Raw genomic sequence first — 144,179 nt, 5'->3', positions numbered from 1 at the left:
AAATGTTTAGTAATAAAAACTTTGTTACCCTTGGAGAAATGAAGCCTTAAAATTTTGACTGCAATTTGACAAAATTGAAAATATTTCAAAAACGGTAAGGTTTAAGTGTAATAAACCTTAATCAAATTTACCTTTATTTTAATGGTAGAAACTAAAAATGTAATAATATACAGGGTGTTCCATTTAAAAAAATACAACTTTGATATTTTTTATTTATTTGGGACACTCTGTATCTTGTAAAAATATTTTTAAATTGTAGCTTAATAATCCTTAAACGAACCCAAAACTTACAATTTGTAAAAATCTAATCATTTAGCTACAATACTCTGAGTCGTATGTGGTGAACAACCCTGTATAGTTTTGTTTTTTTTATTGAGACATACCATTTTTTGTAGGTGTTACCGAATGCTTCAGACTATTTGGTACCTAACCATACGGTTCCCACCACTCCGGATCCGATAGAATCAACGTCTTCCGTGGAGAAGTTGATTCCAGACAGTTCGAACGATCACTGGGAGACGTCATTCATAATGCCCAACTCTAAATCGACCCAACCACTTCTAGTTGATAACAACAAGGATGAGGAGAATAATCAGAGTGTAGGTCTATTTCTGTTAAAAAGATTATTATTAATTTTATCATTCAGTGATGTTTGGTCACTACAAATGATGTTTCCTTAGCGATATAATGTTTTGACTATGTTCGCTGCTTCAGAATGGATTGACTTAGAACTTAAATACTCGAATCCTGTGAGCGTAGGTGTTTTATACTAGCCCTGGTCACTTTACTTCCTTAGTCTGTACTTTAATGCACACGACAGAGATAAATATATACGATCAGTGGACAGAGAGACGAAATAAAAAGGCGCATACAGTGCTGCCGGTTCGTAGGAGAAATAAAATAATAAATGACGATAATATATCTAAGCTATTCAATAATGTTCATGCATGGTGATGTTTACAAATCTATTACAGCTGTAGTAAAATGAGTAACTAATTGTGAAAAATAAAGTTTGTCCACGACCACTGAATAATAAATCAATATTCTACTTCCTAGCAGAAGGAATATGGTGCCCATATTTGTAACAGAGTGAAATGTAACAGCTGATAACAGTGAATTATGATAAATCACACTTTGCATTTACTTTACATTTGTTGCTATGCCAACGTGACCAGGGCCGGCGGAAGGGCCGGGCGACCCGGGCGGCCGCCCAGGGCGCTGGATGGAAGGGGCGCCACGACAGCAACTAAAATACTCAAAAACAGTCATCTGAACATATAGTAACGAATAACCAGATCAATAATAATTAATCGGTACTATCAATTTTCACATTAAAATATCAGCAGTTACTACACCACACAGGGAAAATATCTGACTAAACATTATAAACACTACTATATCTGATTAAACATTATAAACACTACTATATCCTAGACCTATCCTATTATAGTTTACTGAAATTATGCTCAAAAAATACTTTTGATTTCTTCTATTTTGTATGTTTTTTGGGTACTCTATTCGAAACTGGGATTTACCAATTCATTTTCGTGGAAGAATCTTTAACAAAACAAAATAAAAAAATATAGCCAGCAATATAGCAATTGACAGTTTTAGACTGACTGCTCAAAATCGCACTATTTCTACTACCCACATCCTTTATTTGTTATTAATGGCTGATATGCTCTAAAATTATATGAGGCAAATATTCATTCGCAAGAAGCTCAAGAGGATTCCGATATCCTTATTATAAAAAAAAACTTATAAAGTTTGCTTCATTAATTTAAAAAAAAATTATTAACAGTAGTGGGGAAAATATCAATCTTTCGGTAGTTTTGATTGTTCCGGATTGAATATGTAGTAATAACGGTGGTAATACATGGAAAATGGTAGTAGCCTGTAGTAGCATCGTAGAATTTTCTCATTGGAGCAAGGCAAAGGAATGCATCTCAAACACTAGCTGAACCTCATTTTAAAGCCGACAAAACTGTATCTGATCATATACTGATTCTGCACGAAATAATTTACTGTGAAAAAGAAAAGAAAAATTTCTTAAATTCTTATAGGAAAATAATAAAAACTGCTTGCAACTAAATACTGATGTTTTCAAACATCACTTATACCAGAACGAGACTGCCGAAGTTGGAATTCTATTTCTTATCACTCTATATACCGGGTGCTTCTCAAAAGTGACACACCCCCTATAACTTGTTTATTTTTTCAGATGAATAAAACGAGAGTTGGGATGTGGGTATACGACATAAATTAGGATTAATTGACGTAGTATTCATTTGTTTTTGGTCACTTCCTGTTTCACCGGAAATTACTACAACTTTTAATTTTTAAATGCCACCCCAAATGCCAGCCTCGGTATATTTCTACTCTATGACATATGTCAATTTTTTGACATTTACGCATATGCTTTATTTGAAATTGTAACATGCGATTCATAACGACAACTTGACTCGAAATACAAAATGTGTGGTACTAAATTATTCTTAAGAAAATGCCTTTTCCAAATATGCTAATGAGCCAACCTTGTTCCATTTGAAAAAATTGAGATATTATTAAAAATACGATTAAGACATCTTTTAACCGGCCAGGATAAGACACGACGATCACATTACATTAGACGATCAAATCTATTTTTCCAAGTCTCCTTATTTAAAAATTAGTGTTTTTAACAGAGTCTTAACAGAGTCATAGCACTCTAGATTGAAATTTAAAATATATTTTTTTTTGACAAAAATGTCAAAAGTTGACATATGATATGTCATTCTACTCTGAGTGTCATTTTCTATCGAATAAAGTAGAAATATACTGAAGTGCCATTTAAAAATCAAAAGTTTTAGTCATTTCCGGTGAAACAGGAAGTGACCAAAAACAATTGAATACGTCAATCAATCCTAATTTATGTCATTTAATAATGTACCAAAACTCGTTTTTTTTTATCAAAAAAAAATAATAAAAAAGTTATAGGGATGAGTCACTTTCAAGACTCACTCGGTACAGAAAAAACAACAACCGCAGATTAAAATTGAATGAAGAGAAGAATTTTGAAGTGTCTTTGAAAATTTATTGCTAAAGTAGCATAAATATGCATAGTTGTAGTTAAAGTATACTATTGAAAGAAAGAGGTAGTTATAATAGCCATCAGGGGTGGGGGGGAGGGGGCGCCAGACAGTGTTCTCGCCCGGTCTCAATATTTCCCTTCCGCCGGCCCTGACCGTGACACTCACAACATCCGGATACGCGGCATGGATGATTTGACGTCTTTCTTATCTTTTCTTTTTATTAATTTTGACGTTTAAAACTGTCACATGTTAAGTAGGTAGTGATTATTAAGTGGCATATCAAGAACTCGTTTAAAATCAAAAAATGAATTATGAGAATTATAATGAGCTCTGTATACCACCAGAGATAGCAGAGGCGGCCAAACCAAACAAATCTTGGATTGCTACCACACAAGTCTAACATCACCAGGATCATTACATATCTGTCTATAAAAACTTTCTAGACTGGAGGATTGCTAAAGGCATAAATTCGTTTTCCGAATCCGTGTTATTAATATATTTAGTTGCCATTGCAACGGAACAAAAATCGATCTCCTGATTGACTAAAGAATGTTGGTACGATATTTTCATGCAAAGAACTTGAAATAATATCAATGAAATTCAAATACATATATAACTTTAAATAAATAAAAATTACCAACTTTAGTTACACAAACCAACAAAAAGTCAGATGCTTGTACTCCAATTTATCGTTCTCCAACAACAACTGTACTCAACTAAAGTTGGTAGAAGTATGTTTTATTGCAAAAAACTTGAAGCAGCATCAATAAAATTCAAATACATATATAACGATAAATAAAACACAAATTACCAACTTTAGTTACACAAAACAACAAAAAGTCAGCTGCTGGTGGTACGATCTATGATTTTTCAACAAATTTATTTTAATAAAGGTGGTAGAAAAAAGTACTAATATACAGGTATGTCGTAAAACACATCTAATAATAAACTCCCCAAATATTTGAAAATAGAATAGTTCGAGATGACTGCGACTCTCGATGCATAGCAATTGATGATATTGACGTTTTTATTATCTTTTAGTTAATTTTGACGTTTGAAATTACCAAATTTTAAGTAGGTAGTGATATTTTCCCCTAAAACATGAATACAATAATTAATAGTAACACTAACATTAAAAATACAAATTCAAACACTCCTCATAATTATTATAATCGCCGTGGACAAAGTATAGTATTCAACTCGCGATTTATAGCCATTATTCACTCTTGCCTTTCGCCTACGGCTCGTGACGCAAACCTGCGTGAATAATGGCTAGCATAAATTGCTCGTTCAATAATATACTATTGTAAACACCTACTTGTGCGGTTTGAAATTTTGATGCACAATCCGGCATAGAAAAAATGTATTAACCAAACTTTTGTCTATTTTTAATACATTCGATTTTTCATTTAAGCTGTCTGCACCACTGTCTCACACCTTAAAATCGAAACCACGCAGTTTCGATGACCAGATCGGTATACCGATGTGTTAATATACATAGTTCATATCAAATAAACTTTAGTCACGTGATTAAGCTTTACCGGCACAGCGTTGCGCACTTTTACATATTTTCTTTTAATCAAAATGTTTTAGGAAACAAAAATAAATTAATTATAAATATATAAACAGTTATTATTAACATCAACAAACTCACCTTCTTAACAGCAGTTAAGGAACATAAAGGGCCGTTACTACCGCTTTCCCGTTCAAAATATTCTAATAAAGTTGCGATGAGTTTTTTAAGACTATTATAAGCTATCTTGTACACTTTGCACAAAATAAGGTTCTAAAACGAACAATGTTCGACTGCTGGTTGTAAAAAAAATTAACTTAAAATACCACAGCACAATTATTTAAACCAAAAAATAGTAATACAAAACTAAGAGTGTAACCACACTATCCTAGAAATGGCATATCGGCGTAACGGCGTAACGACCTTGAATAGATTTCCAGTAATTCTATTGGCTGAAATTTTTAATACAGATGAATTTGACAGATAAAATTTCTGACAGATGAATTTTTTAGCCAATAGAATTACTGGAAATTTATTCAAGGTCGTTACGCCGTTACGCCGATACGCCGTTTCTAGGATAGTGTGGATGCACCCTAAAGTGTCAGAACGAATGACAATGTTAGAAAATAAATAAATAAATGTGGCATTTTTTACAGCAGAGCTACCACCTGAATCCCCAGCGGGAAATTTAAATTCCAGTTAGTCAGCCCGGCGCCGAATATGTCCATGGTTGGCAACAATGAATTTAAAAATCACGCCCTCGATTAAGTAACTAAAAGTTTAATTGATATCGAATATAGATATAGCGTAAAGAATACAAGGAGTGGTGTAAAAGTAGAATTTTAATTTGACTTTCAGTCACAGAGGGCGCTAGTTTTCTACAAATTGGCGAGAAATAAAAAGTAGCCAACCTATATAACTTTTATTTTAGAAAATAATTATTTTTAGCAGTAGGTATTTAACATTTTTTTCTATTTATTAGGTAGATAAGTTGCTCTCATTAGACAACGGAGCCACCGGCACCGGTACGGGCCACAACAACAATTTCATGGTAAAAAACGTCCCGACTTCGGTGAAATCGGGGGTTTCCCTCGATGCAGGCGCGCTTGCCAAATCGGTGATGACGCCGAAACAAGCGAAAAGATACGCCAACATAGACGAGAACGGCGTAGTCCAAAATGGCGGCTACGGTATCAAATACGTCAGCAAGAGCACTGGCGAGATCAATTGTTAGATGGAGAGAGTACTAAAAAAATCGGGTCTAGTTGACTGGGTTATGGTTTATATATAAAAATGAGAGACAGTAATGAAGGCATATCGAATTAAAAAAAGACCCCCACTCGCTAAAAAAGACATTTTATACAACTTATATTATATTATACGACATAATTGAAAAAAAGAACTGCATCTCAGTGGCATTTGAAATGACAGTCGATGATAACTTCGATATATTAATTTTTCGAAAAGTTTTTATGTCACTGTTTTATTATCGATATGCAGGGATATATATGCCAAAACAAGCTTTCAAAGGCTACTATGATGCTTTCTTCGGGTTCTATGCTACTTTATACTTTGTTAGATACTTGGTTTCATAGAAGAGTGTGTTAGGAGTATTACTCTCCTAGATTACATATACTTGCGTGGATAAATAAACGCCATAAGTTTAGCATTAAGAAATATGTCCCCAACATCACGACATGCCATTTTCAAACCTTCTTTATTGCACTTATGAAACGTTCAATAGGTTTGTCTTTCCCGAGGACCTTACTTTGCGCATGCGCATTCATAGTTGCACGTATTTCTAAAATAATCACAATTTTATACGGTTTAGAAAGTACTTATATTTTAAGTACTTTCTAATTAGTATTTGTAAAATGCATATATTTTTCAAATATAATAATATAAATATATTTTTCAAATATATGCATTTTACAAATTAAATTTTTAAAATTACTGTTCAAATTTGGCGCGTGGACGATAGGCCCTCAACAAGGATAATATAGGTTGCACCACTTGTGCAACAAAAAAAGAAGATAAATGGAAGTCGTTGATATGTTTGCGACAGTTTCCATGCGACACTTATCCACGTAAGAATAATATATGATCTAGGATTACTCTTCATATTTTCTATTGTAAAGTACAAGTAAATGCAAATATGTTTTGCTTAATTATAGAAAAAAAATTAGATATGTCTAAAGATCTAAAGATCCTCACAGACGTTGAGTTTTTTGCACAGGTTGCCTGTATAGTGTATAATATCTTTACCTTTGTGGCTTGTTCATTTCTTGAGAAGACTTCTGTGTTTTTGCAGCAGTACAAGTTAAATTGCGCAAACTGGCCTGGGCAGTCAGCCTGTGCTAAAAAACTGATCGTCTATGGGGGCTTTAACATTAAACAAACATTTTATTTGGAATGTTACAGGCGATATTATCTTTAATTTAAATGGTATAAGCACAGGTATCTTGTAAGATTACCAATTACGAGCGGTAATCATATATGAGACACGCTTTTAAAAATACTCAAAAATAATTTTACGTATACTGTGGAGACATTTCTATAAGACTTTTTGATAAATTTCTGTTTCTATAGTAGATACTTCGATATAAGGAAAATTACATATGTGAATGTAAGCATCAGTAGGATATCTCATCCATTTTCTTAGATCTTAAGCTAACAAATTGAAACCACTAACTGTTAACCTTACTTTTATTTCACTTTCAAGTTTGAGTTCATATGACAAAACATGTAATTTTTTTTAAAAAGAGATGTAATTCTCTAAGTAGTAGTGTAGGTTACACTTTTAGCATAATAGTAAGACATTTTTGTTAAAAAAATTGTTTTGCAAAGTTGGTTGGCTATTTGATTAGTTTTTACGTATAATATACAAGAAAAAGAAGATTTTTTACTCAAAATAGTTCAAAAACAAAAAATAAAGAGTCATTGTTTAAGTTCAGACTTTAAATGAGAGTGCAGGTTAGATCTTGAAACTAAAATAACAGACTAATGTCATTAGTGTTCACAATGAACCTTTGAATAAAAAGATTAAGGAAGGAGCATATCACAACATCAAACGCTTCGAAGAATGATATGATTAAAAATATACCTAGACTGCTGAAATTCTTGACAGGTGACATTATAAAAGTCTTTATCAAACATTAAAACTACAATATAAAAACACAAGAGTGTCTAAAATATTTGTTTTATGTATCGAAATTGTTCATATATTGTATTTATAACTTTTAGCAAAGGCTTGGGCCATGGAATGAAGAGGTTGTGGAAGCAGTATATCAAAGAACTTGGCGAACTAGTGTTGCCAGAAATTTGCAAGCGAATTTCTTTAACGGAGCCTTAAAAAATCTTCATATTCCTTCAACTTCACAAAAAATTCCAGATCTTGTGAAAAATCGCCAAATTTCGTGTATTTTACCTACTTTATAATTAGGAGAATTTTTTTAAAAACATCATTTCTAGTAATTTTCGGACACCGATGTGTTTAAACAAACTTTTTAATAAAAAAATAACACGATCAAAAATGCTGTGATAGATACTCGACAGCAGTATTATAAAGTATGTTTCAAAATATTTATTGCTCACAATGATTGCTTGAATCGAGAATAATTATTAATCGTGCAAGACACCATGATCAGCTGACTTATTAGATCCGTTTACCGTTACCGTTTTAGTTATGGAATGTGTCTAATAAGACGTGTTGAAAGATAGAAATGTGTCTATTAATTTTTTGTTAAATGTTAAAATCTTTCGAATTGTGGACTTTTTGACAGCAACATTGCTTTAAACTGAGGCATCCTTAATTAAACACCGTTAAAGTGAAAAAATAGATGTAGGAAAAACAATAAATACTACACAATAAGTACTCCTACTACATATTTTTACATTTCTACATAACAACCAGAATAAACCAAGAAAAAATAGAACAAGTTGAAGAGTATATATATCTGGGACAAATGATTAAACTGAAAAAAGAAAACCAAACAGCTGAAATAAAGAGACGAGTAAGACTGGCCTGGGCAGCATTTGGAAAATTAAGCTACATATTAAAAAACAAAGGATATCCACAGTACCTCAAAACCAAAGTATATAATCAATGTGTATCCCTGTACTTACTTACGGATCCCTGACCTGGACACTGACAAAATAAAATATGGATAAGGTAACAAACTCTCAAAGATCTATGGAAAGACAAATGCTACATGTAAGGCTGGCAGATAGAAAAAGGAATGAGTGGATCAGTGGAAAAACTAAAGTAAGGGATGTGAGAAGTGAAGTAGCAAAATTGAAATGGAAGTTTGCCAGAAGGATGATCGATGGAACAAATGCATCGTAAACTGGAGGCTCTGGGAGAATAGAAAAACTAAAAGAAGACCTCAGATGAGATGGGCGACGATCTGAGGAAACATGCAGGCACAAGATAGATGAGCGCGGCGATCCCAGAGAGGGAAGAGTGGAAGAGATTGGGGGAGGCCTATGTCCAACTATGGACCGAAGAGGCTGAATAGATAGATAGATATACATATTTTAACCATTGTGTAAAACTGCTAGAAACCTTCATATTGCCCTCTTTTTAAGAAGATAAAAATACTTCAGCCCTTCAATCGACGAAATTTGATTGTAAAGTCCTTCATATTGAAGGAAGTTCAATTCTGGCAACCAACCAAACCAAACACTGTGGTGCACTGTCAATATGGCTGACCTTACCACAGAATAATAGTTCTCGGACGTGACTTCCGGTTGATCAGTAGCGTTCGATGTTAAAAATTATAATGTGGTTAATATATACTGAATAATTTTGTGTTGTTATATTAAAATATGCTTCATTTAATCTAACCCCAAAGTATTTCAAAATTCTTTTATATTCAAGACCATTTTCCAGAACATCAGCGATAGACAAAACCGCTAATATTGTCCCCATTCTGTATAAATACTATTAAACTGACTCTTTTCTCCAGTTTTTTGAACGTTTTGAGTATGACTTCTTCTTTTTCTGCCCTAAAATAATGATATTTCAAACCCCATCCAAATACCCTATAAACACTAAGCAAAATCAAGCACGTAAATATATTTTCCCTAAAATATTAATAAGCGATAAGAAAAGATAAATTCTACAGGGTAATCGAGTTAGTTAGTTTTCGACGTTCCCCTGTATATTCGAACGGAGCAAAAAGGATTGTTATGCGGGGTTTAAGAGTAGGCTTAACCGTTATTAAGGTTGCGTGTGATATATATTTGAAGGCCCTGTATATTAAAGAATTTATGTACCTATAATTTTAGTATGAAGCTTTCTTTTTAAAGCTGACGGATATTATATTATTCTTAAATGCCGAGATTGCTCATTCAGTATATATAAAAAATACAAAAGGAAATTATGACGTAATTTGTTATTGTTTGTGTTGGTGACTATAAAAATACAGGGTGTCCTAAAAAGTAAAAAGTGTTTTTGAATGACAAAATTTCGAAATACATGAAAGTTTTCAATTTTTTTACAATAATTTATTGTCACTTTTTATTTCTTTAAAAGGCAAAATTAATCGTTTTAAATTCTATATATGTTAGGCCACCCTGTATATAAAATTTTATGAGGTTGTTCTCTTTGTGCTTCAATTTTCGCTCAACGAATGAAGATAAAAAAATTGTACAATAATATTTTGGGTTGTGCTTTCTATGACTTGCTTCAAAGTCCTATACCTAGTCCTATAATTAATTTTCGTACTATGTTATACAAAATAATCTCAAAAACTATTCATATTTATTGTATTGATTTAGTATTACGAAAAGTATATTGTTATTTGTTTTTAACTTAATTTATTTTTGCAAAGGTACAGGAAGACAAACATTAAAAATAATAATTTAAATAATTACTAATTTATACAAGGTGTCCCAGAAATAAGTACTTTAGTATTTTAAGGGGTGGTAGATCTAGCCGAAAGAAACATATTTTTTCTTTACCATATTTAAAATAAATTGAGAATAATCGAGCTATTTAACTTTGAAAATTTAAAAAAAAATAATGGCAACATTTTGAGAGCCGCCGGCAGCAATCAATAATCGGCCACAAATACCAAGCAATTACCAGAATCTTAGCTTGTTCGACGCCCAGTGTTGACACACAAACTAGAAAGATTTAAAAACGACTTGGAAATGCCGATTAAAAGTAAAAAACTTACCTAACATTTGAAAACGGGACTCTGATAGATAGCGGATTGATGTAATTAGAGCATCGTTTTGTCACTTTGTCTAAAGCCGCAACTTTACACTTAACAAAACATCTTCTCACTGCGATTCTTTACAGCTCTATACTTACACGTGTATTTGGCCCCAAATACATTTATATGCTCTCTGAATTATTAGGATTCTTTTTTGAGAATTTAAACTCCTCTGTTTTTCTATCTCACACTCTTGTTTATGTGAATAAACACCAAAATAATTGATATTTATATTTGATTAATAAAAGTATTTTTACCAGGGTTGTCATGATTTAAATCAAGTGATTTTTTTAATTTTAATCATGTGATTTAAATAAAAAAAATCAACTCTTTTAAAACTTTACAATAAATCGAAAAATAACTGTATTCCGCCATTACTCGCTGACGAGTATTTGACACGCATCAGAAGAGGGTCACGCAAGGCGTTCTCTTTCATGAGCTTTTCTGTGACTGAAAAGCCCGATACGTGATGTTATCTGTCTACCGCACTCCAGACATTCAAAAATCTCATTGCTTTGTTGCATCTTTACTTTTTGGTTGTCGCTCTTAACTGACTTTACAATTCTTCTCCATTCCGTTCTATTGTGAGCTGCCTCTTCCCACTCATTCTGCTTGTTAATTCCCTTTAAGTTTTCGTGGAAAATATCCTTGAACCTTTTGAGTTGTCCACCCGGCCTCCTCTTACCGTCTACAAGCTCACCGTAAAGCAGAGATTTTGGTATGCGGTTTTCTTGCATTCTGCATACGTGACCAGCCCATCTTAAGCGGGACTTTGTAATCATGACTTCAACACTCTCGCAGTTAGCTTTTTCAAGGACCGATACGTTTGAGACGCGATGGAACCATTTTATTCTTAAGAGTTGTCTAAGATGTCTCTGTTGCAACTTGTTTAATGCGTTCATGTGTCGGCGGTACGGCACCCAGGTTTCGCTTCCATATAACATGGTGGGAATTATTATCGCTCGGTACACCGCAAGTTTTGTTTTTGTGCTCAAGTCATGATTGTAGAAAACCCTGTCTTTTAATTTCCAGAATGCTCTTGAGGCGCTGCTAATCCTGTGCTGAATTTCTGAGTCGATATTGGTCTTTTCCGAAATCAAACTGCCGAGGTAATTGAATTCCGCTACATATTCCAACAGTTCATCTCCGATTTTTATAGCATTGTTGTGATCTTCCGGGGGAGTGCACATGATTTTAGTTTTATTGATGTTCAGCTTAAGTCCCAAGGCCTCGTATGCCCATGTATATGTGGTCAACATTTCTTGCAATTGCTGTAACGTATTTGCAACTAGAGCACAGTCATCAGCGTATTGAAGTTCTGTGATGAATTTTGTACGTGTTTTGCCCTGAGTCTTTTTATGTTGAACAGACCGCCGTCGTATCTGTATCTAATGCCCAAACCTCTCTCCTGCAGTTTGCTGTCCACTATAATGGAGAGCGCTGCCATGAATATATTGAATAGGAGAGGTGCTAAGACACATCCCTGCCTAACGCCTGTGTTTGTTAGGAAGGGATCGCTCAGTGATCCATGATATGACTCTCTTGATTTGTTGTTGTTATGGAGGCTTTTACACACTAAGAAATTTGATGGGTACTCGGAACTTTTTCATAATTGCCCAAAGTGCATCTCTGTTCACAGAGTCGAAGGCTTTTGTTAGATCGATGAATGCAACGTAAAGTTTAGACTGCTGCTCTTTTACTTTTTCCTGTAGTTGCCGGATGGAGAATATGGAATCGACGGTAACGCGGTTGGTGCGAAAACCCGTTTGCGATTCTGGGAGGATTTTTTCTATATGTGGGTGCAGGCGGTTTGACATAATTTTTGCAAGAATTTTTTGTTTTTTTTTGTTTTTTTTTGTTTTCCTCCGATAGCCAGTAGTGAAATTTCTCGGTAGTTTCCGCAGTCTGATGCACTTCTTTTGTTCTTAAATATATTCACTATATTCGCGTTGCAAAAGTCCTGAGGTACCTCTCCGCTTTCCCATATGACATCAAAGAAAGCCTTAAGATGACCAATAAGTTCTTTACTTGCACACTTATAGATTTTCGCCGGAATCGCGTCACAGCCAGCTGATTTGTTGTTTTTAAGCTGTTTTATGGAGTCCTTTATTTCCTGTTCTGTTATTGGAATGTCTAATACATCGAGGCTGTTACACTGAGGTATTATGTTGAGTGCTTCCATATTGGGGTTATTTTCTTGGTTAAGGATATGGCTGTAATGCTCTTTCCAGCGGTTTCTGATTTGCTCTTCCTCTTTTAGAAGTTCGCTATTTTGTGCCATGATTGGGCATCTTGCCTTCTTAGTTGGACCGTATACTTCTTTTACAGCCTCGAAGAATTTACGATAGTCGTGATGCGTGGCATACTCCTGAATCTGACTAGCTTTTTGCGACCACCAGTTATCCTTTAGTTGGCGCAGGTTTCTTCGGAGCGTGTTGTTGGCTGCCTTAAAGTTGTCAGCTAGTCTTGGATTGTGTGGATTTGCAGTGACTGCTTGATGTGCTCTATGTTTTTGTTCCAACAAAGCCTGCATATGCGGTTGATTTTCGTTAAACCAGTCTGGTTGTTTCTTTTTGTTGGATTTTCCCAGTACTGCTTCGCTGGTTTTGTGAATCGCATCTCTTAGTTGTGTCCAGCCATGTTCAGCATCCACGATTGAGATTGAAGTTACCGGTGGAAGTGATTCTTTGATGGCTTCCCGGAGGGCGTCGGCGGTATCGTTGTCCTCTAGACCCCGTACGTTCAATTTGGTCATATAGCTTTGCTTTTTACAGTGTGGATGTTTGGGTTTTAACTGGATTTTCATTTTTGATATTAAAAGTCGGTGGTCAGTGTCGCATTCGGCATCTACTCTGGCTTTTGTGAGACTGACATCTTTTAGATGCGTCCTTCGAACGATTACGTGGTCCATTGGTCCAATTGGTGCCAATGGCCTGATCTCGGATGTTTCCAGGTACCTTTAAATTTGTCCTTCAGCATGAACCACGTATTGGTGATGCAAAGATTATACTCTGTGCATGTTGTTAATAAGCGTTCACCATTGCTATTTACATTTCCCATTCCATGCTTTCCCAATACGTCAGGCCATATTTCCTGTTGTTTGCCGACACGGGCATTAAAGTCACCTAGCAAAATGATTCGTTCGTGCTTTGGAATTTGTTGGAGTATATTTTGCAGAGCTTGGTAAAATTTATCCTTATCCTCAATTTTAGCGTCTAGAGTAGGAGCGTAGGCACTTATGATGTTGACGTAAGTTTTGTCTGATATGGTACCTTAGGGTCATAAGACGTTCGAAGACACCAATAGGTACCTCTGTTAATTTTGTGGCGATTTCGTTTTTGATTGCAATGCCTACGCCATGAATTCTCCTGTGTGTTGCCGGGTGACCCTTCCAAAAGAAGGTGTAATGCTCCTCGGTGGGACTACCTTCATCCGCAAAGCGGGTTTCGCTAAGAGCGGCAACATCTATATTTAGTCGGTGAAGTTCCTGTGAGACCAGTGCTGTTCTTCTCTCTGGTCGATTGGAGTTTGTCCTGTCCAGTAGAGTGCGTACGTTCCACGCCGCAAACGTGAAACATTGACGATGTTTAGTTCTCCGATGATACGCTCGAGTAGGCACCCCCCCCCCCGGAGATCCGATCGAGGGGGTATTTTACCTCCGGACGATGATTTTGTCCTACTCGAATGTTCCATCTTTGATGAGTGTAAGCTGCGTAAAAAGGTTAAACTGTGACGGTTACGCTGCCGCACAGTTTGGCTGCAACTGTAGCATGGGATGGCTATGACACAGTGAGGACTGCGACGATACTTTGGGTAAGCTAGGCTATATGTATCGCTTCAATATCCCTTGCACCCCCATAACTGTAAAAGTTATAAAAACGTATCCTAGAAAACTATAAGAAATATTTCTAAAGCAGATATACCCTATATCTATTCATTAAATAAAATATTACATTTGCTATTGTAACGTTTAAGTTTAAATACTTTAATAAATCGAAAAATAATTGTAAATGTTATAAAACTATATAAAAATAATTTGTATAACACATATATCTACTACATAATATGTAATATTTTAATTGACGAATAGGTATTATCTACTCGTCAATTAAAATGTTGGACCGATTTTGGAAGTAATTTCGTGTGAATCCATTAGACTTCTAAAGGGCAGGGATTTATTGTGAAATGTATGTACAAGTGACAAAAAACGCTGTTCGAATACATTTCACTCGCAACCTCTAGTGCAGAAAAAGTTTCTTTTCATGTTAGACTATATCTTCAAATCGTTGTCAGAAAATATGCTGTTTTATATCTTTTTTGAAACAGCTGTATATTGATCAAGATAACTTCTGCCTTCATCAATTTATCTTCTAGTTCTTTCCTAATTTCTACCGACATTTCGACCTGGATGTGGAGTATTTTACACTTTGACAATGGATAATACTAATTTCATTCTCGACTATTTCCGAACAGTAGTGTATTGTGTAAGGAGTAAAAATTATACTTCTTTTGACGAGGTTTTACGTTTGACGGACTAGCAGAAACAGGGAGGCACAAAATACATTTTACTCCGAGTAGAATTTTTTAAAAAAAATCATGATTTTTTCTAACCCTGATTTTTACACAGGCTTATTTTACATTTGCCTATTTTTTTAGTTTTGTCAGAGGTTTACTGTTGTGAGTAAAATCTCAAATGAATTGGATAACCTAAAAATTCAATCAGCTGACCTGTTTAAATGTAGGTTAAACGTTTACGATGTACAGATCTAATAGAGGGCGCTGATTCTGAACTGTTGAAAAGCTGCTATAATTGTTCACTAGTTTCATTATTTCAGTTTACTAAACTGTAAAAAAGATATTTAAAATATAAAAGACGTTGCATCATACTTAACAGTAGTCTACAATGATTTAAAAATCTATAGTGAATAAAATTAATTTAAGTATTTTTGTTTTGAGTAATTTTAAAAATGTAAACATACTTATAAACATACAGAATGTAGATACATACACATAGGAGATGGCAACATTGCATTCTCTCGAAGCACTATAAATAAATTTTCGGAAACTTAACAAGCGGCACTCAAAAGTTTTTCAATATTTTCCGGGAAATGTCAAAAATATATAATATTTTCAACAAAACTCATGGGCGTGTTTCTGGGGTCGAACTATATTACCAGTTAAAACACTTGCACTTATTTCTGGGACACTCGTATATTAATATTTTAAATCTGTCATCTGTCTTTATAAGAATTTTTTTCAAAAAATAGTTAATATGAAATCGAACAACGAAGTTTACTACAATTTGAATTGAAAAACAAAGTTTCAAGCATTTTTTTGACTAGTTTTTCTTCCTGTATTTTTCTCAAGCATTAATCCGACACCAAATGCTTTAAATAGCATGTAAGACCTGTACATATTAGACTAATGTAAGAACAGTTAGGTTATGTTAATACATAAATGGAATGTTAATATTAAAAAAAAGAACCTTTTGCATTAAATCTTAAATTGGACTGTTATTTTTTAAACTAGGTTTATTCTACAAAGCTTGATGTATATACTCTCTATTTAGCCGACCTGCTAACTATATACAGGGTGTTTATATTTTAGGGTACATCTTAAAGCATATTAAATGTGTTTAAAAACTTTAGATGCTGTTTTATACATAATTTTATGTCTATGGATGTAAATATTCTTATTTTAAAAAGAGACAAGTGACAAATTAGGATTTAGCGTTGACCACCCTGTATGTTAATCCCTCCCCTTGCCCTAACTTCGAGAGATATAGAAAAATTAACCTAAAATAAGACTGGTTGTTCCTCTCCCGATCCAATTTAAGTTCTAAAGTAAAATGTTCGGACACATCAATGTAACAATATACCGGGCGATCTAAAAGTAATGTGTTTTTGATTTTTGACAAAAAAATTAAAAAAATATATTAGTTTTTCCTGTTTTTTTTTGTAGTTTATATATAATATACATAATGATTTTTATATAAAATGTTTTTGTGTGCTTATATAGTTTATTATACATATGTTTGATTTATTTATAATATTTATATAAAAAAAATATTACAAAATGTCGGATCTCCCGATATATAGTCTGTTTCAGTGAGGCTGTTTTGAAGTTTTGTAAGGAACAGGCTATATATGTGTACACAAAGTGTTACATGAAATATATAGGTGTTAACAAAACGAAATGTTTTTTTATTTACCTCTTGTCATGCTAATTATAGGAATTTGACATACAGAGCGAGTCTTAAATAAGGGCAATCAGGGCTGGTAGATCTCGATAAAAGAAACATATTTTCTCTTTGCCGTTTTTCAAATAAGTCCAAAATAATCGAGTTATTTTACTTAAAAAAAATATTTTTGCTTAAATTTTGAAAATCACTGGATCTTTTCTGGGTTTTCTTTCTTGTAAATTTAATATACTACCTATGTTGCCACATATTTAAGAAATTATGTTTTTTAATGAAAAACTAAACAAAATTCCAAAAAAAAATTTAAATTATATACGACCATTAAAAATATTTGTACTAATTTAAGACTCGATCGCCATTTAGGGTGGTGCGTCGGTATAGGGGAATTCTTTTTTTTTTGGAAATTGAAAACCCCTGTATGCGGGAAAGTTGTGTTTTAGTAAAATGAAAGGTAAAATGATAATGCAGATTTTTTTTCACATTTTTATTCCACCCCCTTCCACCCCCCAACAGGTCCAAAATTTATTAAAAAAAATCGAAAATTGAAAACGCCTGTACGCGGGGAAGTTGTGTTTTGATAAGACGATAATGCAGTTTTTTTAGATTTTTATTCCACCCCCTTCCACCCCCATCACTCACAACAGGTCTAAAATTTATTACAACAAAAAAAATCGAAAATTGAAAACGCCTGTATGAATAAAGTTGTGTTTTGGTAAGAGAATGATGATGCAGTCCCAAGCAGCATTTGGACGTCGAGACAACGTTGTGTCACGCGACCAAACGTCGGGGCGCAACGTCGGCACAACCTCGTGCCAACCCTAGTCTGCACTAGTTTGGAGAATAATTTTTGGGTCGAAACGACGTTGGATACCGACGTTGGCTAGAAGCCTAATTTAGTACAATCTGCAACGTTGTTTAAAATCCTAATTCACAGAAATACAAAACTAATATGGCGTCTAAGTCGCGTTTTATCCTAAATTGGGATAATTATAGTAAAAATATTATTTTTATGGTTTAGTTAGAGACATATGTCAGATGGCAGTGAAGGAAAACAAAACAAAAGTATTTAAGTGTGGAGGATGTTTGAAGATCATAATTATTGAAACACTTTAACCGACTCTGTAACTCGTTACCCAAGGCAAAAAAGTTAAACGCAAACAACTTTATTGATAAATGTATTGTTTCTACTTTGAAAAATACTAATGGGCCTTAAAATTAAAGAAGTTTTAAACATTTTCTTGAATTTTTTTTTAGTAAAATGAGAATAATTCATTCGCAGTCGAAAAAATTGTTTCCGCGTGTTTTTTAGGGTCAAATATTTCAAGTTAATGTATTCAAAAAGCAGGAATTGCTATTTTAGAAACGAAACATTTTCTTATTTAACAACATGGCGGCTTGCACTTTGTTGTTTTGGAGATTAAGATGGAGTAGTTCGAGTAGTCGCATACTGGTCTAATAAAGTCGCAGTTTGGCCTTAACAGGTAGTATACTAGTCGCAAGATTGCCTAATTTAGTCATCCTAGAGTCTAGCTTGTGCCGCCCTCTATAATCTAAATAAACGAGGGATTGGATAAACTATCGGTAATATATGTCGATGTATATTTAAATTTAGTTTTATATGTACCTTTCTTATGTCCCATTTTAATTAATTTTTTTTTATAAAAACAAAAACAGCACTGAACTGTCTGACTGAACACAACAATGAAGTGAAAATTTAAGATTTAAGGTTATGGTTCAATACAGTTGCAAAAAGGTAGTGACCCGACGTCCTACCAACGTAAGAATAAGGAAATCTAAACAACGTTGGAATTAGTAAAACAGACGACGTTTGCCTAACGTTGGAATAGGTCCTGAAACTGACGTCGGAAAACTCTATATTGTCCAACGTTGTAGCTACGTTCTAAAGATCACTTAAGCAAAAAAGGTTAGAAGACAACGTTTATTCGACGTCGCAGAAGCTTCTACTTTGCTGTAGTACAAGTCCAACGTCGGCACAACGTTATTAAAACGTTTAAATTTACTTTAATACCTAAGGTAGGGAGCTAACTATTTTTTGTAACTAATCCAACGTTGTGTTTAGTAAACATGTGGTCGCAAGTCGTGAAAATGCTACTTGGGTTTTTTTTTAGATTTTTGCTTTATCCCCGTCCACCCCCACAGGTCCAAAATTGGTTTGAAAGAAAAATCGAAAATTAAAAACGCCTGTTAAGTTTTGGTGAGAGGATGATGCATTTTTTTATTTGTTTCATTTTATCAATATTAACAAGCTTTCTTTATGAAGAGGTGATAGATCCAATCAATTAATCAATTCTCCCCACTCCTTGAGTTGAATTAGGTCAAGAAAAATCCACTATAGTCTCAAACACTTTTGTTTACTCGCAAAAATTATATTAGTTTAAAAATATTAAAAAGACGTAAAAATATTATTAATAACTAAAATCTTTCTTGGTTTCGAACTTTGGCATTTTTGCTCTGGAGTCTAAAGTGTTTCTAATAATCCATCTCTTCTTTTTTTGTCACCAACCCAGCTGGATGCTTGAGTGACGAGTTTAACTGCTCTCTCAACTGCTTGTGTGTGACAAGGCAAACCCCTGACGAGGAAATTGGAGAAGAATCGGGATTTTCCACAATTTTCTTCAAGTGATCTTCAGATAAACCTCTAGTAACAGGAGGTTCGTGGTATACAAATATTCTGCCAATCTATCAACTCAATATACTCCTTGCATTCAAAGTTGAACCGGGGAATAATAAACCTGCGAACGCCGTTACTATGGATTGAATTATCTTCATTATTGCGTACTTTTAAGATTCTATAGTAGACAAGTTTCCTAATATAGATTCTTTCATCTCAAATCATTGCTAGCAATATGTTTTCAGGGTGTCCGAAGTAACCATTTCTCTGAATGACAGATTGGACTATATTTTTTAGATCCTCTGGTAAGTAATTACATAATCTGATGATTTCAAAAATATGCTTGTGTCCATAAATGCATGAAGAATGAAGTTTGATTTTGAACCACATCGGTGCATAAACTTTCATTATGAACGTCGCTAATGTAACTAAACTAGTAGACGGGTCTTCAGTAAAAGCATACAGTCTTAGAATTCTGTTACTCGTAGACCATCTGGAGTGATTTAGATGTCCAGGGTCGCGCTTTGTTATGCTTTCCATCCAAGTACCACTCATGATTACTCGAGATATATCGTACATATACTTCTGATCCGAACTTAGATCGCTAGTAGGCATATCTGGAATGGAATATTCAATTCTTGTAAAGGTAACAAAGGGAGGCTTTTCACAATTGGCCAATGCTTTTCCAATGGGTAATGGGTCCTTGAAAGCCTCGAAGGCCAGTTGTGGTCCCATCCAAATGCTGTACTAAATGCCTTAAAGGGAGTTCATCGGCATGGAACTGGCAGACAATCCATTGTAGTGGCCTTTGTAAGCTATTCTCTAACAGAGTAAGTAGTAGTAACTACAATTTCTAATATTTTCAAAACTTTTACTTCTGACGTATTTTAATTAAAAAAAAAATCAAGAAAGATGCCTGACTGTTGTAGAGGTTCGATTGATGAAGATAATACATTTTTCCTAATGAAATAAAACGAATTGGTTTCATTATCCACCTCCCCGTCGGCCTTTTGCCCTTCATACATTATTTGACCTTGGGGAGGTGAAAAATGAAGTCCAATAATTTTTTTCATAAGAGTAAAATACTCGGGTCTATCATAGACAAGTTTTCCGCACCCAGAAGTTTTGTTTTTCTAAATTTAAAATGTCGCACCACCTCGCCATGCAGAGCGTGATATAATGAGCTTCAAATACAAGAAAAAAATTTAGGAATAAATTTAGGCATAACATTTGCTCCTAAATGAATTGGTGATATCGAAAAAATATTTGTTTAATTGAAAAGGGTAGTTTTAGTACCGTTAGAGAGGAAGGTTTTGTAAGTAATCTTTTTTAAATTATTTTTTGAAAGAAAACCGCACTTTTTAATAAAAAGGGACTCGCTTAAAGCCAAGGTTTTCGAGTATATTGAAAATAGCCTTAATCCGTATTTTGTAACCATAATTGAAATGAGGTCCATCCAATCAGATGATTACATTAGATTTTTGGATTGGGCTCTTCCACTGTGACTTTTCCAGATCTACTGTGGCCCTCTTTTGATCTCTTGGTTACTTTCTCCATTCCTATCCTTTTCAAAAAGTGTACTTGCACACAACTGCAATAAAGCGGCGTTTATACGATGCAAGTTTTGCTTGCGCAATTACTTGTTTGCGAGTACTTGCAACTGAACATTTTAAAATTGTATGTTTACACTAGTCAAGTTATTGAGCAAGAACTATGGATACCACAGAGATTGTTAAATGTGGTGTAAATATTTTATGTCATACGTTAAGTGATGAATTGCGTACTTTGTTAGAAAAAAATCAAAAAACAAGAGTATGGGTAAAACCACGGATAAATCTGAGGAAAAACTGTTTATTTCAAAACTCTTTCAGAGGCAGCATCTCATAATTTTATTTCTATAGTGTACACTAAGGTGTACTCTAACGATCTACAAACATTCGTGCTTTTCGTAAATTGTTAAAAACCTCATAATTTGGTCGTGAGACAACCTGCTTGGGGCCATTTTTTCGTACAACTGCTACTGCAAGAACTTGACAACGTGTTTACATGTAAAATTTTCGCTCTGCAAGTACTAGCGTGCAAGAAAAGTAGACCGTCGATCAACTTTAGTTGCAAAGTAATTTTTCTTGTACAATCAGTTGAGCAATTACTTGAAACACAGTTTACATTAAGCAAGTACTTGCAATCAAGTTCTTGCATAAGCAAAACTTGCATCGTGTAAACGTAGCTTAACCGCATATTTACCAGACTAACTCACTGACATAAAATGTATTCTGCCGTTTTTTTTGATTCAGAAAATCTGCACATGGCTTCGTCAGTCAACACATGGCTTTGACAGTCCTTTTGTCTTTGTAACCAAGGTCTGTCGTAAATTTTCTAAATCGTCTTATAGATAACCAGCATGAATGTCTCTATGAATTTTACATTCTTACATTCAGATAATGGATCGATGGATTTTTAAGACAGTCATCTGTCCAAACAGTCACATCGTCTAACGTCGCTTAACTTTGTTGCTCAAGCAAAAATTGGTCGACGTACCCGGAACCCTTGCTGGAACGTTACTTATAAAAAAAAACAGCTGCACCGGTGGTATAGAAATACTGTAGGATCGAAAAAAAAACGGCGTTCAGTTGGCTTGGAAATGACGTATCGATGACATTTACCATATAATTTTACAATATAGGTAAAAAATGACAGGGATCTTCATTTCATAGCCCTCACTGACGCCGTTTTTTTATCATTCTGTAAACGGCCAAAAGGGTTTATTTCAAACTTTTTTATCAAACAGTATTTTTTTTCTATAATAACAGATAAACAAATTCTATGAGAGCTTACATTAAAAGTTTCTTGATGATATGATATATGTCAGATATAGTATAAATAATTCTTACAAGAATTACAATAGGATTTTTTCAACTATAGAAGTCAAAGACTTCTTGACAATAAAACTTTTTGATCATTCACGGTATATAGATACCTACCTCCTGCCTATTCTAAAATACCTATAATAGTATACGTACCTTAGTACCTTGTATAAATAATAATATCAATTTAATATATCTTCACAATCACACATGCACTAATAAAATAGCAGAAAATGATTTGCAATATATTTCATTTTTCATCATATATCAGATTGCAGCTTCAAAATAGACATTTGTTTATTTATTCAGTCGGACAGTTGGACAGTTTAACAACCAGTAAAATATGCGAATTACAACTCCACAACGCATCCTAGTAATCTGCTTAACATAAACAAAAACGAATTTTCAGTGTATTTCCTTGTCCACCACCACACAAAATACATACAAGACTGAAGCACGTGGCCTTGAACGATCGCTATTCTCTGTTTTTCTTGACTGGCTCACTGCGATCCCAATTCGAATAAAAATACTCTTTCAATCGGTTGGTCGCTTTAAAATATACGTCGCGTCACAGTGTGCCTTGCTTTTAACAAGAAAAGACTGAAGAAATTGATAGGTTTTAGTTGTTTTTTCGTTATATTTTTGTGTACGTTAGTTTTCTCAGTTAAAATGTGGTGATCAAAGTGACCCAGTTCAGCTGTTTCCATTTGTCACGAAGATTTATAGGTTAGGAGGAAGGAGGAGAGCGTTTTATGCGTCATCTAGGTAACGTTATTATTTATTGTTATTGTGTGATGTCCCTGTACCCCTGAGGCTTAAATATATCCGATAACGAATAGATAAGGACGAATTAATATGTTTAAACGCACATAATTATCGATTTTCAAGGGCTAGGCTAAATTCTCAACGATTGCGCCATGTATTTTACGTTGCCCTTGGACGAACATAGATAATTAACGCAAAATTGTTAAAAAATAAACTGTAGATCGATAATAACTTATTATTGTTGTTTATTTACTGATGAGTAAAGTTCTCGTGTATGTTCCCGCCCAAAAATGTTACATTTTTCGCTAAAAACTCGTTAATGTCTCATGTAAGTTGCAAAATTGTTAAACAAATTAAACAGCAAAGTTATTACAATCGTAATTATTTATTTATTGATGAGTAATGTTTTTTTACTCGAAAATACGCAAATTTTCTCCAAAAATTCATGATTTTGCAAAGTAAAATAAAGAAAAAAGTTAATGACATCAGAATGTAATGATTCAGGTAATTCTACAGGAGATAATGTTCAATCTAAACTTGTTTTTATATCTTAGAAACGTGAGATCATGTTGAAAAGTTATTTTATACAGAAATAAAGATATCAAAATCTAGTAGGTGTTTAAAAATAGACAAAATAGTTAAGTCATCTTTTATTTTTCTCTCTTAATTGCTTGTCTGATTTAAATATTCCGAAATTTGGGTCATTATGATGCTGAGATTAATATTAAAACTCTCTTAATTACAGTTTATTGTGAAATTATATCTTATTTTGTATTTCTATGAGAAATAATGCAGTAAAGTAAGGTGAAATTTTGTTTGTTTATGCCAAAAATAAGGTTAGGATCTTTCCATGGCTGACTGTATAGTGCCTGTCTCCTTTTTTGGTGTTTTCTGACCATATTTAGTCTTAAATAACGATATGAATGTAGGTATTTTGAAATCGCAAAACAATTTAAAAACTGGTGTTAATATACTCAACGAAGGTTAATGTAACCTTGTGTCAATTTTTACGAGGTAACTTTATTGAGGGGAACGAAAATCTGTTGTTTTGAAAGATTTTACTGAACGGAAACTATACTATTTATGTGGGTGTTTTTTGACATAAAATTAGTCTAGCCGGTGGATATTCAAAGATCTAATAAAATATACCAGGAAAATGATTTTATTGTTTGAAAATTATGACGAGATAAAATACGCAAGATTTTTGCATCACAACCCGCGCGAAGCCGGAAACTACTATTTACGACGTCATGAAAATAGTCGGACTATGTTGTATAGGGTTTTTACATGAATACTAATGTTTATTGCTAATTTTCCATTACATAAAGACAGGTTATTACCCAATAAGTGCACATGTGCACGCAAACCCCCAAATTTATTGCCTCTTCGTGAGAAAAAAAAAATAAATATAATTTTTAAATTAATTAGAGGAAAGTAACCAAATATGGAATAGTATCCCTAAAATGGAATACAGTCATTTCTCGGAGAGAAATGAATATACCTAATCGCCAAAGACAGTACAGCAGATCTTTAATCTCTTTCCATCATTATACTCACATGCAGGTGTTTAAAGTTACTCAAAAAATAAGTATTTCTCGATGTTTGATTACCAAATGATATTTTATATTATCACCATGCATTGATACATGTTTTAATGTTTAAGAGGGCTTTTCGTGTCTGAATGTGTTTAGTAAAAAATCTGATATACGTTTTGATTACTTTGAAATTTTCGAATATGGACAGCCTGTGGGGTTTAAATATGGAATAGGGAAAGTCTAATTGATTCAGACGATGAAGGAGAAATACATTTTGAGACAAACAGTGAGTCCGATACCATAATAGAACAGGAAGCCTGACTCAGAAGATGCAGAGTGTATGTTCTGTAACGGCCTATTTTTTCAAGATACTTATGTACGGGCTCTGGACAAATGGTGATTTTTTTTTTCAATAACAAGGGGCCGTCCTCTGCCGGAAACACTGTGACCTGTGAGGCCTCTTGTGTTTGTCCTCTTTCTATATCTGCACCCATTCTCCTATCCCTGTGTTCTGCACTAACTTATGCAGGTCCTTGATAGGATGCTTGCCCAAATAAAAAGTATCGCTTGCAATCCAGAGCCTCGCAGTGACATATTATATGCTCCGCTGTTTCAGGATCTTTATCGCAGAGTTTGCAGCAAAGATTCCTTGATACATGTTGAGCTTGTTCAGGTAACACTTGACAGTCATTCCGTACCTAGTACGTGACATTAGTCTATGATCCGTACTTTATTCCTGCTAAGCATTAGCAGTTCTTTTGCGGTTTTAGAGCTAGGTCCTTGGATACAGGCATTGCTGTGCCTGTGCCCCTGTCTGTTTCTCCAGTGGACATTCTGCTTTTCCCTGATCCTGAGTTTTAGTGCACTACGGGCCATACTGGGCTACTCGAGAACGGTTCTGAAAGGAGCTGTGCTCGATAGCCTGGTGCCTCCATATGGCGCGGAACAGTTCTAAAACAGTTCCGAACTTCGTTCTTGAACAGTTCAGAGCTGCACAACTGCGTGAATGGAGGACAGTAATTTGGGTATTCGTCCTGGCTCTGGACCAAGATATGATGCCGATGATCCTTGCCTACACACGATGATTGCGCAGGTGCAGATTTCGGCACGTGATTTTGTGATATTTGCTAGTAACTTAAGTTACTTTTTAAATTTGACCAAAATTCCTGTAGTATTTTATAAAAAGTAATTATATTCCTAGTTTGATAAAGCTCAATATTTGGGTACATAATCCATAATTAGGTGCCGTTTTTTTACCTACCCTTTTAACTAGAAAAATGACATTATTTTTTTAATAAAATAAGATAGCCTTAGATTGACAATTCTGTTGGTCTAAAAAGGGTCAATCAATCAATCAATTTAATCTCTAATAAGTCAATATAATAATTGTTGGTATAATAATTGACATAATTGTAGATCCCCCCCCCCTTTCTTAAGAATAATTCTTCCAGATGCCTCTACTCAACGAAGATAGGCGATAACCACGGCCAATTTTTCTCGTCTTTCTGCTGTTCTGACCTTAGTTCTGACGAGTGTTTGAAGATTCATTATCCCTTAAGTTTCTCATCCACAACTAGAGATGGGGACATTCCGGGAATCTTATTCTGAGGGAATGTTCCTGGGAACGTTCCCAGGAACGTTCCCCAAATCGGGATAGTAATGGTTGGTAATGGGAATGGAAAATTTTTTTAATGTTATGAAAAATTGGAAACTTTCCCCAATGAAAAATATTCCCCAAAGCAGAAAAGTGATGTTAAGAAAATATAACTTTCAAAATATATTTAATGACAACAAAATAATATATAAATAACAACAGAAGCAACACAAGTCGATAAAAGAAACAAATTTAGGTTATGTTTATAACCTAGTTTCTCTTCTTCTTTTTATTTGTGGCGTGGCCTGTTTACAACTTTTCCAATGTTTTGATTACTTTCCCCAAATTTAAGAAAAGTTCCCGAAAAGTGGGAAATGTTCCGAGGAATATTTCAACTCGCATCAAAATACAACTTTCCCGAATTTCAGTCACTTTCCCGACCTTAGAGGAACGTTCCCGGAACATGGGCACGTTCCCTGAGGCACGTTCCGACCTGCACATCACTATCTACAACCACATCTGTTCTTTGTCTGGACCTTGCTTTCTTTCAAATTTACCTTTGATGATAAGGTGTAGTAGATGGTTTTTGTCGTTCCTGAGAATGTTTTTGATTTCATTTTTTTTATTTTTTTCTTTATATACATAGAAGTTCTCTCTCTTGGGTCATGCGATGTAATACAGAGTCAGTTGTCGTGTGCTCCGTCCAGAGTCTCTTCAGCATCCGAAGAAATAACCACATTTCAAAGACTTCAATCTTCTACACTGAAGTCACTTTCATGGTTCAGAATTCCATTCCATATAAGAGCACAGAATAAGTTTAGCACTTGACCATAGCATACGACGATTGTTGTAGATAATACAATAAATTAGGAAGATTATTCAATCAGTATGAGTTGCAGTAATAGAAGTAGATAATAAAAAAATAATCAAAAAATTAAAATCATAAAGAACTCGCGTTGTCGTATGTGCATTTTTTCAATAGGCCGACTATTACAGGGTTTCACAAAACATGTGCCAACTCTCGTGGGGTGATTACTTACGTAAAATTAAGATTCTTTTTATTTATTATAATTTTTTTCTAAGTGCTTTTAGCGATTCGAATGAAATTTGGATGGTAAGACTTACCATGAGTGCTATATACATATTTTAATGCTAAAAAAGTGTCGTCAGAATCGCCAGGAACGTGCATTTGGGTTATCACTGGAATATTTTTCTAAAAAAAAGCATGTAATAGAGTGGATCGTAAATATCAAAATTTTAAAAAAATATCGACTTGGAATACCTACGAAAAGTTGCCTTTGGTAATGTTGATAAAAAAGTGTTACTACAACTTTTTAATAAAATCACATCTTCTGCCCTCTACCAGCCCTTAGAAAATGAAAACATTTTTTTTTTGAAAATCGATTTGGAATACCTACCAATAAGTTACCTTTAGTAATGTTGATAAAAAAGTTTATTCAAAATTTTTTGATTAAATCACGTCTTCTGCCCTCTACCGGCTGTTAAAAATTGAAAAAAAAATCAAACCGAGAATACTTGCCTGTTTGATATCAGCGCATGCAAATGCGAATTTTTTGACCAATGTTCTTGCGAAAAGGAAAAAAAAGTACCTAAAAATGAACAGATTTTTTTGATAGATCAGAGGGGGCTTAGAAAAGTGGTTACTGGGAAAATTGACATAATGGAAACCTCAAAGCTGATAAATAAGGCCAGCAGAACGGAAAAAGATATGCAACGGAAAGAACTACAACAATCCATCCAACATGAAAGCAACATCAATTTATCAAGAAAACGAAAGTCATCGACAGATATAGAAATTGATCATGAATTGCCTTCAACTTCCTATGACAGTATCAAGAGAAAAATCCAGTGTACAAAAAATTTTGTCAAACTTCCTACCCTGGCTAAAGTTTGTGACCGCTATGGACTATCAGACAGATCTGCAGCAGCAGTGGCAACGTCAGTGCTACTGCTGCCTCTACTCAACGAAGATAGGCGATAACCACGGCCAATTTTTCTCGTCTTTCTGCTGTTCTGACCTTAGTTCTGACGAGTGTTTGAAGATTCATTATCCCTTAAGTTTCTCATCCACAACTAGAGATGGGGACATTCCGGGAATCTTATTTTGAGGGAATGTTCCTGGGAACGTTCCCAGGAACGTTCCCCAAATCGGGATAGTAATGGTTGGTAATGGGAATGGGAAATTTTTTTAATGTTATGAAAAATTGGAAACTTTCCGGGAAGGTTCCCGGAAATATTCCCCAAAGCAGAAAAGTGATGAAGTTAAGAAAATATAACTTTCAAAATATATTTAATGACAACAAAATAATATATAAATAACAACAGAAGCAACACAAGTCGATAAAAGAAACAAATTTAGGTTATGTTTATAACCTAGTTTCTCTTCTTCTTTTTATTTGTGGCGTGGCCTGTTCACAACTTTTCCAATGTTTTGATTACTTTCCCCAAATTTAAGAAAAGTTCCCGAAAAGTGGGAAATGTTCCGAGGAATATTTCAACTCGCATCAAAATACAACTTTCCCGAATTTCAGTCACTTTCCCGACCTTAGAGGAACGTTCCCGGAACATGGGCACGTTCCCTGAGGCACGTTCCGACCTGCACATCACTATCTACAACCACATCTGTTCTTTGTCTGGACCTTGCTTTCATTCAAATTTACCTTTGATGATAAGGTGTAGTAGATGGTTTTTGTCGTTCCTGAGAATGTTTTTAATTTCATTTTCTTTATTTTTTTCTTTATATACTTAGAAGTTCTCTCTCTTGGGTCATGCGATGTAATACAGAGTCAGTTGTCGTGTGCTCCGTCCAGAGTCTCTTCAGCATCCGAAGAAATAACCACATTTCAAAGACTTCAATCTTCTACACTGTAGTCACTTTCATGGTTCAGAATTCCATTCCATATAAGAGCACAGAATAAGTTTAGCACTTGACCATAGCATACGACGATTGTTGTAGATAATACAATAAATTAGGAAGATTATTCAATCAGTATGAGTTGCAGTAATAGAAGTAGATAATAAAAAAATAATCAAAAAATTAAAATCATAAAGAACTCGCGTTGTCGTATACGCATTTTTTCAATAGGCCGACTATTACAGGGTTTCACAAAACATGTGCCAACTCTCCTGGGGTGATTACTTACGTAAAATTAAGATTCTTTTTATTTATTATAATTTTTTTCTAAGTGCTTTTAGCGATTCGAATGAAATTTGGACGGTAAGACTTACCATGAGTGCTATATACATATTTTAATGCTAAAAAAGTGTCGTCAGAATCGCCAGGAACGTGCATTTGGGTTATCACTGGAATATTTTTCTAAAAAAAAGCATGTAATAGGGTGGATCGTAAATATCAAAATTTTAAAAAAATATCGACTTGGAATACCTACGAAAAGTTGCCTTTGGTAATGTTGATAAAAAAGTGTTACTACAACTTTTTAATAAAATCACATCTTCTGCCCTCTACCAGCCCTTAAAAAATGAAAACATTTTTTTTTTGAAAATCGATTTGGAATACCTACCAATAAGTTACCTTTAGTAATGTTGATAAAAAAGTTTATTCAAAATTTTTTGATTAAATCACGTCTTCTGCCCTCTACCGGCTGTTAAAAATTGAAAAAAAAATCAAACCGAGAATACTTGCCTGTTTGATATCAGCGCATGCAAATGCGAATTTTTGACTAATGTTCTTGCGAAAAGGAAAAAAAGTACCTAAAATGAACAGATTTTTTGATAGATCAGAGGGGGCTTAGAAAAGTGGTTACTGGGAAAATTGACATAATGGAAACCTCAAAGCTGATAAATAAGGCCAGCAGAACGGAAAAAGATATGCAACGGAAAGAACTACAACAATCCATCCAACATGAAAGCAACATCAATTTATCAAGAAAACGAAAGTCATCGACAGATATAGAAATTGATCATGAATTGCCTTCCACTTCCTATGACAGTATCAAGAGAAAAATCCAGTGTACAAAAAATTTTGTCAAACTTCCTACCCTGGCTAAAGTTTGTGACCGCTATGGACTATCAGATAGATCTGCAGCAGCAGTGGCAACGGCAGTGCTACACGACCTTGGAATTGTCACCAAAGACGATATAAAAACGTTAGAGATCGTTGTAAACCAAAAACGATAAAAAAAAACGTTATAGATCGTTGTAAACTGAGAAGAGCAAGAGAGCAAACAAGAAACAGTTTTAAGCAAAACTCCTCGGAAACTTTGAAGGCCATTTATTTTGACGGAAGGAAAGATAAAACCTATGTTATTGAAAATATTGAAGGCAAGTCCCACAGAAGAACTGTACTTGAAGAACATATTTCTTTAGTTCACACAGTTCCCAGTTCTGGATCGGCTCTAAGCATTTGTCAAAGTATTGGAAACTTTTTAGAAAGTAATGTGAATATGACCTAGAAGAACTAGTAGCAGTAGGATGTGACGGAACCGTGGTGAATACAGGAAAAAAAAATGGTGCAATTACTCAATTAGAATTAAAATTAGGACGCCCTTTACAAATATCTGTCTGCCAGCTTCACGCTAATGAGTTACCTATTAGGCATTTTTTTCCTAAGCTTGACGGTCAAACCCTAGGTCCAAGAGCTTTTTCAGGAACTATAGGAAATCAAATACAACAGTGCGAAAATATGCCAGTTGTGAACTGTACCATTATTGACTGTGATTTACCAGACGTGCATTTTCTTGAGTGAAGATATATCTGTACGAAATTTGTGTTTTCTTCAAGTGAGTGCTCCGTAGATTTATTAAACCGAAGCCCAGGATTTGCTAATCGCACCTTACGTCTTTATGTTAGTACCGAAAATCCAACATTACAATTAAAGGAACTGTCCAAATTTATTGGCAAGGTTTATGCTCCTTTATGGTTTCAAATTAAATGCAACTCTTCATGTGTAAATGGTGCCAAACGTGTTTTAGAAACAATAAAACGTAGCCGATACCTAGGGTAAGATTTAAAAAGTGTTATAGACCCTGTAATACAAAAAAATGCCTATTTTGTCCATCCCGTAAATCTTCTGATATGTATGCTACATGACACTCGCCCCCATATAAGAGAGCTTGCACTTCGCCGCATTCTAAATGCAAAAACTCAAGACAATCGTTCACGCAATATCCGACCTTTTATATGTTGATCTAATTGATTGGCAAAAAAACGAAAGAACTTGTCCCCCATTGTTCCAAACTTTGGAAGTAGATGATTTGAAAAATATGATTTTTATTTCTTCTGAAACAATCATCGACATCGCTGCATTTATCTGTCACAGTCAATCAGTAGAGAGATGCATAAAACTTGTAACCGAAGCATCTTTATCTGTTGTAGGCATACAAAAGAGAGACAGTTTTATAAAGACAAAAATAGATTCGCGCAAACTTATGTCACAATTCTTTACTACAATCAGTAAGTGAGCAAAAATAAATGGATGAGGGAGGATGGGATAGAACTCGCCGAGCAATTATCTCCCCGTGGTGAGTTCTGGGTTGTTTAACAATACTGAATACATAAAATATTGTTAAACAAGGGAAAAACTGCTCTAAATGCTCTGCTCGACACATTTTTAACTCTTTGTTAAAGTGTGTAAATATTTGGGTATTTATAAAAAAAACTGTTTGACCTGGGTACATAGGGTACACTGAGTAGGGGGGTTAAAATATCATATTTCAATAAGATATATTATTTCTAATTACAAAAGTTACATACTACCTGAAATTTTGGCTAAAAATAAAAAATTTATATTTTTGTATTTTTTACTTTTTTTAAAGCCCGGTAGAGGGCAGAAGATGAAAAAAAATTGAAAAACTTTAAATAGATATTAGTTTTCTAATACGAATTGGCAACTTTTGCGCAGTATTCCATAACGATTTTCAAAACTTCGATTTTTCGATCCACCCTAATATGTAACTAACTATACTCTCAACTGAGCATTTATAAAAATAATTTTCTGAATAAAAAGTTTTCTAGTAAAAGTTTCCTTTATTTTTTTCTCTAAATTTTTTTTATAAATAATTCAGTATTCCCAATTATTTTCTCATAATATTTAGTGAATATTCTATTTTAGGTGTTTGTTAATTCTTAATAATGTATATACCTAATTTGTAATAAGTAATTGTAGTAATGACTATTAAATGTGATATGCAAAATGACTCATTATTTCAGTAAATACAAGATGGTATGCATACTAAAAAAACTTTATGATCTGTATAGTCTCGAATGAGTAACTTGAAAGCTGCATTAAACTATTCGTAGTATAAATTTTTCGATATAACTATGGGGATAGGTTTTATCTAAACTAAAAATAAAATATTTACGACGGTTGTATGTATCTCTTTAATGAGTTTGGAAATCCCCTGCAGTGTGCATCACAGGAATACCTATTTTTAAATTTCAGTTAATTTTAAAATTTGCGGTTGGAACTTATAAAACTAAATCGAGCAGATTTAATGCCTTTTATTTTTTATTAATGATCATAAATCGATTTAAGAAATAGCAAATCTATTAAATCTTGATATAAAATAATGGAAACTATAAATCCAATAGGTATATTGGTGATCATTTTGTTCAAAAAATTTATGACAAATACCATCAATTTAAAATAAGTTAAAGGGGTTTGTACAATGATTAAAGAATACAAGGATCAATAACAGACCCCAGACCAAATTGTTACCATTTGTTTTCAAACAACGCCGTGTCAGAGGGTTAATATAAAAAATGCAGAATTAAATAAAAATTACAAATATTTTATTTCGATGTACTTAAACAGCCGTTAAACGGTAGCCTACTAAAATGCCGTTAATAGATATTGTGAGGTCGTTCATGTCGGCGGAAAGTAATGCCTACCTACATGCATTTTGCAAGAGCACCTGTGGCTCCGTGGCTGAGGCTATCGCTTCGTGAGCGCATGGTCCGTGGTTCAAATCTCACGCCGCCAAGACTTTTTTTATATTTTTTTTGCTTATAACGTGATCTTATTGCATTGGTTTCACTCTTTTTGGTTGGATTTTTGTTATTTGGCGGGTTGGTTAGCGTGGAGGGTGTTAATTCATTGGTTAGTTGGTTATTTGGTGGGGCTGATTGGTTTTTACTAATTTATATTTGTTTTTTATATGTATGTTTTTTATATGTTTTTATCAGTGTCGAGGTTAGTTGCGTTGGTTAAGTTGGTTATTTGGTGGGGTGGATAGCGTTGGTTAAGCTTGATTTTCATGCATCCGTTGTCCGACGATACGTTGATACGATATTAATTTTACTGTTTGAATTTAAAGGCTTCGATTGGTTAACCGTTTCTAACCAATCAAAGTCTTTAAATTCAAACGATAAAATTAATATCGTTTCAACGTATCATCGGATAACGGATGCATGAAAATCAAGCTTAAGTCTTTATAAAATTCCTATATTTCATAAAGCCCGTCAAGTGCGTCACATCAACGACGTCATATCTATTAACGGCATTTTAGTAAACTACCGTTTAACGGCAGTTTAAGTACAGCCTATTTATTTTCGGACTGTTACAAAATTTAATTTATTACTTACTGTTACGCTTATTAGACTTATTTAGTTATGAATATAATCTTTATTTATATATGTTTTTGATAAATTTTTCGTCTACGCCTATGGTGGATGCTGCTTCTTAAACAGCCTAACATAAAAAACGCATCAAAACGTTCACAAAAGGTATAAAACTAGTATGGACTATATGTTAGGCCATATGTTAGATAAATCTAGTACTAAGTGGTAATTTAAACATTAACTTAGGACGTGAGATCGGTATTAGAAGGGATAATGAGACACACGAAATTCTACGAATAATAGGTTTGTCGTGGGCGGCATTCGGCAAACTAGAGCATATACTGAGATATGATCTTCCAATATGTTTGAAAAGGAAGGACTTTAACCAGTGTGCCTTGCCTGTCCTCACGTATGGAGCTGAAACACTTACTTTGAAAAAAGAACATACACAGAATACAGGTCATGCAACGGAAAATGGAAATTGGACTGGGAGTTACACTTAGGGATAAAATACCCACTCGTACCATACGAAATCGAACAGGAGTAAGAGATGCGGTGAAATCTGTCTTACATCTTAAATGGAATTGGGCAGGACATGTGGCTAGGATAACAGATGGACGGTGGACAAAGAGACTTGTGGAATGGAGTCTGTGGTGGACGGAATAAGCTAAGTGATGATGATGATGATGATGATATATGTATGTTAGGACATAATATCATGAAATAATGTATTATGAAATTCATTAAGAAAACGCTAAAAAGGTTGAGTGCAGAAAATTAGCTGTTTTAAACGTGGCTCTTTCTTATCGTTGCGGCTTTTCCAATTGAAATCTAAACAAATCACCATTATAACAAAGTTTATACAAAGTTCACTACACACAACGAACTATCAAATAATCACTAAAATTGTCGCTGGTGACACATCTGTTGTCTCCAAAAAAATGGCGTCCAACATCCCAAATTTTGTTCCATCTCTTTGTATTCATTAGTCATTGGTGTTGTAAAATCTATCAGAGGAAATAATATAAATTTTTTTATTAAGGACTCTCTATAGCAATGAACTCCAATATCTTTACTTTTTTCTTCATCTCTAGAAAACTCTCCTACCCAATTCGAATACTTTAACTTGAGAAACTGTAATATGACTGATATTTTTTACCACGGTTTTTTTTACCACTGATATTTTTTACCACAATAATAAAAAGACTACTAGTACAATGTACAAAAAAATAGGGTGTTACATTTATAAAAATATTACAGTGTTAATAAGTCGCATTTCTTACTGTAAATTTCGCATCTACTTTCAATGAAAAGAAAATCTTTATGTACCTAAGTACCGTATGATCGAAAAAAAAATGGCGTCCAGTTGGCTGGGAAATGACGATCGATGACATTTCCCATATAAATTTACATATAAAATGACAGCGATCTTCATTTCATAGCCACTGTTGACGCCGTTTTTTCTCGATCATACGGTACTTAAATCAATTATTTGTTCATAATTAGCACTTTGAAGTAGCTACTACACAAAGTAAATATTTACTATCACTTAAAAGTGTTATATTTAAACAATAATATTAACTTTTTAACATATCACAAGTATGTAGGATGTAGGTATATAAGTATAAGTTTATTATAATCTTAGTATATCTGTGTTTAAATCAAAATGTTAATAAACAAACGGTTTGTTTACATTTTTGCTTGTACATGTTGTATATTATACAACAGTATCTATTCAGATGAGAGATGTACCGGGTGTTTTTCAAAAATAGTATGTGACATAAATCAGGATTGATTGACGCATTCTACTGTTTTTGCGAGATTTTTTGTCACTTTTTGTTTCACCGGAAATGACTGCAACTTTTGATTTTTTAATGGTGTCATCACTGCTATCTATATATTTTTTAATTTATTCGGTAGACGGTGTTCTGAATAGAACGGCATCTCATATGCCAACTTTTGACATTTTCGTTTAAAGAAAATAGTATTTTAAATTTAAATCTAGAGTGTCATGGTTGTGTACTTATATCATAACGAAAATTTTACTCGGAATAGACAGGTTGTGGTACCAAATTTTTGGTATAAAAATGCTTTTTCCAAATATGCTAATGAGCCATCCTCGTTCCATGTGAAAAAATTGAGTTATAATTAAAAATAGGATTTTAGCATATTTTAACCTGCCAGGCAAAAGTAAAGAGAAACATTAGACTATCAAATCTATTTTTCCAATGTTCCTCGTTAATGGTTTTGTCATGTCACTCTAGATGATTTTTAAAATACAAGATTTTTATAAGCGAAGATGTCAAAAGTTGCCAAATAAAAAAAGATGCCAAATAAAGTAAAAATATGCCAAGGGTACCATTTAAAAATCAAAATTTGTAGTAATTTCCGGTGAAACAGGAAGCGATGAAACTAATTATTACTAATACGTCCTGTATGAATACGAGCCCTAACAACTATATGTTGGGATCTTTGTTGATATCTTTTTTGCAATAAAAATAGTAATTTGTTAAAACGACTCAATTTATTTTGTTTATTATTCTAAATTCAAACATTGCAATATTATCTAGACAATTTTACTATATTTTTATAACTTTGCAAACAAATCACTTTTGATAATAGCTTATTTTGCCAAAATCAAGCCAAATTTGCTGACAACTATATATTGGGACAGCACAACAAGAAATCTGTTTAATACGGAGTTTCATCTTTCGCCTTAACAACTGCCTGAATTCTTAATGGCATTGTATTTACCAAAGATTGGCACATTTGAGGAGAAAAATTATCCCAAATTTCCTGCAGTTTTGTCCGCAAATCAAAAATTGTTCGTTGAATGTGGTTTCTTAAATATTGATCATTTTATGCCACACAGTTTCTATAACATTGAGGTCCGGACTACTTGCAGGATGGGATAGAACTTTTATATTATTATTACCGAACCAATTTTTAGTTGATTTTGCTGAATGGCACTATGCTCCATCTTGTTGGAAAATATAGTCTTCGTTTGGAAACAATTCTTGAGCACTAGGCAAAAGTGAGGTCTCAAGTATATGTTGATATTTTTGGGCGTTAACAGTGCCATCTATAATTTTTTTTTGCCCAAACCTCTTGCTGACATGCAATCCCAAACCATAATCCCCTTAGGAAATTTAACAACCCTCTTTAAGCAATCTTTATGAAAGGCTTCTGCTTTATTTCGTATTATTCGTTTTCGATGATCTCCAACACAAACATCAAATTTAGACTCATCGCTAAATATGACCTTATTCCACTCATTTTGTGTCCACGATAATTTAGATTTTGCCCAACTGTACCGATTTTTCTTTTGAATTTCTGTTTTTTTTTCGGTTTGTTGTTTTCTGTCGGTTTTTCTTTGGCCTAAATAAGAATTTGTATCAATAATCTTCAGATAATTGATTATCCACACAAAATAAAGTTTACCTTGTAAAACCCCAGACCGCATTTACGGATATATTTTCGGCAACATTCTCTTGATATATTTAAACCAGTTACAGTATTCCATTTAATTGTTAATTCGCGAAGAGTACTTCTTCTCACAGACTTGCAAATTTTAACTAAATTTCGTAAATCTCTCTGAGATACAACTCTTGGCTTTCCCGAACTTTTAACTAACTCTAACGTCTACATTGGCAGTTTCGCCGTATTTTTTTATTATATCAAAGACCGTGGTTTTTGGAATACTTAAATGATCAGAAATTTGTCGAATTGTTTTTCCCGTACTGTATTGACGATTGATAATTTCGCGTAGTTTTTGATTTGTAGCTTTTCCACGGACAATTACTTTGGATTAAATTAACAAAATTGAAAATTAAAAAAATTAAAATTTCTTACAGTAAATCTCACTACTCAAAGTATCGAGTCACTTACAAGCTGTCAATGCTCAAGTAAACAGTTTGCGACATTTGTGACGTTTATAGCAAAGCCGCCTATGATATTAATTATTTAAAAATACTTGTCCCAACATTTAGTTGTTAGCAAATTTGTCCTTTTATGAACAAAATCCGCTACTGTAAATATGGATTGATTTACAGATTCATAAAAATATTGTCAAGTTGTTTAGGATATATGGCTATGTTTATCTTTATAAAATTAAACATATATTTTTCAGTCATTTTGAAAAACCAGGGCAATAATTCGGCAATAAGATTTATGTCATATACATAAATACCAAATCTTGAGCGAGCCACTTTTGAAAAACACCCGGTAGGTAAACATATCTCTCAGGCTTTATTTGTACTATGAAAACAGTTCTTTTTTTAGTTAATTTTTTTAAAGAAAAATGCAATAACTGTAATAGAAAGAAAGAAAGAAAGAAATTGCTTTATTGTCATAAAAAAATTTTACAATTTTGTTGACAAAGCTTAAAAAAAAGAATATAAAAAGCATACAAAACTTCACTTAACAATAGAAAAACATATAAAACTAACAGCAAACATACAAAACTAAAACAATACTTTATACAATTATAGAAATTGTACATTGTCAAAAATTTATTTAATTAAATATAAATAAAATATAAACATACATGTAAATAAACAACTGTATATAATGTCAATACTAAATTTAAATGGATAGAAAACAAAATCATTTCTTAAATTTAGTGAATGTGTGTTAAATTTAGAACCCTAGATATTAATAAAAAATCGTTAACCGCAAAAACCAGGGCAATAATTCGGCAATAAGATTTATGTCATATACATAAATACCAAATCTTGAGCGAGCCACTTTTGAAAAACACCCGGTAGGTAAACATATCTCTCAGGCTTTATTTGTACTATGAAAACAGTTCTTTTTTTAGTTAATTTTTTTAAAGAAAAATGCAATAACTGTAATATTTACATGATAATGATATAATATTACATCATTAATCAATGATAAAATATAATTTGAACATCTTAAATATGAATCTATAACCAGCATAATATAATAATAACATTCTCATTTATTTCAGGTTAATTCATAATTTCTTACTTCCTTCACGATGTACCCGCACCAAACGTTCATGCCGGTGCCATACCAGCAGTACCATAACGCCTACCCCACCATTCACTACCACCAACCACCTAGCGCAAGCAATGGGTATGGATGGCACGGAAACGGTTATGGATGGCAATTGGATCCCAAAGCCTGGAAAACTGCCCCACTCTATCCATCCATTGAAGACAAAGTAGAAGAGGTACAGGAACCCCTAATTCAGGCGGAGAAAGTCGAAAAAGTGGATGCTTGGGTAGGTATAATTTATTTTTAGGATTGTTAATAAATATTAATAATGAGCTTCATAATTCAAAAGACTAAAAAAATGGACTCTTATATAAAAATTTTCATTTTTGTTCTTTTTATTTTATTTGCCGTCAGAAATAAAAACTTTGTTTACATTTTGGATTGTAGTCTTGGATTTTGATATAGATAACTTTATACAGAGTTGCTTTTGGTATTCTGATAAAATAATAGAAGGTTTGTAAACTCTACTTTACGAGTCTACTAAACTTTTAATAACAATTTTTATTTTCTTGCTTTTGTGCTGCAGAATTATATGGGTGGTATACCGGTAAGTGCATTTTGAATTGCCTTACCACACCACAGCCAAGAATTTGAGATATCAGTTACAAAATACCTTTGAAAAAAATATTTGATATAACAGTAAATACGTATTTTCTAAATACTTTTTGAATGAAAACATTTTTTTTTTATTTTTAAAGTGATTTAGCTTATTTAATTAGGTAGTAATAAATATGAACAAAAATCGTGTAAATTTGAGAATGTTACTTTCTGTATTTTGTATCTTATACAGGGTGAGTTTCCTACGATGTTCTCTCTGGGTATCTCGGAAATTACTGGAGATAGAGAGTCGGTTAAATGGGGAAAGAATTGCACTTTTGTGGGGTCATAGATATGCGCCTTTAGGATTTTTGAAAAAATTCATGGCTTACTAGATATTTCAAAAAAAACAAATTTTGGCAATTTTAAAACTTGTCCCTAATTTCATTATAATCTATTTTAGACAAAAAAAATCAGATAAAAGTTAGTAGATAATCACATACCTAATGAGTTTTTGTTTTCTGATTTTTTCTAAAGCCTGTCATTTTTGACATATGACTAGGGTTCCCAACTTGAGCATCGGCGACACCGGGACAATTATTTTTAAGTTTTTAAATAATTAAAACAAAACATTAAATATTAGAAATTCAAATATATTATATGTAAATGTGATTTTTTTCGTCCCGGCCAAGGCAAAATTTTCGCCGGGACGAACTTTCTGATTCCTGGTTAATCCCGGTCAAACCGGGACGGTTGGGAACCCTACATATGACACAAACATATGTTTTTTTAATCGAAACCATAGTTGGCCATGACTTCATAAAAATCGTAATTTTATAAGTTTTTCGCGATATAAGGTATGATATGTTTATTTCGAAAAATTATTGAGTTATATATCCAATTCTTATCTTTCTTAACTAATTTCACTTAGTTGGTATGGTATTCTTATTCTGTTATGATTTATAACTTATAAAAAGACAGAATATATTATTAAACGGTTTTTTAGAATATACATTAGGCAAACTAAAACTTAAAAAAATAATATCACTACCCCATGCACTTAATTTTGTTTTGGGGGGGGGGTCATAATGAAATTCATGTTGGCACCACTTTATTGATGCGCGACTATCTAAACTTTTCTAACATGTCTTGAAAACCGTTCTCTAAAAAACGTAAGTAACGTTCACCGGTCAACGTATCCTCGAAAATGCATGACCAAGAAGAGTTGAATCAATAATCCTACACGCTTTTCTTTATTTATGATAAAAAAATCATATTTCCAATTTTTGTTTATTTTAGTTTACAAAGTTTGGATGTGACGTCATGTGGGGTTTTGCATTTCTGAAGGCAACGACGATTGAACTTGTTTCCGTGGCTAACTAAGTGAAATTGTTTTAAAATGATAAGAATTGTTTATAACTCAGTAATTTTTCGAAAAAAACATATTATAGCTTATGTCGCTGAAAAGCTTAAAAAATGGCACTTTTTATGATGTCATGGACAACTATGGTTTCTATTTAAAAAACATAATATATTTGTGTCATATGTCAAAAATGACAGGCTTTAGAAAAAAAAAACGGAGAACGCAATCTCATTAAGGATGTGATTATCTACCACTTTTATCTGAAAACTTCTTTTATAAAATAGATTATTATCTATAATAGATAGAATAGGGACAATTTTTAAAATAGCCAAATTTATCTTTTTTTTCAAAATATCTAGTAAGCCATGAACTTTGTCAAAAATCCGAAAGGCGCATATTTACGACCACAAAATACTGCAATTCTTTACCCATTTAACCAACTCTCTATCTCCAGTAGTTTCCGAGATACCCATAGAGAACATCGTAGAAAACTCACCCTGTATATGTATTTCAAATACTTGTGTCTGAAATAAGTGACATATCTTATAATAATAATGTAGTTTATTTAGAGTAACAAATACTATAGCAAAATAAAACACTAATTCGTATTCACAATAAAGCATTTCACTAATCATGTCAGCATCATCAGCAGATGATTAAAACTAAACTAATATTTACAAATTGAGCGCTTATATAGGAGCTAACATTGCACCAAACAAGCGTGGTAAAACTAGTCAAGCGAATCAAAACCAACCGAGCACAATTAAATTAAAAGAAAATTGTTAAATTACAATTAATTATCGAGACTAGAGCAATAGGAACAGAGAACTGGAAGGAATTGGACCATTATCTCTGTTCATATTATTTTTACATTTATTAATTTTGACCCTTTCATATGCATCTAGTTGTAATTTGAGACTTGTTTAATTCACTTAAATTACTATTATCTTTAGTAACAATATTATGTTTGGTTTGGACAACGCAAGATTTATTCGGTCTACCATAATAGGAACCATTTTTATGTAATTTAATTCTAGTTAATATTGATCTTCTAGTTTGCCTAACATATTAAAATTTTTACATGAAATTTAATAAATACCTCACCTTTCCATTGGCGGTGTTTTATATTTAGGATTATACCTAATAGTTGTTGTAATTTACTATTAGCACTAGATACAAAGTTGTGTAGAGTGCTAGTTGTGTGTTGTATTTTGTTGTGTGGTGTTAAATTGTGAAGGGTAATCCGATTTCATACTTACCATTCTTTTTTACGACTTGTTCGTTTAAATTTTATGGATGTGCTCCGTGCTCCCCATGATTTTTAAAACGAACCACATTCTAGGCAGCGATCCGACTCAGTTATGTTGATGATAACATTAAATTATTTCATAAAAACTGTACAAAATTGAATTACTGGTTACTTTACAACGATCTCGTACATTTATTTTACAACTACGAAATACCAGGAACGCGTTTTGGTTATAAATTTACGTCATTCAAACTGTCAGTTTGAAATTGTCAGTTATTCTTTCCAGTAGTGTTACCAGCGTTCCAGTCTAAATTATCAGTCCACAACGACATGAAATCAAATGTATTATCCATCCTGCTGCTACGTCTACACTAATTACGACCGCTGCCGGAGCAGATCGGATGATCCGTGCCTGAAAAGTTGCCACAGCCTCTGTAGGCCGTGCCTGCCATGCTCGTCCCTATCGGCGTCCTCCCCCTGCACGCCATGCACGCCACGAACCCCGTGCACACCCTGCACCCCTTGCACGCCGAGCTCCACAAAGAGAACTGAAAAATTCTCCGACTTTGCCGGCGGTAGTTGTGCTCCCGACGCCGACGACGGCAGAAGGGACAAGTTCAAAACCCAGAAGGACAAAGGCAAGTCGAAGAAAAAGAAGAAATTTCGCGGCAAAGATGTATCGCACGGATCCGGCGACGGTAAGAAGAGAAAGAAACGAAGATCCAAGGGAGAAGGGGGAGAAAATGAAGACGAACCGGATGATAAACAAGAAAAAGAAACTCAGATAGGCCCGAAAAAGAAAGGCACCAAAGGGACACAGAAAAAAGATGATGATAAGAAAAATGTTGCGTCGAAGGAGAGCAAAGGTACGATGCTAGATATAGACAAAAAAGATGAAGAGATTCAGAACAAGGGCCCGACAGATCATGACTCGAAAAAACCGAGCATAGACTCAGGTAATGGACCGAGTCTTCCCGGTAGTCGAGGAGGAACGACCTCCCAAAATATTCCGCCTGGAGGAATGACCTCCCAAAATATTCCGCCTGGAGGAATAAACTCTGGCGTATACACCCCTCGTACTAATATTTGCCCTAATCCCATGTGCCCGTCGAACCTACGCAGACAACAGAATTACATGTCCTACGTCACACCGCCTCCTGTGAAGAAATCCAAATGTTATTGTGATGAAGCAGACAAGGTAGTCCCTAAAATAGTACAGCGGTGTTGCAAGTGCGGTAAGAAAAAGAAACCGAAGATTATTTCCGAAAATAGGAAATGTCTTTGCTGTGATAAATCGCACGAAGTGAAAGCTAATACTTACTTACAAGAAAAACCGAATGATATAAGGAATAACAACTTTACTTCAGTGAGTTTTCCGGTGATTGATTTACAGCCATGCCCGCAAATGAATAACAACTTTCCATCACATAATTGCACGTCCAAATGCAGTCATCTGATCACGCTGATCACGAAGAATAATCAGATGTTGCATTACCACATGTCCGAGGTTGATATGTGAATGTTTTGTGATCTTATCATAAATAAAATGGTTTTGTCGACGTCAACATAGCTTGTTTAATTTGTTAAATTTTAGGTCTTAATATTAAAAGGGACTACGTTTTAAATTATATTGACAGTAAGATCCAATACTGAATTATCATTGATTTTTTTAATTTCTGATAAATTTACTTAACATGTGTATCTAACGCTTAGTCAGTGAGTTTATAATAGTTTAATAAAGTATTACCAGATGGGATGGGCAATTATATTAAAAAATATAAAAATTTGTAATCAAATATGTTCTAAACCAATTACCGCAGGAGCATATCGGAAGACTCATGCCTGAAAAGTTGCCACAGCTTCTGTAGGCCGTGCTTGCCCTGCTCGTCCCTGTTGGCATCCTCCTCCTGCACGCCATGCATGCCACGAACCCCGTGCACACCCTGCACCCCTTGCACACCAAGCTCTACAAAGAGAACTGAAAAATTCTCCGACTTTGCCGGCGGTAGTTTTGCTCCCGACGCCGACGACGACAGAAGGGACAAGTTCAAAACCCAGAAGGACAAAGGCAAGTCGAAGAAAAAGAAGAAATTTCGCGGCAAAGATGTATCGCACGGATCCAGTGACGGTAAGAAAAGGAAGAAACGAAGATCCAAGGGAGAGGGGGGAGAAAATGAAGACAAACCGGATGATAAACAAGAAAAAGAAACTCAGATAGGCCCGAAAAAGAAAGGCACTAAAGGGACACAGAAAAAGATGATGATAAGAAAAATTTTGCGTCGAAGGAGAGCAAAGGTACGATGCTAGATATAGACAAAAAAGATGAAGAGATTCAGAACAAGGGCCCGACAGAGCAGGACTCGAAAAAACCGTCTATGCTCGGTTTTTTCGAGTAATGGACCAAGTCTTCGCGGTAGTCGAGGAGGAACAACCTCCCAAAATATTCCGCCTAATCCTATGTGCCCGTCGAACCTACGCAGACAACAGAATTACATGCCCTACGTCCCACCGCCTCCTGTGAAGAAATTCAAATGTTATTGCGATGAAGCAGACAAGGTAGTCCTTAAAATAGTACAGCGGTGTTGCAAGTGCGGTAAGAAGAAGAAACCGAAGATTATTTCCGAAAATAGGAAATGTCTTTGCTGTGATAAATCGCACGAAGTGAAAGCTAATACTTTCAAGAAAAACCGAATGATATAAGGAATAACAATTTTACTTCAGTGAGTTTTCCGGTGATCGATTTACAGCCATGCCCGCAAAGGAACAATAACTTTCCATCCCATAATTTCACGTCCAAATGCAGTCATCTGATCACGCTGATCACGAAGAATAATCAGATCTTGCATTATCACATGTCCGAGGTTGATATGTGAATATGTTGTTTTGTGACCTTATCATAAATAAAACGGTTTTGTCGACGTCAACATAACTTGTTTAATTTGTTTGTTAACTTGTACGTCTTAATATTGTAAGTGAGGACTACTTTTCAGTTTATGTTGAAAGTAAGACCTCGTTACTAAATCAAGTTATAAAGACAGAAGTATCACAAAGTTAAAGAATATGACTTGTAGTGATTAGCAATACCAAATGCAAGACCAAGACAAAGACCCCCATGGCCTTGGTCTTGTAGTCTAATAGCAGTTTTCGACTTGATTTTGATACAAGAATCTTGTAAGAATTTTCTGTAAATGTGTGTTTTCTGTAACTAGACGCGTTCAAATTCTACATAGAAAATCATTAAAAAAATAATTTTATACCAGTTGATTATTCAAATAATAATACTGAAAAATTTAGATTTAAAAATCACTTTTTGAAGTTTCTCCTAGTAGTTTATACAAAATCGGGACTTCAAATGCAAGACTACAAAGAACGCAAAAGTTTTGCACGATGGGTTTTGCTATTGGTCTTGCAGATCTAACATTAGTCTAGGTCTTGCTTTTTGTGCGACTCTTCAGTGATGACTTCTGGACTGTCTCTTTACTAATTACATCGCAGAAGACTGGCGGGAAATAGATGGGGTTGCGCCCTTAACATTTTGCGCTGGATGTATACCATAATAGTAAGGCCCATGATTACCTATGGAGCAGTTGCTTGGTATACAAAACTAGAGCAAAGTACAGCAAGGCAAAACCTGTGCAAGAGACTGGCACGCATCTGTATCACGGGGAGAGTGCATGCATCTGTATCACGGGATGAGAACATGCCCCACAGCAGAGCAATGGAGGTCATTCTAAACCTAACACCACTGCACATTGTCGTCGCTATACAGACCGGACCACCGTAGTACCGTATGATCGAAAAAAAACGGCGTCCAGTTGGCTGGGAAATGACGATCGATGACATTTCCCATATAATTTTACATATAAAATGACAGCGATCTTCACTTCATAGCCATCGTTGACGCCGTTTTTTCTCGATCATACGGTACTAACATAGTCAGAACCGGACGAATTTTTAGTAAAATAATGGATGTTTACGAAGTTCGTGAGAAAATTCAAATTGTAAATTGTAAAATGGTATTTCCAAAATAGGTCTTATCGGGATATACAAACAATTTTTCCACAAACTTTTGTAAACAGGCCAATTCCATCTTTACCTACTATATCAAGAGTTATTAATAATTTTGAAACACATTGGTGCGTGTCCGCACAAAAACACAAAATGCCTGATGTGTTGATTAATGAAGAACAGAAGTTAAAGCAAGTGTTTGGGGTGGTTTTGTAGGGGAGCATATGATTGGTCCATTTTTTATAAAGGGTAATTTAACTGTTGCAAAGTATTTAGACTTGCTACAGCAGCAGATTGTCGCTAGAATTCGTGAGTTATTGGGAGAAAGATTCCACAATGTCTGGTTTCAACAAGATGGTTGCCCTGCCCACAATACTCGTATTGTTATATTGTATTGATACGTATTGAATATTTGAACAATACTTTTCCCAACCGTTTAATTAGTGAACATGGAACTATTTTGTGGCCCGCTATATCACCCGATCTTTCTCCCAATGATTTCTTTTTGTAGGGTTATGTAAAATCCAAAGTGTATGGTCATAATAGGGCTAATAATCTGGATGAGCTTCAAGTAAAAATACGAGAGGCTTTCCAAACTATTAGTCCTAATATGTTAGCCAATGTCAGACGGGGATTTTACGACCGCCTAGGCTTCTGTCTAGCGCAAGGAGGTGGTCTTTTTGAACACTTGTTATAACTTTTTTTTATTTAGAGTAATATTTTAGTTTTTTTCGGGTTTAGAGAATTTATTTATTTTTAATTTTGGCTTGTAAACACACTCAAATAATAAATATTTAAGTATTTTTATTTTAAATGTTACCTTAAGTGAAGGTAAACACTTAAAATGAAAATAATAAATACTCGGCACTCCTCGCGTCGTATTCCTAGTGTCACGACCGACCCGCCCAAGCACAATTGCAACTGCGTACTGCCTGACCAGCCGACTAGCCGGCAGTGAATATCTAGTACGAACGCAAATCGGGTAAACGTAAATTCGTCCGGCAACTTGCTATGTTACTAGTAGCCTGGTCTTCTCTGTATATACCAATACGACAATGATTAGAATGGTCATTGATGGAAAAGTCCTAGGACAATTGTCAGACTTTTCTCCAACCCCCAGTGGATGACATGCCAAGAATGTACAACTTAAAGAAACACCTCACTGTAGTATTGAGCAATAAAAAGGATTGGAAAGGATAAACTTTTGCTCAGCATGTAAAAGATCATATCATAACGTGGTATACTGATGCTTGCAAAACCAAAGCAGGGACAGGGATAGGAGTATTTAGGCCGAAAACTAAATACTCCGAACCAATGGACACCTAACCCAGCATCTTTCAGGCAGAAATCTACGCTATCGAAAGATTCGTACAATTTTAGATAGGAACTATCGAAAACATGAAATAGCAATCTTATCCGATAGTCAAGCATCACTAAAAGCGATCAACTCCGTAGCCATCAATTCGAAGTTAGTCAAAGTATGCCCAGAGAAGCTGAACAAATTAGGCAAACAAGATAAAGACCTCCTACTCTGGGTGCCAGCTCACCAAGGGAGAGAAGGCAATGAAAAAACAAACGACCTAGCTAGAACAGGAGCGAACACTAACTAGACACTACCAACTGGACCAGAACCGTTCTGCTTTCCAAGTGGAAACCAACTTAAAGCGGAACTCAAGAACCTGGAAGACTCCATTCGTAACCTGGAATGGGTGTCCTCCAACTAAGGACTCTAAGACATTCGAAGAAACTTACGACCGAGAAAAATCAAAGATTTTCTTTGATTTAAGTAAGAACAACCTTCGAATTGTCACGGGGTTTTTAAGAGGACACTGTCTCCTTAACGAACATCTCAGTAGGTTTGATTCTGTGATTCTGGTAGGCAGATTCTGTGGGGAAAATGGGGAAACACCAGAACGCCTCATCACTGAGTGCGCCGAGACGACAACCATTCGTGACATAAACTTTGGGGCGGCTGATGTCGGAGATGGAGAACTGGTCAGTGTGAAACCGTCTCAGATACTGGCTTTTGGTCAAAGTCCTGAAACTGTACGATGAGTTATAACTCAAGAAAGGGGGATACGCAAAAGATCTGTAAGGACGCGGTGATTAACTCCCCTCCCAAACATTCTACATTCTGCTAATGACTTCTAAAGGAAATGAAACCTGTGGATCAGGTAATGAGAAAAAAATTATGAAAGGTGGGAAAATCTGAGATGTATAGAAGAAGATGATGGAGATACGAATGGAGGAAATGGCAAAAACTAAACTCTCTAAAGGTTGATTCCAAAAAGAAAGCAGTAAAAAAAACAAGAGAGGGACTCGAATACGAGAGATGAAAATATAATGTCTATTCTCAATTCTGGTTAAAACAAAGTAATTGCTTTACCAGTAAAAAGTTCTTGATTGTAAAATAAAATGAATGAATTGAATCCAGTAGTTGTTTGTACTTGAACTAGAAGACGAAACTTGCAATCACTTTTGTTGTCAAAAGGTAAGTAAGGATACTGACATCTGTCACCATAAAATTTTTAAGTCAGTGTCAAAAAACAATTACTGTTTTTTTTCTCCTCATGAATATTTTTGTTTGAACTATTCTTTTGTGCCGCGTGAGTACAATGAGCTATGTGGGATGCGTTCCTAAACCGACCATCCCAATCTTGTACCGGTGTTCCAACCTCCTCCAGAACCTCGTTTGGCCGACGCAAACTCGACATTAGTTCGGTTGAATACCAGAGTTACCTGCACAAAAGCGTTCTTAGTTTACTGAACAATCGTTTCATGTCTGACAAGGACATAAAACCGAAAAAGGGATCGCCCGCCTCCAAAACGCGCAATACTAAAGTGAATAGTGACGAGAAAGTTGAAAGAACATTTGCACCGATTTATCTAAAGTTAGACTCCAAGATCAAACAAGAAGCACTGAGACAGTCGAAGAATATGTCAAAGACGCACGAGCATGACGCATGCGCGTGTAACGCGCAGCAGTCGAAAAAACAAAAAAAGCCTGCCGAGAGTTTGAGTACTGTTCAGAAACCACTTTACCAAGATGTGCCGGAAAAGTGCCCCGTTGTCACTACTGGTACTTGTAAGTGCCTCAAGCGGAGGCAAAGAGAAAAAAGTTTGATGGAAGCAAAGGTGGAGTCAACAGGGGGTTTGGTGGAGGCAAGAGAGATTAGTGTGAGGGAGATAAGAAAAAATAGAGAAAAAAGTTCGATGGGAGAAGAAGTGGCTGCGGCACGTAGGGCGGCCTCCGGGCTGGAATCTTCGCCTAAGAAATATTCCGTTTTGATTGGGAAACAGAAAATATTGCCGAAATGGAATCCCAGCTTGATAAGTAGAAGTTCGAGTTCATTTCAGAAAGCGGCCAGTGGAATAGTGGCCAAGTATATGAATAAAGGCAGATACTTTTTGGTGAGTTATGTCGATATTGTTCTTATTACCTTTTTTTAACGTAGATTAATATTTATGTTACAGTGAAAGTTGGAAATTCAGTGATTGTTAACATTCACTAGGAAATGCTAGCAATTACGGATTGGACCAATGAATATGGTATTTTAAAGAGATTTGTCGACTTTTCCTAGTAATTTCTAACATTCACTAGTGAAAGTAACATTTACTAAAGGTTGTCAGTAAAAGTTATTCTATTGTACAGGGTGGACCATTTTGGTTGTTTCTATAGGGTATCTAGGAAACCGTGAGAAATATTCAAATTTTGATACTGCAGTCTCGGGTTCTTTTTTTTGAAAAAATTACAATGGCGCAAACGGATCGTGGCTATCTTGATCGGTTTCGAAGTTACAGGGGGATTCTCAAATTTTGTACTTTTTGAAGATGTTCGATAGTTTGTTTATTTCAACAACCACGGAAAAATTAATTATACATTCTAAATGCACTTTTCTGTGTAGAATGCAGTGGCGTAGTCAGACTTTTTTCGAAAAAAATATTTTTTGAGATATTAACTATACTTAAGTTTTTTAAATAGAACCTTCTGTATATTTTTAAATTTTTTTATTGAGCTTGGCATGGACTTCTCGAAAATATATAACACTCTATATCTATTTTCACTATTAACCTCAACATTTCAAATTTTTCTTAAAATATCCACTTAGTAGATAGTAGGCCGCGCCGAGTAACAAAGTAAACGGTTGTCATGGTGATCGGAACATACCTTTGATGGATGTGGGACATTTCATTTCAACAGATTGAAGTGTGTGTATTTTAAATACAAAAAAATGAGTAAATTTGAAAATTTTGCGAAATATAATATGTTTGATATAGAAATGTTATATTGAGTCTAACAAACATAAGCAAATGGCAGCTGATTTATATTTTTGCTAGCTCAGAATTAGAATTATTATAACTCTAATAATAGAATAAATTAGAATTATTAGAGTTATGCAACTCGCATTTTTATTGGAGAACATTGTCATATTTATTTGAAACCTATAATCAACGAGAATATTCGTATAATTTGACAAAATTACTGTAAATCACTATAAATACGATTTGTTGGTTAGGTTAAAAATTTCTTCTCTTCTTAAATACATTTAAGCGTTAACATTATTAAAATTTGCAGGCTATTAGGAAACAGAAATTGTAGAGAAATAAATCGAAAATAATATTTATATTAAAACAGAGTTATATGTCACTTTTTCAAACATGTCCTCCAAATCCTTCAATTTAATAAATCTTAACAACAAGTTTTACTTCAAATATGCGCACATAGTCACACTGCTTTTTTGTACATCGTGTAGTCGTATTCCGTTGAATACGAGGATTACTTCAGAAAAATAAGACACTAATTCACCACAATACACCTGCAATAAACATGCATTAATAAAGAGGTACTCGTTAAGAGAAAAATAAAGGTTTGAAAATAAAATTGAGTGAAATACCCTGTATATTCGGAAAATTCCCCGACTGACGGATCCAAAATGGATTCTGGTTTAGGTTCGGGGGTGTTCTGGAAGGGTCTTAACATCGCAAGGTCTTACCGGCTTCCGGATAGATCAGGTGATTTCCAGGCAGAGATACTTGCCATTTGGAAGGCCTGCGAATGGTTGAGCGAGGAGATTTTAGCTTTATGGGCAGAAAACTGCAATAATCACTGATAGCCAAGCAGCCAGTCGGCGCTGAATTCATCTACAATATCCTCCAAAATAGCCAAACAAAAAACGTATGACAAGTTTGCCTACAATCGCAAGTAGGTATGATATAACCTCGCTTTGGGTTCCAGGCCACTAGAACATTTAAGGGAACGAACGCGCTGATGAACTTCCAAGGCGAGGATCGTGCCTTGAGCTAGATGCCTCAAAGGAAGTTTTTATTCCCCTTAATACGATAAAAAAAAAACATTTACCGCCTTTTTCTATCTATGGCGAACATTAGATGAAAAACCTGCACCTGCAGGACAGCCAGGAAAATTTGGCCCAAATATGACCTTAAGAAATCGGGAGAGCTCATTACTAAGTGGCGTAAGGATATCGCCATGCTTATGGCGGTATACCGGGTGTTGCATCGTCGAGCGGGACATAGGAAATCCCATGTAAATTTGAATGGGGTCAATTATTGACTTCCCTAATTATTTTAGAGAATAATTCTATTTAGGTTTATTGAAGAGCACTAAAACCCACATTCAAAAGAATAACTTTAGATATTTTTGATTAGCTCGTTTACGAGCTATCGCCGATTTCTTTTTAAATATTTCTCCTTTCTTATGGCCCTGTATTTACTTATGACCACCAGTCAAGGTAAAAGATAACTGTCAAATGAAGTTGTCATTTCAGAAATTTATCTATTTAGTGCTTTATTATTATTATTAAAAACTCATACCTACATCGAAAATATTAGCCATGAACACTACCGAAGAAAAAGTATTGATGATTAAATGGTATTATCAAGGAAATAGTTATCAAAAGGTGTCGGACATGTTTGCTGCTCTGTATCCGAATAGACCGATACCTGGAAAATCTACAATCGCAAGGAATATCCAGAGATTTGAGACCAAAGGTACCCTAATAAATAACTGCAGATGTGAAGCAAGGCAGGAACAAAGAGAAGATGCAAGAAATGATACCGACTTGGAAGTTTTATTGTGCGTGGAAGAGAACGATGGAAAGATCAGCACAAGGAAACTTGAGGATGAAATAGGAATAGATCACACTACAGCGTTTCGAATTTTGAAATGACATAAATACTATTCCTTCAAATATGAAAAGCACCAAGGGCTACGAGATGGGGACGAAATACGGCGGCAGGCGTTTTGTTTTGATATGATGGAAAGAGCAAACACGGATAGGGAATTTTTAAAAAACATATATGTCACTGACGAATGAACGTTTACCTTAAATAATGAACCCAATGTTCAAAATTATCGATATTGGAACAAAGAAAACCAACACAGATTTATCGAAACAAGGACGCAATATCCACAGAAAGTAAATGTTTGGGCAGGGATATTTGGACACAATATTATCGGGCCATTATTTATTACGCGAAATTTAAGTGCAGAATATTATTTGGAACTACTCGAAAATCATATTTTTTGCTGCTTTACATGATGCCGTTAGGGAAAATCAGGAAGTTTGGTACCAAATGGATGGCTGCCCAGCACATAGTACCTTGGCTGTTCGGGAATATTTAGACAATATTTTTAACGGAAACGTTATTGGCCTAAATCATGCAGTAAATTGGCCAGCAAGGTCTCCTGATATTTCGCCAAATGATTTCTTTCTCTGGGGCCATTTAAAAAACAGGATATACAAGGATAAAAAATACCCAAATCTAGACGAGTTAAAAAATGCTATTTCTGCCGAATGCAATCGAATTTCAGTTTACCAACTAGCGAATGTAAGAAGAGAATTTTATGATCGCCTGGGTTATTATCTAGCAGTCGATGGAGGAATATTTGAACATCTTCTTAAATCCTAAAGTTCTAACAATTTAATAGTATCTAAATTAATAAGTTATTGAATATTGTAATAATACTATAATTAACCTTGTAATTGATTACTTTATTTTACTTTAATTGATATTAATTTGTATTTATAAATACATCTTTAAGATTTCCGTTGTAGGAATGAGTTTCAATAATAATAAAGCACTAAATAGGTAAATTTCTGAAATGACAACTTCATTTGACAGTTATCTTTTACCTCGACTGGTGCTCATAAGTAAATACAGGGCCATAAAAAAGGAAAAATATTTAAAAAGAAATCGGCGATAACTCGTAAACGAGCTGATCAAAAATATCTAAAGTTATTCTTTTGAATGTGGGTTTTAGTGCTCTTCAATAAACCTAAATAGAATTATTCTCTAAAGTAATTAGGGAAGTCAATAATTGACCCCATTAAAATTTACATGGGATTTCCTATGTCCCGTCCGACGATGCAACACCCGGTATACGGGACACTGACCAACTGGCGAATATGCGGCGGCATCCCTTTTAACGAAGTTTGCCGAAGCTGCGAGGACCCGAAGAAAGGGGAAACGGTTCTGCATTTCCTGTGCAGCAGTTCGGTTTTGTATAGGACCTGCAACCGTTTCCTCGGTGGTTACAGCTTTGTAAATCTTGAAGATGTTGCCGCGAAGAGCATAACGGAAGTCACCCGTTACCTTAATGCCACCGAATTGTTATAAACAGTTAACTGTCCAACTTTTCCATCCCTAGGGATAGGATCTCAGAGTGAGTGGTATCAAAACGGCAGTTCTGCTAGTTGGAGTATCGACAAGCGGTCGGCACTCGCCACGTTTATCAACCACCAACCCTGTATATTCGGAAAATTCCCTGACTTTTCCTAAAGTTCAGTGCGTGCTGATAATTCCAGAAATAGAGAAAAAATGGGTAACTTTCGATGGATATCTAAAAGGTCGAGTCGATTATATAATAGACCAGCAGCAACCTGTTGCCAGTGACCATCAGCCTAATTTCCAGCCATCCGTCACGATACTTTCATGGGGGTTTGGCTTATAAAGGAAAAAAATACCAGGACAGAAGATGGAATTGCAACTGCGCCCAACAATTAATTTAATAAATTCGTTTTTCATTAGCTGTTCTCATTATCAGAGCGTTGTTCCTGGTGATAACATCAACCCACCGATCGGCTCGCAATCGTTATCTTTCACCGTTTTTATTTTTAAAATTTTGTGCGGTTCGAGTCATGGAACCGGCGTTTACGAAGACCGAAGTGCGTAGGCAGTGCGCTTTTTATTTTTCGCCGAAGATTTTTCGAAATGCCGTAGTGGCACCGGTGGAGAACGTTTTGCCGAAAGTCAGATCCAAGCGGATTACTTTCCGAGATGACGCTAAAAAGACTAGCGAGGAGATGCTGAATTACCTGAAGCTGGACGAGGAATATGAAGAAATCAAGTACATCGATGCCGAGAGTGAAAAAACTTTTTTTGTTAGGGAGGAAAAGTTTGAAGTGAATGAAAGTGTTCCTCAGTTTGGAATACAGTCTTTGAACAGTACTGTTTATAAGGTAAATTTTGTGAAATTTTAAAGAAAATTGGAGAATATTAAAAAGTCTAGTCAAGGAGGGATGAATTGAACACTGGAAAAAATATTTATTAATGAACACACTGAACAAAAAGTCGACAGATATAATGAAAAAGTTCATTAATAAAATGAATTAAATCATTCATTTTGAGCCGATGAACGATTTCATTGGCACAATGAAAGGTAATTCATTAACTCTATGAACTTTAGTTCATTAAATCAATGAGCAGTGTTCATTAATTTAAAGAACACATTCATTGATACAATGAACAGATTTCATTAATATAATGTACCTAAATACTTACATTAATGAACCGTATTATTAATACAATGACATAATATCATAACCTGCTTAGTTAATACATTTAAAAGTCGACACTATTAGCATAGTATAAGGAAACTAGTAGATTAACTCCTTGTCAAATCCTTTGTTCTTTTTCTGCCACGTTATATGACCTTGTTCTCGCCTCCCGTGACCACTGACGTAGCTGTATAGTTGTGGTCTATTAACTAGGCAAAGTATAGTCGTGGCACTCGTCATAGTTTCACAGATATGTATTTAGAAAAATATGAGTTCCCAATAAAATAAAATAAAATAAATTGATCATCGAGTAAAAACTTGCTTGAAAACAGAATGTTTTCACATTTCGTGTAGGTAACAATTCTTCTGTATCTGAAAATCTTCTGATGGGAAGAAATGCGGAAAATATATATAATGACATATTTTTATATTATTATCTATTTCAGAGATTTTCTACAATTTTTTTTTGATTTAAAATAAATTTAATTTTCTGTAGATAACTGGATTCTATTGCACACTGCGGTGTTGCCATTCTATTTCTTATTTACTAAAACTTTGGTTAAAAACGTTACATATGAAAAGTGGCAAAAAACTAGAGTGAATATAACTTTATTAATACTTAGCTATGTTTTCTTAAACATGACAAGGACACCAGAATAAATTCGTGTAGAAACATTTACTTTATCGTATACAGGGTATTTTTTATGGCATCACCAAAATCGTAATATTTAACAAACCTAGTATATTACTTTTCTTTCAGATGTAGAATTAAAAAGTGAACATTTTTTGTATTTAAAGTGTTCTAATATTACATTATTCTCTATATAGAATAATGTATATAGAATGATGTAAAATAATTTAAAAAAAAATAAAATTAACTTTACCATAACTTTTTTGTGACACCCTGTATAAAACAAAATATTTTAGGACACGACCCTTTATAAACCTTGAAACATATGAATAAAACTTTTTTCACATCTTCGACAAGAACGACGATATTGGACTTCCTCGCAATAATGGACCACCCTGTATATTTACGGTGGTTTAAAGCTAGGTGTGGCACTGTTCTTCCCTCAAATATAAACTCAATATTTTGTCTATAATATTTTGAATATTGTTATATTACGACCACTTATAATAAAAAATAAATAAAATAAATTAAACATAAAAAATACAGTCCACTAAATTTATAATAGATTATGCTATTATAAAATTCCTTCATTTAAAAAATATGAATAATTTGCGGAGACTTTAGATGTACAAAATATTTACTCTAAAATTGTTTCAAAAACCAATCTATATAAATTATCTCGTAAATTATTATTGGAATGAAAATTTTATGGCAAATCCCCTTACCAAAAAATATTTTCATGTGCATATTTAAGACAACCTGTATATCTAAAAAACTATTTCTAAGATTTGCCCACATGCTAAAAAAAATAATAACATTTAATTAATTACATAATATCTCGGCTTCTAAAATAAACAAATATAATTAAATGTTTATTGATAATTACTATCAGCTTGCCGATTTACATCCGATGGAAATCTAAAAAAACTCAAAGAGCAATTTTTTGAATTATTACTACAATTAATAGCAGCACACAGTAAGGCACTCATTTTTTGTCAATCCGTCTCTGTGCTGGAACGCAACGCTCGAACCTCGCAGCTCGACGAAAGGAATTCAACTGAAACGCTTTGCAAGCTGCCGATATTCGACAGCTTGCAAAAACTGGCAGAAAATATTTGCGAGAGTGCAACTACTCTTTTTCTTAAACTATGCTATTAGTAACTCTTGTTATACCGTATAATCGATGATGAAGATCGCTGTCATTGATATGAAATATCGTTGATAGTCATTTCCCAGCCAATTACCTAAAATAATTCTACTATAAATAGATTTCCATTTGAACAAGCCCTTAGCTACAAAGATAACAAAATTACCAATAGTGCCGACTAACTTACAAGCACAGTAAATTTTTCCATTAGGGCAATAAAAAACAAGTGCAATAAACTAATAATAATTTATTGAAACTTGATATATATATAAGTTAAAAATTAAAAAAAATCGAATCGACGAAGAAAATAGTAATGTTATTATTAATTTTAGGGTAAATTATAGTAAGAAAATTAATTTACCAGTCGATATCCTGAGGGATTTCTATAAAAAAACATTCCTTCATTATATTAGCTATGATATTAAACTTGATAACGTCTAGACGAATTTGCAACAGGCCTTCCAAGTCGCATCAAGTGGGTCCGATGTTAAATTGTCGAATTTGAGGGCTTGAAGGCAGGTCTCAGCATCTTGTTCCGGTTCTAAAAGCGACGCATATCAAAATAATTAAAATGCCAAATATTTAATTTCGAATTTACCATAATTCGTTGCATGCCTCTACTTGTTACTATGTTTTTCTTCTTTTTGTTTGTTATCTTCTGAAACATATTTGGAAATCGCTGTTTTAATGAATACCCGCACCAGAGATTTCACACAGTGGAATTTGATTTGACACACAACAAATTAGCTACAATGCGATAGGACTTTTATTTAAAATATTGAAGAGAACACTTACCGCTCTAATGAAACTAAAGCCTCACTGAATAACACAACCACATAGACGTTATTAAATAAAATTTGCTAAAGTAACCGATCAAGATGGAGCTTTAAGTCCTAATATTTTATTTCTGATATTAATAACCGCGTACATTAATACAGTCTGACAAACGGATCTGAAACAAAGGGGCAGCGGTGAGGGGATCGCAATTTTCTAAAATCATGATCGATTTCATTCATAAAATATCCACGAGCGTGCGGTGTTTCATAAAAATATATCAGGAATTTTTATAATATTTTCCAGTAAAGTTTATAATATTATTTTACTTTAAATGTAACTAAATGACTAAACATTCTGTTTAGTCATTTGCCAAATATAGTAATATTTGTTAAAACGCGTGTACTAAATACAATAAACACAAATCAAGTTAAAGATATAAAACACAATACAATAACACCGCCACTGGATTTTTCAATAGTAGTGACTGCACAGAACACACTAAAGAAGAACGCTAACTCCCATGCATTTTTTAGTTTCAAAACGGTTTCAAATTTGTAAAGAAATCTGTAATCTGTATATTGAAGTGGCGCCATCTAGCCACCCAGGAAAGTAACAAATGTGGCGGCAAATTTAAATAGATGCAATTTATTTTTAAGCAAGACGTATTGACTTGTTCGCCAGTTAGAGCCAATCAGGTTTCTACAAAATAATGTGTAGTCATCTGATTGGTCCCAAGTTGGCAAACAAGTCAAATGGTAAAAAACAAGGATTTATATATAAAGGTTAAACCAGGTTAAACTATTGTAAAGTGTTAAATGGTTTGCTTATATCATTAATATATGTGCATAAAAACCTACAATAAATAATTTATTTTAATTTACAGAAAATTATACCATAAAACATTTTACAAACAAATAAAACAACAGATTAAAAAGTATAATATTTATTATAGTACCAGATTTAAGAACACAACAAATATCGTTGGAATACAAGAGAAAGTGACGTCCATTAGAAACAATGTTTTATTTACGTGTATTTTTACATATGGACTTGAACAATTGTGTAATATCATATTGTGAAGTTTATGTACAAAAATATGGAGTTGATCAATTTTTTTTGTAAAAATATATGGCGTTGTAAATATTACATTGTTAAAAAATAAAATTCACGAACATTTGGACTTGGTTAGGTTACCTCACCTCGCTTTCTCGGATTATTAAATAAAATTGTTAGATAAATCAAAAACCTTTAACTTAAACCTTACCTTTAATAGAGATCTTAAAAATCAAACACAAAACAAAGTTCAAAAAAATTCAAAAATACAAAATCACGATTTTAAAATGAAGATTGCAAAAAACACAGCCAAACAACCAGCAAACAGCGAAACGCACATCTCCGTTCAATTGCAAAACACAACTGAAGAAGAAGGAGGAAGCCGGAAACGGAAAACTGATTTGACATACAGAACAATGACAGAACATAATTAATAGGCCTATTTAGGCAACTATAAAAACAATTTTGTAAGCAATTGTTAGGCAACTAGAAAAATTAAAATAAAAATACGCCATCTAGCGCCCCAGGAAATTACTACCCCAAAAAAAGATCGTTCAAGGTCGTATATCTCAGTTGACTGGCCTTGAGTTACTGTTTCTACTATTCCTAGAGCGAGGCATAAAGTTGGGGGTAATGGCGGCAAGACGTGCGAGAATGTCGACCAATCAGACTGGTTGAATCCGGGATGCCATGATGAATTTTGTCAGCGTTGCCAGCTTACCCTAAGCGGACATTATCTTAAGGAAATACTTTACCTTTTATAATAGAGGCAGAATGAACGAAAACTGTTAATTAGATAAATATACATTATTACAATAAGAACTACGTCAACATATTAGCATATATGTAATTATGTATGCTGAAATGAACTAAAATATATTCAATTTATAGGTAATATCGAGCAACTTTGCTTTTCTATAATTAAACGTGACAACATCGACTTTTTTTGTCCGAATTCCTTCCGCTGTTTTAGATTCGTTTGTCAGATAATATAATGTAGTGTGTTCCTAGTATTAATAACATTGTTCATTGTCACAATGTACAACTCATTAATCAATGATTTAGTACATTAATATAATGAATATGTATTCATTAAAGTTTCAGTATTAAAATAAAGAACGCATTCCTTAGGACAATGAACGCGTTCTTTATATTAATGAAAATCTTACATTAATTTAATAACCAGATTTTCATTATATTGATGAAATTAGATTCATACTATTAATAAATCAGGCATCGATCTATGATTAACAAATCATTAATATTATGAAAAAAATCATTGTCCCAATGAAACAACAGTTTAATAACCAATGTTCATTAATATTATGAACAATATTTTTTTCAGTGTACAATTGTATTTTATTATTCCGAATATTTTTTATGCATATTTTGGGGAAATTAATTAAATTTTGCCTTAGTACGAAATGCTAGTTTCCAGGACCAGTTGAATTAACAATTTCAAGATTTGATTATTCATTAAACTATTGGAGACGCTGGTTGCTAAATAATTTTTTATACATTTTTTCGGGTAAATTAATTTATAGATAAATAGATCATACCAAATAAACTTTTAGTCACGTGATTAAGCTTGACCGGCACAGCGTTGCCCGCTTTTACATATTTTCTTTTAATCAAAATATTTTAGGAAACAAAAATAAATTAATTTTAATTATGAATATATAAGGAGAGTCTTAAATAAGTGCAAATATTTTATAGGGTAGTATATTTTGACCCCAGAAATACGATTTTGAAGATTTTTTCGTGAATTTTTTTTTGAAAATTTGGATTTGAAAAAAGACATTGGAAATTAATTTGGTTTTAGTTAAAATACGTAATATCTTGATAATATGGCAACCTAGGTACTAGACTAAATTTACGAGAAAGGGTACGTTTATGTTGAAGCTGCGATAAATGATAAAAGCAGTGAATTAGCGCTGCTCTTATCGTTGCTCAACTGCCAACCGTGTCTAGACGCGTTGCTCCAATATAAAACACCTACATATAAACTAATATAATAATATTCTTTGCTTCGCTACTATCGCTGCTCTTATCGTTTATCGCCGCTCCAACATAAACGCACCCAAAGAAAATACAGAAAAGATCCAGTGGTTTTCAAAATTTAAGGAAATAATTTTTTTTTTTGGAAATTTTCAAAGTAACATAGCTCGGTTATTTTGGATTTATTTGAAAAACGGTAAAGAGAAAATACGTTTCTTTTATCGATCGAATCTAACAATCCTGAAAATATTTGCACTTATTTAAGACTCACGACCCTGTATAAACAGTTATTATTTACACCAACAAAACGTCTGCTTAACAGCACTTAATGGACATAAAGCGTCATTACTCCCGCTTTTCCGTTCAAAATATTCTAATAAAGTTGCGATTATTTTTTTGCAACGGCTATTAAGCCATCTTGTACACTTTGCACTAAAAGAGGTTCTAAAAAGAACAGTGTTCGACTGCAAGGTCTGCTAGTAAAAAAGTTTTAAGCTTAAAGTACCACAACACAATTCATTTAAACCAAAAACTCGTAATACAAAACTTAAGTCAAAACGAACGATAATGTCAAGAAATAAATAAATAAATGTGGCAACTTGACATTTTTTACAGCAGAGTACCACCTGAATCCACAGCGGGAAATTTAAATTCCAGTTAGTCAGCCCGGCGCCGAATATGTCCATTGTTGGCAATAATTAATTTAAAAATTGCACCCTCGATTACGTAACTAAAAGTTTAATTGGTATCTCTTATAATTTGCCTTAATAAAAAAATGTAGTTTCGGAAATATAACAAAAATCGGACCATTTGAATAAAAGGTTTTATGTCAATTTTTAGTAAATATCGTAGAAGTTTTAGGTGTGTCAAAAAGCGGCAAATTCACATGATTTCTATTTTATGTATACAGGGATTAACGTAACCAGGTACGTCATAGTCAAGGGCTATTAGATAGTTATTAACGCCAATGAAAGTTCTTTCGAAGAATCTTTTAAAACTTAGAAAGTTTAAGTTTTAATCATAGAAACGCCGCAATTGTCATTATTAGAGACCCATATTTAATGTGATATAAATTGAGGTAATATAATATTAATACTGTTTCAAATGCGATTTCTAAAACATATTTGTAATATAAGTTAGGGTTTCTTTACTTTGGTAACATTATTTTAAAGTTTGTGGTTGATTGTGGTACTTACGTGTGGTTATTGTGTGATAAAGATGTTTCAGTACTTCTCTAGTACAAAAATTCTAGATATTGTAAGTTCGCATTTTTTATTTTAAATTTTATTTAAAATTTATTTAATATAAATTATATAATATAAACTACCCAAAATAATTATGGCATATTTTCTAAAAAAATATTAATTTGAAAAACAAGACACTTTGAATTTCCTGACTTACAGTTTTAAATAGTTTGGATAATGTGAAGGGAAATTTGAAACAATAAGCCTACGCGTTAACCTGTAATTTTTAGCCTGCCGACTATTTAGTTGCAAAAGTGAAAACAATACATACTTATGGAGCCGATCGGCCGACTATTTGATTGCATGTGAGCACGGCTCCATAGATAGATATGTCAAAGATAGAATGCTTTATTAGCAAATTTTGTACAAACAAGATACAATTGTAGCATTCCACAAAAACAGTTAAATATATACAAACTAAAATAAAAATTAAAACAACATGTAAAGTAAAATACAAATACAGTGTATAAACAATGAGTACAACATTTAAAGCGGCGGCTATACGTTAGCGAGTTGCCTGCACAGTATAGTTTGCGCAAACTAGAAGGAACACTGTGCGGTGCCCACACGATGCAAGTAAGAGCGTACATTCATCATTATTTTTAATCTGAATTTGTGGAAGTGGACCCACAAGAGTCACAAAACTGTAGCTTGAACTCGCTGATACCGTCTACACGTATGATATCCTCGCACAAACTGGTTTGCGCGACGTTTACGCAGGCTGCACTTGTTGGTTTGTGCGTGCTACCGTTTTACCGTCTACACACAGCGAGTTCCTGATACAAACAGGTTTGTGCAGGTAAGCTCATGGTAAAGCTTGTACGTGTAGCCGGCCCTTAAGTTAGATCGATGGTTAAGTTCATAATAATAATATTAAAATATTCCGCCACCGAGTAGAACGCATGGACTATCAGAAAATTCTTCAAAACTGCCCTAAATTTACAAATATTATAACTTTTGACGGAGGTAGGAATCACATTATACAATTCAACATTTAAAGAGGAATATTATTCAACATAGGAATATATTGGTTATTAAATTTGCAACTAAATATGTCGGCTGATTAAAAAATGTCGGTCGGCGTATAGCCTAAGGCTCCATAAAAATGTATTGTTTTCACTTTTGCAACTAAATAGTCGGCCGACTAAAAATTACATGCGTACCCTAATTATCCTAAAAAACTTCACAAGAGAAAGGCAGAAAAATGCATGCTTCATTTAGAAATATGTAATAATTACTTTTATTCAAATATGCGATAATTGTTTTGAGTAGTGTATTTTATTTTTTTATAAATAAATACTACGAAAAATTATACCTACATATTTATCTATTGTTTTTAACTGCGCTACAATTGTTGATAAACAGTAATACAAATTTAATGAATATACACTAACCTGCACGAAAACCGGCACTTTAAAATTTTGATGTATTTTAAAGTTTTATGTATAGTGTTCTAGTGGACCGATTTTTATGATTTTTTTAAACAATTTGTAGCTAGATTATTTGACTTTTTAGTATCTCTTTCGAAATTAAAAATGAAAGTTGCCATCTGTCAATTATACGAAGGAAAACAAAATGATGAAATTTTGGTGAGAGTTTGAAACACCCTGTGGAGTACGTTAAGAAAGCAAGGAATTTAAAAATCACTTTACATCTAGGTGCATCTTTTGTTGATAGTTTGTTTTTTGGTTGATCTCAATTGCTTTATTCTTTTTGGAGATATTCGTTTTTGAAGAGGACAATAACATTTTTCGTAATTTTTACATCAAAACCATGCCTTTGCTTTTGGTGCTAGTCAACAGACCTACAAAATAGTGTTTATAGTTTATGTAATGTCACTGTGTTTGTTAGAAGATATGGTCACAGATTAGGTATCCTATAAGTATACAGATAAAAATCTTGTCACTAATTCGTGGTACGAAAATTGTTTTTTATGACGATGTGCAAACGAGTTAAATTTCCTGTGCGCAAAAATAAACTCGCGTAAAATAACAATAAACAGCGTAATAGAGAGATATCGCTAAACCGAGTAGCGTGCATGGACGTTAATAAGACCAGATGTTATTTCCTTTACGTGAGGTGGTATTAAGTATTGACTTTCTTCATTTATAGTTATCGAATCGGAAAAAATTCTGATCGCGTCGCGTCCACTATTTAAACTTAACCTAACTTTGAATTTAAAACTTTGAAATTGTTTTGTTTACTAGGTATTTTAAAGCTAAAGGGCTAAAGTGCTTATTTCCAGTGCTTTATTGTTCAACGTCTGCCAGTGGGTTTAGGGCAAAAAGCAACAAATTCTCTTAGAAGGGCTAAGTCGTCATCTGCTGTAAACCTAAGACTCTTTATAGGTTCTTTAGTATTGGAAGAAGTGGAATCCATATTTTGGGCCATATTTATTTAATTAAAACTAATCCCCCAGCTACTTAAATATCAAATTACCTAATAAAACTAAAGCAATAATTCAAAACAATTCAAACATAACCTAAAATAAAAGATCTCGCCGGCCGGCTCCGGTTGTCAAATACCCGCACATGCCCATTAAGCAATTTTTAAACGTTATCAGAGGTTATTTAGAAAGAGCGCTTGGTGTAATTGATCCGCAAATTATGTCAGGCGGTAACGTTATTAGCGGGTGTTGCATTAAAAATTGACTCGCGCATATCGTAACCATGATAAGGTACGCGTAAATACTGGATGACGCTATTCGGTTTTCCGATATCTCTCTAATAACAGTGCCGGTCCGGCGCTGTGCACAATTTTAGACACCATAAGTGGGCGTGCTATGTGCGCAAACTAGTCACCTAACTAGTGCCCGATTCCGAAAATTGGAACCACGAAAAACAATAAAGAAAAAACAAAGATTATAATATGTGTGATATGGTTTTAAGTCCAAACGTCGATCTCACCCATGATCAATTAAAACAGAATAGCCGATACTTCAGAACTTAAAATGATCTCTACTAGAGTAAACGTTAATAAACAATAATAGTATGACTTTTCAATGACAGTGACATTACAAAAACAATGAACACTATTTTACAAATGTGTTGATGAGGACTCAAAATCAGTGCTGAAAAACCTGTAAATCGTTACTGTCTTATTGAAAAGCAATAAAAATATCTCTCCAATAAAAATACAGCTATTGAGATGAATCAAAAAGCAAACTATCGTGAAAAGACGTATCTAAATGGTAAAATTATGAAACACTAACTGGACCAGGACTCTCCACTAACTGGACCAGAACCGTTCTGTTTTCCAAGCGGAAACCAACTGAAAGCGGAACTGAAGAATCTGGAAGACTCCAACCGCAACTTGGAATGGGTGTCCTCCAACGGTCTAAGACACTCGAAAAATTTCCTCAGAACCTACGACCGAGAAAAATCGAAGGTTTTCCTTGATTTAAGTAAAAACAATCTTCGGATTGTCACGGGATTTCTAACAACTGTCTCCTCAACGAACACCTCAGTAGGCTGAAGCTGAGAAACAACGGCGAATGCAGATTCTGTGGGAAGTATGGGGAAACACTAGAACACCTCATCACTGAGTGCGCCGAGACGAGGACCATTCGTGCCATGAACTTTGGTACGGCTGATGTCAAGGATGGAGAGCTGGCCTCTGTAGAGCCGTCTCAGATACTGGCATTTGTTAAAGCCTTGTTTATATATTCTTTAAGTTGCTCAACCGGCTAGACAAAATGTGCTGCCAGCTGGAGGACAAATCGTGAACCTTTCGGGGCGGAGTCAAAAATATCGATTATTTTCGTTATTTTCCTCAGAGTAATGTAATAATACAGCCCGCGTTTCTGCATCTTTAATAGTGATCAGCTGATTAAGAAATTTAAACGAAACTTTTATTTTATTGTAGATTATTTTTGCCTGTTATTTTAAAAATTTTAAACCGTATTAACAAAGAAATTATTATTTCGATATGTTGGTACATTTTTTATAATTTACGATAATGCTAATTACTGTTAATTAATATTTAGAAAAAGTTACATACCTACTTTCATTTGATTTAATGCAGGTTTATAAAAGAATCATTTCATTCTTAGATTATTTTATTCTAAATTGAGTGTTTTACAAATTTTACGATATATTTTTTTTTGTAAACATAAAACTTTTTACATTCTTCATTAAATGTTCAAAAAATTGCAACTTGCTTAAACAAAAATTGTAAATATGAATTTTTTAAATGAAGAAAAACGTGTAGGATTATTGGTTCAACTTTTCTTGGCCATACATTTTCCAGGATACGTTGACCGGTGAACGTTAATTACGTTTTTTAGAGAACGGTTTTCAAGACATGTTAGAAAAGTTAAATTTAGATAGTCGTGCATCAATAGGAATTGGTTCCAACATGACTTTCATTATGACACCCCATAATGAAAGAAATGTTAAAAATTATTTATATCACAATTATGCAAACTCAGGGATCGGAAGAGGTGGACCAATTGCATGGGCCCCCTCGAAGAGGCGGTACGGGAGAACATTTTCTAAAATAACTTAAGTGTATGGGGTAGTGATATTATGAAGTTTTAGTTTGCGTAATGTAAATCGTAAAGAACCGTTTAATAATATATTCTATGTTTTTATGTTATAAATCATAACAGAGTAAGAATACCATGCTAACTAAGTAAAATTAGCCAAGAAAGAAAAGAATTGGCTATAACTATAACTCTGCATCTAACTGTAATTTTATATACCTATATCGCAGAAAAGCTTAAAAATGGCGATTTTTATGAAGTCATGGCCAACTATGGTCAAAAATTACAACTTTAGAAAAAATCAGAAAACACAAACTCATTAGGTATGTGATGTGTCTCAAATAGATTATAATGGAATTAGGGACAAGTTTTAAAATATCCAAAATTTGTTTTTTTTCGAAATATCTAGTAAGCGATAAACTTTTTCAAAAATCCGAAAGGCGCATATATTTATGACCCCACAAAACTGCAATTCTTTCCCTATTAACCGACTCTCTATCTCCAAGAGTTTCCGAGATACCCATAGAGAACATCGTAGGAAACCTACCCTGTATAGTATTTTGAAACTAACTATTATTATTATTTGACTAGTTTAATTTGATTAATAAGGACTAGATTAATTTAATTTCAAATAAATTTGATCAGATTTTTTTTCGTATATTCTGCTACCAGAAAACCAAGATTATATAATAACGCACTTTTCAACGAAGTTGAAGGAAGATATAGTGTATCTATCACAATACTTAATAGAACTACTACAATTATTACAAGAAAAACAAAAAGAAGAAATACCCAAATACCCCTTCACCTACTACTCAACTACAAAATAAACGAATATAATCTCTTAAAAACACTACACAACTACTTATTCTTGTATTCTACACTGAACAAATTATCAAACTTACTAATTTATCAAACAAAAAGAAAAAATAACAAAATTATCCCTCCACCTACTACTTAACTACAAAATAAACTATAAAAACACTACTAAACTATTTTTGGTAGACTACACTAACATGCTACACTAAACAGTATAATTAAACTTAATAAATTAATCTAATTTTACTTAGATACTAAGTAAAATAGTATTTAAGTACTACTATTACTTACTACAACTACAAAGAAAAAAGAAATAAGAACATTTTCTAAAACTAGAAGAAACAGAACTTCCATACGTGCGATCAGGATTATAGATCAAGCGGACAAAGAATATAAAATACTTTAAAATGTGCATTCAGAAAGAAAAAATACCTCGAAAATTATCTAAAAAAATTTGTTATTTCTTATCAGTGAGAAGCATAGGCCTCGTCGGTCTTGAAGAATTTGTCGGGTATTTACAATGGTCGAATTGTATAATTGCCAGCTTTTATAGCATATCTAATAGACAAAAAGTATCTGGTCGATTAGTAACCAATTGGCACAGTCCGAAAATTATCGATTTTTATTTTCTCTGTTTTTATTGGTAGCTTCAAAATTCAGAGTAACAAAAAATATTTTTTTGTAGGGAAACCGGTCCTGCCATCTAGTAGTCTTAGTCCATAAACGTCTTAGGTTGATCTACTTTAAAAATATAGAATAGAAAACAAATTTCTTGCAGTAGAGGTATATAATAAAATTATATAAGGATTCTTGCCACGTAACTGCTAATATAGAAATTTAATTCTACGCTGTGTTTGTCATAATACGGCTCAATCTGCTCTCACTACCGGTTTCGGAGCCCTACTCCATCATCAGGTGAGCTTGGGAGATCCACAAAATGACAACCACAACGCAGAGATAGTTAATTCCGATTTGTCGGAAAGTATCGGTTAGATATTAAGTCCCGAACGGGAGATAGCGGCCTGCGTGCAATGGTAGTACTTTCGTACCACCGAGGCGCAACTATCGATAGTAAAAGGCTTTTTTTCAGGCAAGCCAAATTATAAAATAGAAAACAAATTTCTTGCAGTAGAGGTATATAATAAAATTATATAAGGATTCTTGCCACTTAACTGCTAATATAGAATTTTAATTCTACGCTGTATTTGTCATAATGCGGATCAATCTGCTCTCACTACCGGTTTCGGAGCCCTACTCCATCATCAGGTGAGCTTGGGAGATCCACAAAATGATCCACTACTGCAAGAAATTTGTTTTCTATTTTATAATTTGGCTTGCCTGAAAAAAAGCCTTTTACCATCCTTTTACTATCGATAGTTGCGCCTCGGTGGTACGAAAGTTCTACCATTGCACGCAGGCCGCTATCTCCCGTTCGGGACTTAATATCTGATACTTTCCGACAAGTCGGAATTAACTATCTCTGCGCTGTGGTTGTCATTTTGTGGATCTCCCAAGCTCACCTGATGATGGAGTAGGGCTCCGAAACCGGTAGTGAGAGCAGGTTGATCCGCATTATGACAAACACAGCGTAGAATTAAATTTCTATATTAGCAAGTGGCAAGAATCCTTATATAATTTTATTTAAAAATATATATACAAGGGTTAAAGCCTTAAGACTGTATGATGAGTTATAACTCGTTAAAACTCAAGAAAGGGGAACACAATATATCTGTAAGGTCGCGGTGACTAACTCCCCTCCTAAACATTCTACATTCTACATGGTAAAATGATTTTTAAATTCCTCGCTTTGTTAACATATTACATAGAGTGTTTCAAACTTTCACCAAAATATCAACATTTTGTTTTCCCTCGTATAATTGACAGATGGAAATTTTTACTTTTAATTTAGAAAGAGATACTAAAAATTAAATAATTTAGCTACAAATTGCTTAAAATCGCAAGTCAAGCGCGGGTACGCAAATATTAGCGGAGTTGACTAGCTGGCTAGCGAGTAAGCTGTGGTAATATGTTGATTTTTCATTTCTTTTACAGTTTGGCGAAAGAGGATCAGGCTTTAAAGCGAGAACGGGCAGACCTCAGGATTTCTACACGTTAAGAGACGAATGTTTGGCCAATGGCACCCTATTCGAAGATCCAGAGTTTCCGGCAACGGATTCAAGCCTTTTTTTCAGTCATAGGCCCGACAGGCACTACGAATGGAAGAGACCGCACGTAAAACTCTTAACCAACTAGACTCAGATGCAAAGAAACTCAACAGATTTTTTTTCGTCAAATTGAAAGTGTTATATATTTTTTGTTTTTCGTCTTATTTTCGAGAAATGTATACTGCATAGGAAATCCCATGCAAATTTTGAACTGTCCAAATATTGGCTCCCCTATTAATCTTACATCTAAGCCGTAAATAGAATTTCTAAATACACAACTCTTTGATTAACCTATAATAGACCAAATACTAAACTTTATAAATAACTGATTTTAAGAATTGAACGTGATATATTTATATACAATTTTTAAAAAATAAAAATGTTGCTAAAAATAAAAAATATTGTTACGTTTTTCGTCGGTTCCGTGTGGATAGAAAGTCACAATTTATTTAAACACTATTTATTTAACACTAATTAACAAAAACAATAACGATAAAAGACTTATAGAACTATTTACAAACGATTTATAACTAAGAATTTATTTTGAATTTTAGCGCGTCAACTGTATATTTATAACTGCCCCCTGTAGGCCACAGCCGCCGGCTTTTATACCGACAGGTAAAGAACCCTAGAATAGTCCATAGATCGTTAGGTGCGTAGAGAAGGATTTTGAATGTTCTCGTATGTACTAGTCCATTCCAGTGGGACTCGATTCTTCTCGAACGAATGAATCATAACCGTGTCTATTCTTTAATGCGATGTTAACGGGTCCGCAACACTGCCCCCTTCTTAGGCACATGCTCGTCCCGAGATGTACACGGTGAATGAAGATATTTGCAAAGCTGGCCCCTGGTACATTGCGAAGTCTGGTAGAAATAGCAGTCTACAGTTTTCTCTCCCGATCTCAGCTTTGGGTTGTAGCAGCAAACGAGGATCTCGATTCCCGTAAATCTGAACAAGACTTCAATCATGTTCCGGATTGTACGCCAACTCAAACCATCGAGTCCACACGCCAGCTTCGGAATGGCTAATCGTGCAATGTTGTTGTTTAGCAGGGCTTCTCTCAGTTCAATCAGGGTCTTCCATAGATTGAGATAAGTCGGCTTACTCGGGGACCATTCCTTGGTGACCAGGTAGAAGATGTGCCTTGCTTGACCATGTGCATTGTCGGTTAGCCTCAAGACGCTTCCAACCTCTGGATCCTGTCGGCGTAGTTCTCCGACACGCCCAAACTTCTCATTGAACGTCGCAGCGATTCCTCTGGACATCCGCAAATCTCGAGCCACACAATGAGCGAGCGAATAATCAGGAGGCACGGAAAAGAGGTCTCGTTGATCTTCTTTGGTTACACCATAGCGAGCCTTCTCACTGCTGTTGTATCGGGCCATGAAATCGTCAAAGGACATCTCCGAATCAGGGGGATCAAAGCTGCAGGTTCTCACGGTCCCAGCACGATCTTCTATTTCGCCTTGGTAGGGGCTCAAACGGTTGAAATGGACTACCCTCGGTTTTCCTTTTGGCAATTTTCTGATACGGTATACGACGTCATTAATTCTATCCATGACTTCGTATGGCCCTTCCCACGAGGATTGTAGCTTCGGAGATAACCCACGACGTCTCTGCGGGTTATATAGCCACACCAACTTCCCTGGTTGGTATCCTCCATGCTCAGCTTGAATGTCGTAGTGTTCCTTCATTCGGTCACTAGCACTTTGAATATTTAGGCGGACTCTCTGATGAATGTCGTCCATCCTTTGACGTAGTGTGTGGACATAATCTTCTCCGGCGACTTCTTCTCCCGGTCGGCAACCAAATTTCAGATCACAGGGTAGGCGCACTTCCCGTCCCATAACGATGCTGGCTGGAGTTTGCCCTTAGATTCTTGGACGGATGAACGGTAGGCCAACAGGAACAGGTGAAGAAATTTGTTCCAGTCTCTTGGTGGTCAGAGACTACTTTGGCCAGATAACGGTTGATAGTTCTGTCATGCGTTCAACCATCCCATCGGATTGTGGATGTAGAGCAGTCGTCCTGGTCTTGCGGATGTTCAGGACTTCACAGACGCCTTGGAACAGATTGGACTCAAAGTTTCTTCCCGGATCTGAATGAAGCTCCATGGGAACACCAAACCTGCAAATCCACTCTTTAACAAGGGCATCAGCAACGGTGGACGCTTCTTGATTTGGCAACGCGTAGGCCTCGACCCATTTGCTGAAGTAATCCATTACTACCACAATGTATTTGTTGCCATCGTTCGTCTCCGGGAAAGGACCAGCCACGTCGATCGCTATTCGTTCGAAGAGACTGCCGACATTGTACTGGCGCATAGGGGCTTTACCACGCTTTTGTGGCCCATTGATGGCTGCGCAAATGTCACATTTCTTACATCAGGCCCTCACATCAAGTTCATCCAGTAGAACCGTTCACGCAGCTTGCCAAGTGTTTTGGTAACACCCAGATGTCCACCGCTGGTTCCATTGTGAACTTCCTCCAAGACTTCTGGGACCCTCTTCTTTGGAATGACGATCTGCCTTTTCTCTTCTTGTCCCTCCGGTCTCTCGATCACACGGCGAAGTAGTCCGTTATCTATTACCAAGGAATTCCACTGGGCCCAGTACGACTTTACGTTCGGCGAATATCTGCAAACTTCTGCCCACGTTGGTCTTTGGCCTGCGTTTTCCAGTTAATTACTAAACCTAATTCTGGGTCACTGGTTTGGTCATTTGCAAGATCTTCGGGTGCCAACTATCATTAACCACAGTTGTTCTTAGGAGTTTCACTTCTTTCTCTTCTGCTCGGGAACAATGCTTACAGTCCTTAGCGCAAGGTCTTCTGGAAAGTGCGTCGGCATTCCAATGGATTGCCCCAGCTCGATGTTCTGTGTCGAAGTCAAATTCTTGTAATTGTTCAATCCATCTAGCTACCTGCCCTTCAGGATTCTTAAACTGCAACACCCATTTCAAAGCAGCATGGTCTGTTCTTAACAAGAACTTTCTTCCATAGAGATACTTGTAGAAGTGTTCCACTGCTTTAACTACTGCTAGTAATTCTCGTCTGGTTACACAGTAGTTCCTTTCCGGTTTTGACAAGGTCTTACTAAAATATCCAATGACTTTTTCTTGACCATCCTGGATCTGAGACAGAATAGCGCCTAACGCAACATTGCTAGCGTCGATATCCAATATAAAGTTTCCGTTGCCAAGAGGGTAGCTAAGTATGGGCGCACTAGTCAGGTCCTTCTTCAATTTTCGGAATGCCTCGTCAGAATCTGAGTCCCAAGAGAAACGCCTCTCGCCTTCGGTAAGTCTGGTCAATGGTTTTGCGATGGTGGCGAAACCCTGTACATAGCGGCGATAATATGTGCATAGTCCCAAAAAGCTTCGTAGTTCATGTTTATCTTTAGGTATTGGCCACTCTTCCACTGTCTTGGTCTTCTGTAGATCTACCGCAACTCCTTGGGAGGAGACTACATGTCCCAAGTTTCAAACCAGAGCTCCCTAGTCGCTTGAAAACTTCTTCCAAATTCTTCAGATGATCGTCAAAGGATTTCCCAACCACTATGATGTCATCCAGGTACACTAAACAGGTAGTCCAGGATAGACCCTTTAACACAGACTCCATTAGTCTCTCAAAGGTAGCTGGCGCGTTGCACAATCCAAAAGGCATGACGGTAAATTGCCACAGTCCGGTGCCCACCGAGAACGCTGTCTTCTCTCTGTCTTTCGGCGCCATGTCGACTTGCCAATATCCACTCTTCAGATCTAACGTAGAGAATATCGTTGACCCCGCCAGCGTGTCTAGAGTATCGTCTATCCTCGGCAGGGGATAACTATCCTTCTTGGTAACATTATTGAGCTGCCGATAATCAACACAGAACCTGGTGGTACCGTCTTTCTTCTTTACTAGTACTACCGGCGATGTCCACGGGCTGTTAGATGGTTCGATGACACCCTCTTCTTTCATTTCTCGAAGGATTTTATCAGCTTCTTCACGTTTGGCGAGCGGAAGTCTTCTCGGATTTTGTTTGATTGGTCGTGCATCTCCGGTATCAATTTTGTGTTGTACTAAATTGGTACGACCTCTCTGTCCTGCTTCTCCTTTATCAAACACATCTTGATACTTGATTATCAGGTTTCTCAATTTTCTTCTATTTTCGGGAGATAATCCTTTAACGTTTACTAACTCCTTCACCATTTTGTCCGGAATTTTTGAAGTCGAAACTTTGGAGGCTTCCACGCTTCGAACGACTGAGGAGACCGAACAACAGTACCCTAAGAGGGTTCCCTTCTTCAAGGATACAGAATAATAATTCGTGTTCATTACTCTCACCGGTACAGTTTTCTTCGCTCGTAGCAGGGCTTTTCCAACAGCGATCCCTCGTCCTATTTCGCTGTCATGGTTCCTTGGCTCCAACAGAATAATACTCCCATTATTCATTTTACCTTCTAGGCAACCATCCAAAAATATCTCACAGCGCTCAGGGATCGAAACATCTTCTGCTACCACCACGCGAAGCGTCTCCTCACATTTTCGATGCAGAACCACTTCTTCTTCATTTATTTTCAAAATTCCTTGTTTGAGGTTTAGCTCAAAACCTCTAGTGGTCATGATGTCCATTCCGAGAATAAGTTCATCTTCGATGTCTGCTACTAACACTCGATGATTAAAACAGGTGCTTCCGATAACAAAATTAAGATCTACCTCTCCATGGATGAGAGCGGAGCTTCCTGTAGCTGTACGTAGTCGCCATTGTGTTGTTTTAACCTTCTTCGATGTTTTAAGAATGTCCGGTCTGATGATAGTTTTCGTCGCACCTGTATCCAACAGCATAGTCCGGAACTCTCCATCAACAAAACCATCCACAAAAATGCTGTTGAATTTGTGTTGTAGAGGCGACTTGAGCAGTTTCGTTGGGGCATGTTGGGTACAGGTCGACGTGTGCCCCTTCATTACGACCTTTAGTAGTTTTCCGACCTCGACGAAGCCGGTTCTTCGTTCTTCTCCTTACAAAGGCTTCGCACGTGTCCTACCTGTCCGCAGTTCCAGCAACAATCGGTCCCTTCTTGCCCATGTACTGGTCCATTATCTTCCGAATAATCCCTTCCACGGATTCGTCAGAACATTCGTCGATGGCCCGTACTCTTCCTAAAGACCGAGAACTTTGTTTCGCGGCCTCAAATTCTAGGGCACGTGCTAAAGCATCCACCAAGTGCGTTGGGTGGGCTAGGAGAAGTGCTTGTCTTGTCTCGTTGTCACGTAAGTCGTCGGAGAATGCCTGTACTGCCAACCGCTCCATAACATTCTCTGGCGTAGCAGGGTACGCAAGGCGAACGAGGCGGGCTACGTCGGCTTCAAACTCCTGCAGAGACTCATTTGACTTTTGAATGCGATTTTTTAGCTGGGAATGACATGTTCCAAATGAGCTTGGCCGTACCTCATTTCTAAATGTCGTACCAATTGCTGATAATCTCCCTGTTCCGATGGTGACAATGTCTGCAGAATATCAGTCGCATCTCCTCGCAGTGCGACAGTCAAAGCGGTAGCCTTTTCAGCGATTGTCCATCCGTTCGCTCTCGCAACGGCCTCAAACTGGCAAAAATAATTGGCCCAAGCGGTTTTTCCGTCAAACTGTGGAGGCTTAATAACTGACTTTGAGATATACTTATTTTCGACTAGTTTCGGTGCCTCCGATGTTTCTTGACATTTTGGTGAATTGGCCTTTTCTATTTCTTGTTTTAAAATTTCGATTTTTTTATTTACATCGTCCTCAATTTGTGTTATTTTGTCTTGTAGTTCTGTAGAATTTTCTATAATCTTTTCTTCTAATTCCCTGGAAGATTCCTGGATTTCTGTTAACTTTTCTTCTAAATTAAGTATTTTATTATTAAAGCTGGCCTGTATGTCTTTGGAATTTTCTGCAATCTTACCTTCTAGAATATTAATTTTATCTTCTAATTTTTGGGAATTTTCCGTCATTTTATCACTGATTTTATCTTCTAAATTAACTTCCAAGTCAGTTATTTTACTATTCAAATTGTTCAAGTTGTCATCTAATTTTTGTAAGGACGAGTCAAGGTCACCTTCCAGCTCAAAGCAAAATGTGTCAGGATCCTCACCTTCCTCAATCAAAACGTCTCTCAGTCTGGCTTGTAAAATGCTTTTCTTTCCATCTGTTTCGCATTCCCTCTCTTCTTCCAGTACGCATTTTAATTCCGACATTTTCAAGTCTTTCAACAATTTTTCCGGAGCCATTGTCTGTCTTTTTTATTTTCCTAGTCTATCACACGCCACACACTTGACACCAATGGTTACGTTTTCGTCGGTTCCGTGTGGATAGAAAGTCACAATTTATTTAAACACTATTTATTTAACACTAATTAACAAAAACAATAACGATAAAAGACTTATAGAACTATTTACAAACGATTTATAACTAAGAATTTATTTTGAATTTTAGCGCGTCAACTGTATATTTATAACTGCCCCCTGTAGGCCACAGCCGCCGGCTTTTATACCGACAGGTAAAGAACACTAGAATAGTCCATAGATCGTTAGGTGCGTAGAGAAGGATTTCGAATGTTCTCGTATGTACTAGTCCATTCCAGTGGGACTCGATTCTTCTCGAACGAATGAATCATAACCGTGTCTATTCTTTAATGCGATGTTAAGGTCATCTGAGGGCGGGACATATAGTTAGGTTAGGTCGAGTTCACACGGGTCCGCAACAATATATAACAATTTAAAATTGACGAAAAGATTTTCCGTTGCGTTTTTTTTGCATCCGACTCTACACAAAATTGATTTAAACTAACAATACTATTGGTGTTTTGCAGGAAATTTGCCACAATCCTCAATTTTTCGTTGAGGGTTTTTCACGCTTCGATATACAACAGGGTGAGTTGGGAGACTGTTGGCTGTTGGCTGCAACAGCCAACTTGACCCTGTACCACAAACTGTTCCTGCAAATTGTTCCTGACGATCAGGATTTCTATGAACAGTATGCTGGGATCTGGCATTTTAGGTACGTAAAAGTAAAAAGTATTTTGTTTTCAAACGTCACAAAAGTATTAGTTTTTGCGACGTAATTGACAATATAAAAAGTCATTTTAACGCCTAAGCTTAAAAGTACGAAAATATAATATTAAACTAAAAATATAATGCCAAATTCAGGTATTACTTTTAAATCATTTTATATTATTAAGAACGTTTAAAATTGTTTAAAAATTAGGTATGACGTTTGAAAAAAATAGCATTATTTATTCGGAGTAGAAAGTAACTCTCTATCTTCGGCCCGTCCGTCCCAAGGATACTATACAGATAAGGATAGTTCGATTCCTGCTGTCTAGGGACAACAACTGTCATCTAGGGACCGAGTTGAAGTTCGCGCTAAAGATTTTAGACAGTGACAGTTATTTTTGCGTTTGACGGACGAGCGCACAGTGCGGCGGAAGATAAATCTAGCTGGACAAAACCGTTTGGTTAGAAATAAACCAAAAAATGTGTACTGATAAGAATAAATAGCAGATATTCCAATTGATATAAAAATGATTTAATTATTTTTTGGTCGTATATATTCTTTGTATTTCGATACATTTTTATCAACCAAATTTGGTCGTTTTCTGCTCAGCAAGGCAGAGGTTATACGAAAACAAAATATTTACAAGTATTTATACATTTTATTCCAAAGCCAAACTATGTTGAAGATTGCCATTGTATGTACTTTTCTACTATGTACGTATATTATTTGTTAAAATCCTTCGTGCCTTTGTTCTGCAGATATCAAACTTTCATTTTTTTTCAAATATCGATATATTGAATGATGTAGATCTTTTGAGTTACCAATAGTTACCAACACAGGTAGTCACAGTCACAGGGAATTCAAGCTTAACAGGTGAATAGCCAAAAGTTTCATTTCAATTGGATAGTATAAAAACGAAACAAAGTCTCGTTAAAGGGTTAATTGAAGAGCATTCAAAAGAAGAATTGGATTTTGCAAGTACTATGAGCTTTAGGGCTAGTGGTAGTAAGGATGCTGCTGTAATTGTTGAAACCTTATATGATTGCTATATATTATACCATTTGCTACATTCTTAGAGTTTAAGTCCCAAACTTTGCTTCTGAGATTTTATCCTGCTAGAATAACCATCCGCCACACTGTGAAGCGCTGGTCCCTGCGTGACGTAAGCATCCACGGCGACTACGACGGCGACGATTTGACGCGATCGAACAGTCCTTTGGAATATATACAATCCTTGGACCCGTTCAACGTTCGATACGAGCATATCTTTGATCTTCGTCTCTTTAACGCTAACCGCGCCGATTTCGCCTATCTCTTTCTCAAATGATTGAACGTTGAACAGGCTGCGAAATCCAAGAATATATGCAATTTGCCAAGTGGTCTTTTGCGTGTTTTTAATGGACACAAATCGATATAAACGCATCATTTATTTATTAAGCAATGTGGTGATTGAAAACCTGGTGTATGGTGGTGAAAACTGAAAACCTTCCTATTAAAATTAAGGGCTCATACTTGAAGATAATTTTTTTGAGGTGTCTACCAACCTTTTTTTATAAGTTGAGTATAAAGTGAAAAAAAATAGTCGATTTTTTTGACCCACCCAAGTGGTGATTGACGTTGTTATTAAAAGTCATGATCACGTTACCGTTTTGTACGACTTTTGGTAACAGTTACGTTACGTGATTTTTTGATATCAGTGATAAAATCACAGTTTCCGATATATCGCTCATCACCAGAACACACCTTTTATTTTTTTTTAATTTTGTATCTAGGTTCTGGCAATATGGCAAATGGCTAGACATAGTGATCGATGACCGATTACCCACCTACAGGGGACAACTGATATTTTTACACTCAACGGAAGAAAACGAATTTTGGAGTGCCTTATTAGAAAAAGCCTATGCCAAGTAAGTAACCACCGCTGCGCTGCCTCATTTTTCATAGTAGCTTAATCTTTTTTTTTTCTTAACAGGATGCATGGGTCATACGAAGCCCTAAAGGGGGGGTCCACGTGCGAAGCCATGGAGGATTTTACAGGCGGAGTCACGGAAATGTACGAAATGAACGCATCCCCACCCAATCTATTTCAAATTATGCTGAAAGCTTACGAGAGGGCGTCACTAATGGGATGCTCTATTGAGGTATAATAGTCATTTATCCAGGTTATCAGGGTGCAATCCTTCAGGTTCCCCAGTTCTGCTTTGTTCTGCTTTGTGGGTTTCCACTTGGGAAGCAGAACGGTTCTGATCCAGTTAGTGGGAGTATTCGCTTTTTTTTAGCTAGATTGTTTTTTTTTATTGTAATCGCAAAACATTTTCCGATGCACGTCATCAATCATATCGACATTGACATAAAGTCTATAAACCTGACTAAATGTCAGTACTAATAAAAATTTTGACAAAAATGTTTAAATTTGTTGTATAATAAAAGATACCGAGCGGCTTTTCATTTTACTTTATAGAGCACATGACTGTAATAGATATTTTATTTAGATTAAAGCTGCAAAAATTAATTTAAACCGAATTTTATTATTGTAAATTGTAATTGTTGTCCTTTATTATTTTAATAGGAAGGTGAATTGGTCAAGTGCGAGTCGGACTCGCGCACGAAGGGTTCCGAACCATTTCGATAATGAATGGTTACAACATTAGGCACTATATTATTATAAACTTTTTTTCCGATTTACCTGAAATTTTGAATGCGCGTATAAGTAACTAAAAAAATGAAGAAACACATTACTAAAAATTATATTAATCAATAATAAATATGCAAAAAAGTAAAAATAAATATGTAAATATTAAAAAAAAAGATTAAAAAGAAGTCGCCTTGACTAGGATTCGTACCTGCCTTACTACGGCTCCAACGTCATAGCAGCGTAAAGTCCTTACGCTTTAAACCATGCGGCTACCGAGGACTTGAAAGATTCTATGTAAAATTCTTACTTAAAAGATAATGTTTAGTGAAAGTACTTTTTTATTTATAAACGTTTATTTAATTCTGTTTTTAGTATTTGTTCTTATAGCGGCAACATAGATACATTATCTGTAAAAATTTCAACTGTCTAGCTATAACGGTTCATAAGATAGACCTTTGTGACAGACGGACGAACGGACGGACGGACGGCGAAGTCTTAGTAATAGGGTTTCGGTTTTTACCCTTAGGGTACGGAACCCTAAAAAACAAAACGCACATCTATAATGCATAGTAACATAAACGCAACCCGATAATGTATTAATTCGCAACAGGGCCGCGCCGACCCCCGGTAGCGCCTGTGTGCGTAACCTATGAAGCGCCTCTTTTTTTATCGTCATGATTCGCCATTACTATTTTTTTTTCAAATTTTTATTGAAATTCTACAGTTTGCGAAATTAATCTTAATATTTTCGTGATTGCTCTAATATGGCCTCCTCTATAGATATTGTAGCTAAATTTACTAACATTTCCTGGATTATTGTTGAGCTTAGGTATTTTTAATTTAGAAAAGAACCTTTCTGTCCTTGCTTCCGTCATGAATTATCATCATTGAAAATTAAATAATGATGTGATATTACATGTTACATTATTACAAAATGAATGATAAAAATTAAATAATCGTTTGAAAAAAGATCATGACATAACTTCTTCACACAAATCAGCTTCAATATCCAAAGAATAATTTGCTGAAAGTTTCTAATTCTTAATCGACTTTGGCTCATCATTGGGTTGTAATTCTTACAATTTTTTTTAAAAGATTTATTTTATACAAAATAAATCTTTCGTCTTAAAAGATATATTTTCCGATCATTTATAGAGTGGTCTGAAAGTTCTCTGTGGAGCTGTCTCAGATTCTGGCTTTTGTTAAATTCCTTAGACTGTATGATGAGTTATAACTCGTTATAACTCAAGAAAGGGGAACACACAATAGATCTGTAAGGTCGCGGTGATTAACTCCCCTCCTAAAAATTGTACATTCTACATCTACCTGTTTTAAATTCAGCATCGCCACCTAATTTTTCGGCAAATTTCAAGGCATCATTTATAAAATTTATCAAAATTTTTGTAGGTTCTAATTTCTTTCAAAAACTTCTTTAATTCTGTTAGATCATCTAAAACTACTGACATATTCATATCGATAGACTAAAATTTTACTCACAAAATTTACTTTTGTCAGTACTAGATGCCATACACCATACACTAATGAACAAATAAATGAAAAAGTATTTACATATTTTTTTTTCTGCTGGACATTTAACGTCATATTTTTCCTTCTGATCGAATAATGTAAATACATTTCTGATACATTGGTAAAACAGCATAATATATTGGTTTCATGAATTAAAATATTTATAAATTTGACATAAATTCAAAATAAAATTTGGAATCTAGTTACTGAGTAATATAATTTATTTTGCTTTGAATTTTAGTAGTTAGTTTTGGATTTGAGTAACAAAAATAGTTTCAACAATTGGCGCTTATATTTCATCCGACGCCTATTCCCTATTGCCTCGGCGCCTGTGTGCGCCGCGCACTTCGCACACATGGGCGCACGGTGGGGTATTAGCATGCAAAAGGTGATCGAAATTCGAAAAAGCAAATTTCCCAAAAAAACGATAAATGATAAGTTAAATCATGTCTGCCATGAATAGCGTTGCTATGGGTGTGTTTAGTTGCATTCATTCGTTTCAACGAAACGTCAAAGTTGTTACTTCTCACAGATAAGAGGTAAATGGCTAAATTTTATGTTTAAAATTATAAATTGTTGTTGTTCTTGTGCTCTTTTTACGTTTATATTATTGTTTTGATTGAAAATGGCTCAGCAAGCTGCAGGTATGTATTCTACAAAAACGTATTATTTATTTTGATATTCTCTATACTAACGATTTTTTTTGCAACTAAAAGTTAGGCGTTCATAAAATTTGATTAAATTTGTGACATTTTTATTATACTTAGAGATTTAGTTGCGCATTTCGAAGAATTCAGCATATTGTCTATATACGTTTTACTTAGTAAACATTGGGCTTTCATACAGTAAAATAAAATACTGCGACTTTTTGCGACTTTGCTGATAAAATGAGAAAAACATTCTTGGTTTTCCCTAATTTGTCAATCAGTGATATACTAATGCGAGGTGTAAACCGCGATGGCATTGTTGTGTACAAAGCGATCGCATTAGTGCCATTAGCAGTATAGCACAATTTGGCATTAGTAGCGAATTTAGTGGTATGGGCATTGCTCGCGGATCAGTCGTAGCATTAGTAGTATTAGTTGCGATATTACTACTGGCATTAGTGGCATTGACCGTGGAAACACTGGAACAGTGATTTTTCTTTCTTTTTTTAGAATCGACGAATTATCCTGTATTTTGTTCATATTATTTCCTCTTTAATTGAAAATAGCAATAATTTATATAAGGTCTACATAAAAAAATTTCGATCAACTATCTGTGTCATATACCCCACTGTGGGGCGGCTCGGCCCTGATTCGCAACAATGAAAGTAGAACTGGTAGATCCTTTTAAATCAATTATTCTTTAAAGATTGGACATGAAACAGTTCTGCTGTTGGATAAAATTTAGTATGGCACTCGCGTGTTATAACATATAAGTCACTTGAGAAAATTAGCCCTCTCGGCCTACGGTCTCGAGGGCTAAACATTTCCCAGCGTGACTTATGTGTAAGATAACACAGTAGTACCATAAATAACTATAACAATTAATGTATAATAAATTATAACTATTGTAGCCGGATCCTAATGTCGTGGAAGCCGAGACTCCCGAAGGACTTGTCAGAGGACACGCCTACAGTATCACCAAGGTCCAGTATGTGGATATCAGGACGCCCAACGTAACCGGAAAGATTCCTTTGTTAAGGTTGAGGAATCCTTGGGGCAACGAAAACGAATGGAATGGATCCTGGAGTGACGGGTTAGTGAATCTATACTAATATATAAAATCCTTAAGTGACTCACTGATTAATCACGATCCTGTTTAAACCACTCAACGTAAGAAGCTCAATTTTGGCATACAGGTTGATTCTAGGGTGTAGAGGTTCGATAAGAAGGCATTTTTCGAAATTCCAGTTCCAAGGGGGTGAAACCACCCCTCAAATATTACAATATTTTTTATTTAAAAAACGGTCAAGTTTCCGAAAAAACGCTTAAATACGTATATTTTATTTTGTTTTTTACATATTTTAAGATTTTTTAAAAATGTATACAGGTGTTTCGAAAAATCTGGTCATTGATTAATCACGACCCTGCTTAAAGCGCTTGACGTAAAAAGCTGATTTTTAGAAAACGGATTGACTTTGGGTTTTACACCCTAAGATAAGAAGGGATTTTTTGAAACTCTAATTCTAAGGGGGTGAAACCACCCTTCAAATATTACAATATTTTTTATTTAAAAACCGGTGAATTTTTCGGAAAAACTCTTAAACACATATATTTGATTTTGTTGTTTTACATAATTTAAGATTTTTAAAAAATTTATACAGGGTGTTTCATAAAATATGACCATTGAGTAATCACGATTCTGCTTAAACTGCTTGACGTTTAAAGCTGATTTTTGGTAAACGGACTGTAGGGTGTAGAGGTTCGATAAGGAGGGATTTCTCGAATCTCAAATTCCAAGAGGGTGAAAACGCCCCTCATATATTACAATATTTGTTATTTAAAAAACGGTTAATCTTTCGAGAAAACGCTTGGACACGCATAATTTATTTTGTTTTTTTACATATTTTAAAATTTTTTAAAAAATGTTATAGGGTGTTCCAAAAAGTTAGGTAATTGATTAACCACGATTCTGCTTAAACTGCTTGACGTAAAAAGCTTATTTTTGCAAACGGGTTTTTAATTTTTAAAAGAGCGAAACAAAAAAAAAATATATATATATATATATACATCAATTAACGAACTAAAAAAAAATATTGAAAGAGCAAATATCTCCGCAGTCCTAGAAGTCTCGCCTTGCAAATTTGATGGTGGTAATTTTAAAACAATGTCTTTCTAAGTTGGAGAACGTTTAGCAATGTCTTTCTTTAAAACATTATTTACCTCAGTAACTACAGTTTTGATCAATATGAAAAGCTTTGGTTGCGGACGTTAAGGTTACATCTCCGCTGCTGGTGAACTTTGAAACCTTTTTAAGATCTTTTTCTGTATATTTGTTTGGTTTCTTGACATCTTTTTGTTATCTTTGAGTTGTGACTAAAATTATAAATATGCATTCTATTAAGTTGTCTCATATTTACCCCTACATTTGTCTCATTATTACCCCTCCAAAAAAAATTGCTTCTCATACCAACAGGACTTAATTTAAACGGACATGCCTTTTTCGACATGTACCGTAACCTATCTGTGCACGCGACGACAGGGGTTGAACGCTTACTACTTCATACTGATGTCACCAGACAAAAGGTTGGTACTCAAAAGTTTTAAACCTCAAAACGAGTCAATAGATTTTGTAGTTTCAGATTTTCCATGATTGATCACACAAAGATTAACCAAATTATGGGGATGATCAGTTAACAATTACGGTTAAATGTTCCTAACAAGGAAACTGATTGAATATACATTTTCAGTAGTTTTATTTGAATGTCTCATTTTTTCCCTAAATATGGCGTGTCTCATTTTTACACCATTTGACCCTAGATAAATGTTGTTGAAATCACTAATGAATCGCTTGAAATCACTATTAGTTTCTTCATTTTTTTTGCAGTGCACCAGAGTGGAAATTTATCTCGGATTCTGAAAAGGCAAGTCTCGGACTGGCGTTCGACAACGACGGAGAATTCTGGATGTCCTACAAAGATTTTGCCAGACATTTTAGCCGCGTGGAGATTTGCAACTTGAACCCGGATTCTCTATCCGAGGACGAATTGAAAGAGGGCAAGAAAAAGAAGTGGGAAATATCGGTGTACGAGGGCGAATGGGTTAGAGGCGTTACGGCGGGAGGTTGCAGAAATTTCTTAGGTAAAATTATAGCCAAGACCCGCATCTCTGCTTAGCGATGGGTTGTTTTTAACGACATTTCATAACGCTACTTTCAAAAAATCACAGGTAAAGCTTGATTTTCATGCGTCCGTTTTATCCCTTGATACGACAGCGCTCTGAACAAGCGGCGCTAGCAACGTCCGGAAAACGAAAATTTTAAGAAAGTTGGTTCTTTAATAAATCTTTTGCTATGCTCTCCTTGCCAAAGTGCGGGCCATCTGGCTGCCGGTAGACTGCCCGGTTCACTACTGCGCATCACATCTGTACAGGGTATCCCATTTTCGTGTGGTTTATGGGATTTTTCGTGTATGAATAGAGATACAATGATGCGATTTTCACATTACTTTGCTACTTTTTTATGAAACTAAATATGCTACACATATGTTTGCCCTTGCCTCCTTAGTTTCTGAAATACAGGACGAATTTGTGATGCGCAGTAGTGAAAACATGTTGAATACAGATATGATGTTGAATACAGATATGATGCGCAGTAGTGAACGCAACGTCTACCGGCAACCAGACGGTGCGCACTCTGTTCAGGAAAACATATGAAAAGATATATTAAAGAACCAGCTTTCTTAAAATTCTCTCTCGATAACGTTGCTAGCGCTTAGGTTATAAGTAAAACAGCTTACTTACTCATTTGCTTACTCTAGTCTGGTTAACTTTATTTAACATCGCTACCCTCGATCTGAGCGTATTGTTATAAGAGTACTACTATACTATATGAGTGTTATTTTAATCTGTTAATGTTAATAAATGTTGTATGTTAATCTGTTATTTTTTAGAAGTAGTAACTGTTACGGGTCTGGTCAAACTCGGAACACGTCGATTCCGACATCGCAAAGAGAGCATGCTATGTTTTATACCTGTTATTTTTTTAATGTCTGTTACGAGCTTGGTTGACTTTATATCACGAACCATCGCTGGTATGTCACTGTTATGCTTATAACTGTTATTTTTTATTTTATATATTCAACAGTTGTAAATCATTAAAATAACGATGCTTTTTTTTCACAGGAAACATAATATATAGAGAGTGATTCGAACTGTATTGTGGAAACTTCGGCAGCATATTCTGCCGATAAAAATAAGTAAAAAAGTTCGTATAAATGTATGTCCGAAAATGTTTAGTTTCGGAGATACAGGGTGTAGAAATTTCATTTTTATTTCGATTTTTTCCAAATTTCTGAAGTAACGTCAATATTCGAATGAAAATTGACGTCTGGGAGTTTTTTGACATCAGAAATTCAATATTCAGCAAATATTGACGTTATTTTAAGCATTTTAGGACATACATTTATACGAACTTTTTTACTTATTTTTATCTGCAGAATATGCTGCCGAAGTTTCTGGAATGCAGTACGGACCACCCTGTATATAAAACAAATTGTAAATTATTTATTAACTATAGGTTTAAACAATTAATTTCAGATTCCTTTTGGCACAACCCTCAGTTCAGGATAACGCTGACAGAGGTTGACGACGAAGACGAGGAGGACGGTGCTACAGGTTGCACGTTGATAGTGGCCTTGATGCAGAAACATCGCAGAAAAATCAGAATGTCCGGAGGGGATTTACTCACCGTGGGTTTTGCTATTTACAATGTAAGTAACATATTAGAGCAAGGTCCTAGGGTCGCCAGATATTACTTATTTTCTCACAAATAAATCGTATGGTATACTATAGTAATAGTAGGTATGGTAATCGCAAAACAATTTCCGATACACGTGATCAACTTTGAGTGACAAGCGATGCGCTGCCAGATCGTGATAGATTTATGAGACGAATCTTAATTTAAAAGTGACAAACAATATATTTCTTATGTAATTTTTAAAGATTTTTACGCTTTATTTTTAGTTTAATAACTAATATTTTAGAGCAAGGGTCGCCAGATATTATTTATTTTCTCACAAATAAAACGTATGGTATAATATAGTATTAGTAGGTATGGTAATCGCAAAACAATTTCCGATGCACGTGATCAACTTTGAGTGACAAGCGATGGCGACAGCGCTGCGAGATCGTGATGGATTTATGAGATGAATCTTAATTTAAAAGTGACAAACAATATATTTATTATATCATTTTTTAAAGATTTTTACGTTTTATTTTTAATTTAATAACTAATATTTTAGTAATTAATTGATTTATTTGTTTTATAGCTTATTTTACTTATTACATATTGGCAAAAACTAGTCCATTACAAAGATTTAAAAGATTTATTATTTTTATTTTTTTATTTCTTTATTTATTTTTTTTATTTTAAGCGTTATTATGGGTTATTTATTCATTTATTGATGTACATCTTACAACGCCATAAGTGTAATAACAAGTAAGAGGGTGCTATTAATGCACAAACTAACAATCACAGAATTTAATAAAAACTAACATAGAAATAACTTTGAAAGTGGTGTAATGTGCTTATCAATCAAACTTACTTCTCTGACTGCAGTCAAGGGTAATAGAGGACCTTTATTGCCACGTTCTCGTTCAAAATAGTTTATCAGGGAAGCTACAAGCTCTTAGCTTCGACTGTTTAAATGCTTCGGCATATTTTCAACACATAATTTCAAGAAATGCAATACAAAAACTCGAAAATTTAGTTCTTAAAAGAACTGTTTGTGCTTAAAAGTACAATTAAAAAAAAGACTATGAAAATAGGCAAAAAAACGAGAATTACTCACAAAGATTCAACAACAACCCGATATTATACAAAATAATGACTGACATTAGGATAATTGTCAAATAATAAACGACAACCTTGCTGAAAACGGCGCAATGTGACCAACAAAGCGATAATAAAATTCATTTTAAACTAATTTTTGCCGCTTTAATCTAAATAAAATATCTATTACAATCATTTGCTCTATAAAGTAAAATGAAGCTCGGTATCTTAAATTATACAATAAATTTAAACATTTTTGCCAAAATTTTATTTAGTCAGGTTTAGAGACTTTAGTATCAATGTCAATATGATTGATGATGTGCATCGGAAAATGTTTTGCGATTACACAATACAGTTTGCCCAATAACAAAGTCCTTGACAGTGATAGATGTGGCTGTCATTCTAATTTCGAAGTAGTTTATTTTATTTTATAAAGAAATAAGTTGGTACAATTGGAACGCATAGCATGAAATCTTTGAATAAAAGGATTAAGGAAGGAGCATATCAAAAATCTGAGATCGACCGTGACGGGACTCAAAAATGGCCGACTTAAATTCCGGTTTATCAGTGCCGTTTCAATTTTATTCCAAACATGTAAAAATATGATGTAGGGTAGACGTGGGGTAGACTTAATAATTTGTTGTTTTGTTTTACGTTGTGAATAAATGTTGGTAGTTATTAAAATTGTGATAAAAGTATATAATTCTAATAAAAATAGATATAAGTTATAATAATTATTTATTAACACAAACATCCGATACGCTACCGAAGCAGGTAAGTCAAATTGACGTATCTAAATTCTTTGACATCTAATCTTTGACAAGTGGTAAATAAAAGCAAAAATGCAAGAAAAAATATATAATTAGTTAATTTTAAGTGAATTTTATAGATGATCGGTTTACTACACGTATGTATATTATATAGTCACTTACTATCGAAAAGTTATTCCATTATTTCCCTCGATTTTTGACCGATATCTACCGCACGCTTTACAACCATCTATTTTATAGTTTTTTTTTTCGACAAATCGCAATAGTGTGTTTGTAGTTAGGCATGGTACAAAGAAAACAAGGTATGATCGATAGCGGCTCCAATTTCGTTCAGTTCGCGCATACCACCTGTGACGTCACTAGGAAATTAAGGAATAAATAAAAAATAAAGAAAGTTGACAGGAGATCTGCATTTTTTGGGGTTATGGTAAAGAATTGTTTATTTTTAAGACTTTTTAGTTCGTTTAATTTAATAGTTACTAAAACCAGCAGTTCCAAAAATATATTTAAAATAAAAGACAAAAATCCAAAATATTAATTATCTATTAACATGGATTTGGACGATAATAGGTAAGAATACTAAATTTATTTCTATATTCGGTATAAAATTGTTTATTAGGTTTTTAGTACTTTTAGTTCGTTTAATTTAATAATTACTAAAACCAGCAGTTCCAAAAATATATTTAAAAATAATAATTATCTATTAACATGGATTAGGACGATAATAGGTAAGAATACTAAATTTATTTCTATATTCGGTATAAAATTGTTTATTAGGTTTTTAGTTTGCGATGTTTATGGTAAATAATTTTCATGTTCATTGCCTCTGAATTCACATGAGGACAGAGATGAGGATATCTATGGAAAAGTAACCACAAGAGGAATTGTTACATCATTTAAAAAATGTTGGAAAGTTTATTGTTTCCCATCGAACAGTAGAAAATGCCAATGCAGATGAATGTATTGTCAATGTGATAGAATTAATTCCAAGGGTGAAGTTTATTATAATTAGTGACCTGTGCTTCTTTTTATATGTAGATGTTTCAGGTTTTGAGAATAAATCGGTTGAATGAAACCCAAAATTTAGAGGAAGATGCCCATCAAGCCCATATAGCTCAAGTTTCCTTTAATGGTAGGCAATTATTCAATGCAAATTAACTTTTTAAGTGACTGAAATATTAAATAGTTTACAATATGGTATATCACTAAAAATATATTTTACTTTTAGGTACAATTAGGGCCCGATACATTTCAAAAAGTAGAATATTATTTTATATTAAATGAGGTATTGTACCAACAATCAATTTATATTAATACCGGAGATTAAAAATCACAGAATAAATAGTTCTTTTTTTTATACTACAAAAATAAACTAGGTATAGAATACAACAGTATTTAAAAAAATAAATAAAAAGTTATGTCCCGGCCGAGATTCGAACTCCGGTCTCTCGCTTCCTAGCCCGACTCCTTATGCACTGCTCCACAGTAACTTGCTTAGCGATAATTCAATGACGGTATATAAACAAAAAAACAGGTTTATAACAATATCTTGACGATTTGAACTGGCGCGCGAGGCGTGCTGACCAATAGCGCCTGTTATCACCTGTGACGTAGCAACCAACCTGCGCAATATCATACCTTGTATTCTTTGTACCATGGGGTTATGGTAAAGAATTGTTTATTTTTAAGACTTTTTAGTTCGTTTAATTTAATAGTTACTAAAACCAGCAGTTCCAAAAATATATTTAAAATAAAAGACAAAAATCCAAAATATTAATTATCTATGAACATGGATTTGGACGATAATAGGTAAGAATACTAAATTTATTTCTATATTCGGTATAAAATTGTTTATTAGGTTTTTAGTTTGCGATGTTTATGGTAAATAATTTTCATGTTCATTGTCTCTGAATTCATATGAGGACAGAGATGAGGATATCTATGGAAAAGTAACCACAAGAGGAATTGTTACATTATTTAAAAAATGTTGGGAAGTTGATTGTTTCCCATCGAAAAAAGTAGAAAATGCTAATGCAGATGAATGTATTGTAATTGTGATAGAAGTAATTCCAAGGGTGAAGTTTACTATAATTAGTGACCTGTGCTTCTTTTTATATGTAGATGTTTCAGGTTTTGAGAATAAATCGGTTGAACGCAACCCAAAATTTAGAGGAAGTATTTGCATACCCAGAATATGCCCATCAAGGATTATAGCTCAAATTTCCTTTAATGGTAGGCAATTATTCAATGCAAATTAACTTTTTAAGTGACTGAAATATTAAATAGTTTACAATATGGTATATTACTGTAAAATATATTACTTTTAGGTACAAGATTTTTAGGGCCCGATACATTTCAAAAAGTAGAATATTATTTTATATTAAATGAGGTATTGTACCAACAATCAATTTATATTAATACCGGAGATTAAAAAATAACAGCATAAATAGTTCTTTTTTTATACTACAAAAATAAACTATAGAATACAACAGTATTTAAAAAATTAAATAAAAAAGTTATGTCCCGGCCGAGATTCGAACTCCGGTCTCTCGCTTCCTAGCCTGACTCTTTACCCACTGCTCCACAGTAACTTGCTTAGCGATAATTCAATGACGGTATATAAACAAAAAAAAAACAGTGTTATTACAATATCTTGACGATTTGAACTGGCGCGCGGAGCGTGCTGACCAATAGCGCCTGTTATCACCTGTGACGTAGCGACCAAACTGCGCAATATCATACCTTGTATTCTTTGTACCATGGTAGTTAGGCATCATCAGAATCAGCATCGATTTCGTGAACTAATATTATAGTATACTAATAATATATTATATTAAGGCAGTATATAATTTCAAATTAAACCAACAATACCTACAACCAAAATCCCAAAAATACGAAAAATATATTTATATTCAATAGAAGGTTCAAGAAAATACACAAGTAGATGCCAATTTAAGTTCTGCTACAAAAATTTCCTTCTAGATTCAGTACCTCTAAACAACTATCAGTAGTAGAATAAATAATAAATAACATAAAATAAGCTCAGTAAGAAGAAGCAAGACTGAAAAATCCACAAAATTTCAATTCAAATGTGTCAAATGAATCGTCAAACAGAACTGCCAAGGATTCCCACCCTGTTAGCACAGATTATACAGATTATAAACATATCGTCAAAAGCATTGTTTTTCGTGGTTCCAATTTTCGGAGTCGCGCACTATAGGTTACTAGCTTGCGCACAAGCACGCCCATTTATGGCCTCTAAAATTGTGCACAGCGCCTGACCGGCCCAGTTATTATGCTGTTTAAACTTATTTTTGCGCACAAGAAAATTTACTCGTTTGCTCATCGAAAAACAATTTTCGTACCACGAATTAGGGACAAGATTTTTATCTGTATATATACTATATATATTATAGGATACCTAATCTGTGCTATTAGAGACCTCTTTCCGTCGACCATGGATACCATAAAGGCGGGCGGCCACTGCGAGCGAAATTAAACTAAGCCAAGCGAAGATAAGGTTTGTAAAAATCAGCTCCCATACTTTTAAATGCATCAGCGGCCACTTGAGCGAAACTAAACAAAAATATATGAACGAAGATTCAAATCGTAGTTTAGTTTCGCTCGTTTTAGTTCGTGACAGGTTCCAGCGAATTTTTCGCAGCGATTAGTTCTATGATAGCAGGGATACAATACGAAAATGCAGCTAACTTAGCTGACTACTGAGCGAAAATCGTTCCCAGTGGCCGATGAAACTTATTTTCGTTTAGTTACCATTTGTTTTTATATTTTTAGCTTAGTTTAGTTACGCTCCCAGTGGCCGCCTGCCTTCATACTCCTTCCTTCTCATCTTCTTATTCAAAGAGTGAAATAAATTTATTGGCATGGATGTCACCTGCCTTATTTCTGTCATCGTCTGTCGAAATCGTACCTGAGTAAAAAAAACAGTACACTCAATGCAGAAACTAATACTACATTTTCCCATACATTTTATTTGTGAGAAATAAGTAAGGTCTCTATTAAAAAAGGTAGCATTTCTTAATTATTGAAGACATGAGTGGATAAAGGTGTCATGTCGATTTTTTAGTTTCGAGTAAATCGACAAAACACATCTAAAAATTATTGATGATGTACATGACATGACACCTTTATCATCTAGGATATTCTTTATGGTATTTATATTTTTACAGTCTATTGGAGGATAGATCTGTCAAAGGGATGTTGAAATACCGAATAAAACTGATTTTTAAAAAAATGCAACTTGACACCTTTATCAACTCATGTCTTCAATTATGAAAACAAGATTAAACATAAAATTATCATGGAAAAAGTACGTCTAATAAAGTCCGTTTTTTCCCTTTAGCTTCGAGATCCAGATAGTTTGCCCAAACCTCTAGATTTGCAGTTCTTCAAGTACAACGCTTCCGTGGCCCGTTCGCCGTCCTTCGTGAACCTTCGCGAGGTCTCGTGCCGCTTCAAGCTGCCCCCTGGCACCTACTGCATCGTCCCGTCCACCTTCGACCCCAACGAAGAAGGCGAATTCCTCCTGCGAGTGTTCTCCGAGAAACAGAACATCATGACGTACGACGGTTACGCTTCTGATCCTTCTCCCTCACGCGCATACTCAGGGGAGGTCGATGATAACGACGATGAGGAGGAAGACACTCCTCCCGAGTATCATCCACCTCCTCCGCCTGACAGCGGGTACACACCTTCCGCACCTTACACCGGAGGAGAACCCAGTAGTCCTGGGTATCCTCAGCCTAGTTACCCCGGATATCCTCAACCCGGTGGAGGATATCCGTATCCTCAACCTTCAGGATATTCACAACCTTCAGGGTATCCGCAACCTTCAGGATATCCGCAACCTGCAGGATATCCTCAGGCAGGAGGATATCCTCAGCCAGGAGGATATCCCCAGCCAGGATATCCTCAGCCTGGTGGGTATCCTCAGCCAGGGTATTCGCAGTATCCCGGATATCCCAGTTATCCTTCTCAACCTCAGCCCGAACAGAGAAGGGATAAAGGAGATCCTATAATCAATTTTTTCTCGAAATTATTTAAATAATACTTTTATTAAAGCGTTCTGGAATATTTCGAAAAAAATATAAACAGTATTGTTGTCCAACTATCCAGTTTTAAAGTTTTGAGACAATCTAATGTTAAATTTTAAAGACTTTTAATAGAATCTTTTGAAGTCTTATTAAGAGCAGAATTTCAGCATGACTATATAGCTTTATTTTGAATGTTAAGTCCCCCCAAAAAAAAAAACGTTTTATAAGGAATTTGGTGGTGGTTACCATATCTGCGTACTTAAAAATATAAGTCCTAACGAATTTTTTTAACGCTTATCAATTTTGTTCCTCGTCTTGTTGAAAATCAATATATTTGTATATTATTCGTTGTTGTTGCCTATTATAAAGCGGGTCACCTACTAGCAAACGTGTTGCACGACATGCTTAACAATTCAAGTCAGACAAAATCAAGTCTTTTAAATATAATGAAACTGATGAATAGATAAGAACTAATATATTAATTGTGGGAACATTATATTTTTTTTATTTTTTGATTGTTTTATACTGAACATACTTAAAAAAAGTGTGCAACATGTTTTTTACTACGGCACCTAGTATATTTGAATCAGTGTTTTGTAATTTGTTGTGTTTTGTTTTTATTTTTAATCTTTAAATATTTTATGGTACCTTTCAACAGTGAATGGCATTATTTTTTTTTGTTAAGGTTTTGAAATTACCACCCAACAGTTAAAATTGTAATTAGTCTTTGCATGATATTTTTTTTTCTTTTTTATATAATAAAACTATTTGCTTTCCTATAAGTTTAGTTTCTGATATTACTGCTTTAATTTCACAATAATATTTTCTTCACTATAGCCTCTTGAATAATTTTTGTACAGATTTTTTTGTTTTTTTATATATTTACTTTAATAACTCTAATTTAAAATAAGCATAGTATTTATTATCAAAAACTAATGAAAATAAATTTAAATATATGAATATCGATATGTATTATTTTAACCCGGAAAAATCTTTACTAATTTCCTCGTTTCGTTTTTCATTATGCACAGTTTTCTCTTTGTCATTGATATTCCTTTTCATTTTTTAGGGAACATGACAAAAAAATTGGTTATGGTAAAGTGGATCCCAGAGTAAGTGAAAAATTTTCATTATTTTTTTACTTTTATCATTTTTTCTATTCTTTTTACAAGGGTAAGTCAATAAGTTCTTTAAAAATAAAAGAAATTGTTGTATTGTTTGAAGATGAGTTTAAATTATTAGTCTCTTGAAATAATGTTACATTTATTGTGTTTAGAATAAATATCGTTTGATAAAAAAAGTTCAGGCAGGGAATGATAATCGATAATAATTTTGGCGATGACAATCTCTAGACATCATTTACCAAAATTGACTTAAAACATCAAAAATTAACACTAATTGTAGAAAGATTAAAAAAGGATAGAAAAGGTTTCCAGACACAAATCTATTTTCAAAAATTATTTTATTCTCGAATTTCAATCAATAAATCATTTAAAATCATTTTTATTTAGTATAAAAATAAATTACAACCTACTTAAGACCAATTGGCAGCAAGCGCCATTAAAATATATAGAAGAGTACAGGCCAAGTAAATTACGTCTAGGGCTTGACCTCGACAAAACTGTCATCGATTGCCACTTTCCAGTCGTCTTTGACGCCGTTGTTTTTTCTGTCCCGATTGTATTGTACTTCTATAAGCTTAGTGAGGACTTTAATCATCTACTAAGAAATCGTATGATACTTTTAGAGATATACCGGGTGCGTCTCAAAAGTGGCTCACCCCCTATAACTTTTTTATTTTTTCAGATAAAAAAAACGAGATTTGGTATGTTAGTATATGACATAAATTAGGATTGATTGACGTATTCAATTGTTTTCGGTCATTTCCTGTTTCGCCGGAAATTACTAACACTTTTGATTTTTAAATGGCACCCTCGGTATTTTTTTACTTTATTTGATAGAAAATGGTATTCTGTTCTATTATAATGGCTGTGTTAAAAACACAAATATTTAATCAAAGAGCCTTGGAAAAATAGATTGGATCGTCTAATGTTTTTAGTGTCTTGTCCTGGCTGGACAAAAGATGCCCAAATCGTATTTTTAATGATATCTCAATTTTTTCAAATGGAACGAGAGTGGCTTATTAGCGTATTTATAATATAATTTATTACCACACAGTTGGTATTTCAAGTTAAATTGTCGTTATAAACCGCAGGTTACAATTTCAAATAAACCATATGCGAAAATGTCAAAAGTTGACCTATGACACACTCTATTTAGAGTGTCATTTTCTATCGAATAAAGTAAAAAAATACCGAGGGTGCCATTTAATAATCAAAAGTTGTAGTCATTTCCGGTGAAACGAAGACAATTGAATATGTCGATCAATCCTAATTTATGTCATATACTAACATACCAAATCTCGTTTTTTTATCTGAAAAAAAATAAAAAAAAGTTATAGGGATGAGCCACTTTTGAGACGCACCCGGTATACAGGTGGATATTGTTCTCAGGAAGATCCATACCGGGTGTTTTTATTTCTTGTTCACTGTATAGATTTTATTATTTTGTAGAGGACTTATTGACTATATGTAGGCTATGGGCTAGCCTACATATGAGTAAAATTATTGAAATACTTTTGTAACTTTCTGTCTTTAATTATGACCATTCAATCAATTTTTTGCCATTCAATATAAAATACTTTTTACATCTTCTGGTCTTAAGTGATTTTTGACGTCAGTAACGGATAAATGTAAAAAGTTTGTTTTCAAACGTCACAAAAGTATGAATATTTGCGACGTGATTGACAATATAAAAACGTCATTTTACCGCTTAGGCATAAAAGTAAAGCACTTTTACGTCTAAGCATAGAAGTACGACAATATATTATTAAACTGACTAAAAGTGTCAAATTCAACGAGTGTAACCATAGTTTCTCGATATATAATTACATATAACGTATTACTTTTAAATCTTTTTATTTTATTTGCAACGTTTAAGGATTTGAAATGGATAAGACGTTAGTAGTAATATTATACCGTATGATCGAATAAAAACGGCGTCAGCGATGGCTATGAAATGAAGATCGCTGTCATTTTATATGTAAAATTATATGGGAAATGTCATCGATCGTCATTTCCAAGCCAACTGGACGCCATTTTTTTTCGATCATACGGTACTTGTGTAAAAAGCCTACGAAAAAATGTGGGACTTAATATAGGTGATACTAATATATAATAGGTGACTTTTGGTGCAGCTTGGGACTATGTTTATGTAGATTTCAGGGTCCACTATTAATAATATATGTCATTAGGCATTTTTTTTAAATGGAAAAGGCGGGTTTTACAACTTGACGCCTCATATACAGTAATATGGAAGAAAATAAAGTACTATTCAGGTTGTTATACTGGAATTACGGACACGGAACGAAAAAGAAGTTTTGACCTACGTAGCTGAAAAAAGTACGTGGCGATCATTAAGGCTGTATTCTGTTGCAGAACCAGGCCAACAAGACCGGTAAACTACGTTAAAGAGCGGTTCCTGAAAAACATCGGCTTGATACGGAACGGTTTGGTAAAATACTGGAAACGTCAAATGTTGACGTTTTCTAAATTTCAATACCTCTATTATAAAATTTTTCTTTTATGCATTTTTAATGTACCTATTCTCTGTTTTTACCTTTGTTTCTTTTTTTCAATGGAGTTTAATATTGAAAAGTACTTAATAAACTGTTAAACTCGTTAGACAGCTCAAGTGAAGGTTTGCAGGTCCAATATTAAAACAGATCAATAATAAATAAACAAATCTAATCAATATTTATATTTTTATATCTTACAAAACATTCACGATTACTTGTTGTCTTCTTTTTCATGTTTTCTTTAAATGTTCCTGACTTTAAGAAACAATGGCTGCCTGATAAGTTTAAATGGTCCTAAAAAGTTATTCTATTAAGTTAAAGAAATTTATTTACCTTTACTGCCTACCTCCATTGCTTTTGGATGTAAATACAAAATATTTTAACAAATTTTAGAAATTAAATGAGAATTTCACTCGAACTTCCAATATTTGCAACAACAAACAAAACCAGAAAAACCAGGCTTGTCACGCTGGTTAGTTTGGTTAGTTATAACCGAATTTTTCAGGAACCGGGTTCCGTAATAAGAAAACTTTCAAGAAACCGATAGAAACGGAACATAAAACCATAACCAAGGTAAGCAACGGAATGCATCCTAAGTTTTCAAATTTTCGCACAACATGTAAAAAGTCATACACTCGTTATAATTAAAGAACACGGAGAGTTACAAAAGTAATTAATTTATTCTACTCAATATGTAAGCTAGTCCCCATCCTGTAACCTGTTTTCACGAATCAAAGTTATTCATGATCCCTTTTTCATATTTCCCTCCAGTCAAGAAAGTATCCTTCCGCTGACGATACAGGCAAAAAGACCCATAAAGACCAACCGGTATAAATATCATTATCTTCATTTTTTGTTTTTGTTTTCCAAAAATTCTACAGATGTAGAGGTAGGTAGAAGAGCACGAACGTGCGCTGTAATTCTAATCATGGTAGCCGCCATGTTCGAGCTTAGTTTTATAGGGGGAGGTTTAGAAAGTAAACAGTACTATAGGATACAGGGTGATACACGGCTATGGTACGTTAGACGTTTATGGAGAACCGGTGAATCTTTATTATGCACCAAATATTATATACATGCACCTGTTATTATTACTTATTGATCTCTCCTGCGGACCTAAGCGCTAGCATAGCTTTCACCATGATGTAAGAAAAATTTTGGATGCGCACTCGTTGAAGCTCATTCTCCTTATCCCTATATCACTGAAAAAGTCACAACAAAGTACTGATTACCACGACATCTAGGTGATACACGGCGCACCTTCGGTTGAGCAACAAAAAGAAACTCAAAGAGTATTTTCAGCGTTTGTTCGTATGGCCGGTGAAGATGGCGAGCTCGATTGGGAAGAGCTTAAAGTCATTTTGGATGCTACTCTAGGAAAAAGTAAGTCAAAATATAATAATTAGTTATTATAGACTGATAGTTTAGACAACGGATTTCATTAAAATAAACTTTTATTTACAACTTACTAACAACTAAACTATCAATTCATCTGAAGAATTGTTATCTACGTCAATACTGTCTGGTGAAACCCTACAGAATGGACAAAAGCCTTTCTGCAACACCTGTAGCTCAAAGTCATCAACATGAAACGCCTTGAAGCACGAATTACATATAGTCACGTGAAGCTCGGGCAACAAATTCTTGAAAAACTGATACCTTAAAGGCGGTCCCCACTTGCAAACCAAAACACTTTCCATATCCAGCTCTAAAAGATGTTTTCTATCTAATACAACAGGTTGGAATTCTTTATCTTCATCCTTATCCACGAATCTAAACATAAAAGGGTCAATATCTTTATCTTCATCTTCGATTTTTAACTCTAAGGTTTGTTGAGTTTCTCCTATGTTTTCTTCAAAAGCCTGGTCTTTGCTTTCATGGGGCGTTTCGATCAGTCTAATAGCTTCATCGTCAGATATCCCTTCTACGAGCTGAAATTCCACCAAAGGAAGTAACTCAAAGCTGACGAACGAATATATAAAGTTTTGTCCACAATTAACACAGTAGTTTGATGTAGAAGAAAGGGGGTTATAAGTAGAGCACCTGTAACACATTGGTAGTAGTTCTTCCGGATCGTTGTAAGGTCTAGCTCTGGAAGCGATGGTCGCTATCTCAACTTGTTCTTGGAATTTTTGAGGCACTCTAAACGAGGTGATTTTGTCAAAAGTTTGTTTAGCCAGCTTGTTAGCGCCTAACTTCCTCGCTTGTTTCGCTAGAGTGAAATAGATGGCAAACAGAGACACTCCTTGCGGTTTTCTGTTGTGAGTTTCCAACATCAAAAAGCGCGATATATTAAACAGAGCTTCAGGCATGTATGAAGTGAACGGTTCTTCCAGATACTTATGAACGGTGTTATAAGCGTAGTAAATCTGAGCTAGCTTTTCGTTTTCGGCGAATTTTTCCAAATACCAATCGCTTTTATTATTATCTGGTTTTTTAGCTAGATCTAGATACTGTCTGGAGATTATCCAATAGTAGAAACCTGCATCATCAAATCGACTTTCATTGACTGCGTTGTGTGTGAGCTGTTGAAACACTTTAAACGCCTCCTCCGACTTGCCAGCTTTATGGAAAGCTTTCTGGGCTTGAACGAACTTGTCATTTTCAGCTAACCATTGAGCGTAAGGTACATAGACTATGGCGTTATACTGGGGCTGGTTTTGGACAAGGGCAAAAGCCTGAGCCCATTCGTTTGCTTCGACATGGAGTTGCAAAACAGCTGCAGAATCTCCTAGTCTTCGATATATCTCAGCTGCAGCTCCTGGTTGGTTCAATCTCTTCAAATGCTGCGCAATAGTGCTAAGAGAAGCTTTTTCAGATTTATCTAATCGCCTTCCCAAATCCACGAGTTGATCGGTCCATTCTTTTTCAGTGTAGATCTCAATAGCAGTGTCCATGTCTCCTATGGAGACGTACATATCAGCTGCTGCCTTATGTTCGTTGATGTTTCGAGCCCAATCAGCTTTCTGTCTTATTAGATCGTCATTATCTTTACTTCCCAGATACTCCTGAGCCTCGTCAAACATTCTTAAGTCGGTGTACATAGTTAAAGCTTTGGTTTCGTGTCCGGACTTCTGATAGAACCTTGCTGCTTCCTTCAGTTTTCCCTTCATCGCGTAGATGTCTCCCAAGACGACTTCTCGGGGATAGCTTCCTTTTTGCTGTTGGTCCTGGACATCTTGGATTAGTTCCAGGTAGTTGAAGTCTTGTAATTTTACGAAAGCTAGTCTGGCTATCTCGAATTCCATGTTTTCAAGGGCTGAATGGGCTAGTTCTTCCCAGTCACCGTCTGTGACGCCAAGACATGCGATTTTATAGGCGTCGTTGTACATTTTCTTCTCGATGAATTGGTACATGGGGGCGCTTAAGGGGAGGTCGAGACTGGACATGGCAGAGCCGTTCAGGCAGAAGACTTTAGAGCCGGAGAGTCCTACAACGAAGCCTGTCATTTTCTGAACGTGAGCTGGAAAGTCCATGACTTTTATAGAGAGGGTATTGTTTCCGCTGAAGGCAAGCATTTCTTCGTAATAATTGTTAAACGCAATGCTGTTCGCGTTGTTTTCCTGATAGCATAGTTCTCCGTTTTTGAGTTTGAACACTTGACAAAGACCTGTTTCATCTACAACAGCTAATTTTTCTTTTCTTTGACTAACGTCTAAGCAACGTATACCATCATTAACAGATACCCTTAACAAGGGATGTACATTATCTAAATGAACCTCCCAGACTTGACCATTCTTTAAACCTAGCAGAAGACCTTCACGACTTGGTGGCCCTCCAACGTTTTTAATGTACCGAATTGGGCTGGTAAAGTTCCATTCTTTTTCTTTATCGCCTGAGAAGAACATGCTTTGAAGGTTCTTTTCCTGGCAGATGACGATGTGATTGCTGCATACGACCAGCAAGCTGCATTCTAGTTTTTGGGCGATCTTCTCTTTGGCTCTGTAGTGCATGTCGCTGGTGTCTTTGGAGTAGAGTTCGTAGATGACCACTCTTTCAGGCAGTTGTACCTAAATACAATAGGGTGTGTTAAAACACAACTACCATTCATTGGAAGACAATAACGAAAAAAATAATGGTATGTAAATAAAAGTATGGAAGAAATTATCAGATAGTTGATAAACGTGACAAGAAAGACTGGAAACAACTGTGAACCGTTTGAAATATTGTACTCACGGCTAATCTGTCAGTATAAATAGCAATTTTCTTGATCAGATCTCTGCATTTGATTCGAACCTTCTGCTCGGTAATGAGATGTTGAATGATAATGTCTGTCATGTTTTCTCTGTAAGCGTAACGTTCCTTGTAGAGTCCATGTACCATGTTGAATACCAGTTGGTAGACAGCTATTGTACCATCGTCGCATCCTATAGCCTAAAATGATTTTATATCATAATATTGTTATACTTATAGTCTACGAGCTAGCAACGTTTTCGAGAAAGTATTTTAAGACGTCTTAAAATACTTTCGGCTCTTTGATATATCTTTTACTATGCTCTCTGGAGCATGCGGTCCGTCTGGCTGCCGATACCCGTTGCGTTCACTACTGCGCATCGGAAGAAGATCCTATATTTTAGAATTTATTCCTATAAATACTAATATTGAATATAAATCGAACATGTCTCCATAGCGTAGTGCGTAGAGTCTCCGATCACGAACCGACTCCTACTTATCTCGATAAACTGAATAAAAACATAACACTGAATAAAAACGTTACACAAACTATCGAAATCGCCACTAAAGACGAAATAAACTCTGACCACCTTCCAGTACTTTTCACACTAACCGACAATACTTATACCCAAACTTCTCCTACTTTAACATGGACATACACAAACGCAAACTGGACTGTTTATAAAAACTATATAAACCAGAGACTCCAAATACATAACAATATACGGACGTCACACGACATTGACAACGAAGTAAAACGTCTTACTACTTTAATCCAGGAAGCTCAAGCCGTTGTTGGGAAAAGAGTTCATATTAAACCCAAAGAATATAGATATGATTATTGAGAGAAATCGACTAAGAAAGGCCTGGCAACAACATAGACGACTCCACAACTTAGACCAACTCAAAGCTCTTTCAGGACAGATTACACAGAGAATTGCCGAGCACAAAAATGAAGTCTGGCAAACCAAATTGCAAGACCTCTCGGTACGCGACAATTCTCTCTGGAAAATGACAAAGGCGTTAAGTAGACACTACCAACAAATACCAACACTACAGGACAATAACAGCGAAGCTTTTCTAGACAAAAACAAAGCCGATATGCTAGCCAAACATTTTGCTGCAGTACACACGTCTAGACTAAGCACTACTGACGAACAACGTGACATTGACGAAACTATTTCCCATCTCCCTAAATGGGAAATGGATCAACAAACAATAGTAGACAATTTAATAGACTTTAAACAACTGACTTACGCAATAAAGACATTTCCAAACAACAAGGCACCTGGCCCGGACGGTATCAATTATCTTCTTTTAAAGAGACTACCGAGAAAGGCTATAGTACAACTTCTACATATAGTGAATGCTATAATTCGAATCCAGTACTATCCAAAACCTTGGAAGAAAGCAACCGTAGTGCCAATATATAAACATGGTAAAGAGGCAACTCATCCGAGCAGTTATAGGCATAGGCTTCTGAACACAATGGGAAAAGTGACAGAACGACTGATACTAAACAAACTACTAAGAAACGAACGTACAAACAACATTATACCTAACGAACAGTTTGGATTTAGGCAAGGACATAACACGACCCTACTAGCGACAAGACTAATACATCATGCCCAGACAGGATTCCAACGACACCAGTCTACCATAGCTCTATTCCTCGATGTGGAGAAGGCCTTTGACGCGGTGTGGCATAAAGGTCTACTCTACAAGCTCCTATATATATCCACAATTTTCCTCTTCACACTGTCAACCTACTCAAATCATATCTCGATGATCGTCAATTTAGAGTAAGAGTAGGTGCGTCCTTATCTTCCGAAAAAACACTCGCTGCTGGCGTTCCCCAGGGTACCATCATCGCTCCTCAATTATATTCCTTATACACCGCAGATATCCCTCGATATCCCAACACTAATCTAGGTCAATATGCCGACGATACTGTCATATATGCCTCGTCGTACTACGCTAACGTAGCCAACAAACAGTTAAAATACCACTTACATAGATTAATATCTTATTTTCAAAAATGGAAAATAAAAATTAATTCCACCAAGACAGAACAACTTCTACTCTCTTATAAGAGAAGCAACACCATTATACATGAACCACTGACAATTGAAGGTTCAGTCATCCAACCAAAACCTTGTGTCAAATATCTTGGTGTAAAGATTGATAGAAGACTATCCTTTATACTAAACACTACATACAGAATACAACAAAGATATGCTACTTTACAAAAACTTCATCCGCTTCTTTCATCCAGATCCCATATATCAGTAGAAAATAAAATACTGTTATATAAGACTATATTACGACCAACCCTAAGCTTGTCCAGCTTGGATTAAAATATCTTAATAATATAAGACTTCAAAGACTACAAAGTAAGACGTTACGTAAGATTAAGGGTAGTGACCGGTATATTCGCCTCACTAGTCTTCACGAAATAACCCGCCTACCAACAGTGAACGAATATATCGATACACTATCACAAAAATTTTACACAACACAAATACATAACTCCTCTCTAACAACAAACATTACACAACAAAGACGACATAATATGACGCCCACAAAACATCCACCAATCTATGCTAGACTACCCGTCTATAATGATATTTAAATAAATAGTACATACAAGTTTAAAACTATTCTATTTTTGATGGTACGAGTATTATAAGTATTTATATATAGCTTTCACAAAATAGACATGGTATATGGATCTAATCCTATGGATATATTTGCGGAAGAATAAAGGTTCCTTATTCCGTATAATCTAGACAAGAATTAGAAATACTTAGCAGTTATGAGAGGGTATCTTTCACCCCCAGTGAGTTAATGAATTCTGCGAGAAATGTTCAAAAACTGCCCCGTCTGTCCATAACAGAAGACGGTTGATATGTCGAACACCTGTAGCAAAATCTCATGTCTTGGTTTGCTATTTATTTTTATTGTTATTAGATATAGTTTAAATGTGCTGATGTTGGTTAAATATATTTTAAATAGTTATAAAATTTTGCATCTCTCATAATAAATATTATTTTCGTTTTAATTGATGCTCACAGCTTGAATTTTTTGCGGGCAAATTTTTATATACTCTCTATCTCGAAGAGGAATCGAGCAAAATATCAAGTGTGTTATATTTTTGGAAAGGTAATTTTAAATTCTTTTCAATAAACTAAAAATATACAGGGTGTCCCATATAAAAAATCAAATTTTTTGTTGATAATTCTTAAATTTTATTAATTTAAAAAAATATATACTTAAACCATTAAATTCTACGTAAAAAGGTACTTTGGAAATGTTTTCACAAAAATACAAAATTTTCCATAGCAAAAAAGTTACAGCGATTTGTTAAAAATGCACATTTTTGAAAAACACCCCGTAACTCCGAAACGGTAAAAGATATTGATGTGCGGTTTTCACCATCATGTTTTTGATGAAAATTGAGCTCCAGACACCGATATTAGTTTCCGTCTATCTCCTATAGAAAAGGGTGTTTCCATTTAAAAGCGTCGAATTTGACCCACCCTGTACACTTTATAATTTTGTATATATTGTATATAGTCTTTTTATTATATTGTAAGAATTAACTACTCAATAAATGATTTGAATTTGAATTTGACCACGAACCGATGATTCAGAGTTCGAATCCGGGTCAGGACAAAAGAATTTTTTATTTTATTTTCGTTTATATTCTGAGTAGTAAAGTATTAAATAATTCTGGTGATTAAAATAAAACAAATATTTAATACTTTACTATCAGGAACTCTACGCACTGCGCTATGGAGACATGTTCGATTTATATTCAATACTAGAATTTAAAGGACTAATAAAAATATAGGATCTTCTTTTAATGCGCAGTAGGGAACGCAACGTTTACCGGCAGCCAGACGGGCCGCATGCTGTTCTAGAGAGCGTAGTAAAAGATATATCAAAGAGCCAGACGTCTTAAAATACTTGTTTTTCCGACGTTGCTAGCTCTCGTACTATTACTTAAGAAATAAGGAAAAAATGGATTTATATCAATAGTAGTCTAGTACATAATATAGTTACAAGTACATATTATAAATCACGAGAGTTGTTCATGTTTCGATGTTTTTTAAGCATGTTTTTGAACTTATTTTGTATAAAGCTTCATTCAGAACCTCGCAATTAGTGGAATAAATTAGTAGTTTCAATTAAACTTTATACTTTTTAGTTTACGATTATTCAAATGTTTAAAAAATTAAAATTAATAGAATTTCCAGCAACAGCTTGCGTTAGTCAGTTGTATCCATAGAGAAAGCCTGATATTTAGCTTATAAAAGAATCAACTTTTGATTTCTAACCACAATTTCTCTTGACGGAAGATAATCAAAGGCCAAAGTTATATTTCTCGCAAATTTTGAAGCATAATTAGTGGAAAAGTTAAAAGTTTCATAGCTATTTCTACTAATTGAAAATTCCTACCACTAATTTTGACGCTTTGAATGCTTACATTGAAATTAACGAAACAAACTTCTATGCTAATTGAAATCACTAATTTATTCTAAGCTTTAAGCTTTAGACTAATAGTCTCTTTATTCAATACTTTTTAATTTTGATAGAAAAATAAACGTTTTCATACCACAATATTTCCTTTTGGGTCAGCTTCACAGCACCAAACCCACGAATTCTGCTGATCCCCGACAGTTCCCAGCATTATACCTTCTCTAGTGTACAACTTACAAGCCTTGTTCAGTCCTCCAATCAAAATATAATCACCTTTGGGAAAATATCTGGCTTTCAGCGCATTGAAGCCTAAATATCGTTCTTTTCCAACAAGTTTTCCTCCTAGAGTATAAAATGACAGAGATTTATTCCAATCTGTTACACAGAGAGTGTCTGTAGGGTCGTCTTTGAATGTACTCCAAGTTATCGCCCATATTGCTGGCGCATTTGGTCTTTCAATTTTCCCTTTTTCTTCTCCAAGTTTGTTTCTAATCGATATAGTACCGTTGTTTAGAGCTAGAGCTAGGTACTGACCGTCATTTGTCCAGGAACAAGAGTTTATCCTTGCCCCACTCTTGTGCTTTTGAACGGCTTTTTGGTCGGCACTCCAGAAAGCGAAGTCTGTAAGTGCACAAGAAGCCAATTGGTGCGATAGAGGATTGAACGCTACACATTGTACTGAGTCATTGTGGCTATACTTCAGTAATCCTTCCAGTTTGTTTGACCAGATGATGACAGTCTTGTCGGCGCTGCCGCTAGCGAATTTTTCGCCATTTTTCGCGTAGGACACCGTGTGGACTTTCTCCTTGTGTCCTTTGAGGTGCTGGATTAGGGTACCATCGGCAACGTCGTAGACTAGGACATGGTTGCCGCCTGCTACGATTAGTTGGGTTCCGTCCGGGTTGAAACATAGGTCGTAGATACTGAAAAACGGAAGATTTTAATAGTTTATGGTTGATGTAATATAGTTTTTAATAATATCATACAAAAAAAATTATACGAAAAGTGAGAAATAGCCAGTTCATTTCGGTAATATTTATTTATGTTAATGCTATTTATTTTTTACAATAAAGAAACTAAATTTGTAGGTCTATAAAATTACCATTGAGTGTTTAGGGCCTGGTCGTCATCATTAATTTTGTCAATGCCAAATTGTCTTTTCTAAACGGTAGGCTTTTTTGGTATATTCTTTGCGTTAGACTTTTGCCTTATTCGAACCAGTTTTAAATTACAAAAATGCATTTCGGGGACACTTACCGTAGGCACTATACCGTAGTAGTGTAGACAGCACAACAAATTGCATTTGCCAATCATAAAATCATAGGTTGACAGCTTAAGGTATAGTAATCGCAAAACAATTTCCGATGCACGTGATCAACTTTGAGTGACAAGCGATGGCGACAGCGCTGCCAGATTGTGATGGATTAATGAGATGAATCTTAATTTAAAATTGACAAATAACATATTTATTGTATCATTTTTTAAAGGGTTTTACGTTATATTTTTAATATAATAACTAATATGAGGGGTTCAAAGCAGTAATGGTTAAGTCAGAAATTACTGCTTTTTGTAATAAGTCTTTAAAGTTCATCTCAAGTATATAAAAAATGTTGCAAAATAAATTATTATTAACTTTTTTACTCAATGAGTATAAACTGGTATTATGTATTTTTTTTAAATAGTCGTTTGACCAGATATTTATAAAAATATACAAAAAAAATACGCTCTTTCATTTAGGCAAAATTGACTTACACCACTATGGCAGTGAAAAAATATAGCCACAAGCTGCAGTTTCCTGCAATATTGTCATTTTTCACATTTGATGACTTACACCACGTTTGCTCTGAGCCCCTCATATTTTAGTGATAAATTGATTTATTTGTTTTATAGCTTATTTTACTTATTACATATTGGCAAAAACTAGTCCATTATGAAGATTATACTAAGAGTTATTATGGGTTATTTATTTATTGATGTACATCTTACAACGCCATAAGTGGCAATAACAAGTAAGAGGGTGCTATTTCTGCACAAACTAATAATCACAGAATTTAATAAAAACTAACTTTGGAAGTGGTATAATGTGCTTATCAATCAAACTTATTTTCTGACTGCAGTCAAGGGTAATAAAGGACCTAAAAAAACAGGGAAGCTACAAGCTCTTTGCTTCGACTGTTTAAATGCTTAGGCATATTTTCAACACACAGTTTCAAGAAGTGCAATACAAAACTCGAAAATTTAGTTCTTAAAAGAACTGTTTGTGCTTAAAAATGCAATTTAAAAAAAAGACTATGAAAATAGGCAAAAAACGAGATTTACTCACAAAGATTCAACAAAACGATGTTATACAAAATAATGACTGACACTAGGATAATTGTCAAATAATAAAGGACAACATTGCTGAACAAGACGCAATGTGACCAACATAGCGATAATAAAATTCGGTTTAAACTAATTTTTGCAGCTTTAATCTAAATAAAATATCTGTACAATCATTTGCTCTATAAAGTAAAATGAAGAGATGCTCGATATCTTAAATTATATTACAAATTTAAACATTTTTGCCAAAATTTCATTTAGTCGGGTTTATAGACTTTAGTATCAATGTAGATATGATTGATGACGTGCATCGGAAAATGTTTGATATTGTTGATACAATGTTGATATTTGCCTGGTTTTGCATTGTTCCCTGGTCAGTTTTAATTTAAAAATAGATGCAGTTATTCTTAGTTTACTTAAGATCGGTTTGTCCAAAATTGTTGAAATTTGGTATGTGTATTCAGCATATGCAGACCTTAAGAAACCTATATACGACTTATCTGTAAAATTAACAAGGGAGCCAATATTTGAACAGTTTAAAATTTGCATGGAATTTCTTGTTTCCAACGCTGATGCACCACCCGGTATACACTGATACACTATGCAAACAAACCGTTTGCTTCAAATGTATTTTGATATATTTTTTAATTGTCTCTAAAGCGGTATGGAAATTTGAAAAAGTATAAATGGTATTAACCATTTCGGAACAAGCAAAATATTTTAAGAAGAATGTATTTTTCTCAAAATGTCAATAAAAAAAAGTTTTTTCTTTTGAAAAGACAATCCGATCATACTGTATATGATCTTCGTTGATAAACTTTCTTAATAAATAAGTGGCAACCTAGCATTTTTCTGTTTATATTTCGTTTGTACCATGTCCTAGACACTCAATGGTAATTTTATAGAACTCCATATTTAGTTTCTTCCGCATCGCCAGACGGCGCAAAAGACATTAAAGTACAGGTTTCCAATTTATATATGAAGATGACATGACAGTCCCTATGTTGACTATTGTCTGTGGTCTAGTTTTTGTCTAGTTGACATCATGTTGACATGTTGACGAAATGTTGGTGATCCGTCAAGTTATTTTTAAATCATTATTTTGATCATTATTTAAATAATCAATAATTCAGATATTCCTGATTTATCGGAAAGTTCGGTGATTTCAGTGATTTGTGTTTATAGTTTGTGTTTATTAGTTTGTACATTCTGATATTTAGAGTCGATCATCATTTTCGTGTTAGATACTAAACTTTTTTATTAAAGTCATTCTGACATTTTAGAAATTATAAATTTATGAACCAAATAAAAAAAATAGTTTAATTATAAATAAGTAAGTACATAATTGGTAATATATAGTATTTTTTGTAACAGCTAATTAGTAGTCTATAATATTTTTGCTATATAATTTATTTGTTAAATCAAAAAATAGGCGCTATGTGCTGTATTGTTGGTGTTTAAAATGTATGTATATATTTTAATTTTGTTTTAATTATGTTACACTTCTAATGATCTAATAAAACATAAAATGGGCAACAAAAAAGTCTATATTTATTATTTTATATTTTACAAGGAGTAATTTTGAGCTTGTATAACGTTACCGTTTTAGTTAGCGTTAATAAGTAACGGAATGCTAAAATTATGTTATGCCAAAACTCTCCATTAGTTTCTTCCGGATCACCAGGTAGCTCTAAATGACGGACCCATTTGTTTTATATCAGTGTCCAATCTATCTCTAGTACATGACATTAGTCTATGGTTTGTACTTTGGGTTTATACAGTAATGTTTTTTTTATTTATATAATTTGCCTCAGCTTTTCAGTGTTAAAGCATTTGTAATGAACGTGTTTTGTCTTTTGGTTGATGAAATTCAGGGGCGGGAAAGTGAAATAGCAAAAGCGGTTCCACCGTTTCCACGAAAATTTCAAATAAAATAGTTCCAGCCTCAGGCGCTAGGTGGTAGTGCAATTAATTTTTAGGTTAAGAAGTTGCTACTAGTTATTGCCAGATGGCGTTAAATCAGAATTTTTTTTGTAGTTTCCATAGTTTTCAAGGGCCATTGTCATCCTATTGTCAAATTCTCAAAAAATATTGTCGTTGTCATAGCCATAAAATAATTAACTAGAAAGAAGTGTCAACTCTGTGTTAAATCGTGGAAACACGTTTTTCAAACTATAATTTGTTATAATATGTGTTTTAATTAGACAATTCCTTTTATTTGTGGCCCTAAAAATATAATGTAAGTCTTTTATAGTTGTCATTTAAGTACCTATTTATATCTACTCCATTTACAAAACTTGTTGTTTAAAATGTTTAAATATTTGATTTATAAAGAAAAACTGTAAATAATAAATAATATTTACACATGTTTGGCTTTAATTTTATTTAATAATTGTATAAATTATACTGTTAAATCTTATTTTTTACACATCACAACGATACTTGTTATTAGTATTGTTGAATTTGTGTAAAAAATAAGATTTAATAGTCAAATTTAATTATTTTAGAGTAAAATTCAATAAATACGCTCATTTAAAAAGTCCGCGCTTCGATCCATTTAAAACAAGCCCTACTCAATAGATGGCGCCACTTCTGTAGGACCATTTTTCAGTATGGCAGAGCCCATTCTTTTTCTAGCTAGGTATATTCTTTGATGAAATTTATGACAAAATATTTTTGACAATATATTGCAAATTTTTATATTTTTTTTATTTTAGCTTTTTGATTATTAAAATAAAACTGAGAAGGTAAAAATAGATAATAAAAAACAGTAAAGAAGTTGATATATTATAAAATAAGCTATGCCTTAGTAATATCTGGTGCATCAATTAATACTATGAGTAAAACAGACAAAACTATTATTTTTTGTTGCTTAAAGGATCCACTTACAATTTATTTGATAATTATGAAAGTTATTTTGAAGTAATCTTTATTAGATACATAGAAATTTAATAAATCAATTAACTAAATTCTGTACCTCTGTCCAACCTTATCGCTATCCTGAATCTTGTCGATCCATTTTGGTAAAGTCCTCATGTCTTACACTTCCTTATACATCCTAAAATTAAATTCGAGATAAAACTAACACAGTTTCACTTTTTTCACATAAAATAATACGATTAAACTGACTTAAAAGAGCTCTTTTCTACGCACAAAACACCTGAGAATCGTTTGTATTGTGAAGCATAAATTATTAAAGCGGTTACCAAGGTAACGAAGAGCTTCCGCGAGAGTTGATTGGCCTGTGGCGATTCTTACCTGCCGTGGTCGGTTATAGTTTCAGGGGGGCTATTCACGAAATCTTTCACGTAATTAGCAAAATAAATTTGAAAAAAATGCACAGCGGTGTTATTTTTTTATGATATAAACATTATTTTCACTAGTAATACTACAGTAGGTTAAATTATTGTGGATGTATGTGGTATGAACGAGGCCACAAGAGTAATTGAGTAATGAATAGTACGCAAAGCATACACCGCGAATATTATTCTTAACTCAACTATTTTTTTGTAGAGGATCATTGCAATTTAAAAAAAAAAAATAACCAACCTCTCCAAACCACACGAATTCTTGTAAACAAAATATGACACTGAATTTGACAATGATGAAAATCATATTTTGGCTGGTATTTTAATTGTAGCTTACTCTGGGCTGCAGTATTATAAATTATACTAATTTTACCTTAAAATTATTTTTAAGGTTTGTTTTTTTGCAAATAACATTTAAATGCCGATTGGGAATAAAACGAAATTTTAGACGAAAGTACAACTTTAACGCCTCTTCAAAACGACGAGTCTTCAGTTCCGACGCACCATACGGTGGTAATAGGTAGGCATAGGCCAAGGACTGTATACAGGGTTGTTCACCACATACGACACGGAGTATTGTAGCTAAACGGCTAGATTTTTACAAATTGTAAGTTTTGGGTTCGTTGAAGGACTATTAGAGCTACAATTTAAAAATATTTTTACAAGATACAGAGTGTCCCAAATAAATAAAAAATATCAAAGTTGTATTTTTTTAAATGGAACACCCTATATATTATTGCATTTTTAGTTTCTACGATTAAAATAAAGGTAAATTTGATTAAGGTTTATTACACTTAAACCTTACCGTTTTTGAAATATCTTCAATTTTGTGAAATTGCAGTATAAATTTTAAGGCTTCATTTCTCCGAGGATATCAAAGTTTTTAATACTAAATATTTACTGAAATTTATTTATTGATCAGTTATTGTATTGCAATAATAAAAACTTTACTACCTTATACAGAGTGTCTAAAAATTTATTTTAAATAATTTCTAGCTTCAAACGCCAATAACTTCTTTAATTTAAATAGAATACCCTGTATATTTTAGGAGAATCAGATGCACAATTTAATTGTCTATCAAATTGCATTATACCATTTTTTACCTATCCCTTCAAGTTTCCGTAGAAAATGCATTTTCTTGTAATTTAGAACTCATTTATCAATATACCCATGGAATACTGACATTTTAGATTATTTTTAAAGATTTTTAAAGAATTTTTAAAGAGTACAGATACTAATATTGTCGATATAGTTCGTTTATTTCATTAACAAATTAAAAAAAACTGTTTAAATATTTGTTAAAGAGGACCAATTAATATGATTTCAGTATTCAAACTACATTAATTGACTGTTTGCGTTGATTAATAATAATTGCTCCAAATACTAAAAAACTGAATTATGTATGTGTATTAGACAGTGTGGTAAAAAGTAACACCTTCAAAATTATATTTAATTTGTTGACAAATGCTTATTTATAACAACAGAGACGTTCATTTTCATAACTTATTATTATATTGATTTCTGATTCAAATCCACATTTATTTAGAATAATTTATTAACGAACACAATTAAGTATGTAGTTAATTAGTATTTGGGCGGAATATTGGTGGTATATTTAATTAATGGTATACTCTTTTATAAAGATTTAAATAGTTTTTCTTTTAGCATACAAATGGGCTAGTAATATTATCGTTTTAGTAAAACGATAATATTACTAGTCGAAACTTGAAGGTATAGGTACATTTGTTGTTATAATACAATTTGATATGTCAATATTAAATTGGTGATATTTGATTCTCATAAAATATACAAGGTGTTTTATTTAAGTAAATAACTTATTGAAGGTATAGGTAAGAAATTATTTAAAATAAATTTTATACACTCTGTATAAGGTAGTATAATGACAATTAATTGTGCATTTGATTCTCATAAAATATACAGGGTGTTCTATTTAAAGTAAATAAGTTATTGCCGTTTAAAGCTAGTAATTATTTAAAATAAATTTTTAAACACTCTGTATAAGGTAGTATAATTTTTATTATTGCAACACAATAACTGATCAATAAATAAACTTCAGTAAATATTTAGTATTAAAAACTTTGATATCCTCGGAGATATGAAGCCTTAAAATTTATACTGCAATTTCGTAAAATTGAAAATATTTCAAAAACGGTAAGGTTTAAGTGTAATAAACCTTAATCAAATTTACCTTTATTTTAATCGTAGAAACTAAAATGCAATAATATACAGGGTGTTCCATTTAAAAAATAAAACTCTTTGATATGTGTTATTTGGGACATTCTGTATCTTGTAAAATATTTTTAAATTGTAGCTCTAATAGTCCTTCAACGTGAACCCAAAACTTACAATTTGTAAAAATCTAGCCGTTTAAGCTACAATACTCCGTGTCGTATGTGGTGAACACTTGCATACAGTCCTTGATCTATGCCTACCTATTACCACCATGGAAGCGTCGAGGGCTGAAGACTCGTCGTTTTGAAGAGGCGTTAAAGTTGTACTAGATCGTCTAAAATTCGTTTTAATCTGCAAAAAAAACAAACCTTAAAAATAATTTAAAAAATACAACTTTGATATTTTTATTTATTTGGGACACTCTGTATCTTGTAAAAATATTTTTAAATTGTAGCTCTAATAGTCCATCAACGAACCCAAAACTTACAATTTGGAAAACTCTAATCGTTTAGCTACAATACTCCGTGTCGTATGTGGTGAACAACCCTGTATATTCTAAAGGACTAGATATATAAATATAGATATAAAAAAATAAAAATATAGATATATAAAACAAGATAATAAAACTATGATATTATTCGTACATGACACACAAAAACCGTATTGTAAACTATTGCCAAATACATAAAATTATGATATCAAAAAACTCTTTAGCAGTTTTTTTTAATTAATTTGTAATCTTGTGACACCCTCTATAATTTATTTTAAAAAAATATATTTTATTTTGAAAATAATAAATAAGATAGATATTTTAATTTTAATTTTAACACTCGGTAATTGTAAATTCATATATAGTAAATATCTATGACAATTTTTTAAACTCAGTGCCTTTTGATGGAGTTGTTTTGTTTTTATACTATCCGATTGAAATTAATCTTTTTGGGCATTCACCTGTTAAGCTTGAACTCCCTGTGACTGTGACTAACTGTGTTGGTAACTATTGGTAACTCAAAAGATCTACATCATTCAATACATCGATATTTGAAAAAAAAGTGAAAGTTTGATATCTGCAGAACAAAGGCAAGAAGGATTTTAACAAATAATATACGTACAGTAGAAAAGTACATACCTTTGGCGATCTTCAACATAATTTGGCTTGGTTTGGAATGTATAAGCACTTGTAAATATTTTGTTTTCGTATGATCTCTGCCTTGCTGAGCAGAAAACGACCAAATTTGGTTGATAAAAATGTATCGAAATACAAAGAATGCATTTTTGTATCAATTGGAATGTCTACTATTTATTCTTATCAGTACACATTTTTTGGCTTATTTCTAACCAAACGCTTTTGTCCCGCTAAATTTATCTTCCAACGCACTGTGCGCTCGTCCGTCAAATGCAAAAATAACTGTCACTGTCTAAAATCTTTCGCGCCAACTTCAACTCGGTCAGCAGATGACGTAAAAAAACTGACAGTGCAGGAAGATAGGAATCGAACTATCCTTATCTCTATAGTATCCTTGGGCATAGGCTTGGTGCATTCTCCGCCGGTGCTGCCATCATAGGAGAATAGGTATCGTAAACAATCGGCATATATAAATACACGGGTTTAAATAGCGTGTACACAAAATTTATTATATAATCATTCTAAAAGTGATAGGAAGTGTAATTTGACAAAATTCGAAAAATAAAAATAAAAAAGTAAATATTTTGATATCCTCAGGAGGTCTAATTTGTATTATAATTTATTATTCAACTTTTTAGATGAGTTCAACTACGGTAGCTAGCATAGTTTTACGCACCGATTTTGCTAGCAGAGATATAACTGTGGCTATTTCGGTTAGAACGATTTTTTTAAAGGTACATAATTATAATTTTAGAAGATGTTTATAAAAAAATTAAGCACTAGTTGATTAAAACAAGTATACCATTAATATTGCAAATTATAATTTATCCTAGTAGTATATGCTTATTTAATTTTTTGATTATGTAATGGGCACTTTGTTTACTCACTTGTTTCGTCAGACTGCTTGAAGCCATTTTTGCTTTTGATGAAATCTGTGTGAGAAGTTGTGCAGCTATAATATGTTGTTTCGGGAGAGTTGAATATCCGGGACAGTTGAGTTATTGAATGTTATTGCATCCAACAATCACGTAATTACGCTCTCCTTTACGTGTTAACATTTTTTCGACAATTTTATTAATATTTGAAATTGTCACAACACAAAGCGATGCCTAGTTTTCGTTCTTTTTCATTTAATTTTTACTACCCGAAACAGCGCCACATCACACAAACCTCGTACCTGAGTGTTATTTAGTTTCAATAACTGCACTAATAAAAACTAAAATACTTAAATATTATGACAAAGCCACGATTTTAGTGTTATTTTAATGCGACTAACATCGGAACTGACGTTAAATAATAATAAAAATTAAATTAATAATCGTGAAACAGAGAGAAAACTTCTGATTTCTGCCGCATCGAGCGCTGCGGTCGGAATTTTTAAAATCAACTGAAATGCACCAAGCCTATATGATCATCGTTAACAAACTTTTTTAGTAAATAAGTGGCAACCTAGCATTTTTCTGTTTATGTCTGGTTTTGTATATCTTGAGCACCTTCATTTTGTTCAATGATGTTTGCCAATATTTATATTATTTTTTGATGGTTTATTGGCTGAATTTGGAAAAACTTTATTTGAAACAGTTGTGTCTTTTTTAATCTTGCATAAAAATATCAATTTTCAAATATTTCAATTTAACACTGTATTTAAAATTATATAATGAAATACATATTCTATTATAATTTATATACATAATTAGGATTTAACTATTTTGTTTATATCTTGTATTGTGTGATAATTTTAATAGCTCAGATACAAGATGGAGATGCTTACTACATGAACAACCAAAGCAAAGTGGATGCCGTTCTAGTAAGTGATAGTCCCAAAGAAGAAGATACTGGTTTTCTGACTCAACTTCTTGGACTAATTTGTGGCCATTTCTGCAAAGATACATCTTTAGTTGAGATAATACCCAGCCCTAGTCAACAGAAACCTGTGTTGACTACACTTGGTGGTACTTGTATTCCTTTCTATTGCATGAAATGCATGTATATTGCATGAAATGGATCCATATTGCATGATTTACTATTATACTTATTAGTTAACATATTGTTACGTTTTTCGTCGGTTCCGTGTGGATAGAAAGTCACAATTTATTTAAACACTATTTATTCAACACTAATTAACAAAAACAATAACGATAAAAGACTTAAAGAACTATTACAAACGATTTATAACTAAAAATTTATTTTTGAATTTTAGCGCGTCAACTGTACTTGTCTATTTATAACTGCCCTCTCTAGGCCACAGCCGCCGGATTTTATACCTACAGCTAAAAGAACTCTAGAATAGTCCATAGATCGTTAGGTGCATAGAGAAGGTTTCGATTGTTCTCGTATGTACTACTCCATTCCAGTGGAACTCGTTTCTTATCGAATCTTCGAATGAATCATTACGGTGTCTATTCTTTAATGCGATGTTAAGGTCATCCGAGGGCGGGCTATATAGTTAGGTTAGGTCGAGTCCACACCGGTCCGCAACACTGCCCCCTTCTTAGGTACATGCTCGTCCCGAGATGTACACGGTGAATGAAGGTATTTGCAAAGCTGGCTTCTGTTTGTACGCCAACTCAAACCATCGAGTCCACACGCCAGCTTCGGTATGGCTAATCGTGCAATGTTGTTGTTTAGCAGGGCTTCTCTCAGTTCAATCAGGGTCTTCCATAGATTGAGATAAGTCGGCTTACTCGGGGACCATTCCTTGGTGACCAGGTAGAAGATGTGTCTTGCTTGACCATGTGCATTGTCGGTTAGCCTCAAGACGCTTCCAACCTCTGGATCCTGTCGGCGTAGTTCTCCGACACGCCCAAACTTCTCATTGAACGTCGCAGCGATTCCTCTGGACATCCGCAAATCTCGAGCCACACAATGAGCGAGCGAATAATCAGGAGGCACGGAAAAGAGGTCTCGTTGATCTTCTTTGGTTACACCATAGCGAGCCTTCTCACTGCTGTTGTATCGGGCCATGAAATCGTCAAAGGACATCTCCGAATCAGGGGGATCAAAGCTGCAGGTTCTCACGGTCCCAGCACGATCTTCTATTTCGCCTTGGTAGGGGCTCAAACGGTTGAAATGGACTACCCTCGGTTTTCCTTTTGGCAATTTTCTGATACGGTATACGACGTCATTAATTCTATCCATGACTTCGTATGGCCCTTCCCACGAGGATTGTAGCTTCGGAGATAACCCACGACGTCTCTGCGGGTTATATAGCCACACCAACTTCCCTGGTTGGTATCCTCCATGCTCAGCTTGAATGTCGTAGTGTTCCTTCATTCGGTCACTAGCACTTTGAATATTTAGGCGGACTCTCTGATGAATGTCGTCCATCCTTTGACGTAGTGTGTGGACATAATCTTCTCCGGCGACTTCTTCTCCCGGTCGGCAACCAAATTTCAGATCACAGGGTAGGCGCACTTCCCGTCCCATAACGATGCTGGCTGGAGTTTGCCCTGTAGATTCTTGGACGGATGAACGGTAGGCCAACAGGAACAGGTGAAGAAATTTGTCCCAGTCTCTTTGGTGGTCAGAGACTACTTTGGCCAGATAACGGTTGATAGTTCTGTTCATGCGTTCAACCATCCCATCGGATTGTGGATGTAGAGCAGTCGTCCTGGTCTTGCGGATGTTCAGGACTTCACAGACGCCTTGGAACAGATTGGACTCAAAGTTTCTTCCCTGATCTGAATGAAGCTCCATGGGAACACCAAACCTGCAGATCCATTCTTTAACAAGGGCATCAGCAATCGTGGACGCTTCTTGATTTGGCAACGCGTAGGCCTCGACCCATTTGCTGAAGTAATCCATTACTACCACAATGTATTTGTTGCCATCGTTCGTCTCCGGGAAAGGACCAGCCACGTCGATCGCTATTCGTTCGAAGGGACTACCAACATTGTACTGGCGCATAGGGGCTTTACCACGGTTTTGTGGCCCATTGATGGCTGCGCAAATGTCACATTTCTTACACCAGACCCTCACATATTTGCAGTTCACCCAGTAGAACCGTTCACGCAGCTTGCCAAGTGTCTTGGTAACACCAAGATATCCACTGGTTCCATTGTGAACTTCCTCCAAGACTTCGGGGACCCTCTTCTTTGGAATGACGATCTGCCTTCTCTCTTCTTGTCCCTCCGGTCTCTCGATCACACGGTGAAGTAGTCCGTTATCTATTACCATGGAATTCCACTGAGCCCAGTACGACTTTACGTTCGGCGAATATCTGCAAACTTCTTCCCACGTTGGTCTTTGGCCTGAGTTTTTCCAGTTAATTACCAGACCTAATTCTGGGTCACTGGTTTGGTCATTTGCAAGATCTTCGGGTTGCCAACTATCATTAACCACAGTTGTTCTTAGGAGTTTCACTTCTTTCTCTTCTGCTCGGGAACAATGCTTACAGTCCTTAACGCAAGGTCTTCTGGAAAGTGCGTCAGCATTTCGATGGATTGCCCCAGCTCGATGTTTTGTGTCGAAGTCAAATTCTTGTAATCGTTCAATCCATCTAGTTACCTGCCCTTCAGGATTCTTAAACTGCAACAGCCATTTCAAAGCAGCATGGTCTGTTCTTAACAAGAACTTTCTTCCATAGAGATACTTGTAGAAATGTTCCACTGCTTTAACTACTGCTAGTTATTCTGGTCTGGTTACACAGTAGTTCCTTTCCGGTTTTGACAAGGTCTTACTAAAATAACCAATGACTTTTTCTTGGCCATTCTGGATCTGAGACAGAACAGCGCTGGTGTCCAATATAAAGTTTCCGTTGCCAAGAGGGTAGCTAAGTATGGGCGCACTAGTCAGGGCCTTTTTCAATTTTCGGAATGCCTCGTCAGAATCTGAGTCCCAAGAGAAACGCCTCTCGCCTTCGTAAGTCTGGTCAATGGTTTTGCGATGGTGGCGAAACCCTGTACATAGCGGCGATAGTATGTGCATAGTCCCAAAAAGCTTCGTAGTTCATGTTTATCTTTAGGTATCGGCCACTCTTCCACTGTCTTGGTCTTCTGTGGATCTACCGCAACTCCTTGGGAGGAGACTACATGGCAAGTAGTGTACCTTTCTGGACACAGATGACATTTCTTGGGGCTAAGTTTCAAACCAGAGCTCCCTTTAGTCGCTTGAAAACTTTCTTCCAAATTCTTCAGATGATCGTCGAAGGATTTCCCAACCACTATGATGTCATCCAGGTACACTAAACAGGTAGTCCAGATAGTCCCTTTAACTCAGACTCCATTAGTCTCTCAAAGGTAGCTGGCGCGTTGCACAATCCAAAAGGCATGACGGTAAATTGCGACAGTCCGGAGCCCACCGAGAACGCTTCTGTCTTCTCTGTCTTCGGCGCCATGTCGACTTGCCAACTTCTTCCAAATTCTTCAGATCTAACGTAGAGAATATCGTTGACCCCGCCAGTGTGTCTAGAGTATCGTCTATCCTCGGCAGGGGATAGCTATCCTTCTTGGTACCATTATTGAGCTGCCGATAATCAACACAGAATCTGGTGGTACCGTCTTTCTTCTTTACTAGTACTACCGGCGATGTCCACGGGCTGTTAGATGGTTCGATGACACCCTCTTCTTTCATTTCTCGAAGGATTTTATCAGCTTCTTCACGTTTGGCGAGCGGAAGTCTTCTCGGATTTTGTTTGATTGGTCGTGCTTCTCCGGTATCAATTTTATGTTGTACTAAATTGGTACGACCTCTGTGTCCTGCTTCTCCTTTATCAAACACATCTTGATACTTGATTATCAGGTTTCCCAATTTTCTACTATTTTCGGGAGATAATCCCTTAACGTTTACTAACTCCTTCACCATTTTGTCCGGAATTTTTGAAGTCGAAACTTTGGAGGCTTCCACGCTTCGAATGACTGAGGAGACCGAACAACAGTACCCTAACAGGGTTCCCTTCTTCAAGGATACAGAATAATAATTCGTATTCATTACTCTCACCGGTACAGTTTTCTTCGCTCGTAGCAGGGCTTTTCCAACAGCGATCCCTCGTCCTATTTCGCTGTCATGGTTCCTTGGCTCCAACAGAATAATACTCCCATTATTCATTTTACCTTCCAGGCAACCATCCAAAAATACCTCACAGCGCTCAGGGATCGAAACATCTTCTGCTACTACCACGCGAAGCGTCTCCTCACATTTTCGATGTAGAACCACTTATTCCTCATTTATTTTCAAAATTCCCTCTTTGAAGTTTAGGTCAAAACCTTTAGTGGTCATGATGTTCATTCCGAGAATAAGTTCATCTTCGATATCTGCTACTAACACTGGATGTTCAAAACTGGTGCTCCCAATAACAAAATTAAGATTTACTTCTCCATGGACAGCAGCGGAGCCCCCCGTAGCAGTACGTAGTCGCCATTGTGTTGTTTTAACCTTCTTCGATGTTTTAAGAATGTCCGGTCTGATAATAGTTTTCGTCGCTCCTGTATCCAACAGCATAGTCCGGAACTCTCCATCAACAAAACCATCCACAAACATGCTGTTGAATTTGTGTTGTAGCGAGGCGACTCGAGCAGTTTTCGTTGGGGCATGTTGGGTACAGGTCGACGTGTGCCCCTTCATTTCGACCCTTAGTAGTTTTCCGACCTCGACGAAGCCGGTTCTTCGTTCTTCTCCTTACAACGGCTTCGCACGTGTCCTACCTGTCCGCAGTTCCAGCAATAATCGGTCCCTTCTTGCCCATGTACTGGTCCATTATCTTCCGAATAATCCCTTCCACGGATTCGTCAGAACATTCGTCGATGGCCCGTACTCTTCCTAAAGACCGAGAACTTTGTTTCGCGGCCTCAAATTCTAGGGCACGTGCTAAAGCATCCACCAAGTGCGTTGGGTGGGCTAGGAGAAGTGCTTGTCTTGTCTCGTTGTCACGTAAGTCGTCGGAGAATGCCTGTACTGCCAACCGCTCCATAACATTCTCTGGCGTAGCAGGGTACGCAAGGCGAACGAGGCGGGCTACGTCGGCTTCAAACTCCTGCAGAGACTCATTTGACTTTTGAATGCGATTTTTTAGCTGGGAATGACATGTTCCAAATGAGCTTGGCCGTACCTCATTTCTAAATGTCGTACCAATTGCTGATAATCTCCCTGTTCCGATGGTGACAATGTCTGCAGAATATCAGTCGCATCTCCTCGCAGTGCGACAGTCAAAGCGGTAGCCTTTTCAGCGATTGTCCATCCGTTCGCTCTCGCAACGGCCTCAAACTGGCAAAAATAATTGGCCCAAGCGGTCTTTCCGTCAAACTGTGGAGGCTTAATAACTGACTTTGAGATATACTTATTTTCGACTAGTTTCGGTGCCTCCGATGTTTCTTGACATTTTGGTGAATTTGCCTTTGCTATTTCTTGTTTTAAAATTTCGATTTTTTTATTTACATCGTCCTCAATTTGTGTTATTTTGTCTTGTAGCTCCGTAGAATTCTTTATAATCTTTTCTTCTAATTCCCTGGAATTTTCTGTTATCTTTTCTTCTAAATTAAGTATTTTATTATTAAAGCTGGCCTGTATGTCTTTAGAATTTTCTGCGATCTTATCTTCTAAAATATTAATTTTATCACTGATTTTCTCTCTAAATTAACTTCCAAGTCAATTATTTTACTATTCAAATTGTTCAAGTTGTCGTCTAATTTTTGAGAATTCTCTGTCATTTTATCATTCAAACTGTCTTCTAATTTTTGTAAGGACTAGTCAAGGTCACCTTCCAACTCAAAGCAAAATGTGTCAGAATCCTCACTTTCCTCCACCAAAACGTCTCAGTCTAGCTTGCAAAATGCTTTTCTTACCATCTGTCTCGCACTCTCTCTCTTCCAGTATACATTTTAATTCCGACACTTTCAAGTCTTTCAACAATTTTTTGGGAGCCATTGTCTGTCTTTTTATTTTCCTGGTCTATCACACACGCCACACTTGACACCAATTGTTACGTTTTTCGTCGGTTCCGTGTGGATAGAAAGTCACAATTTATTTAAACACTATTTATTTAACACTCACTAACAAAACAATAACGATAAAAGACTTAAAGAACTATTTACAAACGATTTGTAACTAAGAATTTATTTTTGAATTTTAGCGTCAACTGTACTTGTTCATTTATAACTGCCCTCTCTAGGCCACAGCCGCCGGCTTTTATACCTACAGCTAAAAGAACTCTAGAATAGTCCATAGATCGTTAGGTGCATAGAGAAGGTTTCGATTGTTCTCGTATGTACTACTCCATTCCAGTGGAACTCGTTTCTTCTCGAATCTTCGAATGAATCATTACGGTGTCTATTCTTTAATGCGATGTTAAGGTCATCCGAGGGCGGGCTATATAGTTAGGTTAGGTCGAGTCCTCACCGGTCCGCAACAATATTATGTTAACTTACTTATATGAAAATATTGCATGAAAATTTAATATATTCTCTAAGAAGTACGCAATGAACAATTATTGCATTAAATAAAAACAGCATTTTTATATGTATTTCTTCCAATTGGGTTTCCTATGTAACATCTCTAAGTTGGGATCATTCGAATATGGTTTTGATATGAATTAGTGATAGTATTGTTTCTAAAGTCTTAATTTCTAGATTTTTAAATTTACAAGTACGTTCACAACCTGAGAACATGACTCTATTTGCTTTAGAAATAACCTGTGAGAAATAACTCACCTGTATTAAATATGCAGTGTGCTATTGAAATAGTGGAGTAAAACCACTGTGTTGACGCAAAGCTGCAAAAAGATTTCATGTTCAAAAAAAACCGCTTAGAAGACGAGCGCAAAATAAAAATAAATATTACAACAGGGTAGTGACCTTGTTTTTTTTTAGTTTTCCGGTATTTTGAAACTTAAATTAAAGTTCTCGAAATACGCTTTTTAAGTTGACTTCCTGGCCTGGATACCCAAGATCTTTTAAAGTCAATGTCTTGATTGAAAATGAATCATTTTTTTTGAGACAGTTATTCAAAAAATTTGAACAATTTTATTATCTCCAAAGTCTCAGGTCGAAAAAGAAAATATTTTCAAAAAAAGCGAAGAAGAGATGAAGAAATCTGAGATACAGCACCAGATATTGCAATTCTTTACAAACTTATTTACTTAATCTTTTTATATCTCAATCAAAATCTTATCTTTTAGTACTGCCATAATTTCTTAGGACCTGCAAAACTAAAATGGTATAATAAAATATAGTATGCCATCATACCTGAAGGTCTAAATAGGTATTTAGGTATGATGGTATACTAAGGTAAACAAGATAAATCTTGTTTTTTTACTGGTCGCTTTTATAACTAGTATTTTTAATGTCACTACCAAAAAATGGTAGAGTTAGGTTCTATAACTGTGTATTTTTGTAAGTGTGTGTGTGTAAGTTTCTATATATGTACAGGGTGTCCCAGAAATAAGTGCAAGTATTTGAAGAGGTGGTAGATCTCGCAAGTCCAAAATAACGGAATTTTACTTTGAAAATTTCTAAAAAAATGATTTTTGCTCAAATTTTGAGAACCACTGGATCTTTTCTGGATTTTCTTTCTTTGTAAATTTAATCTACTACCAATGTTGCCATATTATAAAAAAATATGTTTTTTAATTAAAAACTAAAAAAAATCCAAAATTCCGAATTTTCAAATTTTTTTTTCGCGAAAAAAACTCATAACCGTATTTCTGGGGTTGAACTATACTACCAGTTGAAATACTTGCACTTATTTCTGGGACACCTTTTACAAGGTGTTTCAGAAATAAGTGGAAGTATTTTAAGGGATGCAGGATCTGTACAGGGTGGCTCGAATTAAACGCTCATCATTGGGATTTTGGAAACCGTAAGAGATACAGGATCGGTTAAATGGAGGCAAAGTTGCGCAATTTGATGCTCAATAAAATGCCGTATTGCATTTTGAAAAATTCCGAATACTTCCGAATATATTCGAAAAAAAAACGAAATTTTCAATTTTGTTTTCTATTGTTTCCTGGCTTTATTTGTTAAGATAACTTAAAATGAGAAACACATTTTCATGGCCACTTTTTCTGCTCTATAACTCTGTGTGATTAAATATTGACTCTGACGTTTCGGCTTCTGGCGACCATCATCAACTTAATTTTTTTAAATACGGACCTAATTTTTTTTTTCAATTTAATTAAATCCTTTCATCACTCTTAAAACAAACACTATATATAGTCACTTGGATATTTGTCGACGTTTCGTACAGAAAATTCCATCACCAGAATATTTTATGCAAAAAAATGCAATACGGCATTTTATTGAGCATCAAATTGCGCAACTTTGCCTCTATTGAACCGATCCTATATCTCTTACCTAATTCTTATCTCTTTCCGAAATCCCAATGATGAGCGTCGAATTCGAGCCACCCTGTACATCTGGCCAAAAGAAATCGAATTATTTAACTTTGAAAATTAAAAAAAATAAAACATTTTGAGAGCCGCCGACAGCAATCAGTAATTAATCAGCCGAAAATACCAAACAATTACCAGAATCTCAGTTTGTTCTATGCCCAGTGTTAACACATCGACTAGAAAGGTTAAAGAACAACTTATCGCTTTATCTAAAACCGCAACTCTACGCTTAAAACTTCATTTCAGTGTGAATTTTGACAGCACTACACTTATACGTGTATTTGGCACAAAATACATTCATATGCCCCCCATCTGAATTATTTAGGATTCTTTTTTGACAATTTAAACTCCTCTGTTTTTCTACCTCACACTCTTGTTTTTGTGACCTCACACTCTTGTTTTTGTGAATAAACACCAAAATAATTGATATTTCTATTTGAATAATAAAATTATTATTACAAGCTTACCTTACATTTGTCTTTTTTTTTAGTTTTATCAGAGGTTTACTGTTTGGGTAAAATCTTAAATGAATTGGATAGCCTAAAAATTCTATCAGCTGATCTATTTAAATGTAGGTCAAGCGTTGACTATTTACATTAGTAGTGGGAACTATCGAATGAATACTATGGAAACATTCGATAGTTGCAATTCATTCGAATAATTCGATAGCTGGTAAGAAAACATTCGTTGAAAACTATTCGAATAAAAATTATCGAATAGATGCGTCATCTGCCTTGAAATATTGTATTCTAGTAATGCGGCAGCAAAAACCATTCATTTATAAAATTCATTCATTTATGAAATTCATTTATTCGTCAGGATCGATTATAATAAAATATTAACTGGATTTTAGTTGTCGCCCGGCGACGTAGGTTTCTTTCCGAGAAACCCGACAGCGGTCGGTGGCAATGCTATGAAAGAAGCGGCATCTTTGATTTTTTGCGGAGTCATATAAAGATAAGGACATTATTATTTTTTATTGAGGTGCTAGTATTTACACAGAAAATACATTATGAAGGGCGCTGTTGCCATATATTGGTATTAGTTGATATTAGCAAAGAATATTATTGTTTGGCTTTAGTTAGTTAGGGATAGTATGTCTATATATTTTGCATTTTTTTTTAATAATATTCTGTTGTTACACTGCAATAATACTTGTTATTTTGGATGTAGGAAAATGATTTTTAAAGTTTTTAAGCAAAGACTGGTTTAATAAAAATAATAATAACAGTAATAATTTGTTATACCTATTAACAACAAAAATTAAAATAATTTAATATAAACATTTTTTTTACGTAGTAGCAAAATATAAACAACAAATTAGATGTCAAAATTATTTATATTAGATCCTATTTAAAAATAATATAGTCTTTAAATTTTTTGGCAACGTTGGTTTATTAAATAATAATAATTACAGAACTAATTTGTTATATTAACAACAAACTTTAAAATCATGAAATATAAATATTTATTAATTTTCTAAGCATGCAGTGTAATGGAAGGAAAATATAAATAAAAAATTAGAAATCAAAATTATTTATATTAGGTACTTTATATTACTTTTAACAATAATATTTACTTTTACTGGCATTTTACTTTAAAAATAAATGAAATATTTCTTTGCAAAAAACTACATGTAAGAGAATTAGCATAAACAAAATACAAACATCGTTAACTTTTTTTTAAATTGGCACGTGTAAAACTTTCAATTTAATGTTCTCACCCCATAGTTTGAGTTCGATAACCACACATTTACTTAACCACATTACTTAAATATGATTATTAAGTTCAACTAATTCATATTATTAAAACATCTAAAATACAAATATGTATTTTTAAAATTAATTCTAAGTTCATCTCATCTCTCTTAAAAATTGCTACTTTTAAAAATTTCCCATTAAAAAATAGACCATATACCATATATAATAAAATAATTGAAAGATCGGGCTACGGAAAATCACACAAATTTTCGGAAAAATTTTGACACCTGCACACACAATCGTCAATTAAAAAAACCACTATTTTAGTATTTTAAATATTTTAATAAACGCAAAAATAGCACAGTATTTATAAGGCGAAGTTATAAAAATTTGTAAGAACTAATAATGCACTGACGCACACAAAAATCAAACGAATACTAAATTTCATTTATCAAAAGCATTCGATAGTCGTGGCTCAACGATAACCATTTAGTCGCACGGCGAGGTTGTCACATATGCTTTAGTATACAAATGAATGAATGATTTTATTCGAATAAAACCATTCGATAGTTGAAATCATTCATTCAATAACCATTCGATAGTCTAATTCATTCGATAGTTCCCATCGCTAATTTACATACCGAATAGAGGGCGCTGATTCTGAAATTCAGTTTATTAAACTGCAAAAAAGATATTTAAAACATAGTAGACGTTGAGTTATAATTAATAGTAATCTACAATGATTTGAAAATCTAGAGTTAATAAAATTAATTTAAGTATTTTTTTGTAGAAATTTAAAAAAGTGAACTTATAATTTATAAACATACAGAATGTGGATTATGGTTATATTTAGGGGGTGGTAACATTGCATTCTCTCGAAGCACTATAAACAAATTTCCGGAAATTCAACAAGCGGCACTCAAAAGTTTTTCAATATTTTCGCGAAAATGTGAAGAAAAATATAAAATTTTCAACATTTTCGCAAAAAATCTCATGGACGTGATTCTGCGGTCGAACTATTCTACCAGTTAAAATACTTGCACTTATTTCTGGAACTTCCTGTATAACCGTTTTTAGATTATCACCCGTTCAAAAAATATATACCTTTACAGCCGGTTCTCCCCTACGGTTATAAATAAATATGTTTTTTTTATAGAATTTGCCAAACAAGGATTTTCCAAAGATATTTGCCGCAGCATGATAGCGATGGTGGACTTTGACATGTCCGGAAAGCTAGGATTAGACGAATTTCAGGTGTTATGGACGTCGTTATGGGCTTGGAAGGTTTGTACAAAGAACAGTTAGCCCGTGGTTACATTGGATGCGAGTCCGTGCGTTGAATACCAGGTTTAATTTTATTTGGGATATATTAACATGTTGATGGAGACATTCTAAAATATTCAAGAAATATGACTGGTTGCTGTCTTAATTCCTCAAATGTTTTACATATCCATTTTCTTCTCCTCTTCTTGCATATAAATCATTTACCCAACATTTTCTTCTTTTCATAAGTAGTTATTTTAACGTTATATCCTCAGACAGCATCAAAGTAGAGGCGTCCGTTTGACAAACTCGACACACAGGACACCATCAACGCGCATCGAATGTAACCACTAAAATAGAATAGTCGTGCGAGTAAATTCCGTCAGAGCTCTTACGTTTAAAAAACGCACGGACCCGCGTCCAATGCAACCATATACGTATTATTTATATAATATGCTCAGGGTTCCCTATTTAATATACTCAGGGTTCCCTATTTAACCCCGTGTGCAATTTCTGTGCCGTAAGAAAAAGACAACATAACCCAGCTCCATATTAAAACTGCATAAGTCTATTTCACCCGGATATGGATTGAACTGCGATTGCGCCAAACTCCGATTGATTGTTGTTTTAGTTCTGTTTGGATTATTTTTTATTTGTGCGCGTAAAAGAGTGATTTTGTTTAGTTTATTGTTTCCAACTATTTTTTGATATTTTTCCAACTCCATGATAATGTGTTATAAATAATAAAAATATAAATAAAATTGAAGGTTAGGTGAAATGTCAGTCAACCACTTCCCTTTAAAAACATCGACCAATGAAAACTTCTTCAGGTGAGGCATGCTCAGTTAAATGAATATCCGGGTGAAATAGACTTATGCAGAATTCCATATTGTTCTTTCACTGTTCGGGCTTCACTTTTTGGAGATTAGGCTGAGTATATTTGTAAAAAGTAATACGTATATGAATGCAACCGCGGGCTTAACCTTAACAAAATAAAAAAATTGGCGCCAGGAGGCACGTATAGCCCCATACTAAAATATGTTAATATCTCGAAAACTGCGACTTTGACTGATTTTGATGTTATTACAAATTTTGTTGCAAATATTATTCCTAATCTTAATTTGAAAACCGCGTTTCGCCAGCTACTGTAATTTTGGAGTTACGATTTTTTAAAATTTTTAACCCCCTCCCATGCCCCCTTTACTAACCCCCCACCCCCACCAAAAACTAATGCCCAGATTCTCGGGTGCCACAGTATTTTTGTGCCAAATTTGGTTAAAATCGGTTCAGCGGTTTTTGAGTTATCGTGTTACAGATTGACAGACGGACAGACAGACAGACAGACACCATGAAAATTATTTGTATTTAGGTCATTTATGACCCAAGTAACTCATTTTGAGTGAAATTAAAAAAACTTTTTTTTGCAGATCCTAATAGCCTACCATACCTATTGGTATGGTCGGCTAAAAAGACATATCACCATAAGCCCGCGGTTACATTGGACGCGGGTTCATGCGTTTTTTTAAACGCGCGAGCTCTGACGGAATTTACTCGCACGACTATTTTATTTTAGTGGTTACATTAGATGCGCGTTCATGGTGTCCTTTGTGTCGAGTTTGTCAAAACGAACGCCACTACTTTGATGCTGTCTGAGGATTTAATTTTAAAAAACTACTTATGAACAGAAGAAAATGTTGGGTAAATGATTTATATGCAAGAAAGGGGGAAGAAAATGAATATCTAAAATATTTGGTGAATTAAAACAGCAACCAGTAATTTTTTTTGAATATTTTAGAATGTTTCCAGCAACATTAATTATATCCTAAATAAAAATAAACCTGGTATGCAAAAATATTCAAATTTTTAAGGAATGTATTGGGCCCAGAGATATAAAAATTCGAACGCTCGGACGTGCACGTAGTAAAAAAACAAACCAGTTTGTTTTCACCCGGCCAACGGAAATTGACGTACGTGCACAGACACGCAAACTCCAATGCAATGTGACCGCCTGCGTAGATACAATTTTTTGTTTTTTGCTGCGTGAACATCCGAGCACGCAAGACCAAAAAAATGCACGGACACGCATCCAATGTAACCACGGGCTAATACACCAAAACACTTTTACTTTTACACTGGATACGCTAACCATGTTAGCATAATTAGCTGATGATTAAAACTTAACTAGTATCTACAGATTCAGCGTTTATACAGGGTGGTCCGAACTGTATTCCGGAAATTTCGGCAGCATATTCTGCAGATAAAAATAAGTAAAAAAGTTTATATAAATGTATGTCCTAAAATGCTTAGTTTCAGAGATACAGGGTGTAGAAGTTTAATTTTTATTTCGATTTTTTCCAAATAATTTCTGAAGTAACGTCAATATTTGGATGAAAATTTGTGTCTGGTAGCTTTTTGACATGATAAATTTGATTTTCATGTCAATATGACTTCTACTTGTAGAGGGCGCCACCTACATATTTTTTAACTGGTTTGAAGAGTAATAACTTTTCGTCCATACCTGTATAAAATTACTGAGTAAAAAATATACATTTACGACTTTTTTTACGTAAAAAAGGTTTCTTGGTAAAAATCGCTACGAGTAATGGTTCTCGGGATATTTGGAATCGAAATTATCAATACCTGTCATCATTGACATAAATTAAACACGTTGAGACTAAATAGTTATTAGACGAAAATCATAAATTTGAAATGTTTTTGTGTTAAATGCGCAACAGAAACTGTTTAATTATCATTTTTTCGCAGAAAAATTTATGATTAATTTAGAAAAATAAAAATGTATTATTTCAGTCAAATCACTATACTCAACGTGTGTTTATTTTTTGTCAATAATGACATGTATTGACTATTTCCATTCTAAATATCTTGAGAACGGTTTCTCGTAGAGCTTTTTACCATGAGACATTTTTTACGTAGAAAGTCATGGAAATATATATTTTGTCACTCGGTAGTTTCATACAGGTACGGACGAAAAGTTATTACTCTTCAAAACAGTCAAAACACATGTAGGTGGCACCCCCTACAAATAGGAGTCATATTGACTTCAAAATTATATTTCTCGTGTCACAAAACTCCCAGACTTCCAATTTTTCATCCAAATATTGACGTTACTTCAGAAATTATTTTGGAAAAATACGTCTCCAAACCATACGTATTGGGAAAACATGGAATAGGAAACGTAAATAGCAATGGTGAACGCTTGCTACCAACATGCACAGAGTACAACCTTTGCATCACAAATACATGGTTCAAGATGAAAGACAAGTTTAAAGGTACCTGGAAACATCCCAGATCAGGCCACTGGCATCAATTGGACCACGTCATCGTTCGAAGGAAGCATCTGAAAGATGTCAGACTTACAAAAGCCAGAATAGATGCCGAATGTGGTACTGACCACCGTCTTCCACACTGCAAAAAGCAAAACAACATGACCAGATTAAACGTACGGAGTCTAACGAACAAAGACACCGCCAACGCCCTCCGGGAAGCCATCAGAGAACAGCACTTCCACCGATAACCTCAATCTCCTAAGCTGAACAAGGCTGGATACAATTAAGGGATGCGATTTATAATATCAGCGAGGAAAATCCAATAAAAAGAAACAACCAGACTGGTTTAACGAAAATGAACCACATATACAGGCTTTGTTGGAACAAAAGCATAGAGCACATCAAGCAGTCACTGCAAATCCACATAATCCAAGGCTGGTGGACAACTTTCAAACAGCCAACAACACGCTTCGAAGAGAACTGCGCCAAGTAAAGGATAACTGGTGGTCACAAAAAGCAAATCAGATTCAAGAGTACGGCGCGCATCACGACTATCGTAAATTCTTCGAGGCTGTAAAAGAAGTATACGGCCCAACTAAGAACGTAAGCTGTCCAATCAAGGCACAAAACGGTGAACTTCTAAAAGAGGAAGAGCAAATCAGAAATCGCTGGAAAGAGCATTACAGCCATATCATTAACCAAGACAATATCCCCAATATGCCAGCACTAAACACAATACCTCAGTATAACAGCATTGATGTATTAGATATCCCAATAACGGAACAGGAAATAAAGGCCTCCATAAAACAACTTAAAAACAACAAATCGGCTGGCTGTGACGCGATTCCAGCGGAAATCTATAAGTGTGAAGCAAAGAACTTATTGGTCATCTTAAGGCTCTCTTCGATGTCATATGGGAAAGGGGAGAGGTACCTCAGGACTTTCGCAACGCGAATATAGTAAATATATTTAAGAACAAAGGAAGTGCATCAGATTGCGGAAACTATCGAGGAATTTCACTACTGGTTATCGGAGGTAAAGTTCTCGCAAAAATTATGTCAAACCGCCTTCACCCACATATAGAAAAAATCTTCCCAGAATCGCAAACGGGCTTTCGCACCAACCGCGGTACCGTTGATTCCATATTCTCCGTCCGCCAACTCCAGGAAAAAGTAAAGGAACAGCAGAGTAAACTTTATGTTGCATTCATCGACCTAACGAAAGCCTTCGACTCTGTAAACAGAGATGCACTTTGGGCAATTATGCAAAAGTTCGGAGTGCCCAACAAATTTCTTGGTGTGTGTAAAAGCCTCCATAACAACAACAAGTCGAGAGTGTCACATCATGGATCACTGAGCTATCCCTTCCTGACAAATACAGGAGTTAGGCAGGGATGTGTCCTAGCTCCTCTCCTATTCAACATATTCATGGCAGCGCTCTCTATTATAGTGGATAGCAAACTGCAGGAAAGAGGAATGAGTGTTAGATACAGGTATGACGGCGGTCTGTTCAACATAAAAAGACTCAGGGCAAAAACACGAATCAAATTCATCACAGAACTTCAATACGCTGATGACTGCGCTCTAGTTGCAAATACGTTACAGCAATTACAGGAAATGCTGAATACATATACCTGGACATACGAGACTTTGGGCCTTAAACTGAACATCGATAAAACAAAAATAATGTGCACTCCCCCGGAAAATCATAACAGCGCTATAAAAATCGGAGAAGAAGTATTGGAATATGTATCGGAATTTAATTACCTCGGCAGTTTGATTTCGGAAAAGGCAAATATCGACTCTGAAATTCAGCACAGAATCAGCGCCTCAAGAGCATTCTGGAAATTAAAAGACAGGGTTTTCTACAATCATGACTTGAGCACAAAAACAAAACTTGCAGTCTATCGAGCAGTAATAATCCCCACCATGTTATATGGAAGCGAAACCTGGGTGCCGTACCGCCGGCACACGAGTGCATTAAACAAGTTGCAACAGAGACACCTTAGACAACTTTTAAGAATCAAATGGTACCACCATGTCTCAAACGTATCAGTCCTTAAAAAAGCAAGCTGCGAGAGCGCTGAAGTCATGATTACTAAATCTCGCTTAAGATGGGCTGGCCACGTATGCAGGATGCAAGATAACCGCCTACCGAAATCTCTTCTTTACGGTGAACTTGTATAGGGTAAGAGGAAACCGGGTGGACAACTCAAAAGATACAAGGATGCTGTTCATGAAAACTTAAAGGGGATAAGTATGCAGCATCAGTGGGAGGAAGCAGCGCACAATAGAACGCAATGGAGGAGAATTGTAAATTCAGTTAATCACGACAACCAAAAAGTAAAGAGGCAACAAAGTAATGAGATTTTTGAATGTCCGGAGTGCGGAAGAGAGATAATATCACGTATCGGGCTTTTCAGTCACAGAAAAGCTCATGACAGGAAACGCCCTGCGTAACCATCTTTTGATGCGTGTCAAATACTCGTTAGCGAGTAATGGCAGTAGTAGTAGTAGTATTTTGGAAAAAATCGAAATAAAAATGCAAATTCTACACCCTGTATCTCCGAGGCTAAGCGTTTTAGGACATACATTTATACGAACTTTTTTACTTATTTTTATCTGTAGAATATGCTGCCGACGTTTCCGGAATATAGTTCGGACCACCCTGTATATACTCGCTCAGTAGCTCCAAGTAGGCGTGGCGAAAAAATAGCCAAGCGTGTCAAAATCAACCGAGCGTAATAAAAAAACCGAGCAATTTTATATTTAAATATAATTAATTATATATTTAAAATAGTCAAATTGGGCATTTAACCCTTAATTTGAATCATTCAAATATTCATTAAAAGAAATTAATCAACCAGTTGTTTGCGCGAATACCCTGTATATAAATATGAAATGTTGCAGAAAGCTTGGCAAATATTCGACCCGAACCATGTAGGAACCATAAGCGGGTTCGAGTTCGGAGAGGCCATCTCTGCTGCAGGATACGACGTCAGCAATAGAGTGATGAATGCACTGATGCATCGCTACGGCAACAAGAATAGACATATACAGTTCGACGACTTCCTAATGAGTGCCATGAAAATCAAAACGATGATAGGTTAGTCTTGCTTTGTCTTATTCTTCTCCAAAAAATTCTATATGGGTATTTCGCCACTGTAAGAAAATCTACAAAATAAAATAGTTTTTTTTTGTAAACACTGCTGCGTTAATCCAACGGAAACTACTTGTCAGTAGTTAGGTTTACAGATAAACACGTTTGCCTAACGAACAAAACCATGCTTAACGTTTCGGAAAGTTTATATTTTTCATTTTATTGATTTTATAGAAAGCACTGTCATTAAAATGTTGTTTCCTATGTTATAGGGCTTTTTTCTCTCTACAATTTCCTGTCTTACAATGAATGTACCGTTTGTGTCGGGGAAGGGATCATAGTTTCATAGTTGTCGATTTTCGAAAGAAATCAGTACACGTATATTATTTCGTATATTTTCCATTTTATTGATTTTATGGAAAACACTGTTCATTAAAATGTATCCTAGTTATAGGGCTTATTTCCCTCTACAATTTCCTGTCCCACAATGTACCGTTTGTGTCGGGGAAGGGATCATAGTTTCATAGTTGCCGATTTTTGAAAGAAATCAGTACATGTATATTATTTCGTATATTTTCCATTTCATACATTTCCACTTACATATACAGACCGAACCACCGTAGTAGTAACATAGGCAGAACTGGACGAATTAAGGTGTACGCGCACTGAATCGGTACCAGTCCGGCGAGAAACGGCGAAGGCGGTGACTCGACTATCGTAGATAGGTAGAGGTAGGAATCTGGCCTCTACAGGCCGAAATGTTTTAGTGGACGCCGGCGCCGTCATATGTACGATGGTCGCAGTCGCTTTTGCTGGTCGGTCCGATCCGATGCAGTGCGCGCCCTCCTTTAGCGTATACCCGTCCGCCGGATAAAAAGCATGCGAAAAAATGCGATAAAATAAAAATAGGTAGATATGTGATAAGAATGTTTCGGAATTTGTATTTATTCGTGTTTTAATAGCCAAAACGAATACCTAGATTCTCGCGACAGTTCTCGTGTAAAATTTATTTTTTAAGTAAAATAATAGATGTTTACGAAGTTCGTGAGAAAATTCAAATTGTAAAATGGTATTTCCAAAATAGGTCTTATCGGAATATACAAACAATTTTTCCAGAAACTTTTGTAAACAGGCCAATTCCATCTTTACCTACTGTATCAAGAGTTATTAATAATTTTGAAACACATGGGTGCGTGTTCCCACAAAAACACAAAAAGCCTGATGTGTTGATTAATGAAGAACAGGAGTTAAAGCAAGTATTCATTTGTGCTACCGCGGATCAAAATCCCACGTTTTCAAGTAATCAAATTGCTGAGGTGGTTGTCCTGCCCACAATGCCCATATTGTTCAAGAATATTTGAACAATACTTTTCCCAACCGTTTAATTAGTGGACATGGAACTATTTTGTGGCCCGCTAGATCACCAGATCTTTCTCCCAATGGCTTATTTTTGTGGGGTTATGTAAAATCCAAAGTGTATGGTCATAATAGGGCTAATAATCTGGATGAGCTTCAAGTAAAAATACGAGAGGCTTTCCAAACTATTAGCCCTAATATGTCAGCCAATGTCAGACGGGGATTTTACGACCGCCTAGGCTTCTGTCTAGCACAAGAAGATGGTCTTTTTGAACACTTGTTATAACTTTTTCTTATTTAGAGTAATATTTTAGTTTCTTTTGGATTTAGAGAATTTATTTATTTTTAGTTTTGGCTTGTGAACACACTCAAATAATAAATATTTAAGTATTTTCATTTTAAATGTTACCTTAAGTGAAGGTAAACACACTTAAAATGAAAATAATAAATACTCGGCACTCCTCGCGTCGTATTTCTAGTCTGTCACGACCGACCCGTCCAAGCACAACTGCAACTGCGTACTGCCTGACCAGACCAGCCGACTAGCCGGCAGTGAATCTCGAGTAGGTACGAACGCAAAACGGGTAAACGTAAATTCGTCCGGCACATTGCTATGTTACTAGTAGCCTGGTGTTCTCTGTATAAATCTTACCAAAGTACACTTTCCTTATCAAAATGCTGATCAGAGACCCTGCTCTCGAATCAATTATTTAACTGTCATGTAAAATATAACGCAGGTTTACACCGAACGCAGTAAATTTTGTTCGATGATATATACTTACTTGTGGTGCTTCTTGGATGAAGTGGGAGAATCATAATATGTTTGCTGGTATTGTGTATTGGCAGGACGCCTTCTAAAAATATATTTCACTTATTCTTTTTGGTGGATTTTTTATGTTGTTTTGATGATTGAAATGGAAAATACTAATCTTTTGAACGGAAGTATCAATGGACTTTATTAGGATCGTGGGGTACTCTTACTAATCGCGGGTAATTTTTACTAAAAATTGACCTCATAAATATTTTCATAAATCAAAACTACACTATTTAAAAATGACCTCAGTAATTCCACAGTAGTATTTTAGATGTTGAATTTAATGGCCCTATGTCCAGAATCTAATATTTTTGAACTTTTTACAATTATTTGTAATGTTGTATTTTTCAGATATTTTCGAAGATTATGAGGACGAGAAAACACAAACAGCCGCCTTTTCTATCCAAGAATGGTTGGAGAAAACCCTGTATAATTAAGAACACCGTCTTTTCTTTGGGATTACGATCTCGCCGTCTTCTATATCATTGCACGAAGCGATATACACTATACAATTTTTATATTTATTAAGCGAGAGATATGTTCTATTAAATCATTAACTCATTTTAAAATATTGTCGAGATATTTATTTATTGTATAAATGACGATATTGCATAAAACAGATATGTTAGAGTGGTCGCAACTAAAGAAGAAGCCAGGAGCGTCATCAATGACGCAACCCTGTATAGCGACACCGCCCCTTGCTTGCGACACAGTTTAAAGAATATATACCAGTTGGCCAAAACGCTGGCCGTATGAGGGATCAACTAAAAATACTAAGGAATTTTAATATAGCAAGTAGAAAAATAAAAACACAGTACTAGTTTTATTGATTAAAACAATTTTAGGCGTCTTTAATAATTGATCAATATTTATTTACTTTCTTCTTATTCTCTCTGTCTCTCTCTGTCTTTATTCCTACAAGAGGAATGTAGTGGTTAGGCAGTGGTGTTTTTCTTCTTATTATTTAATAACATATCTCATTGTTTACAAATATAAATACAATATGAATTGAAATGTGAAATAAAAAACGGATTTTAGTTAAGTACATGATCTTATAATAGCAATACTAATTTATTCATGTTAATTTTACAACAAAATAATTTACATATTTTACCATCAATGTTAATACATGAGGATTATAAATTCTTATTATACGTATATTCAGGTGAAATGGTGAAATATTACAAATAAAAATATAGATAATACAGATTACAATTTTATTTCAGGAGATAGTATTTGTAAAGTTTCTTATACATTTTTCTTAAGCTAAATAAACTTAAAAAAAATATAAGTTAAAAATAAAGTAGGTTTTAACAAAAATAACATTCCCTAGACTTAAATGTATCTTTAACACAAAAGAAGGTAACACATAATAAGTAGGAATACATAATCATAATTACAAATTTTTGAGAATACTAAGCTTCATATTATTTTTATTTAATTTTACCGTTTTAATATCTATATTTATAAATATAAAATTATATAAGAATTCTTGCCATTTCACTGCTCATATAGAAATTTAATTTCACACTGTGTTTGTCATAATGTGGATCAACCTGCTCTCATTACCGGTTTCGGAGCCCTACTCCATCATCAGGTGAGCTTGGGTCGATTCCACAAAATGACGAACACCGCGCAGAGTACCTAATTCCGACTTGGCCGGCGTGAGTCGGAATTAGGTACATTATGAGAAATACAGTATTGAATTCAATTTCTATATCAGCAGTTAAATGGCAAGAATTCTTATATAATTTTATTATTTACTTTCTTTATTTATACTTTCACAACCATCTACTGTACACATATTTCTACTACACATATTTCTAGCAGACATTTTATTCACAATTTGAGCAAAACAACTAAAACACTATTTTTGGTTCACCCTATGCGTGTCGGGCCAAAAACAAAACTAAAATAAAGTTGGGGCGCTGTGTACCCGTGGAGCAACGGATGTAGACTGACCCAAGTCTACAAGACAGGCGGGGAGCGGCGGAATGGATTTTGATACGGGCGAAGAGTAAGCCAACTGGTATATATTCTTTAAACTGTGCTTGCGATTTGACGATTCGGTGATGCATGAGCGCGAGCTTAGATATTTTTATTCTAACTTATCAAATAATATTTCGAATTATTTTGCACGGCACTGTCTAACGCCGAGGAGGCCTTCATAGGCAAAATATTGATGACGCTCCTGGCTCCATCTTTAGTTGCGACCACTCTATTTATAGAATAATATTCGACTAAAATGACCAGATTTTTAGTCAACCAATGGACTAAAGGACGAAGGTGGGGAGGTAAAATAAATAACGGACACATTTTGCATGTATAATAGTTCTGACGTAGTATTGTTCGTTGAAGAAATAAGAAGATACGCAACCTTATGGGCGATTTGGTGGTACAAAACCTGTCAGAGATTGAGCTGGCGTTACCGTCAGGCTGTTCGAGATTTAGTTTAGCTCTGCGCCGCTGCGCGTTTATAGTCGTTTACAGCGCAGCGGATAAAGAATACTGTAGGGGAGAATGCCCAACAGTGAGACACATTTTTTTAAGACCGTAAAAAATATTTTATTTTTTCATCAAAATAAACTATTTTAGTATACTTTAAAGGCAAACACTCTTTCCTAAACATGTTTAATTAACTACTCCCATTGAGACAAAAACATGTCTTAAAATTAACAATATTGTTATTATTGCATTTGTCTCATTGTTGGGCCCTAAGGTCTAACAGTAAGACAGTGTATGTCCAACAGTAAGACAAAGGAAGTTTTAAACAAATAACTATTTATTAATTACTTAAAATAGTTAAGAGTATTTATTTGCGTTTGGCATAAAACAAAGTAGAGCTGTCTTAAACAAAGAACTTAAAATATAAACGCAAGTGCTAAAATAATTAACTTAGTCTAACGAAATAAAAAAGAGTTTCATAAATTTTTGTTGTTAATGTAACTTCGACTTAAAATAAAGAAAAACTCTGTTATATAACAAATTCATAAACCAAATATTATATGTGTTAATCTGACATAAAATAACAACGCTAAAATGTTAATATTTAACATTGGACAAATGTCCGTCAGGGTAGATTGTGACAAAGCATTCATCTGTAGAAGATGAATCTAAAATTGGTTCTTCTCCAGAGGTATCGGAATCAATAAACACTTGTTTCTTCACTCTCTCCACTTTGAATTGTGTTTTCTTTGGTTCATATTTAACTTAGCTAAGTATTTTTCTTATATTGCATTTGCCTATAATATTTTTTTTAAATATTAATAACAATAATACTATCAATAACATGATAGACATGTTCAACAGTGCCAACGAGCGCCCAAAAGGTTATGTCCAGTCCCTATGTCCCAGTATTACACAGAGTCGTAAAGTCATAGCACAACGGGTGCACTGTCTGTGGGACACTGTCTCACTGTTGGGCAATATATTTTGTCTCACTGCCAGACATAACTATTTGTCTCACTGCCTAACACCAGTCGGCCATTTTGTAATTTATTTTATTCTAAAACTACTTCAACAAAAAAACTTAAACGTATATTCTAAAACACCATTCTAAACTTACATCTCCATTAATGGATTCATTAAAATAACTAAATGTTGGGCTAACAGACCAAAGAAAACGCACATGTTAAAAATTATTTTTTGCTTCACAAATTTTATTGCGTGCAGTTGACATATATCTCCCATCACTGCAGGTTTCATATTTGATACAAAATAGTTGGTATGTAGGTAGTGTTTTACTCTCGAAAAGGGAATTGGATTCGACGCCTTTTAAATGAAGGGGATTAAATGTCTCACTGTTGGACCTGTCTCACTGTTGGGCATTCTCCCCTACCATAGTTCTGCTTTCAGTCGACACAGAAGTTGAGTGGTTGCCGAAGATAGTATTGTAAGAACTACTGATTAATCCGTATATTTACGGATTTTTGGTACAGTACGTTAATAATACGGATTTTCTATCATTAAACAATTTAATATAACGATTAAACAAAAAACAGCTTCAGAGTTGGCATGAAAATAAAGATTGCTGTTATTTCACATATAAAATATTATGGTAAATGTCAACAATCGTCATTTCCAAGCCATCTAAACGAATTTATTCGATTATACGACATATTCAGTACCTATAAAAGAATTTTTATTTTTGTTATTTATTCTATCTGTTTGATACGAATAAATTTTCAATACCTAAACGCGGATTTTTTTATCAAAAAATATTTTCGTCGAACTTATTACATTGAATATTAAACATTTTGATATGGCAACACTGTCATTTTCAGTTCCACACCGTCTCCGATATGCTTTCGCTAGCCGAACTAGAGAAAATAAGTGTTTTATGCGTTGCCCGCAGAACGATTGATGTCTCCACCGTACAGCACTTGAGACGTAAAGGGAAATCAAATCAGCCTTGTCACGATTTCCCTCATTAGGTTGCGTATCTTCCCAATTCTTTCAATTAAAGGTAGTATGTAATTTTTGCATAAAAATGTCTGAATGAGCTTCAGAAAATATTTGTTTGGACCAAACTTAATTCAGTTAAAAAAAAATAAAACCTTAAACGTGATGTCATAACATGCCTTAAAGCATACCTGTTATATGTGTATCGTGGGCAAATCTGTCTATTGTGATATATGAATAATACACTGTGATGCTTTCTATTTTTTAAATTCAATCGTTTTATATTAAATATTTTCGTATTTATACATTTGCATAGAGTACAAATTGACATTAAATAATAGTAAAATGTGCCATTATTAATTGTAAAAATATGATTTTTTTTGAATTTTTGAAATTTTGAGCTCTCTAACTTATTCCATTTTATTATAGAGCATAAATATACAGTTCATACTAAATAAACTTCGCGTGATTAAGCTTGGCCGGCACAGCGTTGCCCATTTGTATATATTTTCTTTTAATCAAAATATTTTAGGAAACAAAAATAAATTAATTATAAATATATAAACAGTTATTATTTATATCAACTAAACTCACCTTCTTAACAGCACTTAAGGGACATAGAGGCCATTATTACCGCTTTCCCGTTTAAAATATACTGATAAAGTTGCGATGAGCTTTTCACGGCTATTAAGCTATCTTGTACACTTCGCACTAAAAAAGGTTCTAAAAAGAACAATGTTCCACTGCAAAGTTTGCTAGTAAACATTTTTAAGCTTAACCCTCAACTGGCGTGGTGAATTTTTGTAACGCTTATGGCGTGCTGGGGTCCAGGGCCGGCGGAAGGCAAATATTGAGACCGGGCGAGTACCCAATCTGGCGCCCCCCCCTCCCAGTAGTTATTATAATTCTCTTGTTCTTTCCATACTGTCCTTTAACTACAACTAAGCATATTTATGCTACTTTTAGAATACATTTTCACTTAAAGATACTTCAAAATTCTTCTCTTCTTTCAATCTTAGTCTGCGGTTTTTGTTTTTTGTATACCGGGTGCGTCTCGAAATTTACTTTATTTATTTATTGCTATAATATACTAATATACTATAGAGTTATGAGAAATAGAATTCCAACTTCGGCAGTCTCGTTCTGGTATAAGTGATCTTTGAAAATATTAGTATTTAGTTTCAAGCAGTTGCATTATTTTTCTATTAGAATTTAAGAAAATTTTCTTTTCTTTTTCACAATCAATTATTTCATGCAGAATCAGTTTATGATCAGACACAGTTTTGTATCTGATCATAAACTTCAAAATGAGGTTCAGCCAGTGTTTGAGATGCATTCCTTTTGTCTTGCTCTAATGAGAAAATTCTACGATTCTGCTACCATTTTCCGTGTATTATTACACATTCAATTGGGAAAATCAAAATTATCAAAAGATTGATATATATTTTCCCACTACTGTTAATAAATTAATTTAACTAATGAGGCAAACTTATAAGCTTTTTTTTTGGATAATAAAGATATCGAGCTTCTTGCAAATGAATATTTACCTCATATAATTTTAGGGTACATCAGCCATTAATAACAAATAAAATGGTAGTAGAAAAAGTGCTATTTTGAGCAGTCAGTCTAAAACTGTCAATTTTGCTGGCTCTTGACCCAAAACAGTTTGTTTAGAGAAAATTTATAAAAACACGAATTATAGAAAGAAAGGTTTATTGACAAAAAGTTGATAGCTTTTGAATTATAAGTAAAATACCACAAACAAATCAGATTTATATTTTTTTATTTTATTATGTTTTTTTTTCACGAAAAAAGATTTTTCCACGAAAATGAATTCACAAATCCCAGTTTCGAATAGAGCACCCAAAAAACATATAGAATGGAAGAAATTAAAACTATCCCAAAACTTTCGTGCAAAGGATTTTTTGAGCCTAATTTCAGTAAACTATAATAGGATACGTCTAGGATATAGTAGTGTTTATAATGTTTAGTCAGTTATTCTTCCCTATGTGGTGTGGTAATTGGTAATATTTTAATGTGGAAATTGATAGTACCGATTAATTATTGATCTGGTCATTGGTAATCTTTTTTTAGATTACTGTTTTTAAATATTTTAGTTGCCGTCGTGGCGCCCCTCGTATACGGCGCCCCGGGCGGCCGCCCGGGTCGCCCGGCCCTTCCGCCCGCCCTGCTGGAGTCCGACGGACCCCAATTTTTTTTCAGTTTAAAACACATGAAGAGATTTTATAAAAAGCTTGTTATTTTAACACTGTTTACAATATATTCAAACTTGTGAACAAACAGTTTCATTAATTTTCAACAAATTAATAAGAACGGACACAAAAATAAAGTAAAACGCATTTTTTAGGAATTTTTGACAACAGAAATATAACTTGGCTAAGAAACCCATAGAAATTAAAAACATATATATTTTATGATTTTACCGTATTATTAAAAGTACAAATAATTGAAATGTGAAGCTAAAATAATAAACATAAATTATTTTCAACAAAACTGCAAACCTTGAATGTACATAACTTTTTCAAATACAGTTCATGCTAATATGGGATCTGCATTTGACACACATGGATCGTGCACATTTCATTCATGAGATATTTGTTTTTTGTCATTTCTTCATTGACATATGGTTGCCATATACCACATCTCTTTCTTTTCTGGTATTGATTATTCAATTTTCTCTCTTCTATAAGTAAGAGATTCAGAATCGGAGTTATGATTACTCTTCGGAGAAAAATCAGTGTCTCGATGGTCTTCATCTCACTTAAGCCTCTTTAAGTTCATCAAACCACTCAATTAATGCTTCCTCAAAATTAGTATCCCCGATTACGTAACTAAGAGTTTAATTGATATTAAATATACAGAACTTTTTTATATTGTTTTATACGTAATATTCTAAATAATCTTCTATGTGCTAAAACTTATATAAATGCAAATAAAGTTATGTTATAAATACTGGTGTTTTATTCAGTTATTTTTAACTTTAACGTCATATTATGAAATTTTCTGATAAAGCGTCCTCTGTGTGATAAAACCAAATAAACAAACCGATAAAACAATTTTTCAACGAATAAATCTCTAAAAAAAGTGTCGCATCATAGCATATCATTGTACTCGGGAGAGCGAGTCCTTTCAAAACCTGAATTAAAAAAAATAAGTTGGCCTCTGTATCTCACAAATTATCAGCTAATTTGAAAATATAAAAATACTATCACATAGCCCTAATAAGAACTTGGATCCAAAACTTCTCAGAGACCAGCAGACAACATCAATGTATGAAAACCATATAAATAGAGAATTGGAAAGTATTGTGAGTACAAATGATGTTGAGAAACATTGGCTGGGCATTAAGCAAGCTTTCAAGAACACAAATGGAAACCTCCTCACGGCTAATCGAACAACAGCGAAAAACGAGTGGATGAGTGAAGATATTTTAAAAATGATGGAACAACGAAGACAATTTAAAATCCAGAATAATCACAACGAATATAAATCTATGCAAAGAAAAATTTGTAATAAAATAAGAACGGCAAAAGAGACAAGGTTGAAGGAGAGATGTATAGAGGCCGAAAATCTCAGTCACCGTGGAGACAGTTTCCATCTTCACAAGAAAGTGAAAGAGATAGCTGGGTTACACCATAATAAATCAATAACCCTAATTAAAACTGATGAAAATAAAATTATAACGGAAACAGAAGAACTATTGCAAACTTGGAGAAATTATACCATTAATATTTTCAACGACGAAAGATCAGAAAACCCTGCAACTGTATTGTGTATGCTTTAGAACTGTTTCCATACTTTTGTTAACCACTTTTTTTAATAAAAATTTATTTTCTAAATATTTTTAAATGTATACTTATGTTTTTAATGTATGATATTTTATACCCCGTCCCTTAAATTAAAAATAGTATTTTATAAAAAAAAACAAATAAGATACATTGTGACGACTTTTCTGTCGTTACCCAAATAGAAT

The 144,179-nt window shown here is 34.5% G+C and overlaps 3 protein-coding genes across 9 annotated transcripts in view; 2 read left to right on the top strand and 1 right to left on the bottom strand.

Moving 5' to 3' along the window:
- LOC115887692 (ALK tyrosine kinase receptor) overlaps nucleotides 1–8,413 on the top strand; it is an 86,847-nt gene extending 78,434 nt beyond the window's left edge. For all 3 annotated transcript variants that reach the window (XM_030907157.1, XM_030907155.1, XM_030907156.1), the window contains exons 22-23: nucleotides 396–599; nucleotides 5,567–8,413. In XM_030907157.1, coding sequence (XP_030763017.1) covers nucleotides 396–599; nucleotides 5,567–5,818 — 456 coding nt within the window. In that variant the 3' untranslated portion in view covers nucleotides 5,819–8,413. The remainder of the gene's footprint in view (nucleotides 1–395; nucleotides 600–5,566) is intronic.
- A 14,501-nt stretch (nucleotides 8,414–22,914) lies between these two features.
- On the top strand, nucleotides 22,915–136,353 carry LOC115887705 (calpain-A-like). 3 transcript variants are annotated; one of them, XM_030907178.1, is made up of 16 exons: nucleotides 22,915–23,265; nucleotides 38,906–39,181; nucleotides 69,115–69,294; nucleotides 76,061–76,248; nucleotides 78,018–78,152; nucleotides 78,218–78,386; nucleotides 81,966–82,147; nucleotides 83,939–84,192; nucleotides 85,648–85,820; nucleotides 92,015–92,232; nucleotides 93,775–93,817; nucleotides 97,114–97,170; nucleotides 97,587–97,725; nucleotides 127,122–127,249; nucleotides 133,425–133,620; nucleotides 136,136–136,350. In XM_030907178.1, exons 2-16 carry the CDS (start codon nucleotides 38,936–38,938, stop codon nucleotides 136,219–136,221), a joined length of 2,394 nt encoding a protein of 797 aa, XP_030763038.1. In that variant the 5' UTR covers nucleotides 22,915–23,265; nucleotides 38,906–38,935; the 3' UTR covers nucleotides 136,222–136,350. The 3 variants fall into 3 exon arrangements, with proteins under 3 accessions (XP_030763038.1, XP_030763039.1, XP_030763037.1); XM_030907179.1 differs by lacking the exon at nucleotides 22,915–23,265 and adding an exon at nucleotides 23,521–23,593; XM_030907177.1 differs by lacking the exons at nucleotides 22,915–23,265; nucleotides 38,906–39,181 and adding an exon at nucleotides 48,603–49,523 and having other exon boundaries at nucleotides 136,136–136,353.
- On the bottom strand, nucleotides 97,756–110,876 carry LOC115887704 (intraflagellar transport protein 122 homolog). 3 transcript variants are annotated; one of them, XM_030907176.1, is made up of 5 exons: nucleotides 110,866–110,876; nucleotides 110,294–110,374; nucleotides 105,134–105,920; nucleotides 100,519–100,716; nucleotides 97,756–100,352 (listed from the first exon to the last, which is right to left on the bottom strand). In XM_030907176.1, exons 2-5 carry the CDS (start codon nucleotides 110,350–110,352, stop codon nucleotides 97,818–97,820), a joined length of 3,579 nt encoding a protein of 1,192 aa, XP_030763036.1. In that variant the 5' UTR covers nucleotides 110,353–110,374; nucleotides 110,866–110,876; the 3' UTR covers nucleotides 97,756–97,817. The 3 variants fall into 3 exon arrangements, with proteins under 3 accessions (XP_030763036.1, XP_030763034.1, XP_030763035.1); XM_030907174.1 differs by lacking the exon at nucleotides 110,866–110,876 and adding an exon at nucleotides 110,575–110,754; XM_030907175.1 differs by lacking the exon at nucleotides 110,866–110,876 and adding an exon at nucleotides 110,446–110,546.
- Nucleotides 136,354–144,179: the final 7,826 nt, after the last annotated feature.

This window comes from Sitophilus oryzae, unplaced genomic scaffold (assembly GCF_002938485.1).
Source record: "Sitophilus oryzae breed Bouriz unplaced genomic scaffold, Soryzae_2.0 scaffold_610_pilon_pilon, whole genome shotgun sequence".
Classification (NCBI taxonomy): Eukaryota; Metazoa; Arthropoda; class Insecta; order Coleoptera; family Curculionidae; genus Sitophilus; species Sitophilus oryzae.
Note: the sequence above shows the minus strand (reverse complement) of the source record. Positions and strands in the feature narration are given on the sequence as shown.

Coding starts and splice junctions, on each gene's coding strand:
- LOC115887705 (XM_030907177.1), top strand. CDS start 48,735: ATGTGGGATGCGTTCCTAAACCGACCATCCCAATCTTGTACCGGTGTT. Junction 49,524..69,114: donor ATAAAGGCAGATACTTTTTG/GTGAGTTATGTC, acceptor TTTCTTTTACAG/TTTGGCGAAAGAGGATCAGG. Junction 78,153..78,217: donor TTAGAAAAAGCCTATGCCAA/GTAAGTAACCAC, acceptor TTTTCTTAACAG/GATGCATGGGTCATACGAAG.
- LOC115887704 (XM_030907176.1), bottom strand. CDS start 110,352: ATGAGGACTTTACCAAAATGGATCGACAAGATTCAGGATAGCGATAAG. Junction 100,717..105,133: donor ACCCAAAAGGAAATATTGTG/GTATGAAAACGT, acceptor AAATCATTTTAG/GCTATAGGATGCGACGATGG. Junction 100,353..100,518: donor TTTATACTGACAGATTAGCC/GTGAGTACAATA, acceptor TATTGTATTTAG/GTACAACTGCCTGAAAGAGT.